A 143,061-nucleotide genomic window follows, 5' to 3' on the forward strand; every position below is an offset into this window, starting at 1 on the left:
CTCTAGGGGCCACCGCATAAACATATATAAATACAACCACTTTTTTAACGTTAGTAATTCCTTTTGTGCATAATTTAATATTATTGTTAATAATAAATTAATTAAAGCAACAAAACAACCTGAAGAGCCGGTTCGGAGCCGAAAGAGTCTGCTCTTTTTAGTGAGCCGAACCGAAAGAGCCGGATCTCTAAAAAGAGCCGGAAATCCCATCACTAGTGTGTGTATGTTCAGTCCATGAGTTTAATGTGGGTCAGAGTTCAGGAGTCTGACAGCTGTGGGGAAGAAGCTGTTCTGGTACCTGGTGGTCTTAGTCCAGAGGCTCCTGTAGCGCCTCCCAGAGGGCAGGAGGGTGAAGAGTCCATGTGCTGGGTGACTTTGTTGATTTTACCAGCCCTTTTCAGACACCGCTTCCTGTAGATGTCATTTATGACAGGAAGTGATGCTCCGGCGATGCGCTGGGCGGTTTTCACGACCCTCTGCAACGCCTTCTGGTCCGAGGCAGAGCAGCTCCCGTACCAGACTGTTATACAGTTGGTCAGGATGCTCTCGATGGTGCAGCGATAGAAGTTCACCAGGATGTCTGAGGACAGGTGGTTCTTCCTCAGAGTCCTCAGGAAGAAGAGGCGCTGGTGAGCCTTCTTGACCAGCTTGGAGCAGTTGGTCGTCCACGTGAGATCCTTGGAGATGTGGATTCCCAGGAACTTGAAGCTGCTCACACGCTCTGCAGCTGTCCCTTTAATATAGATGGGTGGACAAAGATACATAAGTACATCAGGAAGATGGCCAAAACTATAGTGTGCTTTGTGAGTGCCTCAGGCTGCAGAAACTTGATGTTGAGAAAGTGGCTGGTTAAAGCTGGACTGAAAGACAGCATAGAGACACCAATCATGACAACACAGGAACAAGTTTCATAGAGGCTGGGGTCTACCATACCAGGCAAAACCCCAGGTGCCCCCTGTGACAGTCTTTATTTTAACAACATTGTCAGCACAGGGGAAGTCCTGAAGGCCTGGACGACCAGTATTACCAGTATGACCATACCCATATGGAAGAACAAAGGGGATGTAGCCGAATGCTCAAATTATCGTCCTATTCGCCCACTATGTCACACGGTGAAAATATTCGGAAGAGTCATCGATGCACGTCTTCAGGAAATTGTCAACGTCACCCCCAACCAATGCGGTTTCGTAAAGGGATGCGGAACAACTGACGGCATACACGCCGCCCGCCTCATGCTGGAGAAGCAAAGGGAAAAGAACAAGACGGTACACATCCTCTATGGCAACGTCACCAGTTCAGGCCGATGCGCCGCTGGACTATCACCTCCCTTCCCAGTTAGCATCGGAGTCCACCAAGGATCAGCTCTATCACCCCTCCTCTTTATCCTTTGTATGGATACCATCACGGCCGACCTTCAGTTACCTCATCCATGGTCTCTCCTCTTTGCTGATGACGTATTCCTCGCCAGCAAAGACAGAGAAGAGACCCAAACGACAACTCAACTCTGGAAGACCCGGCTCGATGAATATGGTATGCGGCTCAACACGAAAAAGACCGAATACCTGGAAGGAGTCCCCCAAACTGATGGCATCATCATAATTGACAACGAAGAGTTGAAGAAGACAGAAGAGTTCCGCTACTTGGGCTCAGTCATCAGCTACGATGGAAATATCACCTCCGAATAAATGCAGCCTGGTTAAAATGGCGACAGGTCACTGGTGTCCTTTGTGACAGAAGAGTGCCAGATCGACTCGAGGGAAAAATCTATAAAACGGTGGTCGCCCAGTAGCCCTGTATGGCTCCGCATGTTGCCTGCATTGACCACACATGAACAGGCCCTAAACACCACGGAGATGCGCATGCTCGATGGAGCCTGGGAATTACAAGATGGGACTGTTTTACGAACAAAGACGTACGGAAGCGACTAGGTGTAGCCCCAATTAAGGAAAAGATGCTTAAATGCCGCCTGAGGTGGTATGGACATGTGATTCGAAGCGATGAGAACTCTGTAGCAAAAACGGCTATGAGGACCGACCCAGAAGGACGCCAGCCTCAAGGCAGACCGAAGAAACAGTGGATGGACAAAATTTAGGAAGACATTAAGACCGTCAATGTATCACCTGAGGACGCCTCGGACTGAACCAAGTGGAGAAACCTTTGCCGAAGAGCGGACCCTGCACCAGCGGGAACAACGCCAGGAGGAAGAAGAAGGCCCCTGTGACAGTCCAGCAGGCAGGGCATACATGAAACACCTTAATCAAGTGGGCGGCACAGTATACAGGAAAATCTGTGCCAAGTATGAGCTGAAAGTCCTGAGGGGAAAATAGGATCTGCCCCCTAGGGTGGTGGAACATTACCGAGCTGAGATCCTGTGGGACTTCCAGATAGAAGACAGGTAAATCGGTGATGGCTAACCAACTGGACATAGTAGTGGTGGACAAGCAGAGGACAGACAGCGTAGACGAACCAAGTAATAGCAATATCAGGAAAAAGAGAAACTCGAGGAAAACCAAGGGTTGTGAGTGGAGCTTGAGAAGATGTGGAGGGTGATGGCAACAGTGGCAACAATCAGAGCAGGGCAGTGACTCAAACTGGGCGAGTGGCTCCACCAGATCACAGGAACAGCATCTGAGATCTCTGTCCAGAAGCCCAGGCACAGCAAAGATACTGCGCAGGACCCTCAACATGTGCGACACACCAGTCTGACGGTCCCGGGATCCAGCACCAGGAACCAGGACCTGGTTCATCCAGGTCTTTAGATGACATGCTCCATCCTGGGCCATGGGCGTCCCCAGCAGAGTCACAATGCATTCACACATTAAATGAGGACGTGCATCATCAATGTGAGTAACTTATAGGAAAAGAAGGCTGGTGAATGCCCTTTATTTACTTACAACTGCATCACTGAAAGCATTAATAAAATGTTAAATATTTTCTACGTCATTGCAAGTTTTCTTGAATTATTGATGGTGGTAAAATCAAAATAAGTCCTGGAGCTTTGTTTGTGCATTTAGCAGACGTTTGTGAACAGAGATGCTGCCTGTCTGCAGGGAGTGAATCACCCTGTAGTCAAAGCAGTAACCAGCAGCAGCCCGACGTGCTACATATACGTGCTGTAGTACTTCCAACCTTGTTGAAAGTTGATGCAAACACACACATAAACACATTTCCATTATGAATGTATGCAAATATATGTTCGCACTTGCTCTTGAATTGAGGTCAAGATTTCAAAATTAAAAAGGTGTGTTCTTCCAAACTATGAGACTGATGCATTATTCATGAACTGTAATGAGGCAGCAGTGTATGAGACATCCCACCGTACCTCATCGTGCCCTGAAGCCAAATGCTTGGCAGGAAATAAAAATATGTTTACATGTGTCTGTTCCAGCGCAGCCGTGTGATGAAGGCGTGAGCTGTGCAGCTCGCTGCCAGCAACATTCAGGCAGACAGCTGCTGGCTCTCTGGCTCAGGGAGTTTTATCCACAGAGGACATGAGGGCAAACCTCAGCAAAAGTTAACTTTACATCAGCAACAACTAAAGCTCTTCAGAAGCATCTCCCGCAGTGCATGAGTCATGTACAAAAGGAACAGATCACTACAGGAGGTCAGATAGTGAGTGCTGCAGATAAGAAAAGCCATCCAATCAGAACTTAGATTTTAGGCCAAGAATAGAAAAAAAACTTGGAAAAGTGTCTCTTTAAAAATCACTTGAATGTTGCCATAAATCCACATATTTTTGTTCTAGCACGCCTTTGTTCTGCGTGTTACAGCCCACCTCATGTAGCGACACGAGACGTAAGTTGTGTTCGGTCTGCAGGCTCCTGCTCGTCGGAGGTGTGGGAGCGTTGTGGCAATGTCACGCAGTTACATCGCCATAGCCCCAACTAAACATCACTATAATTAAACACGGGCTTTATTTCTTTAATTCTTTCTTTAATTCTTAAAACAGATTACAATTGTGAGCATACATTTGCAGGTGTCACACACTCACTGTCATGGTCCTGAGTCATTTTGACCGAGCGCTCTTAGTTTTCTTCTGTTTTTATATTTTGTTAGTTTATTATTCTATGATTTCCTCGGTTGTTTAGTTTATTGCATTTGCCCTCATGTCTCTGCCCTCGTGTCTCTGCTCTCGTGTCTCTGCCCCCGGTGTCTCTGCTCTCGTGCCTCTGCTCTCGTGCCTCTGCCCCCGTGTCTCTGCTCTCGTGTCTCTGCCCTCGTGTCTCTGCCCCCGTGTCTCTACCCTCATGTCTCTGCCCCCGTGTCTCTACCCTCATGTCTCTGCCCCCGTGTCTCTACCCTCATGTCTCTGCCCCCGTGTCTCTGCCCTCGTGTCTCTGCCCTCATGTCTCTGCCCTCGTGTCTCTGCTCTCGTGTCTCTGCCCCCGGTGTCTCTGCTCTCGTGTCTCTGCTCTCGTGTCTCTGCCCCCGGTGTCTCTGCTCTCGTGCCTCTGCTCTCGTGCCTCTGCCCCCGTGTCTCTGCTCTCGTGTCTCTGCCCTCGTGTCTCTGCCCCCGTGTCTCTACCCTCATGTCTCTGCCCCCGTGTCTCTACCCTCATGTCTCTGCCCCCGTGTCTCTACCCTCATGTCTCTGCCCCCGTGTCTCTGCTCTCGTGTCTCTGCCCTCATGTCTCTGCCCTCGTGTCTCTGCCCCCGTGTCTCTGCTCTCGTGCCTCTGCTCTCGTGCCTCTGCCCCCGTGTCTCTGCTCTCGTGTCTCTGCCCTCGTGTCTCTGCCCCCGTGTCTCTACCCTCATGTCTCTGCCCCCGTGTCTCTGCTCTCGTGTCTCTACCCTCATGTCTCTGCCCCCGTGTCTCTGCTCTCGTGTCTCTGCTCTCGTGTCTCTGCCCCCGTGTCTCTACCCTCGTGTCTCTGCCCCCGTGTCTCTGCTCTCGTGTCTCTGCCCTCGTGTCTCTGCCCCCGTGTCTCTACCCTCGTGTCTCTGCTCTCGTGTCTCTGCCCTCGTGTCTCTGCCCCCGTGTCTCTACCCTCATGTCTCTGCCCCCGTGTCTCTGCTCTCGTGTCTCTACCCTCGTGTCTCTGCCCCCGTGTCTCTGCTCTCGTGTCTCTGCCCCCGTGTCTCTACCCTCGTGTCTCTGCCCCCGTGTCTCTGCTCTCGTGTCTCTACCCTCGTGTCTCTGCCCTCGTGTCTCTGCTCTCGTGTCTCTGCCCTCGTGTCTCTGCCCCCGTGTCTCTGCTCTCGTGTCTCTGCCCCCGTGTCTCTACCCTCGTGTCTCTGCCCCCGTGTCTCTGCTCTCGTGTCTCTACCCTCGTGTCTCTGCCCCCGTGTCTCTACCCTCGTGTCTCTGCTCTCGTGTCTCTGCCCTCGTGTCTCTGCCCCCGTGTCTCTACCCTCATGTCTCTGCCCCCGTGTCTCTGCTCTCGTGTCTCTGCCCCCGTGTCTCTGCCCCCGTGTCTCTGCCCCCGTGTCTCTACCCTCGTGTCTCTGCCCCCGTGTCTCTGCCCTCGTGTCTCTACCCTCGTGTCTCTGCCCTCGTGTCTCTGCTCTCGTGTCTCTGCCCCCGTGTCTCTACCCTCGTGTCTCTACCCTCGTGTCTCTGCCCTCGTGTCTCTGCTCTCGTGTCTCTACCCTCGTGTCTCTGCCCCCGTGTCTCTACCCTCGTGTCTCTGCCCCCGTGTCTCTGCCCCCGTGTCTCTACCCTCGTGTCTCTGCTCTCGTGTCTCTACCCTCGTGTCTCTGCCCTCGTGTCTCTGCCCTCGTGTCTCTGCTCTCGTGTCTCTGCTCTCGTGTCTCTGCTCTTCATAGCCACAGCCACCTTCATAGCTTTAACCTACTGTTAACAATATGAGCGCAGAGGTTGTAGTTGACTGAAATCATACGATGTTTCTATACCAGATGGCAGCAGAGATCTTTGAGATGGTAGAGAGCCAGAACTGAGAATGGTGAAAGTGTTCCATGTGTTCACATTTATAGGAGTTTTAAAGCTCCACATAAAAGTAATTCCACAAAATATTCTTGTTAAAACGTCTCTATAATCCTGAAAAGAGAAGAAAAGTGACTTGGACATGATGTTTGAACTGTCCTTCACATCGTCACACTCGGATGAGTCTTCGTGTTCAAAGCAGTGAGAGTAGACTGAAAAACTGAAAGAAGATGGTTTTGCCTCTCAGGCTTGAAAGGCTCTCTGTTAATATTGTATCGTGTTGCATGAAATTTCACTGCATCCCTGGAAAACCTGCAGTCGTGAATGTCGAGTTAACGTAAAAGTACAACAAGAGTTGTAGCACAGCTTGTTTAAGTCATTTAAGCTAGCACCCCATTAGCATTTGGATCCCCTGCTCCCTCTGCTAAGCTCTGCTAAGCTCTTAACTGACAGCTTTATCACTTAATAGGTCTGTGGATACTGAGTCCTTTAGCTCGTGAGCCAGCAAAAAGAAACCGTTGCCCTCTCAGCAGCCCGCCTCACTCACACAGGCAGCCTTCACTTTTTCCTGGAGGCCTCAGTAACGTTGCGTAACCATCGTATAGTGTATATACAGTCATTTATATGCTGGCATAGAGTCACTCAGAGGAAAGCACTATTTACGTCCTACAGTTTTACTATTAATTGTGACTTAAAGGTCAGATTTTTTCTGTTTTGCTTCTGTGTAGCTAACACAAGCCCTGCTGCAGATGGCCACGCCCCTCCCTGATCCTGGTTCTGCTGGAGGTTTCTTCCTGTTAAAAGGGAGTTTTTCCTTCCCACTGTCGCCAAAGTGCTGCTCATAGGGGGTCATATGATTGTTGGGTTTTTCTCTGTATGTAATATTGTAGGATTGTGACAAAGTGGAGGAGCAGTTGTAATTCTCTCCATTTGTCCCATATGTGTTTACCTTTTTTTTGCACATTGTACACATTATTCTGTTGCTATGATTTGCTATTTGTGAAGTAACATTGCTTCACTCACTATCCCGGGTTTGTTTGTGGAAGCGTTCTGTTGCCGGCAAATCAAACATTCTGCAAATTAAGCTAAATACTCAGTTACATGTTTCTTTATATTTTATTATGTTACAGATTAAGTCATTTGTTCATACTTACTTTGTTTGTCTTTTCAGTCTTCATGAAGGTCAGGTGTGGGGAAACGCCCGCCTAGCATTTCCTCATTTTAAAATCCTGATGATGTCACACATGACATCAGCAGGTCAAACCAAGTGGAGGGGTTTCTTTTTCCATAGAGATGCTTCCTTTTGTTTGTGTTAAGGTTTAAAGGGATTTGTTGAATGTTTTCCTTTTGTTAATACTGCCAATTAGTTGTGTAAATGTGCGTGTTAGAAGTGTGTAGAGGTTTTCTGTTTTTAGATAATCTGTGTAGAGTTTTAGATCCCTCAGTTTGAGTGAGTGGTACTGGCTGGGCAATTGGAGGGAAATTGATGGCCCTATTTAAAGCCAGTCTCCACCAGATGCAGGAGAGAGGAGAGGTGAGCTGTGTCACCAGATCAATGTTACCAGATCAATGTTATGTTGAGTTTTGTTAATTGAATTGATTTGGGGGGAAGTTTTGTTAAGTTACATTAAATTAAGTTCACTGTAAATAAATTGCTCACCTCTGGAAATCTGAAATGTCTGCGTAGTCTGCTTCTCTACCACCTTCCTTGACGTTCATGTCTGACTACTTCACAAGGATCTACCTTACAATATAAAGCGCCTTGAGGTGACTGTTGTTGTGATTTGGCGCTGTGTAAATAAAACTGAATTGGATTCAAAGAGCGACTGAGTCTCAATCCAACTGTGACACAAGCTGGGATGAGAACGTGAGTTCCACTTATTACGAGTTAGGATTTGAGGAGTGGAAACAAAGAGGAATCTTTACGTACCTGTGACCGGACACGTGGATGAGCTCAGGGAAATGAAGCAACGCCATTTGAGGAACAAACTACAACAAAAGAAGTGAGGGAAGTAGGGATGGAACAAGCTTGCCGAGGGTAAGTGAATGCAGCACAGTCGGAATCAGAATCAGAGAAGGTAAGCGACTCATGTTGTAACTGACGTCAGACGCCGGAGATTTTGGCGGAAAATTAAAGCAAATGGTAGTTTAGATTTGAACAAATTTCTTTAAGCTTCAGTATTACCAAATACACTTATCAATTGTCTCATAACTAACAATATTTGTCTAAATAATCTCCAACACCCTGGAGAACAACGGGGAGAGTTTAGAGGCTCTCCAAGATTATATTGATCAGTGCTTTCAGGATCTCGTGATGAAGAAGGCCCAGAGTGCAGCTTCCCCGGCCAAATCTGAGACGCCGTCGTCGAAAAGACAACGCCCGGCAGATTCCCCCGGCACAACATCGCCAGCCGGCAAAGATATTGCCGACATACTGGAGTCAATCGACAAGCGATTGTCCAGTTTCGACGCAAGGCTGTCCCTGGTGGAGATTCTTCACCGGGAATTTAAATGCTTGCGAGAATCCCTGGAGTTCAGCCAGCAGCAAGTGGAAACGCTCGCTGCTGAAAATGCCACGCTAAGGGAGTCGGTGAAATCTCTCACAGAAAATGTTACCCAGCTCAATAGAGAAAATAAAAAAATAAAAGAAACGGTTATTGATCTACAAGCTCGTAGCATGCGTGATAATCTAGTATTTTCTGGTATTCCAGAAGCCGCTGGAGAGGACGCGGAGACCACGGTAAAAAGCTTCATCAAAACCCACCTGAAGCTGCCGGAGGACACGGTGAAGAACATCGTCTTCGATAGGGTGCATCGCCTCGGCCCCATTCGGGCTACGGCCGGGAGACCACGTCCTATCGTGGCCAAATTCGGCCACTTCAAACAAAAGCAACATGTGAAAAGCCGCGGCAGGGAATTAAAAGGAACGGACTTCAGCGTGAACGACCAGTTCCCCAAAGAGATCTTGGAACGACGCAGGGTCCTCTTCCCAATTCGACGCGGCTTCATCCAGAAAGGCTCCCGCGCTGTCATCGCTGTGGACCGGCTGTACGTGGACGGACAGCTCCACCGCGACCCCGGCATCACTCCGTGGCTGTATTAACTTCACACCAGATAAGAATCCGCTACACCCTTTCCCCACTCACACTAACTTGCATTAACATCTGTTTAACTTACCGGTATCAAATCGCATCTTAAGTGTGATTTCATAGCAGTATTAACACCGTCACTCTCCGTCAGTGATTTAATTGGAATGTTTACGTTTTCTTTTCTCTCTTCTCGTTTTTTTTTTTTCTCTCTTTACCCCCTCTTGTTTTTATGCTGCTCACCCTCGTCCTTGGTTTCTTTCTTTATTTCTTTCACTGCTTCGATCACCTGCTTCCACACTCATCCACAAACAACATCATTTATTTCGACACTTACTCACCGCACGATCACACACAGTCATGCGCTCAACGGCAGCACATTTACATCAGTCAGACAGCGCACACAGACCTACAGGATACACACACTTAAGCCAAGCATACTCATATTAGTAAATATGCAAACACATAGTCAGACTCAGGGAGCATCTCGCCACACATTTTTTCTCTCTCTCCCTCTCCTTATTTATGAACAAGTGATGTATTCTCTCCACCTGTCTAAGCGACACACACAGAGTACACCCCTAGTTATGTACAGACATCTATGGGTGCACTAAGATTCGTTACATGGAATGTAAATGGAGCTGGCTCCAGAGAAAAGAGGTTAAAAATATTTAACCAACTCAAAAAACTACAGGCAGATGTTGTCCTTTTACAAGAGATCCACAGACCTCTTAGAGGTTCGAATGAACTTAAAACACCTGAGTTTCCTAATGTGTTCTCAGCTTGTTATAATTCTAGACAAAGGGGAGTAGCAATTTTAATCCATAAAAAAATTAATTTCACAGTACTCGATACAGTTATAGATCCAGAGGGCAGATTCTTAATCATCAAACTATCTATACTTGATAAAAAGCTATGTATTGTAAGTGTATATGGTCCAAATGTTGATGATCCCTCATTCTTTCACGGTTTTTTCAGTGCACTCTCTGAACACTTAGATGGCACACTTGTGCTTGGAGGTGACCTCAACCTTGGACTGAATGAAGAAATGGATAGGCTCAATACAGCAGGAACTCGGCGTAATTGGCAGTCCACAAATATAATCAAACAGTATATGAGCGCCATGCATCGCAAAGACTTTGGCCTTTGCGATGCATGGCGCTCCCTTCACCCCACCAGTAAGGAATATACTTTTTTTTCACATGTTTATCACTCCTACTCTCGTCTAGATTATTTTTTGGTCAGCAGCTCACTGCTGAGTGACGTTTCAGACACTGAGATTCACCCTATAGCTGTCAGCGATCATGCTCCTGTATCTTTAACACTAATGCACAAGAATAATACTATGCCAAGTAAAAACTGGAGATTTAATACATCACTGCTTAAAGATGAAGACTTTATTAAATATTTTAAAAAAGAGTGGACTTCATATTTAGACTTTAATGACACTCCCGGAACATCAGCTTCTGTTTTATGGGAAGCAGGGAAAGCTGTGATGAGAGGTAAAATAATTTCTTTCTCATCACATAAAAAGAAAAAAGAAAACAAAAATATTCAGGAATTAGAAAAAACCATCAAATCACTAGAAGAAGCCTACGCGTCCCACCAAGATCAGGAAACATTGAACAAAATACGCAAAACAAAACTAGAATTAAATGAGATAATTGATAAAAAAAACAAAATTCTTAGTACAAAGACTACGCTTACAAAATTATGAACATAGTAATAAATCCGGTCAATTTCTAGCAAACCAGCTAAAAATAAATAAAGAAAAAACAACTATATGTGCTGTTCAAGATTCATCTGGGAACACAATATATGAACAGAAACAAATAAACAACATTTTCAGGGATTTCTATAAAACGTTGTATTCACCACAAATAAACCCATCTAAAAAGGAAATTGATCAATTTTTAGACAACATAACTCTCCCAAAATTATTAGACTCTCAAGCAATGGCACTGGATTCGCCACTGACATCAGGTGAACTCCAGGAAGCCCTGATAAGTATGTCCAATAATAAGGCTCCAGGTCCAGACGGCTTTCCTGCAGAATTCTACAAAGAATTCTGGACGATTCTAGCACCAGTTTTTTACAGAACGTTGTTAGAAATCAAAGAAAAGGGCAGACTTCCATCAAATATGAATTCTGCAAACATTAATCTCCTGCTAAAACCAGGCAAAGACCCTGTATATCCCTCAAGCTATCGTCCAATATCCCTTATTAATGTAGACCTCAAAATAATCTGCAAAGCTCTCTCGAAGAGACTAGAGAAAATAACCCCCCTCTTAATTCATCCTGACCAAACTGGTTTCATAAAAGGTAGGCACTCATCAACAAATACACGTAGATTACTTAATTTGATAGATTACTCATACAGTAAAAACCTTGAAACTACAATATTTTCCTTAGATGCAGAAAAAGCGTTTGACAGAGTTAACTGGAAATTTCTATTTGCGACTTTACACAAATTTGGTTTTGGATCTTCTTTCATCAACTGGTTAAAAATATTATATAATTCCCCAACAGCTTGTGTCAGAACAAATGACCAGACATCCTCCAGCTTATGTCTCCTGAGGGGCACCAGGCAGGGATGCCCACTCTCCCCTTCACTGTTTGCAATTTTTATCGAACCACTAGCAGCAGCAATTAGACAGAATTCAGCAATTAAGGGCATAAAATGCAAGAACGTGGAACATAAAATCAGCCTTTATGCTGATGATGTGTTACTCTTTCTCCAAAATTCACAAACCAATATCTCTGGGGTGATTGAATTGATAAACTCTTTTGCAAGAATATCAGATTACTCAATTAACTGGTCAAAATCTACAGTCCTTCCTATTAATTGCTGCTTTCATAATTCCTCTTCTACTCCACTGCAATCGGGAAATATAAAATATTTAGGTATTAATATTTCTCCCAAGCTTGCAGATCTAACTAAATTAAACCATACCCCACTTTTAAAGAAAGTAGAAGGTGATCTGGCTAGATGGAAATGTCTACCCATATCACTCATGGGAAGGGTTGCTGCTATAAAAATGATGGTATTACCAAAAATAAATTATTTATTCTCAATGATCCCAACTAAACCGCCGCAAGATTGGTTCAGATCTCTAGATTCATATATGTCCAAATTCCTTTGGAAAAATAAGCCCCCCACGTATAAGCTTAAAAACACTACAAAAGACCAAGGATAAAGGAGGATTAGAACTACCTAACTTTCAGCACTACTTCTTAGCCAACAGGCTTCAGTTTATCTCAGGATGGCTAAAACATACCCTCTTAGATGAACCTTGGCTAGATGCAGAACAAGCACTTTGCAATAATCTAGAGATTTCAGATCTACCATTTATCAGCTCAAACATCCAACGACATGAATGCTTCAAAAGCATCAACATCAGCTCTTCTCTGACAGCATGGTGGGAGTTTCTGAAATTGACAGAGTCTTCATTAATCCCATGCAAACGTACACCTATCTGGAACAACCCTGACATATTACAAAACAATAATATGATAAACTTTTCAGATTGGAATGGTAAAGGAATCAAATATGTAGAACATATACTAGAAGGAACAGAATTTATTTCATTTGACAGACTAGTTACACAATATGGGATCAACAAGAAAAGATTTTTAGAATATCAACAAATTAAATCCATAATAAAAAAGAAATTTAAACCGGGTCAAGTTGAACTACAAACACCACCAAGTGTGGTTCAATTTCTTACTCTTAAAACCCCCAAATTACTATCCAAAATATACAGAATGCTTTCTAAAACAGATGAATCAATATCACTTCCTACTGCAAAATGGGAAGCGGATTTATCAGTTAACTTAGACCAAAACTTCTGGTCTCAGATTTGCTTAAAAACCTTTCATCTAATCAGAAATCCCAGTCTTCAATTAATTCAATACAAAATACTACATAGAGTGCACTATACAGGTCATCGGATGTTCAAGATGGGCTTTGCATCTACCAACAACTGCTCACACTGCCAAACCAATTCACCGGACAATTATATCCACGCTCTTTGGTTCTGTCCACCAGTTCAGAAGTTTTGGCGTGAGATATGTGAAGACTTATCAAAGTGTCTGAAATGTAACATTCCAACTTCCCCTTTAGTGTGTTTGTTGGGCAGCTTAGATAATGTCACTTCAGAAAAGAATATAGCCCATATGGTTTTCACTGCCCTATGCATAGCCAAGAAAACAGTCCTCATGAACTGGAAAAATAAAAACAATCTTAATTCTAACCAATATAGAAATTATCTATTAGATTACATTAGTCTTGATACAGCCTCTGCCACCACATCAGATCAATCGCTCTGGGCTCCTCTGATCAGCTCCATCACCTAGTGGGGGTGGGGGGTCATATTATGGTCTCGCCTTCACTGTTGTGATTGGTGTGGGGGTAGGGTCAGGCTTAGGGCGTCAGGGGGTTCCCCGGGAGCATCTTCCTTGGGGGGCTCAACCCGGGGTAGCGGCCATGGCCAATTAGGGGCTCTGTTGGCTCTTAGGTGGCGGTTTCCTCGTGGCTACGTGCAGCGGGGCTAGGGGAGGGTCTGTGCTGACGGACGGGGGTTACTGACCTGGTAGCCTGGCTGCCCCTGGGTGGGTCCGGGACGGGCGTGAGGTTCTGGGGGCGCTCCGGCTCTGGCCTGGGGCCCTGGCCGGGCCTCGGGGGCCTGGGTCCTGGTTGGTGTGTTGCCGGGGTTGTGGGCGGGTGGGTGTATGGGGGCCCGGCCCTGGCGCGGGGTGCCACCGGTGCATCGAGCCACCTGGGGGGCTCTTCAACTGGTGGGGGGGGGGGTTGTCACATCTTGCAGGAGCTTTCCTCTCTCAGGAACTCTCTCTGCAAGAGGGGGAGATACAGGAGAGGTGGAGGAAGATCTCAGCCTGGGCGTCTATTGTCTTATGTAGTCTGGAAGATGAGTGGATGATGGGGTGGGCGCAGTTTTCTCTGTGGTGGGGTTGGGTGGACTGCCCCGGGCTCTGTGGGGCCGGGCGGCGCCGCTGCACTGGGCCCCGGTTTGGATGGGCCTGGGCCCCCCTTCCCTGGCGGACCGCGGGGTATGGGGGTGCCTACTGGGGTCAGCGGGGGAGCTGGCCCCAGGGAGGGGTCACTTGCCCCTCCCTTCCTTCCCTCCCCATCTCCAGCTGCCTCCCTCTTCCCGCTCCACCACAACCACCCACACATGCAGGGCCTTGGAGTAGGGGTGTGTCACCAGGGTGCAGAGGAGGTAACCCCCCCCCTCTGTCCCCTTCTGGCTGCCTCTGCCTCAATTTTATCCCACAACTTAGACATTCACATTACTCACACTCTCATTACACATACATATAGGATCTTGGGGGTGGGCACGTTACACGGAATACCAATTACCATCAGGGTGTACACCTCACCCCTGGCGTTGTTGCCCACCTCTCAATTTTAAATACACGTAGACATTGAGGGCTAGCAGGAGGGACTAGGCGCTTACCTGCTGCTCTCTGGCAGGTAGCTCCATGCCCTCCTGGGTTTTAAAGGCACCTTAGAACACACATACATCAACACTACAATGAGCGGGTGGAGGGAGGTTAGGAGTCTTCTCTCACCCTCGTTCTCTGCGGCCTGCTGAAGCAGGGGGGCTAGGAGGAGGAGTTGGCCGTCCGACTGGGGTCCGGAATGTGGGGCCTCCCTGCTGCTGCGGAGTCGGGGCGGTCTGCTTCTCCCCACTGCAGGGAAAAGGGTAACACAACCTGGGTCTGGGTGCAGTTCCCCCCTCCAGGGACAAGGGTACCTAGACCCGGTTCGTAGAGTACGCTTAGGGAGTGTGATTGTGTGTACAGCGTCTCTTTATGTCTGTCTCCACGTTGGTTGAGTGTGGAGTAAGTGCATATGAGAGCATGAGGGTGGGAATGGATGTTTGTATCTGTGTGTGCCTGTATGTCTGTGTCCATATGTCAGGTTGGGTATCAGACGCCATCTCTCTGAGGACATCTCAGGCCCTCCAAGGTTTAGAGGCCTATCTCCCCCCACCACTTCCCCTGCCGGGGGCGGACTCCCTCAGGCATCGGTGCGTTGGTGGTTCTTTGTGTCCGGGGGTGGGCGTCCAGGTACACACCGGCTCACTCCTTGGCGGCTGCTTATCGGGGCCTGGAGCCTGGGGCTCGCTTGGGCCACTTCGGAGGTGGGGTGCCCCTGGCCTCTCGGCCTGGGGCTCGGTCACTCAGGCACAGCTGGCTGCCGGCGGGGCTTACGGGCACGTCACTGCAACCCCCCCTGGCTTCTGCTCCGTGGCTGCTGGGTGACCCCTCATCTGGGACTCTCCTCGGCTCTTTCTGGGACAGTGGCACGGCTGCCCCTCTGTTGGTCTTCCTTGGTCTCTTGTGTTCTGGGGGCCTCTGGATGTCTGGTGTTTTGATTTCCTCCATACCTGCTTCATGCCCTGGAGGACGGGGCAGTGGCCCCCCACACCCTCTAGCAGATCATTACATGAAGGAACCTTTTAAGAAAACAAGCGCGTCCATGCTCACAGGTGTACACACGGGTGATCACACACACAAACTACACCCTTTTTGGCTCCTACCTCAAAGCACACTGTGCTGTCGATCTTACGTGCTGCACAATAATGTTTAATATTTAGTATTTACTGTCATATTCCCATATATCATTGTGATGTTGTTTATTCTATTACTCTCGTTTTCTTCTGCTTGTTTTCTTTTTTCTTTCTCAACAGGTGATCCAGGTGATCGATATATGTTTTTTTTTTTTTTTTTTTTTTTTTTCTGCTTTTTTTTTCTGCTTATTCTGTTGGTTTTTGTTTTATGCCCTTCTCCCCCGTCCCTCTTCTCAACTGTTTTTCTTTCCCTCTTTCTTTCTCCCTTTTCTTTCCCCCAGTCAAGTCTGTCCCGTATTCAGCAAGTGAAAATAAAATAAAGAATAAAAGGTGAATCAAATGGACCATTACGGCAAAGCTGGGATGGTCAATTTGGGAAAGAAAATCCGTTGGGCATCTTTCTTCGCCTTTAGACAATAATTCTGATGGCAAAAGAGCCAAACGGGACAGGTTAAAAGAAAAAAGAAAAAAAAAAGAAAAAAAAAAAAAAAGGGATGGAACAAGATGGTCCACACCAAAACAATGAACTGAACAATGACATCGGGGAGGAGGAACAGGAGTCACTGAAGGGCCTTTCACCGTCAACCAAGGACAGGTTGGACTGCCCGTCCTGAGCCTGCCTACTGAGTCTCTGCCCTCGTGTCTGCCCTCTGTGTCTGCGTTTTTATGGTGATGTGAGTTCTGTCATGTCCACCTCTCTCATGCTCTCTCTCTCCTTCTCCAGTCTCCGCTGTGTTTTCCGTTAACCTGTTTGCCCACCCGTTAGTTTGTTTTCTCCTGTTCAATCTGCAACTGGCAGTAAAGCTGTTTATTCTGAGTTCACCCTTGCCTCCGTGAGTCCTGCATTTTGGATCCTTTTCCCTGCCTGCCTGCACACAGCCATGACACTTGCCTCTTGACATTTGACCTCTTAACCTTTAAAACACATTATCCTGCTTATTCAAACAACTCAAATCACAGTGCTCCATTTCTTTCCTATTCACATGTATAGACTGAGCAGTTATAATATGGAGGCAAGGTGCCTGGCTGAGATGATTTAATGTGCTATGACACTGTTGGAAAGTAAGGTAACAAGGGACATAATGACATGTTGTAGAACGCTGTGTTTGGTGATGTACCCAGACAGAGGGATGGCCAAGTGTGTCATATGTGAAACAGGCAGGCTCTAGACCTTCCTAGCACTGATTCATCAGTAGGCAGGCTCAGGACGGGCAGTCCAACCTGTCCTTGGTTGACTGTGAAAGGCCCTTCAGTGACTCCTGTTCCTCCTCCCCAATGTCATTGTTCAGTTCATTGTTTTGGTGTGGACCATGTTGTTCCATCCCTGCTTCCCTCGCTTCTTTTGTTGTAGTTTGTTCCTCATATGGCGTTGCTTCATTTCCCTGAGCTCATCCACGTGTCCGGTCACAGGTACGTAAAGATTCCTCTTTGTTTCCACTCCTCAAATCCTAACTCGTAATAAGTGGAACTCACGTTCTCATCCCAGCTTGTGTCACAGTTGGATTGAGACTCAGTCGCTCTTTGAATTCAATTCAGTTTTATTTACACAGCGCCAAATCACAACAACAGTCACCTCAAGGCGCTTTATATTGTAAGGTAGATCCTTGTGAAGTAGTCAGACATGAACGTCAAGGAAGGTGGTAGAGAAGCAGACTACGCAGACATTTCAGATTTCCAGAGGTGAGCAATTTATTTGGCAGTATTAACAAAAGGAAAAACATTCAACAAATCCCTTTAAACCTTAACACAAACAAAAGGAAGCATCTCTATGGAAAAAGAAACCCCTCCACTTGGTTTGACCTGCTGATGTCATATGTGACATCATCAGGATTTTAAAATGAGGAAATGCTAGGTGGGCGTTTCCCCACACCTGACCTTCATGAAGACTGAAAAGAGAAACAAAGTAAGTATGAACAAATGACTTAATCTGTAACATAATAAAATATAAAGAAACATAACTGAGTATTTAGCTTAATTTGCAGAATGTTTGATTTGCCGGCAACAGAACGCTTCCACAAACAAACCCGGGATAGTGAGTGAAGCTATGTTACTTAACAAATAGCAAATCATAGCAAATACATAGAAACAGAATAATGTGTACAATGTGCAAAGAAAAGGTAAACACATATGGGACAAATGGAGAGAATTACAACTGCTCCTCCACTTTGTCACAATCCTACAATATTACATACAGAGAAAAACCCAACAATTATATGACCCCCTATGAGCAGCACTTTGGCGACAGTGGGAAGGAAAAACTCCCTTTTAACAGGAAGAAACCTCCAGCAGAACCAGGCTCAGGGAGGGGCGGGGCCATCTGCTGCAGGGGTGAGGTAACGGAGGTTAATAGTAACTAAGGATTAAATGCAGAGTGGTGTACGTGTCTGTGTGAAACAAGGTGAGAAAAGGAGAAACAGTGCATCGTGGGAAGCCCATACGTATGTGTGCTGTAGATGTAAATAGAACTAGCCTAGCACAGAACCATATTAACATTAGTGTGTGAGGAAGAAATCAGAGATATGATTGAAACCACCGCAGTGCAGTACTTTTCCTACAGCGTGCTCTAATCTGTGTAATAACATATTGTGGTGAACAGTAATGAACGCTGCACTGAGGTCCAGCAGCACAAGCACAGAGATGAACCCTGACAATTATACCTGTGCTGGCGGCAGTGAAGTGCATCTGTAGAATCACAGTAATTAGGATCTCTTTGCCAGCACGTTGTTGTTGAGCTCAGATTTAAAAAGCTCTCTGACGCCTCTGGAAAATAACGAGACAATAATAATGACACGACAATGATTCTAATGCTCAAGAAAAGTCTCAAATATAGGATCTGGCAGGATCCCCATAGAAAGGAAGACAAAAACGACTAAAATCCAGTCACAAAGGCCACTAATGAGCACAGATAAAGTGATGAGCAGTTAATGAGGCAAAGTGGAACTGAAAATACAAGTTGCTGACGGCTCTGCCAGTGGACACAAATAAAATGACGAGTAGTTAATAAAGGAAAACAAAACTACAAACGCACATTCCTCCAGAATGTCCAGAATGAAGCTTTTAAAGATGTGAAATATGGTGCAGCATGCTTTGGTGGGCTTGTGTTAGCTACACAGAAGCAAAACAGGAAAAATCTGACCTTTAAGTCACAATTAATAGTAAAACTGTAGGACGTAAATAGTGCTTTCCTCTGAGTGACTCCATACCACCATATAAATGACTGTATATACACTATACGATGGTTACGCAACGTTATTGAGGCCTCCAGGAAAAAGTGAAGGCTGCCTGTGTGAGTGAGGCGGGCTGCTGAGAGGGCAACAGTTTCTTTTTGCTGGCTCACGAGCTAAAGGACTCAGTATCCACAGACCTATTAAGTGATAAAGCTGTCAGTTAAGAGCTTAGCAGAGCGCAGCAGAGGGAGCAGGGGATCCAAATGCTAATGGGGTGCTAGCTTAAATGACTTAAACAAGCTGTGCTACAACTCTTGTTGTACTTTTACGTTAACTTGACATTCACGACTGCAGGTTTTCCATGGATGCAGTGAAATATCATGCAACACGATGTCAAGCCTGAGAGGCAAAACCATCTTCATCTTCTTTCTTTTTCAGTCTACTCTCACTGCTTTGAACACGAGAACAAAGATCTCTGCTGCCATCTGGTATAGAAACATCGTATGATTTCAGTCAACTACAACCTCTGCGCTCATATATTGTTAGGTAGGTTAAAGCTATGAAGGTGGCTGTAGTTCAGGAGGTTGAGCAGGTCAGCTACTAATCAGAATCAGCTTTAGTTTGGCTGCTCCAGTCTGCTTAGGTAACATACGAACCCCAAGTTGATCTCCAGTGCTTCCAACATGTGTGTGAATGTTAGGCAGAAAGCACTTAAGCCTAGAAAAAAGTGCTTGTGTGATGTTGTATTAAGTGCTTTGTATAGTAGAAAAGTGCTGTAGGAGAATCAGTCTGTTCACTGTTTAAATGAGCTAATCATATTCAGCATTTGTGTTTCTTCCTGTTAAAAAGGAGTTTTTTCTTCCCACTGTCGCCAAAGTGCTGCTCATGATTGATGGGGTTTTTTCTATATGTATTATTGTAGGGTCGACCTTACAATATAAAGCGCCTTGAGACTGTTGTTGTGATTTGGTATCAGTGAGACTGCGTGCTACATTGACCTGCAGCACCATCTTGTGGTCCAAATTAATATTACAAGAACGTATGACCCTGCTCTACTGTAACTTCTGTCTTCAGCACAGTATGTTGACTTAAAGTCATCGAGGTTGTCTCTCTGCATTCTGTTGGATTACAGTCGTTCTAGAAGAGTTTAAACTCGGTTTAAATTTAAAAGCCAGATGGTTTTTTGTGACTGCTCTTGAGCAACTGTTGTCATAGAATCATATCTGGTAGTCATGTTCTTAAGAAACAGGAAAGAAATCCAGCAAGGACATGAGACCTAAGAGATTCACCTAAGCTCTTCAGAAATGGTCTCGGTGATGGGCGAGTTGGCTCTGGTGAGGTGAAAGGTAGGAACAACAGATGGGTTTAGAGTGGAGGCAGGAATACATCGGGGATTGGGTCTGAGCCGCTTCTTCTTTGCAGTGGTGGTGGAAGGGCTGAGAGACAGGATGATGTTTGCAGTAAAAAAGAGCCTGAAGAGGTGCAAATGTGTTCGAGAGGGAAGAGCAATGAAAGTAACAAAATGCATGAGAGTGAATGAGAAGGAGGCAGGCAGAAAGGTGAACATACAGGCACTAGAGATAGTCAAGGTAGATGAGTTTAAATACCTGAGGTTAACTATCCTGGTGAAGAAGCGAGTGCTGGCAGGGTGGAGTGGGTGGAGACGAGTGTCAGGGCTGCATCAGGAGTGAAAAGTTAGGTTTACAAGATGTAGTTCCATGTATGTTTGCACGTGTTTAAATCACACCTTTTTTCCTAGAAAATGTAAACGAGGGGTAGAGCAACACTTTAACTTTAATGATGTATGGTTTGGAGACAGAATGACTCAGAAAAGGACTGGAAGGAAAGAGTGAACGTTGCTCTCCAGAGTCAACATCTGGGTTGTCTTTGGGAGTGACCTGAATGGACAAGATGAGAAATGAGTAGATCACAGGGACAGCTCAGGTTGAGTGGTTCGGACACAAAGTTAGAGAGACGAGGCTAAGATGTGCAGAGGGGTCGTGAATACACTGAACCAAGGATGCATGAAGAGAGAAGGAACACCAAAGAAAAGGTTCATGTAAGAAGTGATGAAGGATATGCAGAGAGCTGGGGTGGCAGAAGAGGATGCTAAAGATGAGACGGAGGCAGATGGTGCACTGCAGCGACCCTTAAAGGGAAGAGCCAAAACAAAAAGAAGATATTTATGTCTCAATGGTGCCCTCTTGTGGTCACAATAGTAACAGCGTGTAAAAGGATGGAGATTTGCTCAGTTTTCTGCCAAAATAAAATGAAGGTTTAAAAAAACATGGAATATTACATTTTAAGAACACATCTTTTAATTTTAAACAACAAATTACATCAATATTTCCTCACAAAGTGGATGTTAACTGACTGTAAAAATAGAATCAAATTCACACACTGCTCATAAAAGAGATAATAGATCAAGCCAAAGGTTACTGTTTTATTCATCTTTATAAAACAATAAAACAAGATTCATCTGATCATGAACGTCTGTGAAAAGCACGTTTGTTTCTTTGGAAGGATCTTCCACAGTGAGGTCACAGTGAGTCTAGTTATAGAAGCCTCTCCAGTACCAGCAGGTGCAGTTGAGGCCCGCTGCAATGAGCAGGATGACCAGCAGGGCGATGAGGAGACCGAGGCCGATGATGGTGGCGAGAATGGCCCACACCAGGGTCCTCTTGGACATGTCAATCAGCGGCGACGTGAGGGCCATCCGAGCCCTGCGTGCCCGCTGGCGGTTCTGAGGAGGGTACCTGGCCAAATTAACGCTCTCCATGCCCAGTGACCGCACCATGCACGCCCTGTGGTGGCTCAGCTGGTCAAAGGTGTGTTTGCCATGGTAGCGTCCCATACCACTCTGACCTGGAGGGGTGACACACAAGTCAGTCATGTCTTCTGAAAGGAGCGCTTCATTTGTCATTTGTGCTGTCAGTATGTGCTCACACATGGACTATAACAGGGTTGCATCAGTGATCACAGTGCAAACTCCTGATGTAAAGATCCCCAATATTGTGGAATCTCCATGCATCACTGAAGGTTTAAAAGGTGAATTGGCTGATGTTAGCAGTGTGAATGATGTAACACTTAGCTTGAATAGTTTTATTGCTCGCCCACAGATTTGCAGTTTGTGATTGTAGGGTCATTTTTTAATCAAATGAGGGAGACTACAACACAGCCCGGAGACAGCAGACAGTCCTCTCTACATGTCCTCATCCAGCCAGAGATGCTGAATAATAACACATTTAATGTTGGAGGGCAAGCTTACACATGGGAAGTCCAGGTTTCAGTAAGATACGTGAAGATAGATGCTATTACAGAGCGACCGTGGCTCAGGGGGTTGGGAAGCGTATCTGTAACCGGAAGGTCACCGGTTTGATCCCCGGGCTCTCTGTCCTGGTCGTTGTGTCCTTGGGCAAGACTTTACCCTACTGCCTACTGGTGATGGCCAGAGGGGCCGATGGCGCGATATGGCAGCCTCGCTTCTGTCAGTCTGCCCCAGGGCAGCTGTGGCTACAACTGTAGCTGCCTCCACCAGTGTGTGAATGAATAGTGGCATTGTAAAGCGCTTTGGGTGCCTTGAAAAGCGCTATATAAATCCAATCCATTATTATTACCGAAATAGGCAGTGTTCTCCAGAACTCAAATTGATCTTAATCTTGTCCAGTATAGCTTTATAGTATTTGCTTCTTATAACACTTTTAATTGTTTGTAATCTCAGCTCCTGAATGTATTCTTATTCAGAGTTAGTTTAAATGGGAGTAACCAACTAGTTAGCCAATGAGCAAGCAGTATCACACTCGGACCCGCTTCTCTGCATCCCCTTCTTTTTTAAAAACCATGTTTAGCTGCATCCATCTTTGATTGTTGGTAGTTTGGTCTTTCATCTAACATCCTGGTTTAGCTGACACTGTTTCATCTGATGTTGTGTTTTTTTGTCTAAAGTTGTCACATTTTGTGAAGCTTTCCCACTTCAAAGCCACCCTTTGAAGTCTTCCTACCTACGCCACCAAACGGGAGGGAGTTGAGCGTATAGTGCATCATGACGTCGTTGACCGTCACTCCACCGCTCGTCGTCTCCGCAATCATTTTTTTTATTGCCTGTGAGAAGAAATCGTTGTGAGACGAGCACGAGGAACGCTGCTAACGTTAAAAGCTACTTAAAGATGGTTCCTTCTCACCTTCTTGTCAGAGCAAAAGATGTACAGAGCCAGGGGCTTCTCTCTCTCATTGATGAAGGTGATGGCGTTGTCCATGTCGCTCACTGTAACTATGGGCAGCACGGGGCCGAAGATCTCCTCCTGCATCAGCCTGGAGTGGGGCGGCACGTCCTTCAGCACCGTCGGGGCTTTCAGTGCAACATCAACATTTATCACACAGAGCACAGATGGATCTGCATCACAGGATTCAAACTGCAGTTTCATTACCAATGTAGCGCTGTGAGGAGTCACTCTGTCCACCCACCACAGGAGTGTAGCCCTCCATCAGCCCCATGATTCTGTTGAAGTGACGCTGGTTGATAATTCGCCCGTAGTCAGGTGAGCATTTTGGATCGGCACCATAAAACTCCTGGAATGGAGCAGAGAGGTAGTCTCAGTAAGGTCTCACACCGTGCAGCTCCACCTGTATGATTCTCTTTGGTCATTGGGTGCTTTACCAGAAGTGTCTGTCGGATGCACTCCACCACTCGGCCCTGGATGCACGGCTCACACAGGATGTAGTCTGGAGCGATGCACGTCTGCCCACAGTTGATGAACTTCCCCCACGTGATACGACTGCAAACAAACCAGGCGGAGAACAACTTTACAATATTCATGTTTTTGTTTATTCTTAGAGGAACTTAAACATTTTATTGAGAGTGTAGCTATCCCCCCAAAATAAAAAACAAGGAAAAAAACACCTTTTTCTTGCTTTGACATTTACTTCCTTTTAACTGAGAAAAGATTTGTTGCGGCCCCAGCAAGGCCTCCTCCTGAAGTTACCTGTGTGGGCGTGTCCTACCATCTCTCCTGCCTTAGGTGCCACCTTTGTTTTTTGTACAGCTGACTCACATCAGCAATTAAAGGTATTTAAATGGTGATAGCGGCTTGTCCGTCTCTGGCTACGTCCACACGTACACGGGTATTTTTGAAAACGGAGATTTTTCGTTTTAAAAAATAATCTCGTCCACACGTAAAGGCAGAAATGAAGGAAAACGCTGCTAGGAACATGCCAAAGCAGCAGGTGGCGCTATATTCCTAACCGTGCAGAAATGTTGGCCAATCAGAAGTCTAGAAGCCTCGGTGGGAAAAAGTAAACAAAGCTGGGGCGTAGAAGCAGAACCGAGTCGTATGTGTGGAGGGACAGTAACTGTGTGTGTATATGTAAGCATTTAAACACTGCAGAGAGAACAATTAACAGTAACAGTGTTGTAGAAATTCATTTCACCGAAACAATAACGTGGCGCACAGTGTGACGTCAAAAAAGGCGCACACCTTTGACGCTGCGTTTTCTGCGTTTTTCTCGTCCACACGTAAATGCAAAAACTGAGTTTTCAAAAATATCCACCCTGGCCGGAGTTTTTAAAAATCTCCGTTTTCAGTGACCAAAAACGCCGTTTACGTGTGGACGAAAGGTGCAAACGCAGAGAAAAATCTGCGTTTTCAAAAATACCCGAGTACGTGTGGACGTAGCCTACGTTAGTTGAGTTATTAGTAGAAACTTTAATAAAACACTCTAATTGAACCCCTTTTGCCTCCCTGTCTCCTTTTTCTGACCCGCACACTTTTGTTACTTTCCCTGGACCCTTTTAGGGGAAAGCAACAGATTCTGGTAACATCAAACGGTTTATGACATTTCTGTGAGTTTGATCTTTGCTATTTCGGTCCTTACAATAAAGAGTTTGTTGTTTTTTGTACAGTAGGCTGGACATATTTAACTAAATGACAGAGTTGGAGTTCAATTCAATTCAATTCAATTTTATTTATATAGCGCCAAATCACAACAAATGTCGCCTCAAGGCGCTTCATAGATACAGAGAAAAACCCAACAATCATATGACCCCCTATGAGCAGCACTTTGGCGACAGTGGGAAGGAAAAACTCCCTTTTAACAGGAAGAAACCTCCAGCAGAACCAGGCTCAGGGAGGGGCGGGGCCATCTGCTGTGATTGGTTGGAGTGAGAAGGAAGACAGTCCCAGGACTTCCAGAAGAGTGGGTCAAAGTGTGCTGCGTTTAAGGACCTGTATTTTCCAGCTTTTTGAGCGCTTGTAATTGAAGCACAGGAAAAAGACTCAAACTAAGCTTTGTTTAAGTTCATTTACTCAATAAAACATCAACATTTATGAACTGAAACCAAACAATGTTTGTCACGTCAGTCAAAATGTCCATGTGAATTTTTATACTCGGGAATTTCTTAACCAACATTTTAATATATTCAGCTTTCAAGAGTTTCCATGTTTCTTGTTGTATCCAGGTCACAGTGCCTGTTTCAATGATAGTTACTGAGTTATGGTTTAAAAAGTGCACGTGCTATACTGTGCGCATCCACTGAAACATACAGAAGTATTCATGCACGTTGTTGGGGCTTGGAGAAGATTGTAAGTTCTGCTATTATTGTGCTGAGCGTCAGTCACCCTGATATGCACCTGCAGACACAGTCAGCGCCTCTGTGCCCGCTTTGATTATCAGAGTTTTCACTTCATTCGGCTAAATGTGGATTACCGGCAGGCGACCCTGATGTTGCAGTTCTTGTCGATGTAGCAGGGGCTCTTCCCTCCCAGCTCCAGGGTCACTGGGGTGAGGTGACGAGCTGCAGCTTCCATCACCAGTTTGGCCACCGCGCTGCTGCCCGTGAACACGATGTGGTCAAACCTGAGCCTCAGCAGTTCCTGCGTCTCTGACACACTTCCTGTCACCACTGGGTACAGATCCTGCAAAACAAACACATTTACTGATGTGTAAGTTATTTACATTAAGCACAGACTGACTGTAATATAAGTCATGTTTCCAAACATATAGTGATGGAAAATGATTTGGCACCTGCCTGACTTCTCTACTGGGGAGGGGGGAGGGGGGGTCACACGTACATGTTTCAGATTAAACAAATTTTAATATTAGAGAGTGATCAACCAAACAAATGCAGTTTTAAATTATATATTATTTATTATGTGGAAAAGGCTCGCACACTCATGTCTGATTATCAGACCTGATGAATCGATAAATCACTTAAACAGAACTCGAGTCACAAAGTAAAGTCGGCTAAAAGTAACACATCACACCGAGATCTGAAGAAACAGATTAGAAACAAAATCACTGACATCTGTTTGCATCAACAACTCATCCAGGAGGACACCCACGAACCCACAACAGCATCTACAGAACCACAACTTTCCTCAGCTAAGGTCAGAGTTCACGATTCAACAGGATGACTGTTCGTGCTCAAAAACCTCCAACGTGGCCGACATGAAACAGTAGAAGAGCCGGCGGGCACGCCACTGCAGCCCCCTCTAGCTTCTGCCCGGTGGCTACTGGGTGACCCCTCGTCTGGGGATCCTCAGCCCTTCCCATGAGGGTGGCACGGATGCCCCTCCGGTGGTCCTCCTTGGGCTCTTGCACTCTGGGGCCTCTGGATGTCTGGGGCCTGGATCTCCTCCATGCCTGCTTCATGCCCTGGGGGCGGGGCTATGGCTCTCTACATCCTCTTGCAGACCATTACATGGGGAAACCATTTGAATACAAGCGCGCCGATCCACACAGGTGTGCACACAGGTGTTCACTGTTCGTAGACTTAAATCACACCTTTCTTGGCTGCTACTTCAAAGCACATTGTGCGCTGTCTGTCCTGCGTGCTGCACAACAACATTCAATATTTAGTATTTACTGCTGTTTACACTTAGCTAGATTAATGCGATGGTGTTGTTCAGTATGTTGCTTTGTTTTGTTTTTTTTCTCTTCTTTTTCTCTCAACAGGTGATCCCGGAGATTTTTTCCCCCTTTCTCACTGTCCCTCTCCCCTTCTGTTTTTCTTTTCCTTCCTCTTTCTTTCTCCCTTTCCTATCCCTCACTCATGTCTGTCCCGTCTGTAACAACTGAAAATAAAATAAAATAAATAATAAAAACAAAGGTCGATCAAATGGACCAATACGGCAATGCCGTGATGATCCATTTGGCAAAATAAATCCATTGGGTATCCTTGTTGGTCTTCAGACAACAATTCTGACGGCTAAAGAACCAAATGGGACAGAAGAACAAAAAAAAACCAAAAACAGTAGAACCTCACAAATGCTTGACTGGAATTAGGTTTATTAGGTTTATTAGGTTTAGGAGGAAATGACCCTTTCCCACAGGGCAGGTCTGCAGAGCTTTTTTCCTTAATAAATGAAATCATCATTTAAAAACTGCATTGTGTAATTGCTTTGGTTATTTTTGTCTATTAAACTTTGTTTTTTGATCATCTGAAACATTTAATGTGCAAAAATTCCTGTTTTGTAGCAGCATATTCAGCGAAATGGCAACAAACGTTGAATCCTGTGTGTCATTGTCTAAATGTCTAAAGCACTGTAGTGTGATGGCTCAAGGCTTTAATGCATGAACAATAGACCTGGTGTTCAGACCTTGTCCAGATAGCGAGGCAGCAATGCCCGGAGCAGCAGCGACGAGCACTCGCTGAGCTCCGATGGCTTCACCACAGCTGCGTTCCCTGCAGAGAGAGAACAGTTTTCCGTGAACGGGATGAGATCAGTGTGACGCAAAGCAGGCGTGTAGGAGGCTGAGAATGCAGAGAGAGGCAGTCAGACGCTCTGTTTCCATCAGTATTTGATTTTTTGAATCGGTTTTGCAAAATGCAAAAGTTGAACGACAGGAAGCAAAGACTGCGTTTCTGAGCCGTCAGCTGACGTGTCTGGTACCGAGACCAGCTGATCTGCTGGGACTCTGACTATGACCATTGATTGTTTCTGTATTTCATGGAGTTCAGCTGACTTTTTTACCTACATTTAAACAAAGAGGATGTTATGTAGAGTAAAACATTCCCGTTTTTTTCCCGTTAGTTATCAGGGGGGTACGTGATTGTCGCAGGTGTGGAGAGAGCGTCTCCCTACCTGCAGCAATGGCACCAACAAGTGGCATGAGAGTAAGGCCCCAGGGGTAGTTCCAGGCCCCGACAATGAGCACGACTCCCAGCGGCTCTGGCTGGATATAAACCTCGTCTGAAATAGTGAGGAGGTTCTTTTCTGCCGGGCGAGGAGCAGCCCACTCTCCAAGCTTCTCAACAGCCAGCTTGATCTCGTTCTCGATTCCAATCAGCTCCAGGAGTGGTGTGTCATACTGACTCTGCAGGAACACAGTTTTCAGTTAAGCAAGCAAACGAGCCCCGACATACACATTGTATTTCATATCTTATTCTTAGTCTCTCGTGTCTGCTGACTCTGTTGATGTCCTGTTTGAGAGCAGTGGCTATCTCCGTCTCTTTCTCAGCGATCATCTTCTGCAGGGCATGGAGCTGCTGCAGTCTGAACTCTAGAGGTCGAGTCCTGCCGCTCAGGAAGGCCTCCCTGGCCCGCTGCACTGCCTGCCTCTCCATGCACACACCTGCATGAGAACAGAAAGTATTTGTCCACAGGATCCTCAAATGTTCACAGATAAGCTGTCGTAGCAGAGGTGGTCCAAACATTTCTGTTGTCACCAGGACAGCCTATCTGCCCTGCTAGCTTACCTTAGAGCAGGGGTGTCAAACTCAAATACACAGTGGGCCAAAATTCAAAACTGGAACAAAGTCGCGGGCTAATGTTAATATTTATTGAAATATATTTATTCCTCCAGATATAAGAATGAATCTTTTCTTATGGACTCAAACACGTTTTGCTGAAAAACTGAATATGGAACAAACAAAGCTTAATACTAAACAATATATATATTAGCTGTATAATACCAGTAGGCCAGCTCTGATAGTACTTTGGTGTGGCTTCACGGGCCAAATGTAATTAGCCTAATTACAGAGTTTGACGCCTATGCCTTAGAGTGAGCATGTGCGCTGTTGTTTTATTCTCAGCAATTTGAAGATCAAAAAAGACGACTGTAAGTTACAGTTTAATGTTATGTCAAGAGATTTATTCTAAAGACACTTCTTCAGCTAAGAATCTAAAGGTAGAAACACACAGACGCTGCAGTTTTCACTTGCAAGGGCGATCACAGAACGCTCACACCAGAGTGGGGGCCCTGTGATGTGCGCTTTGTACCTGCACTTGCCTTTATTTATATACAAAAGTAATACAACAGTGAATACGTGTATTCATTAACAGAGGAATGTTAGTATGTAGGGAGTGAAGATAAAAGTGGTTCAGGTGTATGTGTGTGTGTGTGTGTGTTATTCTGAAGGACGTGGCCCCTCTTCTTGAAGATAAGAGCTTCCAGCTCCCCTCTTCCTGGCAGGAGTGAAATGATAACAGCTTGCTCAGCTATTATCACTGTGAGAAAGAATTTATAAAGCAAGTCTTGATTCCAACAACAGTAATAAAAGGGTCATCATGCAGTATTCTATAATATGCAAACGTATATCACAAAAAGATTATACTGACTACTAAGTACAATTTTATATTGACATGTTATCAAAGGCTTTACAGACAGACAGCAAAATAATAAAAAGCAGGCTTAAGGCGCACAAGCAAGAGACACCACACACACACACACACACACACACACACACACACACACACACACACAGACAACAAATGATTTGATAAACAACTGCCACGTCTGAGAAAATGAACTGAAGTTTATCCAAGTAAATCAGATTGGCAAAGGTCGATTTTCAGCCCCAAACACACGTCACGTACTGTGGACACTTCAGTCTGTTAGTGTGTCCGGTATCGAAACGCAGTGAACACGTCATGCCCTACAGTCATAACTGACACAATGTCAGTGACAAAGTGGAATAAGAAACTTAAAATATACTTTAGTTCCCTAAAATAAAGAACTTTAGAAGAAATAAACACTTTAAATATAAAAATACACGTACAGAACATGTATCATGTATGATGTGTTTGATAATAACTGTTATGAAAGTCTTAATTGTTCCATGCTGAGAAAAACTTCCCACGTCGTAAATAACGTAATATCGTAACTGGCTGTGTTTTGCTTGCTGGTTGATGCAAACTCGCTGAAAGATGAGTAAATAAAAACGAGAAGCTCCTCTGGTGCTCGCAGACGGACGAACCGCTCACATCACTACAGCAAACTGTCCGCTAAAAGCCGCACAGCTCGTCATTTTACAATTAATGAATCGCGTTATTGATCACCGATAATTCACCATGGCGACCACTATCAAAGTCTTAAACTTACCGGAGCTCAGGTGGAATTGTCCCTCAGACACAAGCTGCAGTCCGTCACTCGCGGGATCTCACGGACGCGCTGCGGGATCCCTCCCTCACCCACTGCCCTCACCCAGCATTGTCCCGTGTTCATCGGTCACGCTGCTCTGGGATCAGTTTACCGGGTGGATTGGTTACCGTGTCCGAGTTCACTGAGACCGATAACGTCGTGCGCATGTGCACACCCCACTTCAGCTTGGCTCATCTTATCTTAATAGCAGTCATTCAGTCAGGTAATCTATTACAGCATCGGGCTGATGTTAATGATACACCAGACAAGATCGATCAGGAGTGCACAAGGCAAAGAAACAAAGTCATCTCAGCAAATCTCTGACTATGAACTTTTTATTGATGTTCAATAGCAGACAGACATTAGGAGAACTGGCATGTTGCTGGATTACCTCTTAAGCAGGAGTTAACAGTGATTTTGTTTTTATTCTTAAAAGAATCACAGACAGGTTTGTATTTTCATTATCTACCAGAATCAGAGAGAATACTGAAGAATTAAACTCAAAGTGTAGCTAAACGTGTAACAGAAAGGAGATGCAACAATAACAGAAGAAAAACAAATATCAGTGAAATATAATCATGAAACATCTGCAGTGCTGTGTTCTACTACAGGTGATTAGTCCGTGTGGCTGTCCCGGGATCGCCACGGCGCTGGGCCACAGCGCCGTCTACCTGCTGAGCCTCATCGCAGGAACCTCTGCAAACAACAGATCACAAAGCTGTCAGCAGTGGGAGACAGTTTTAACTGTTCACATGAGCATGTGTGGATGTCCACAAAGGCAGTGGGGTGGACTAAAACAAAGGAGGCTATTTAGCCACGGGGAGTGAAGCATGCTGGGTAATTAAAGGGAGGGTAGACGAGCAGGCATTGCCGGTATGTGGTTAGATCTCCTGCACAACACCACACATTGTGTCCAAGAGACAAAGCTATTGTTGTGTCCAGTGTACAAGCCTGTGGACGGTGGGTGTACGGGGGGCACGAGCAACGAGATGCATTTGGGAAAACGCGATTATTTACAAAGTTGTCACCACACAAATGATGCACTAGAAAGTGATAAAATATTACTGTGCAAAAGCAGAAGAACATGTGACATCGGTGCACGGACGCCGAAAACAGACGACCTTTTCAGTCCTGCTCTTGTATCATTTGCATCACCTTTTCTCCTCATTTACCTTAAGAACGACGTTACAACCTCCATCCACTGAAACCACTGGATTTATTCCAATTTATTACGATCAGGACTTTCAGACACGCTTCATCTTTTTGTGTTTAAAGGACACGTGACTCACCAAGCTGAAACACACCAGTTGTTTTTTGGCTGAAAGCCCTTTTGGTGCAAAAATACTATTTTATGCCTTTAAAACTGTGTTATCTTTGTAGATTCAACTAAAGCAATAGGAACAAATGTGGTCCTAAAGATATCATGTAATATTGGTTCTTTGATAAGTTATATGTAGACAATACTGTTTGATTCCTTGACTTCGGTGCCTTTTATACACTTGAATGATTCATAGGTCACTGGTACGTGGCTTAAAACTGTCAGGTACAAGGACTGGAACAAAAATGCTGAGAGACCTTCAGAAAGCCTGAAGTTCTGCTGAAGCCCACTTTAAAGAGGAATATAATGAAACAGTCTGTTAGTACAGAGTTCACTTTAATCTATGGAAAAACAGAGTGAGTTAAATATTACCACTGAATTTATCAGCAATCTAATTTTGAGAGAAATCCTTCAGGATGTCTAAAAGATGATGACAACATGAGAGCAGCATCACAGCAGAGACATCCAGATACTCTTCAAGATTGTTTGGTCACTCGGTTACATGTGCACAGTTTGCAATGACAGTAGATGACACGTGATCTCCCTACATCACTCATGATTAAATATAACACTAAATAACAAAATGTTCCTGGTCTAGTCTTATATATGGGGACAGACACGTCACTTCCACATGCATCACATTTCTTCTTTCATTTTTTTTCAATTTAATTCAATTCAGTGGAATTCAGTTTTATTTACACAGGACCAAATCACAACAACAGTCACCTCCAGACGCTTTATGTTGTAATGTAGACCCTACAATATTACAGAGAGAAACCCAGCAAGACCAGGTTTCCTCCAGAAGGTTTGCCAATTATCTATGAAGCCCACATCGTTTCTGGACACCACTCAGACAGCCAGCAATTTAAGGAGAACATGCGGCTAAACATGTCACTCCTGGTCTGATTGGGGAGGGGACCAGAGAAAACTACAGTCCCACATTGTTTTGGCAAAGTTACACACCGATTCAATATTGATTTTAGTGACCTCCAACTGACGTAATGTTACTGCTACTGAATTTATGTCGCCTGCTAAGCCTACGCTACCTTCGGCTGCACCAGCTACAAGGGCCTGGCTAGCTACGGGTGTATCAAGGGTGCAAAGCCGAGTGTCCAATTCAGTAATCCTGGCCTCCAGAGCTGCAAATAGGCTACATTTATTACAAGTATCATTAATGCTAAAGAAGACCGAGGAGTAACTAAACATCTGACACAATGACCAGGTGCAGGAGGGACAGGTGAAGAGGCCATGCTGCTAGTGATGAGCGAATCATGAACGAATCGTTCAGTACTCGAGAATCACTTTACTGACTCGTGAATCATGATTCACAAGCCCAACTATCTCACTGACTCATCCCTGTTGCTGTTAGCAAACTAATTTCATTAGTAGAAATATATCTAGCTTATAATTAAAATTGTGGGGAAAAAACAGCCAGTTTCTTAACAGAAACGTTTCTGCTCTGAACTGGAAGAAAGAACCCTGAGTAGAAGCTCACATCAAGACAATAGTTTCTCAGCTCACAGTAGCATCGCTCTGCTAACATGCTAACAGCACATTTGAGTTACTCACCCCCTCCCTTCCTGAGCTGAATCATAGCATGAACTAATTACTCAGGACTCACTCACCCCCTCCCTCCTGGCTCACAGCTTCTTCTTCTTCTTCTTCTTCTTCTTCTTCTTGGTTGGCGACCAATGTTAAGGCGCATTACCGCCCCCTGGCTCACAGCTCAGTGGACATTTAGATGAGAAAATATATATTTGACACATTTAAGGAAGATACTAATAAAATAAAATAAAAATAAATAAAATAAATGTTCCCTTTAGAATTTTTTTTGCTCTTTTTTGCTCTATAAAATAGTTGTCTTCTTTTACAATCACTCATCTTAGCAGTAGGATATACAGGGTGGGCCATTTATCTGGATACACCGTAATAACATGGGAATGGCTGGTGATATTAAAGTCCTGTTCGTGGCACCAGTGTTGCCAACTTAGCGACTTTGTTGCTATATTTAGCGAGTTTTCAGATCCCCTTAGCAACTTTTTTTTCTAAAAAGCAACTAGCAACAAATCTGGCGACTTTTTCTGGTGTTATTGGAGACTCATTTATAAGGACTTTTTGACGTGAAAAGCAGCACACCATTGTTTTTCTTGTGACATTACCAATAAGTTTGATGTGTCACATGGCCTTCTTCCTATTGGAAAAACAAAAGTTGTATCCAAGATGGCCGACTTCTAAATGGCCACCATGGTCACCACCCATCTTGAGGAGTTTGCCCCCTCACATATACTAATGTGCCACAAACAGGACTTTAATATCACCAACCATTCCCATGTTGTTACGGTGTATCCATATAAATGGCCCACCCTGTACATGAAAAGAGAAACAAATTAAGTTTGAGTGAAAATGTAAATTTTTTGCACTCTCTGGTTAACTGACTCAGTGACTCAAAAAACCTGATTCACTTTGGGGAGTGACTCATTAAAACTCGATTCAGTAAAAAGAATCGAATTTACCATCACTACAGCCTAGTGTGTCCTTAACATGGGTGAGCCAAGTGTAGGGATGCAAATAGATAAGAATGTAACAATTCAGATTACTGATATCACTTATCAATAGGATTCCTCATCAACTCCCTTATCAGTTCTCACTGGCTCCATTTTGAGAGTCACTGCTACCACTAAGCAGCATATCAAAGAAATTATTTTCCATGCAAATTAACTGCATTCTGACTAACTTAGTGTTAGCATGCTGTCTGTGCAGATGCTTGCAAAGAGCCGCAGTTGTGCTAGCAATATAATACAGTTGTTTCTGTCCTGGATGCAGTTTACACTTTACCATCGCGCTCTCATCCATACTTGTTATTAATCTCTGTCTCTCTTCCACAGCATGTCTTTATCCTGTCTTCCTTCTCTCACCCCAACCAATCACAGCAGATGGCCCCGCCCCTCCCTGAGCCTGGTTCTGCTGGAGGTTTCTTCCTGTTAAAAGGGAGTTTTTCCTTCCCACTGTCGCCAAAGTGCTGCTCATAGGGGGTCATATGATTGTTGGGTTTTTCTCTGTATGGATTATTGTAGGGTTGACCTCACAATATAAAGCACCTTGAGGCGACTGTTGTTGTGATTTGGCGCTGTGTAAATAAAACTGATTGAACTGAATTGAATGTGCATCATGCACATAAGGATGAACTACTGGAACCAAGTCTTCCCATCTTCCCATCCCTAGTCAACACATTTGTTTTTTTAATTGTTGTTGTTGTTGGACCATTTAAATGTAACATCACCAGCGTATTTATAACGTGGTTAGAGGGGCCCCATCTAAGATATTTGGTTTGGCACAAACCGGGTGTGACAACACTTTGGCAAAACTCCAGCTAAACATAATAATATTAAACACTGTTTAAAGATATTAAAAATTAAATATGACACTTTAATTTTAAACTACTGATTGTAGCCATCACGTAACAAGCAAAGCAAGGATTTATGAATAGCCATCACAGGGACGGTTAGACAGCTAGCTGTAGCTTGTATCGGTTGCTTCACGTCAAATTTAACTTTACTGATACTCATGTTATTCTGTCATGTTAAAATATTCCCTGAAAAACCCGCCATTGGAATGGGAGTTGCTTTAAATACCTGATATATTGTAAATTCCTGGTGGTGCAAAGGCACTGAATCACTTTAACCTGCATATGTGGCTGGAACGATAAACAGTGTTCACTGCAGTGATTTCAGAAAGTGATCCTTAGCCATGAAGTAAGTCCCACGATAGAATGATGCCTGATTTTAATGCACAGAGGCCCTGGAGGTTGTTGACGTGTCACACTGATTTTGAGCATTGTCCCGTGTGCACAGAGATTTCTTGATATTATTATGACGGAGATCAAAAGTGAAAGTTGCCTCACTAATAGGCTTTTTTTCAATGAACCTATTAGTTGCAAAATATTTCTCTAGATGTTTTTTGCATCACTTTTACTTTAGTTTTGAAACAAAATTTGATGCTGCGATCAAACTCAAAATAACCCTTTTTGCTACACTTTCTCGATTTAAACACTGAACGTGTTTTTTGTCCTATTGTAAATAAAATGTGAGTTCATGACCTTTGCTAATCATTGCATTTGCTTTCTTACGCGTGTAGATTGACATTTACAGCTTTTTGGAATTAGGCTTGTACATATTGTTGTAGAAGACATGTGACACAATAGTCCGAGAGACCTTTGAGTAGGTCTCATCGTTGTTTTGGTTGATGCTAGCTCACATAATATACAATACTAAACCATAAGGGTTGTTGCCATTGTACACTGCACTTTTCTGATGATAATTTGGGCTGTTTTCTCTGGGCTTTGTGTGTGTGTGTTGTTTGTTTTTGTCTCTCTGTATGGACAGACTGCAAATCAACTTCCCAATGGGGACAATAAAGGTACCATTGACCACACAGCGTGCAAGCTAGCTAACAGCACACAAACATTAACAATGGCTAATAGGAGCAGTTTTATGAGGTTAGGCAGAGCTTCTTTACCTGCACCACAAACGATGTCACGCCCACAAACATAGCCAGCAGCATCATGCGACGCAGCCTGCCCACATTGATCTGCTTGAGCAGAAAGAACCGAGCCCAGCCCAGTTTCTTGGCAGTGTGTGGGGGGTAGCGCATGCTGTTCACTCCTTCCATCTTCAGCTGTTTGATTAGGCAGCTGCGCATGTGGCTCAGCTGGTCGAAGCCGTAGCGACCGTGGTAGCATCCCATACCACTGTTACCTTAGAACGGAAGAAGAACGAGTCAGCTTCAAGATGAAAAACCAGTAAGTCTGATGGAGTTTGACAGGCATCCACTCACCAACTCCTCCAAAGGGCAGAGAGCTGACAGTAAAGTGAACCAGACAGTCATTAGCCAGCAGAGCTCCACTGGATGTCTCGGCTATCACTCTTTTGATCAGCTGTGGATCACACAGGAGGAGTGAAGAGATTTAAAGAGATCTAAATATCAGGAAACGACGTCTGCAGGTGAGGCGCCGTACCTTGTTCTCATTGGAGAAGACATAGATAACCAGCGGCTTCTCTCTCTCGTTAATAAACTGGATGGCCTCATCCACACCGCTCACTGTGATGATGGGCAGCAGTGGCCCGAAGATCTCCTCCTTCATCACTTTGGATTCGCCTGTAACGTTCTTCAGCACAGTGGGAGCTGCACACAGGCGACAGGGTCAGAGGGCAATGACCAACACACTGCACATACAGAGCTGTGGAACAGAGGCTTTAACCATCATGTGCACGACATCAGAGATACACAAAATACAAAGATGGTTCCACTTTACAACCAGTTGGCTTAAAACAACTCCTGACATTTTGAGGGATACCCGCTGGCTCCATCATACCACTTCAGGGCTCGCAAAATCGCTAGCCCGACGTCCCGGGGCTAGCGATTTGTCCAGTCGGGCTACCAAAATCTATCTCTGCCCTGCTCTCCTCGTCGGCCTATCGTAGGAAGGAAAAATATATGTCAATGCTTTTGCATTCTTTCGGAAATGTAGCTGGGTAATTATGTCATTGGCATCGGTGAGCCACTGTCAATATGTGACATATTGAAATCGGCTTGAATTTGCGCTTGTTTTTTGCTTTCACTTTGCAATCGCGAAACGGAAACGGAAAAGTTATAACAAATCAGACTATAAGGCAAAAAGAAAGTGCAGCTTTATGGTTTCATGGACAAAAGAATTTCTGTGGCTGCAATATGACAAGCTAAATAACCAGGGCTGCACATAAGTGGTCCGCAGGTGCGCATTCGCTGTCAAAATACAAAACGCACACAAGATAAGAAGTTGCAACACGTGTTTGCGTACACAAGATTTTCAGGAGGAGGACAGACATTTGTTTAGAACTCTTAAAGATGTCGAAGAAGCTCCTTTAAGCAATTACCGTGATGTTCCTCCACCTCCAAAGAAATGTCAGGAGTCCGAACCACAAAAGAAGCACGTATTCTCGGAAAAGTGGTTGCAGGAGGTGAGCTGGCTTCAAACAAATGATGAACGCACAGATGTGGTGCAGAATGTGCCGTGAAAATCCCACTCTAGTGGACAAAAACAGCCTTTTATATGGACGCAAACGCGCGTTGCAACTTCTTATCTGGTGCGCGTCTTTTATTTTGACAGCGAATGCGCACATGCGGACCACTTATGTGCACCCGTGTAAATAACATAATGTTCTGCCGGGTGTGTTGTTGGTTTTCCCTCGATTTCTGAGTCGACAAGCGCCTTTGTTACTGGGACCAGTCATTTTAAGAAAGGCCCCCATTAGAACCCATGAGAAATGCAAGAAATGCATTATTGCTCAGTCTGTAATATCTTTCCCAGAACAAACACCAATTGCAAATAACAAACTAAAAATAAACCTGAAAATCTGTTTAGAACAGCTACTATGTTGCAAAGAGTGAACTACCACTGGCACAATGTAGCAGTCTTTGCAAACTTCAAAAAGCAAACGGCCTCGATCTTGGTTCCACTTGCCTCTTACCTGTGACTTCAGTGGGAATTTCAGATTCAGGATCTGACACAGACTGATTCATGTTCACAGTTCTTACAAGTTCATAGAAATTTCTGTTCAATTAGAACCAAGTATTTGAGTTGATGATTGTCATTTTTATACAATGTTGTAATTTGTTTTTCAACAATTTTTTGATTAATGTTTTGTTTCCGTTACAATATTATACTTTAATGTATAATATTGTAAAGGAAAGAAAACATCAATCAAAAAATTGCTCTTTTTTATTCGGGCTACTTAAATTTATTTTGGGCTACCAAAAACTGAAGAGTCCCTGCCCGAAGGGCTACCAGGGATTTTGAAATTTCGCGAGCCCTGCTCTTACATACATACCTATATAGCACTGGGATTCATCAGAGTCTCCCCCAACAACAACTGTGCTGCCCTCCATAAGAGCCATGATTCTCTTAAAATGCCGCTTGTTGATGATTCGTCCGTAGTCCTCAAAAGTCTTTGGATCATCTGTGTAAAACTCCTGCATTGTGTCAAAGGAAGATCATTTAAGAATAAAAGAAGCAACAACAATCTGGTTCTGTGCAAAAGTCTTCAGCCACCACTCGTTTCTTTATGTAGTGCACACCAACCTTGATGCAGTTCTTGATCTCCTCCTGCACTCTGTTCTGGATGGAGGGTTCACACAGGACGTAGTCCGGGGCGATGCACGTCTGTCCACAGTTGACAAACTTTCCCCACGTGATGCGACTGTAGGAAAAAGAAAACACTCGATGTTTGGAAACTCAGCTGTGTTTTTTAAAGCTTCTCCTTTGTTCTACAGAGAGGACCGACCGGCACGCTACAGTGATGTCACAGTTCTTGTCGATGTAGCAGGGGCTCTTCCCTCCCAGCTCCAGGGTGACTGGCGTGAGGTTGCGAGCCGCAGCTTCCATCACCAGTTTGCCCACTGCGCTGCTGCCCGTGTAGAAAATGTGGTCAAATCTCTGCCTGAGCAGCTCCTGGGTCTCTGGCACTCCACCGGTCACTACCGGGTACAGGTCCTGTGGAAAGGGCGTCAAGTCACGGGAACTCCGAGCATGCTTACACTACATGTACGAGAAAGGTCATCCAACAAGGAAGGAGCCTCACCTTGTCCAGATACCGAGGGAGGAGCTCCTCCATGACCTTAGCAGAGTGACAGCAGACCTCAGATGGTTTTATTACTGCTGCATTACCTGAGAGACCGAACAGACACAGTGGCATGGATGATGGTACGCTTTAAGAACCGACTGAGCAGAAGACGCAGTTTTCATTCGCAGGACAACTGGTTTTATTTCTCACACTTTACTGGTTAAAGCTCGATAGTGAATCATTGATTCCAGTCTACAACAGCAGCAGAGTCTTTCCCCCGTTTCTTTTTAATTAAGGCGCAGCATGAAGGGATTTAAATCTATTCTAAAAATGCTGAACTATCCTTTAAAAGGGGATCCGTCGTACTCATTTCTAGCTCATCCTCTAAAACAGGTTAAGCTCCTTTTCACCTTCTTTTAAGCCGAGGTGGATCAAGCTTCTGCGCTCCGAGCCAAGGCTTTGTGTCTGACAGGAGCACATAGGGCTACTGTACAGAGCCTGAGCATGTGGTTCACAAGGATTACCTGTGCACGTACTGATCTTGGGCCATGATTGCTAGTAGTATACAACACTGTAAGAGTATAAGTAAGAAAAGGACAATAGGTTCACTTTAAACAGTCCTTCCTTTGTGATTAATTTGCCGACCCTGCTCTATGATAATGTGCAAAGTGTCAGTGCACTAGAATTTGTGCAAAAGGAGGTTTTGATACGCCAACAAAGGTTGCACATGTGCTATAGACTATGCACCTAAAAGAATACTGGTAACTAAATACACATGGGTATATGTGGTACCGGCAGCAATAGCTCCGACCAGCGGCTGCAGGGTGATGGCCCAGGGATAGTTCCAAGCACCAATGATGAGGACCACTCCAAGGGGCTCGGGATGCACGAAGACCTCATCCGATATGGTGAGGAGGTTCTTCTCCACTGGCCGAGGAGCTGCCCACTCGGCGAGCTTCTCGATGGCGAGCTTGATCTCACCCTCCACTCCCAGTGTCTCAAATAGCTCCGTCCCATGTTCACTCTGAAAGCAGGGGCAAAATCCAGTGTTTGCAAACCAAACTGCTTCCTGGATGATCTGCAGCTGGTCTCCACAATATTCAATATGATACCAACACAAAGAGTGACATCATTTCCATATAACGTAGAGCTTCAGGCACATAAAGTAAGAAATAGCAGTCGGATTATTGCAGTGAAGAAAATGAGAGCTTGTCCCTTTGATTTCTTTTAACCCTTTAAAGCCGGTCGGAGCGGGCGCGCTCTGTTTTGCGTAACTATTTTTAAATCCCGGTAGCTCTGCAACCACGTGAGCTAGAGCAATAATCTTTTTTGCATATGAAACCGGAGGAGTTGTACTTACATCTTCTGCCATCAGCTTGTCCTCGGTCACAGTTTCCTTCCACATATAGCTTTGCAAAAACTGCATAAAAAGCACTTGCAGCAACAAAAGCATAATATTCCAGAAACACGCTTTGCCGATCCGATCAGCTGTTCATAACACTTCCTACGTTGGAATAGAAGTCAGCGAACTATCGCATGTCCGCCATGACCTGCCCGAAACCAGAAGTGACGTCATTTTGCAGAAATGTAGTTTTTTTACCATCAGGGCCTCATGAGCCTATACTGGTGTTTTTAAAAGTTATCTTTGACTTTATGACTTTCTGTGTGGTTTCTGGGATGCTTAGGACTCATATTGCACTGCTGGAAATAGTTTATTTTGATGCATATGCTGCTTTTTTGCAAATTTGCATTATAATATTTATTTTCATTTTTCCTGCAGTGTATAAAAATTGGTGTATTTCAAAAATAAAACTATGAAGACACTCAAAATAAATTTCCTGTGGTGGGAAACTATTTTGTGCAACTTTTTTGTATTTACAGTTTTGAGGGATAAGCCTCTTAAATTTCTCTAACTAGAAATATATGTTAAAAAACAAAAACGATTTTCAATTTTTTTGTAGTTTATTGCACTTTTTTGCAATTAATGTAGTTACTATGCACTTAATGCAGACATATTATTAAAATTTAGGCTATAATGGTTGTATTGATGTATAGCAACTTGAAATGCTCCCAAAAATGGCTCCACAGCATGTAAAAATATAATATAAGCTCTGGTGGACTTGGTTCTATGGTCGGTCTTAAAGGGTTAATATGACACTTGCTTGAGAACTTATCTGGTGTCTAAACTGCTGTGAACATACAGATGTATGCTAAGTATACAAGAACTGGTCCTGCCAGAACATTTGCTTTAGTATTAACACTTTCCACGTTTCATTTTCTCCACAGGGAACCTACATGTCACACTGTCACAGCCACCCCTCTCTCTCTCTTCTTGTAAATATTTTATACTTTTCACTTCTATAATGTTTCTGTAACACAAATTAATGTGTCGTGATCGTGGCCCTAATAAGGTTAGGTTACTTATTGTTGTTTCATGTTCATTTTTGTGTCATAATCAGAACCACGAGTAAGAAACGTGCTCCACAGCACTCCTAGTGGGCTACTAAAGTGGGCCTAGTTAGTCAGCCAGCTGGCGTATCCTCGGCTCACCATTAGCCCCTGATTACTCTGAGCATCTGCCAGTCTGCTCAGGTCAGGTGCAAGGGTCTATGTGGAAGTCCATGTGTCATTCTTTAAACTGCATGGACTCATCCTCAGAGACTTTATATTACAATGTAGCAACTGCACGTGCGCCCCAGGCAACAGACTTGAAGCTAACGTCAAAGACGTCAGGACTGAATCTCTAGCTGTCCATGTGCGCAGCAGTATCGATGATTTAGACCCACACGTCTGGTAAAGGGCTGATTACTATAGGGCTGCTGCCCTCCTCTTCTCCACACGCTTCTTGGACTAAATAACACTCCCTTCCAGTACTTGCACTATTCTGTGTTGCACTGTTTGACTCTGTCTGTGTATTGTCTTTATTTATTCTCATTCTTTTCTATTCCTATTCTATTTCTATTCACTTATTTCACTTATTCTTAGTTTATCTTATTTCTGTATAGTTGAATTTTTATCATTTTTATCTCTACAGTTTTCACCTTTGATCCAGGAGGACAATATTTACACTGGACTGTATATTGTTGGGTTCACTTGTCTGGTGTTTGGTGTTGTCCAAGACTGTGTTTACATACTTTAAATATTTATAAGCCATTAATAAGAATAACTGATGATGTTCATTCACAGGTTTACAGACGATGCTACTGTACCATGTGCTGTTAACAGTGATACGTCACCTTGCTCAGGTCCTTCTTGACAGCCTCTGCGATGTCCTTCCGTCTCTCTGTGACGAAGCGGAGCAGGTTCCTCAGCTGGTGGATCCTGCTTTCCAGAGGTTTGGTTTTTCCCGTCTGGAAGGACTTCCTGGCCCGCTGCACGGCCAGTTGTTGTCGGGACATCCTTCACAGAAAGCGACAGCACGTCAGTATTATACTAACGAAAGGCTACATTTTCCCCGAAGATAAGCACTGAAGATACCCTTATAGAGACCGCAGCCTAAACGCCCACGTTTCTGACATGTCACATGTGAAACGTCAACAACACCCTAAAGCAAAGCGTGAAGTGTGTACGGTGCTGGGAATGAACATGATGCTATCATTACTGCTAATAACGATGAAAGGCTATATAACCTTGTTCGCTATGAGCAGCTTTCCCTGAGCGTTAGCTGTATAATCAGTGTTTGAGCGCCATTATGAGCCAAGAATGTATTCGGTACCGCATAAAACTCCACGGTGCACAAATTGTTGGTGGAGCTCCAGCTCGGATTAGCCTGGCTGCTAAAACAGTGTTTATGTGTAGCTAACATGTTAGCGGCTAACTTGTGAACATCTGAAGACCGGATAAAGAAAGTAAGTTTTACCTTAAAAAGTCCCTATTCCACTCCAGTCGGTTCCAGTATTAACCTCCAACTGGATACAATCTGTTAAAACAAGCCCAGGAATGACGACGCAGCAAATGGACGGTATGCATGACAATCAAGGAAAACACCAATCAGCACAAGAGACGTCTAACTAAGCACCGCCTACCACCACAACAACAGGCTGCTTTTAAAGGTAAGAAGATAAGATAAGATACCTGTATTAGTCCCACAAGGGGAAATGTCATGTTAAGGCTGCCGACCTATTGCACGCAATGGCGGCGCTATCTTACCCGGGACATTCACAGTAGTGATGGTAAATTCGATTCTTTTTACTGAATCGAGTTTTAATGAATCACTCACCAAAATGAATCGTGTTTTGAGTCTTTTGAGTCACTGAGTCAGTTGCCCAGAGAGTGCCAAAAATGTACATTTTCACCCAAACTTAATTTGTGTCTCTTTTCATGTATATCCTACTCCTAAGATGATTGAAAAAGAAAAACAACTATTTTTATAGAGCAAAAAAGAGCAAATAAATATTACGATTTCTAAAGGGAACATTTATTTTATTTATTTTTATTTTATTTTATTAGTATTTTCCTCAAATGTGTCAAATATATATTTTCTCATCTAAATGTCCGCTGAGCTGTGAGCCAGGGGGCGGTAATGCACCTTAACATTGGTCGCCAACCAAGAAGAAGAAGAAGAAGAAGAAGAAGAAGAAGCTGTGAGCCAGGAGGGAGGGGGTGAGTGAGTCCTGAGTAATTAGTTCATGCTACGATTCAGCACAAGAAGGGAGGGGGTGAGTAACTCAAATGTGCTGTTAGCATGTTAGCAGAGCGATGCTACTGTGAGCTGAGAAACTATTGTCTTGATGTGAGCTTCTACTCAGGGTTCTTTCTTCCAGTTCAGAGCAGAAACGTTTCTGTTAAGAAACTGGCTGTTTTTTCCCCACAATTTTAATTATAAGCTAGATATATTTCTACTAATGAAATTAGTTTGCTAACAGCAAAAGGGATGAGTCAGTGAATGAGTTAGTTGGGCTTGTGAATTATGATTCACAAGTCAGCAAAGTGATTCTCGAGTACTGAACAATTCGTTCATGATTCGCACATCACTATTTCACAGGCTTGTCGGTCAGATTTGGAAAGGTTGATCTACAGGTATTGAATTTCTTATCAGAAACACTGGCAGAGCCTGTCGACAGGGAGACATAAATAAAGTAGAAAGTGTAGAAAACACGGTGTTCTATGAAAAGCGCCTATGACAAAAGTGTGACATTTGTTTTGTAATGTTTTATTTTATTTTTCAAAGAACAAAACAACTAATTCAAACATTTAAGTGAAAGTTTTTTTGAACATAAGGAGCACCAGCTGTTGTTCAAAGTGCAACAGCTGCTCCTGAAACATGTCTGAGGTCTACTTTGGAGGATCCCACACTTCTCATGCCTGTCATTTGACGCCACTGTAGCAGCACAATCTTCCAGTTTAATGAGACTGAGGTCCTAAATGCTTGTTGCCTAACAACTATTCAGAGAACTGCTCGTGGATGTCACTGCCACAGAAGGACTGGGCCTACATTGTACTGACTTCCTGTCCCACTCCACAGAGAAGGGATTGTCTTAATATTTTCACAACTTGTTCATAAATATTAACTCTTTACACCAAAGCATATTCTGTCCATGTGTTTATTTGCTATTGTGAAGGTTACATTGTTTCACTTTTCCAAGTTTTTTTGCACCTTTTGTCACACTGACCATTGTTTCTTTGTTCTAAGCCTCTATGGAAGTCAGGTGATTGGGAAGGGGGCCACCCAGCTTCTCCTGACTTTTATGGTTGGTGTGGTCATTTCATATCTAACCTGATCAGGTTAAACCAAGAGGCAGGGAGTTTTTTTTCCATAGGAATGTTTTATTCTGTTTGTTTTTCGGGTTGTGGAAAAATTTCACAGGAGTATTTGTCCCAGAGGGCGACATTCAGCTGTGTAAATGAGCGAGTCGTGGGATTAGTGAGTTTTATAGGATTTTCAGGTACTCATGTGGATTTCTAAATTTGCTGGCTTAAACTATCGTTACTGCCTAGACGTAATGTGAACTGACAGCCCTCTATGTTACACAGTTCAGAGGAGGATGAGCGGTGTTGTCTAGAGCAGGGGTGTCCAACTCCAGGCTTCAAGGGCTCGTGTCCTTGAACCAACACAGCTGATTTAAATTACCTCCTCAACATGTCCTGAAGTTCTCCAGAGGCCTGGTAATGAACTAATCATGTGATTCAGGTGTGTTGACCCAAGGTGAGATCTAAAACCCGCAGGATACTGGCCCTCGAGGCCTGGAATTGCCCACTCCTGATACATACTGATGACAATTTGAACCAAAAATGCCACTGATTCTCATTAACCAGTTCCCTTTCTTAAGAATGGCTCCTTCACAATCACCCTGTGCCTGAGACCATTTCTGATTATGCTTCAGTGAACACTAGAGGGCTCAACTCATCTCTGTGTCAGGTCTTTGCACGATTGTTTCCACCCTATTTCTTAATGGCATGACTTTCAGGTATTGATTGCCTGCTCTGTTCATAGTGGATGTGTCGGTTCCTCTTTTGTCCTGCACTTGTCCAATTTTGTCAAATGTTTTAAGGACACTGCACACCGTGTCAAAATATGGCAGGATTTCATCTAATAGCTCATTGGTGCAGACTTGGTACCTATAACAGACCCATTTCTGTAATATATCTATATCATGGCTAAAAAGCATTTGATGGATGTAAACTGCATTTCGTTGCCTTGTACTTGTGACATGTGCAATGACAATAAAGTTGAATTCTATTCCGTTATCCGAGTTGTCTGTTATGTGTCGACTGCACCAGTTTCTCCCTTGAGTCAGGGGTCAGGGGTCAGGGCTTTAACATTCCTCTAAAAATGGTGAAAACCAGCCAGTGTCCCAGGAAAAACTTCCAAAGGAAGTCCAAAACCTGGAGAACTATTGTTCAAAACCACTTTTTAAAAAATAGCAAGAAAGTCTTTGGAAATCAAAAGTTTTGAACAACTGAAGATGATGTAGTGATAGAAGTTTAAGTTACAGGCAGGAAAAATGTTTTAAAACTTGAATTTGGGTCCAAATTAGTTTTTGATTTGTAAAAATCAGATTTGAAGAGAGATTCTAAGGAAAACTTTATTTACGCATCATAATAGCTTCACAAGTAAATTTGTGGTTCCAAGGACAGCAAATGTTAAGTAGTCAATCATTTAAAACGATGTAAATTAAATGACTGAATTTAATCAAACTGTCTCTAAATGTGAAAAGCAGATATTCCAGCCAAACCTTAGAACTTCTATAAAAATTTGTTATGGCCTGTTAACAGAATTTGGGGTCACTGACACAACCAATTTGAAGAGGACTTGGGAAAAGGAATTAAATATAGAGATCAGTGACGAGGTATGGGACAAAGTTTGGGAGAATGCTAAATCTCTGAGCGTCTGTGATAAAGTTAAGGCAATCCAAATTAAAATCCTACACAGAGCTCACATATCACCTTCTCAACGCCGTAAATACAATCAGACCTTTCTCCGCTGTGCCCTAAATGTAAAATAGAGGTGGGCAACCTCACGCACTGTCTATGGTCCTGCCGGAAAATACAACAATTCTGGTTCCTCATAAAGTGTGAACTGGATAAGATCTTCACCACTGACACTGAATGCAACCCACTGTGTATGCTACTTGGAGTGGCAAACGACAAAATTAGGGGGACGTTTGGAAAGCAGCTCTATGCACTGTTAACATTCTGTGGAAATGTGTCCTCTTGACCTGGATCACGGACACGGCCCCGTCTAAGACTCAATGGCATCGGACGGTATTGGAATATGTGTCACTAGATTTCCTAACATGCAGGCTACATAGTCGGGACAAAAAGTTTCATAAAATATGGGACCTATTTATGGCGTATGTGGGTTTGGATATTTCTGCTATTTTCTCACAGGCCTTGGTATAATGCAAGCAGATCACTGCTGTTTTACATATATGTGTTGTTAATCGTACCTCATAATCAACATGTCTGGATTTTCCACTTATTTCTTTGTATTCATGAGCCGGGTCGCCTGTCTCTTTGTTTTGTTTTGTCTGTTTTGTTTCGTTCTGCTATGTTGTTGTTGTTGTTGTTTTGGTTATTTGTTTGTTTAATTTTGGTGTCAGTGTAAAGTTTAAAACTCAATAAACACAGTTAAAAAAATGACTGAATTTAGATTGAGGAGTCACATTTGTAAATTCAGTTACACAGCAGTCCAAGTAATTTGTCATTTGTTAGTTGGAGCCGTTATATTTTGAAGGATTAATTTGAGAGATTGCTACGTTGAAGTCTTTGCGATTTAGCAAACTGATTTTTCTTGTTAAAAAACAGAAATCACAGAAATAAAATTGTACATTTAAAATCAGAACTAAGATTAAAGACAGCGCAGTGACACAGCTTCACTTTTCCTTCTCTTTAATAACAAAAACTGCATTTCAGTTCCATAAAGAACAAAGAGAGACCCCCCCAGTGAGAGACGAGTAATGTTAAACGTGGAAAAACTGTTGTTGCGTCATCAGGGTCTGATGGTGGGGGTTTCCAAAATGCATTCAGATCAAGCTGGAGAGGCGCAGAACGACAGCATACATACATTCCACATTCTAGAGGTTGTACAGGGTCAAATGCAGACGTGGTACCCATGCTTTACCTAAGTTACAAAGTTTCAGGTGGCTCGCCTTATTTATCCCTCTTCGCTCTTTATGCAGAAAAGGCTTCATGTGGCTCAGAGCGCCCATGACAGGGATGAGGGGAAACTGAAACCCAGACGTGTCTAGAAAAGAAAACGAGAACAGTACATCGGAGGAACGGGTCCAGAGACGCCGTTATACAAAGAATGTATTCACACCTGTACAGAGGAGTAGGCCTGTGTCTGCTTTCACAAGAAGGCACCTCCTTTCCATGCTGACTGGATACTACTGGCCTTAAAGCACACCTGGCAAGTGCACGTGTGTTTATATATGCTCATACATACAGTACATACCCCGTGAGGACTTGACGGGGGGGCGGGGCGACGTGGATTGTGACAAATCAAGTCTCACAAAATTAGGAGAATGAAATCTGAAGACATTACGCTCACTCGGGAGCGCTGAACAAACAGTCCTGGTAAAAAGTTCTCTGGAAAGATTTGGAGCTGCCAGAAGTTTATTGTCGTCTTTGGCACACTCCTGTTGTGCCCAAGTAGGGTTTCCTATCAAACCCTTGGCAGACTTGAATACAAAGTCATCTATCTACATATAAAGATTTGTGCTCTTTGACTGACAGGCAGGGCGTTTGATAGCCACGCCCTCTCCCACACACACTCACCCTCCTCTCAAAAAGAGGCTATGGGAATAATCACATGCTCCACAATAAAATATATACAAGTCTGCAAACATGGAGTTTGTGTTTACTCAAAAAAAGCTACAAATTCTGACAAAGCATAAAAAGCTGTAGTTTGTTTTTAGTCTAAGGAAACGTGTTATTAAGGTAACTTGTCAAGTAAATATGACCGTTCAGTTTAAATCCATGGACACCCGACTGCTGCTCAGCGAGGCAGTGGTGACAGAGTCTCTGATCCACTCGGGTTCTGGGTTTCCACCACACATTAGCCTCCATCGCTCATGCTGTGAGTGGCATGATCCAAAAGTTTCAGCTTTCTATGCAAACGCTGACATTGTGTCACATGCAACAGTTAGTGTACCTGAAATCCAAAGATTTAGTGTAACACTTCCAGAAGGTTGGGAACAATCACAGACTGAACAAAGACGAATATTCCTACGCACCGAGCCACTCTAAGCGTAGGAAATTCCCACGCCAGGATCAGGATGACTCCCGGTGACATCACCAGGGAATCTCGGAGAAAGCTCCAGTCTGTGTCACACTACACAGGCTGAGCTGCACTCAGATCAACAGATCATGATTAAAGCTGTGGCTTCACAGCGGCTCGACGATCATCCCACACACAGCAGGTCGATTTTGAGGCTCGGAGCAGAAGTGATCACATTTCCACCTTCCTCCTCCTCTCAACGGTAAAGTGCATGAGCTAATAATACAAGAAACATAAAAACAAAGCAATCCCCCCCCCAGACACAGAGCTCTCCAGCTGTCTGTAACAGTTTAATGTTAAAGTCCACAGATCTGTTACAATGAACAACAACACGCTCCGTCCACTCCAATACTTGAGGTTTTCAGGGAGAATCCATGTGCATGTGAACCAATAAATAACAAAACGAACTTCTGAGTAAATAACTGACAGGATTTGAAAAGATGAGCCACTTCTTATGGAGCTCGAGTCTGTCGAGGTCCCGCCAGTCCTCTTTGTTCTGGTGGAAACAAATCCCCGACGTTTCCGTCTGATGGCGGTCGACCATCGTGACATAAAAAAGTGCACCTGAAAGGGCGAGTTCGCCTACAGCCAGGTTCAGCGTCTTGTTTCCGGATCTGCCATCATCTTTGGTTGTAGATTTATGCGGTCACTCTGATGCAGCTGGTAAAATGAAGTCATGATGAAAGCGAGCCGATGAAAGGTGCTTGAACTGCTACACGAGGAACGAGGGAACAGTAATCAGTCTTAGGACGTGGTCCCTGTGTCTATCATTGCACCAGCTCTTCTACTCATACAGTGTGACAGTACAGTAGCACAGAGCTGAGATCCTGCGGTCCACACTGGCCTTGTCTGCAGGGAACAGATGCAAAACAGGAACTTGTTAACAGAAGATAAACACAGGAAATGCTGCAATGTCTCATGAATCACAGCGCGATCCTGAACGCGTCTGAGTAAAACACCCCCCCAAGTTCAGCTGCTTACATTTCATCACGTTCTCGATGTCTGTGGGGTCTTGGAGGATCTTGGACAGGCCGTCCAGGAGCATGGAGGCCTTGCTGTAGCGATAGGCTATGTCCTCCGTCTGCTTGAACATCTCATCGAGAGCTGCCGACTGAACCTGGAGCACGCACACGATCGCGTTAGCCTCACCAGCACCAAGTCTATCTGTACAATAGGTTTGTCACTGCATGCACACGACACCCACCAGCTCCACTGCGTGATTGTAGACGAGCTTCTCCGCGGTGACGCTGTTGATTTCGTCCACAAAGCGCTGCTTATCAGAGAAGAAGTGGTTGAGTTTGTCGGTCAGCTGCCTGCACAGGGAGATGCAGCTTTTGTAGCGCTCATTCAGACTCTTGACCACTGAGAGGATAAAGGGAGAGTTTTTATTAAACTAATAAAGATAAAATACGAAGGACAAAGACAGCGAGGAAGCTGAAGCGTCCTTACCCTGTTTGACGGCAGTGGAAGGGTTGAGCTTGGCAGATTTAATCTGAGCTTTGGCCAGATGGAGCGAGGACGCGAGGAGCTGAGCTGCCTTCATGTAAAGCACCAGCTGCTCCACCTGCCTGTAGGGGGCAGCACAACCACAGCTCGTAAGACAAATGGGGAGTGTTTACAAACATGATTACATGATATTAAAAATTCCTTAAAAATCAGAGCAGACTTGAGTTTCTTACCCCCACTCTTTGCTCAGCTGGCTGATCTGGTCCACAACCACGCTGTCCTGGGGAGGGTAGAGGGATGCAGCCGAGATGCCGAGCTCCGTCCCCCCGGCTCGAAGCGCCGCCATCTCCAGGATGCAGTCGGTAAATGAAAGCATCATCCGCAGGTGCATCAGGGTGTCTGTGTGCTCACGCTACAGCACGGAAAGAAAGATTGCAATGAAGTGTTGAAGAAGAGACACTGCATGAAAAGAATCAACCACTTCTTGTAAGGCACCGATCACTTCTCACCTCCATCAGAGTCTCCTCAGGAAGTTCTGGGGCTTCAAAGGTGATGAACCCCTCTAGGCTGGGAGGAGAGGTCCCATATGGGACGTACCGCAGGCTGCTGGGTGCCCCCTCTGCCCCAGGGGCCACCTGCCCACCTCCGTAACCTCCTGGAGGAGACGAGCCTATGGCCATGCCCGGAGGAGAGCCGACATAAACCCGACCGCTGACTGAGCACAGAGAGCCTGCTGAACTGTTGGAGCCCACTGAGGGGACAGAGAGGAGAGCGTGGCGTAAATACTGCTTTCCTCCTAAAGCTCAGCGAGAAGGTGGCGGGTTTCCCTCACCTGAAGTGGTGCGTGATCGGGTGCCCAGGTGGCTGCAGGTTGGAGGAGTGCTGCTCTTGGGTGGTGAACCCACAGTGAAAAGGACCGTACGAGGACTCGCTGACCCGCCGTGAGCGAGCGTGCTCGGACCTGCGGGGGCTTTGGGCAGGAGGAAGTGTGCTCGTTACTTCTGTCATTCAGTGAACCGTTTATTTCTCACGGCTTAAACTGGACACAATGTTGCAGAGTATCTGCTCAGTGCTCGTACCTGTGTCCATGGGCCGCTCAGTATTCAGGCTGTCGCTGCTGCCCTGATAGGGCTGCCCACCCAGAGTGATTCTGATTGGATGGTCAGACAGGCGACCTGTACTGACAGACCTGTAAGTGCAGATGATGTCAGCAGGGGTGCACAACATCATCCTTTCACAGTTAAAACACTCTTAACATCTTTCATGGAAACAGACTTGTTTAAAAAAGGAAATCACATGAAATTCAGCCACGTTAAAGATCATCACTGCATAAATACACCAACTGATCAGCTGTTTTTTATTTACTTATGACTAGGGATGCACCGATACTGGTATCGGGTATCGGGGCCGATACTGTAAAATGTGTGTGTACTCATACTCGTAAAAGTTAACCGATACCATGAACCGATACCAACTTATTTCATTAATCAGAGGGTGGCTGGTCATTTCTGTTGTAGTTTTTTAGATTGGCCACTAGGGGGCCATCCCGAGCTAACCAGGCACAGGGTTAGACGAGTGAGACTGGCGGCTCCAGATAAAAAAGAGAAACTGGAGGCTGCTGTAGCTAGGCTAAACAAAATGTCAGCAGTGTGGAACAGCCAACTTTAACTCAGGTTTTGGAAAAGCGAAGAAAAATGTCAAGAGAAAATCCACGGACAGTTAAAATAACAGAGGCTCTGACTCATTTTATCGCTCTGGATGACCAGCCAATGCTGGTCGTGGAAAACATAGGATTGCACCGTCTTCTCAGCATACTCGAGCCGCGATATGAAATTGGACACTGCAATAATTTAAAAGTTTATTTTATTTTCAAACCTAATTTGTATTTATTTTATTCCAAACAGAAGTGTTTATTTATTATTCTGAAAGCTCGAGACAGTGCCAATAGTTCAGTGATATTTTGTAAAATTACAATGTGGAGACTCTGCAATAATTTAACAGAAGTGCTTATTTTTCACTTGAAATTTTTTTTGTGGTCATTTTTATTATGATTTTATTTTTTATCGGCAGGGAAATTAATAAAACCTGTCTTCCAATTCATTGCATTTGTGTGTGTGTGTGTGTGTGTGTGTGTGTGTGTGTGTGTGTGTGTGTGTGTGTGTGTGTGTGTGGTAGAAGTATCGTTTTTTGTACTCAGTATCGGCAAGTACTCAGATCCAAGTATCGGTATCGTATCGGTTTGAAAAAATTGGTATCGTTGCATCCCTAATTATGACAGAATCTCACAGTCCATGTTGTGACTGTACTGGACTGTCCATATGTGGATTCATCAGATTTAGCAGCTCCGATGGAAGCAGATTTGGGTGCTTCTATACCTGCCAAATGTCCGGCTGCCCTCAGGAGCAGCTGGTCGCCCGGCGAGGAAGGGGTTGCTGTGGTGTCCGCAAACATCGTGTGCGTCAGCCAGCATCCTTGTGGGTTGGGGGCTGTCTGCCAGCGCCATCAAGTTGCAGGAGGCTTGCGTTTTGGGGATCTTAAATGGTGCTGAAATGGTCTGAAAAGAGACAAAAGTGAATTAACCTAAATGTAACAGCTAAAAGCATACTTCTTCACTGACGTGCGCTCACTTTAGTCGGGGAGCCAATGATCGTGGGCAGTGGGGACTTTTGAAGCCAGTCAGACGTGCGAGGGGAGGAGCCCAGCAGCTTGGTGGGGGAAGAACCGAGGTTGGCGGGACGGCCGAGCTGCGGGGAGTGACTGCAGGAGGAGGAAGGCTGCACAGGGTCAGACAGCTGCTTGTGGAGCTTCTGCCTGGTCTGGTAGACCTCAGTAAGAATGGGGGCGCTCTGAAGCCGAGCCCCCAGGAGCTGAGAGGATGGGATGGGGGAACCTGAAGACACAGTGGATTAGAACAACGCCAGTTAATAATCATCCATGGCTCAGCATCAAGTGTAGCATTTACCCTACAACCTCCCACAGAGTCTGTGCTGCTCATTGTGTGCCTCTGCACACAGGGGACAAAGCACGAAAATCTGATTCATCATTGAGGACAGTGAGCCTCCTTCCTGGTCACCATGACAGCAAACCTCTTGACACAAAGAGGCAGAGACTCTGAAAACGGCCTGCAGTCATGGTGACTCATGCACTTTTCCAAAAATTAAGTCATGCCACTAGCAAGAGAATCAGAAGAATAGCAGTTGTTGTCAATTCTGCTTCTTTTAAATGTCAAACACATCGTTGTTGGGGAGGGTTGGACACTTTTCTGCTCTTCAGTGAATCCACAGCACCTGAAACTGCAGGGAACAGGACAATACAGAAGAGATAACCCTGTGAGCGAGCAGGTGAGAACGTACCTCCTGAAGAGCTGCGGCTGCGGGCTTCCTGGTTCTGCAGGTGACAGCAGCAGTGACCCAGCTGCTCGGGGATGGTGCCCACTGCACAGAAAGAGCTTAGATTTGTCAGGAGACTCCAGAGACGTCCCCTTCATGTCTGGGAGGTGTCATTAAACGTAACCTTACCGAGAGGTGAGGGCGAGTAGGGCCGGGAGCTTCCAGTGGAGAGGCGGCGGCCCACGGTCTGAGGGACGTCTGCGGAGCTCGGAGAGCCCGAGCCCACTTTGGGAAAACCCATTGGACTGGTGTTAGATCGCCTCACTGTGCCAGATCTGAAAAACACAAGCATGAATCTTTAATTATGCAAAACAGACATGAAGTAACAGTCGAAGCCAGTCTTCCTTTGGCTCGTTTCGTCTTGTGGCAGTTTGCAAACATTTGTTTGGCTGCTGAGACGACGCACGACAGCTGAGTCGCAGTTTTCAGTCCGATACAAAACTGTGTAATATCACCATCATCAGCTCGTTACACGTTTATGGTGCTTCGTGTGATGACGCAGATCATATCAGCATCATATCTGTCAAACGTGGGTAATATGTTTTGCAGTATGTTCCTCGCTGCACTTATGAAACCACAAAGGCAGGACGAATGTCTGCAGGGCTGAAAGAAATTGTGATTCCATGCAATGCAACTGCAACAAAACATAAAACACAGAATGTTTTTTAAAATTTAATTAATATCTTTTAAATTTGCACTTTTTTTTTTTCATGATTGACACAATTCTCATCCTTGTATTAAAAGAATCTTTATCACACGTGTTAATCATGCACGTTAAAGTGAAAAATGACAGTTTGACTGTCCTGTGGTTAAAATATAAACGAATACCTGAAATTCACCTGCAAACTCAGAAAGCATCAACCTTTCATCACCTCTGCACTCCCCACCTAATATCAGCATTTGTGTGCACCGTTCTGCTGCTAATACAGAGGGAAATGAATCCACAGATGAGGAGGGATGTAACTAATGTTGCTCCCTGCAGTGAGAACAATAACACCAACCATCTGACTCTGAGCTGAAAGTAGAACCGTGACTGAAGATTTGAATTTTTCTCTGACACTTTGTTCAGCATCACAGGAGGAATTTCACTGGCAAAGTAAGTAAACCACCAGACGAACGAAAGTCTACAGAGAAGCTAACATAATAAACTTCTAATAATAGAGCCATTAGCAATGCCACAGTGAGTAGCTCCACATATTTGATTTGGCAGATTTGTACGCTGGATGCCCTTCCTGACATAACCCCAGAGGGATCTGTGTCTCCTCCCAGGATCTGATCGAGGACTAGGGATGGGTACCGGTTCTGACATAAACAGTAGTAACCAGACCGAAAAGCAGCGCACATTTCGGTGCTTTTTTTCCCTGAGCTGTGACACACTTTAGATTCTAGCCAATCATTTTATGTTTCCGAGGATAGTAGGCGGGTCCAGGTACGTACGTTCTTTTAGAGCAGAGCTACAGATTAAAAATGCCCAAGGCGAAGCGGTCAAAAGTCTGGCTGTACTTCACAGCAAAAGATGCAAACCCAGCAGCTGCAACAAGTGCTTTAAGCTGATACTGTGATACTGTCAAAGGAGGTAACACCTCAAATCCGATGAAACACCTGGCGACGCATAGCGTTTTTTTAAAAGCCGAGAAATGCGCCGTATTTGATAGCTTGCTGCGAGACCTCACACCGAGCACATCTACTGCGGGTGTGGTGCCTGTTATCGACCCGGAGTTAGCAACATCCCCCAAAAACCCGAAGAGGAGAGTCCTGGCCCCTAGCCCTGCCAGTGTAGCAGAAATGATGAGGATGATGATGCAGCAGCAGCCGTTCTTCTCTGCGTGAGTAGCTTAATGTTGTTCGTGTGTAATTTACGTTGAGTAGGCTAACCATGTTATTACATTAATGCATGTAAGGTGAACTAGCAAACACCATCATAGCTACATGCGGCTGTCTTCTTGTTTGATGGCAGATACTCCCTTCACCCTGGACAAAAAGGCTAAAATGACCAAAGAAAAAGTGGGAAACAGTTAAACATGAGAGGTTTTTGGACAAAGTTTGTGTTTTTTCCATTGTTTAAGCTGCTTCCAGCCAAGAGTGATACCATATATGCCCCATAGCTGCAGAAAAGGCTAACATTGTTATCTTTTTACAAAAAAAACAGCTGAACATGAGAGGTTTTTGGACCAATTTTGTGTTCTCCATTCTTTAAGCACCGGTTTGAGCACCGGCACCATTTCAAAAGTACTGGTTTGGCACCGGTATCAGATAAAACCTAAACGATACCCATCCCTATCGAGGACCTTTCCCTTGTTAGGCAAATATGTAAACCACTGCACTATAATGTAACAACGTGCCATCCCTTCTCTTCTGTCGTCACATGAAACTGTCAACAAACCCCTCAGTAAGGCCATAAACTCGAGCAGGCAGTTGACTGATGTAATTTCAGTGAAACTTCATGGCTGATGAAATAACAGTTTTCATACTGGTGTAGCTGTGGTGAGTTAAGCCTTCCTCTGCAGCTCATCACTCGATGAGTTATGCAAAGTTAACGGAGCAATCCCAGCAGAGTCCTTACCTGGGGGAGCTGTAGAGTGTGGTGTTCGGGCTGCTGGACAGATTCTGCTTGATGCGCTGGTAGTTGCGAACCTGCGTAGGAACTGGAATGGGGGTGGTCTCAGCCCGCGGGGACACCATAGGCGTCTGTCCTGGGGTGGGCTGCGGCTGCCTGGAGGGGACGAAGTGAGAAAGGAGCGCCGTTAGCCAACGTGTTTGAAGTTGCTGCTGCTTGTCTGGAGTTTCAATTGTCATGGTAAGTCCAAAAGTTCCAGCTTGTGAACTTCCACAGCCCTGAGGTCTTTGTTTACGCTCAGATGGAGGCAAGTTGGGGAAGCTCAGTTTTAGCCCAGCCTCTCAGGGACAGAGGCTTCCATGTAAACACAGCCAAGACCAATCAGCTTCAGACTTCACTCTGCTTGGGCAGGACTACATGTTGGGGCAGCCAATAGCACGCATGAGGGCAGTGCTCTGCCGTACAGACACGGGAGGGGAAGTGCATTTAGATTCTTTTATCATTCCAGAGGAGACAAAATGTTCTGAGCATAACGTAATGACACCTATACAGGCCCTTTAAGAACACATAGGATGTTGTTTTTAATGTTTTTTAAAGGTGACACGAGTTAGAAACCTGTTATGTAATAATGAACGCCTGGGAGGGTCCATGAGGGAGGGAGGAGGACACGTGAGGCTGGACTAGTCCAGACAAAGACCCAGAGAGCAGCTGCTTTGTGGCATATCTGCAGTTCTGAGAAATAAACACTAGCACGTGCTGCACCACCAGCATGTGAGCCAATGAGCCTTGTCCATTTTCTCTAAGCTGCTAAAAGCTTTACTGAGCCCGGCCATTGTTGATAAGGAGAAAGGTGTTGTGTGCTGCTGTTATTGGCTTTAAAAAGGAGAAAGAACATCTGGTCAGTGAACAGCTGCTCTTCAAAAAGAGCCAAGAGTAGAAAGAGAGCGAGGCTTCAAACTCAGCTGCGTCTCCAACGACCTGGTTTTTAAACCATGTCAGCGTCTAAACAGTGTCCTCATTCATCACCACCACTTGCTTTGTGTCCTATTCTCTTGCTTTCTTTGTTTTTTTACAGTAACAATATCTCTACACGCTCCTCTCGCCAACCCCCAGGGTCCACACACTTCCTGTGCCACCTTTCATCCTTTCTCTGGACAAAGAAAACAGGATAAACAAAGCTTTGGTTTTGGAGAGCGTGGCTGCTGTTTCCAAAGCTAGCAACAACCACTGCAATGAAATGAAAATTGGTTCTTCCTGTGTGTCAATGATTAACTCCTTTATGTAAGCACTGAAGACTTATTGTTAAGGGGGAAACAAAGGCATGAGAACAGCAGAGGGAGGGAGTAGAGCTGGCAGCAGAGGGTGTTAGAGGGCACAGCACAGAAGAGACACACATAGGAAGCTGAAATGGAGCAAGTGTGAGCAAAACGGGAACAGAGTAGCGAGGACCGTTGGCTTGGAGCTGGTTACACATGACAAACAGGAAAGTAGGGAGACGAAGTGCAAAGCATTGTGGGAAGGACGGGGGCACGAGAAAGTAGTCAGAGAGCAAACAAACGTATGCAAAATACTAAACAAGTATTTAACTCACATATTAACCTTTAACTTGAATTTTGGGTCTGTATTTAATCAAAATACTTCCTATCTATCCCGCTGAGTTTGAAGCTGTTTGCATTAACAGTGTTAGGCTACAATTTGTGCTCCATTTACCAGAGTTTCTCCCCAGGGTGGCTCTGCATGCAGGGGGAGGGGCTTACATACACACTGGTGATTACAGACAACCTGAGATGCCATGGCTGTCGTAGCTGTTCATGCTAAACGTTCAAGCTGCCTGATGCTGCATTGCAAAGTCTGTGTGAATGAGTCCATGCAGTCACAGAACCACTGGCAGAGATGTGCACACCTGCTCACAGCCTCACACTCACTAAAGACATTTTACATGACTTGGATCCAAGTAGATTATTACACAGAATGTAGAAACGGTGCATAAGAGGCTCGGGAAAGCATTCGTGTCAGTATCGCTCAGAAGACAGACAAGTGCTGCTCGCCTGTGTTTTCCCCGACAGCGTTGGGGGCACGCTGAATGCCCGCCGCAGTAATCAGGTCTAATATGGGCAGTGAAACTGAACTCAGCTTTCTATAAGATTGAGTTCACTGATGATTTGTTAGAACATCTGTTACAAACATGGTTTATTTGAAGAGTTTCAGTCAGTTTTCAGCACAGAAACAGCATGAAGGTTACAAATGATCTGTGCACTCATGTCTGTGCACTCAGGTCTGTGCTCGTCCTGCTAGGCCTCAGTGCAGCTTTTGATTTGTGGACCATAAACTTTGATGACAGAGATTAGAGCACGCCACAGAGATGTATAGGTACTTATAGGTACTGCACTCCAATGGTTTGAATTCTATCTTATAGACTCCAATTTGTTCATGTAAATGGGGAGTCATGATCCATGCTGCACATGCTTTGCTTAGGCAGCATCATCAAAAACTAGCATTTATTAGTCATTATTTATCAGGCTGTCCTAAAATCTCCTTGAAAGCTCTTAGTGGATCCAAAATTCTGCAACGAGAGTACAGGACAGAAGTGGACAGGGACTAGAAAGAGAGCATATCCCCCATACTGGCTTCTCTTCTCTGGCTCTCTGTTAAACGCAGAATCAAATTCAATTCAATTTAAGAGTATTTAAAAGTAGAATGGGAGGCAGAGCCTTTAGCTTTCAGGCCCATCCTCTGTGAAACCAGCTTCCAGTTTGGATTCGGGAGACAGACACTATCTCTACTTTTAAGATCAGGCTTCAAACTTTCCTTTTGGATAAAGCATATAGTTAGGGCTGGACCAGGTGACCCTGAACCTTAATCCCAATAATGCCATGAGTCACCTGTTTTGTGATTTGACGCTATATAAATACAATTAAATTAATAAGGAACTTAAACTAAACTGAATTAATGAATCAGTGTGGGGTTGTGTGCAATTTAATACAACATCACAGGCAGGACAAGGAAGTCTGACTGTATTTCAATGTGGACTATCACATCACTGCAGTAAGAAAAACGCCAGCTGATCAAAGGGAATAAACTTAGGAAACATATGGAAGGCCAAGAGGAGATGAAAGCCGTGTCAACGTGTGTTTGTGTACAGAACTTACTATAATAAGACCAATATTTATTCCATAAACTGTGTTTGTGTGTTAAAAAAATGCAGCTGCACTGAATACAGTCGGTTTGTTGGTGCACGAGAGGTTTGGGGACTCTTATTCGAACACACAGCCCTCTCTGTAGGTCCGGTGCTGTTTTTAGCACAGCACCACCATGTCTGGCTCGGTATCTTCTTTGTAACCGATTAATCACGAAGAGCTGGTCGTGGGCAGGAGCATTCAGTCAAGATAAATAAACCAGCACCATTTAGTGGTTACCCAGGATGAAGCTGGAAGCAGGCTGTTCGTCAAGTGCTCACAGAAATAGTGACACAAAGAAACAAAGTAAGCCCTGTTGACACAAAAATAGATCCTATTAAAATGGATAATATGAGCATTCAAACATGTCTTTGTGTGAAGCAGTCTGACTCATCGTGACACACTCCTATTGTCCTGAAAATATCCAGTTCACATCCCACAAACGGAGCCTGGTGGCTGAGTGACGCTCAACATTCAGTGAGGTAACAGCCTTTTTATGAATCACACTCAACTGTTGTTGAAATGGATGTTTAACAAAGCAAATAATTACTGAAAAAACAGATGTGGCGTGTCAGCCCTACCACAGCTATGTCTGGAAACCTCCATTCACCTCAACGTGGCCAACTCTAACCAGCTCATCGTTGCCACCTGCAGTAAACAGGGGCTTAGGATTCTGGGAGCAGCAAACCACCTGTCATCTCAATGGGGAGTAAGCACACAAACAGCACTGGGTAGTGAAAGTCAAAGCTGAGTTTGAGTCTGCTGTGGCTGCTCTTTGGTGGCTCATTACTCTCTGCAGACACACTTTGCTCGTTCTGCTCTTCGGGCGATGTGCATACAGCAACACACAACAAGTGCTAAACTTGCAGACAGAAGCAGAAGTCGTTTATGGTGAACTTTCAGTTCTCTCTTTAGAACTGCATTTTCTTTTTTGGCCGATATGTTGGTAAGGTCAGAAAATTCAACCTAACTTAAGCAGCATGTGTTGCACAGCCTCGTACTCACCCTCCACACATGAGAAACTCGCTGGATGCCCGACGAGCCGGTCCCATTGGTTGGTCGTCTGAGGATGAGGAAAAAAGGAAAACAATCATTAACAAACACACAATGTCTGTGAAGGTTCTCGGTCATCCAGGTCGTCATAGTCTAAGAGAAGCTTCTTCAGTTAAAGAAGGATGAAGGTGAAACGCCTTCAAGCAACTTAAAGAAGTCCAGACGCTTTTCTTTCCAAGCTCCTTAGACTAAACATGTTGTTGTACAGCAGTTACAAACAGGTGAGCAGTCTCTCGGTTTTCTGATGAAGAGTTGAGACATTTTTAACCAAACAGAACTAGTCTAATAAAAGTCCAGTGAGCTCTGATAAATTACTGACCGTTACATCATAATGGGGTTTTTTAAACGACTCGAGGGTTTGAGTAAACGGAATATTTAACGCATTATTCTTTGGTCAATTCTAACTCACACTATTACTGTCTGACATCTAAAATGTTGTCGATTTATGAGTAGTCTTAGGAATAGTTTCTTTTTTCTATTAACCCTTTAAGACCTACCATAGAACCAAGTCCGCCAGAGCTTATATTATATGTTTACATGCTGTGGAGCCATTTTTGGGAGCATTTCAAGTTGCTATACATCAATACAACCATTACAGCCTAAATTTTAATAATATGTCTGCATTAAGTGCATAGTGATTACATAAATTGCAAAAAAGTGCAATAAACTACAAAAAAATTGAAAATCGTTTTTGTTTTTTTAACATATATTTCTAGTTAGAGAAATTTAAGAGGCTTATCCCTCAAAACTGTAAATACAAAAAAGTTGCACAAAATAGTTTCCCACCACAGGAAATTTATTTTGAGTGTCTTCATAGTTTTATTTTTGAAATACACCAATTTTTATACACTGCAGGAAAAACGAAAATAAATATTATAATGCAAATTTGCAAAAAAGCAGCATATGCATCAAAATAAACTATTTCCAGCAGTGCAATATGAGTCCTAAGCTTCCCAGAAACCACACAGAAAGTCATAAAGTCAAACATAACTGTTAAAAACACCAGTATAGGCTCATAAGGGCCTGATGGTAAAAAGTGGCGGACATGCGATAGTTCACGCTGATGGACGTAGGAAGTGTTACAAACAGCTGATCGGATCAGCAAAGCGTGTTTCTGGAATATTATGTTTTTGTTGTTGCAAGTGCTTTTTATGCAGTTTTTGCAAAGCTTTATGTGGAAGGAAACTGTGACCGAGGACAAGCTGATGGCATAAGATGTAAGTACAACTCCTCCGGTTTCAAATGCAAAAAAAATTATTGCGCTAGCTCACGTGGTTGCAGAGCTACCGGGATTTAAAAATAGTTACGCAAAACAGAGCGTGCTGCTCTGACCGGTTTTAAAGGGTTAACAAAAACAAAAAAAACCCAAAACAAAACAAAACCTTAAGGAAATATCAGGTGTGCTGGAGTTTGGTTTACACCAGAGTTGCACTGTAGACAACGTGGTGAGACACGCTGGTGCTACAGCTGTCATTACTATAGCATAGCTTAGCAATTCCCATAAAAGCTGTGATTTGGTCAGCTGTTATATTGAGATCAGCACATTACTCACACTGGTGTAGTTGCTGCAGTCTTGGAGCATTTTATACTCTACAATTAAGTAATGGGAGAACCACTTCTGTCTACATACTTCTGATACACAGTAAATAAAGAGTTCAGTTTGCATATGTTACAGCCTGGCAGTCCCTCCAGCTGATACCATGAAGTCACCACATGGTCTGCACACAGATCCATGGATATATGTATAGATTCCTTTTTAATTACAGATAATGGAACGGTGCTGAAGTTATGTCTTTGATGTTAAATGATCATTTATCGTCTAATTAAATGATAATGTAGCTCAGGCTGAAATAGGCAGTTTGCAGTACAAAGTTTACAGTGATGGACTCTGGTGCACTGCTAGGTTGGGTCCTGGGTGGACACACAGATGTTATAAAAGAGACAAAACACTGAAAGTACTGAACTTTATGGGAGCAGCAAAGTAAAAATCAAGTACAAATATAACTTTCCTGGCAAAAAGCTAAAGCTTACATTATTTGGGGGCCATTTTTAGGCAGTTTATTATTATTTTATTATTTATTATTTTATTAAACATTTGGTACATGACGTTTTTATGTTCCAATCACCATTAAAAGTCATTTTAGATAATGCATCAACATCCTACCCGAATAAAAGTCATTAATTTAAGCAGGTCTCTAGTTCTACCTCAGCACAGCTTTACAATGGCTAGCGGTTGAAAAGAAGACATGACGGTTAATATAACGAAGACATTAAGATGCAAGTTAGGTGTAAATATAGACAGGTGTTGGCACTTACAGCTGTCAGCAGAGATGTGGGGCACGAGGACAAAGTCGTCCGTGTCACAAGAAGAGTTCTTACTGCTGGTGCTTCCTGCAGACTCTTTGGACAGCTGCAGGAAGTTGGGCGGACCGAGTGGAGGGGATGACAGACCATCCTCTGCTAGAGTCTGCATGTCTGGCAGAGACTGTTCACATGCAGAGAGAGTATGGGAGAGGAGGGGGGGGGGGGGAGTATAAATTGTAGTGAGGCTCCAGACTGATCCCATTAAGTCTTCCAAGCAGGGCAGCGCCGACTGTCAAACTAATCTCGTTACATTGTTACAGAGAAGTGCTGAGAAATCTCTCCCCCTGCTGCAGTGACATGAAGAGATTGCTATAACTAGAAGATGTAACCGCAGCAGCACTCACACTAGCAGTATTCAAAGGCAGCACACACGAGGACCTAAAAATAAGGCTGAAGTATTTTTACACAGGATCTGTGCATTTCCCAGACAAACCCGTGTGATACATGTGATCAAACTCACAGGAGGAGAGCTGTAGCGGATACATGGGGAGCTGCCACAGGAGCTGTCTGTCACAGGGTTGGAGGTGATGGGCACAGGAACTGGACACGCTGAGGGGGGAAGCTCACCATTAATCATGGTTTCAAGTTGATGAGGCGTGGATGTGCTTTAGAATCTGAGCTTTGTGCTTACATTTTTTAATGGTGGATGACGACTCCAAGAAAGGGTGGCTGAAAAACGTGTCTGCAGAGAGAGATGGAGAGGAAAGTGAGGACAGCACGATATACCCCATCTTTTTCTTACTCTTCCCCTCCTGCTGCATCAGAACCAGCCGACTCACACCGATTCATTTTCATTCTTAAAGTTGCTGTCAAAGCTCAGAGTTTTCATTTTTACAAACACTGAAATCCCAATTAGGATGGTAGTTTTTCCCCAGTCGTTACTCGTCAATACATTTTATTTATTTATCTAGAGTCTCCATCTTTCTAACTTTGAATCTGTGGCCAGTCGTGCAGCTGTCATACTGTCAGCCAGTGGTCCAAGGAAAAGCTGTGATTGGCTGTCAGGTGTTGAAATCATTTTCTTAAGTTTTGCCTTGTATTAGAGGAACATTTTCAATCTTGGTTTATCCTGTTCATTTAATCCTAACTTTGTATCCCTGGTAAACAGTGGAATAAAGTGTCTCACTGTGCACAATATCCTTATTTAAACACAGTTTAACACACTTTATACTGAAATTAGAGGAAAAGTATGGAAAGCACCGCTACTGAAAGACTGATGTCAGTACGTACCAAAGTCCATTCTGTCCTTCTGATTCCTCTGCAGCAGCCCGAGCAAAAGATCGCTCAGCTGTGGGGACGTCTCCCTCGGGATGCTGGGTAGTAAGAGTACAGAAACATCAACACTTTGTTTCTCAGGGTGCATATCAGCTGTGCAGTGTATTCTGAGGCATGTCAGACAATGCAATGGGTGCATAGTATTGTTACTGTTAATCACGTACGTATTACAGAGTCAGTACTATTAGTCTGCCAGTTTGGATACAGTTTGACAGACCATTTGAAAACAGACCTGCTGGTAGCACTAAGTAACTGAAGTCACAACTTCTACTCCTCTACGGCTCCATCATTCATTATTATGGATCTCTGGCTCTGGCTCTGGTCCCGACACAGGTTTCTTCCTGTTAAAAGGGAGTTTTTCCCTCCCACTGTCACCAAAGTGCTGCTCATAGGGGGCCATATGATTGTTGTAGGGTCTATACCTTCCAATATAAAGCACGTTGAGGCACCCGTGGGTGTGATTTATTGTTATATAACTGAAACTAAATTGAATATACACCTTAATTTAAAACTGAATTAGTTCTTTTCAGCCTATGCTGCTATTCAAAGCATACAAGTAGTTCAAATATGTCAGAATTGGGGGTGTAACACCTGACAGACCACCTTCATGCCCCAAACCATGTCCTGGATGAAACAACAGACGCCTCGACAAAGCTGTGCCTTCAAAGCCAACTTGAGTTCTTTCCAACCACTCAAAGCCAGTCTCAGCTTCTTCCTCAGCTCTGTGCAGCATCCTTTAATCCTTTCCTCTGCCTTCACTCGCTTCCTTTTCTTCATGTTGTTCACCTGTGTCCTCCTCTCTTCTCTTCCCTTTTCTTAAATTACATGTTCACCACAATCCACAGCAACCTCAAATAACACCATACCTACACAGTTTCTGTTCCTAAAAACTATACCCTATATAGAAAGGTATAAGCCACCAACTTCAAAACATAATCTTCATGTATTATGTGTCACCTGTTAAATCTATTGATCTATTTGAAAGAAACAGACTGATTTCACATATTTATTCTGCATCTCGTGTCTGAGGCTACGGTGTGAAGGTGACTTACATGGGTTGCAGATTCTTGTTCTTCTCATAAAACATCCGTAGGTCTTGGGGACTGTTGGCCTGGAAATATAAGTTGAGAAATAAGGCGCACAGTCGCAAACACCAACAGGTCCACGCGTTATTGGTTTGTTGTGCACACTGTTAACCTGGAATGGTGGCTTTCCGACCAGACACTGGTAGATAACCGTCCCTATGCTCCACAGGTCAGCCTTGGCGTCATAGTTCTGGGACATGATGACTTCTGGGGCCTGAGAGAGAACAGGTCACGAGCCAAGAACCACAACACAGAGTTATATGTAACAAACCAAGCAGACAGGTCTTTTTTAAAGCTGACACACAGAAAATATAGAGAATAAAACACACTGACCATGTACATGGGGGACCCACACAGTGTAGCTGCCATCATGTTGCTCTGGAGGTACCGTGCAAAGCCAAAGTCAGCTGTAGAACAGAGACATGAAGCACACATGTTATTATCACCAGTAACACAAACCACTGTTGTTGGAACTGAAGAATGAATGGAGACGCCCTGCACTCCAAACAGAGCTCGTACTGTGGTGCATAACAACACAACACTGCTACTCATCATCATCATCATCATGGCTGCATTACTTTTATAAGAAGTTTCTGAATTTATAACATATTGATTTAAACTTAACCTCTGGCCACTGTAAATGACACAAAGCAAAACAATGATAGGTCTGTACACTCTTTCAAAATGTAGTTATGAGAAAACTACACTGCACATTAGGGCTGCCACGATTAGTCGACTAGTCACGATTACGTCGACTATCAAAATCGTCGACGACTGATTTAATAGTCGACGCGTCGTTTGAAGCTTTGTAAGATCACAAAAGACGCAGGAATAAGTAGTAGGATTTAAGAGTGTAATAACGGACTGAAACAGAAGATGGCAGCACTGCATGTACAAGGATGCCAGCTGCCGTTAAACCCGAAGAAGAAGAAGCTGTGTCCCAGAATTCATAGCGCAGCCCAGCTCAGTTTCCAACAATGGCGGCAGCTAGTTAGTTTTAATGTTACTCTTATTATTCTTTCTGGGTCACAAAATAAACGTTTAACATATTTTCAGGCGAGAATGTAGCTGTGTAAACCTCAAATATCTGCTCAGTTTATCAAGACACCACATATTTTCAAAAGCGCTCCGACGTTTTCGGAGACGTCTGTTACCCACTAGCTCGATAGCTAGCCGGGGGCTAGGCTCACTAGAGCCGTGAGAACGCCGGACTCCCGGCAAATCGTTTTCAAACCCACCGCAGTCTTTCGCTACTCAGGTTAAACATGATATATAAGTCACTTAGATAACTTAAAATGTTATTGTTTGGCTTTTTTTTAGTATTTTATTTGTTCCTGAGTAAATCGGTTTGGCTGAGATTAAAGTTATAGTTTTTACACAGCTGAATAAACCTCAAGCAGACAGCTGATTATCAGAAGTGTGAGATGCTGGAGAATATACTCCGGTGCCCTGTTATATTTTAGATAGCAAGGAGTTTATTAAACTTCACCGAAACAATCTGCAAATGTCATTAAAATTTAATAAACTATCATCTTGTCTTTATTGTTAGTTAGCACATACCTTAAACACTTAAAGCTGTAAGCTAATGATAGTTATATAAGAGCAGATGCTGTTGGTGCAATAAGCTGTACGTTTTACATCCAATGGATTATGATCTGATTAGTTGACTAATCGCAAAAATAATCGGTGACTAGTCGACTATCAAAATAATTGTTTGTGGCAGCCCTACTGCACATAACTTAATAACTGATAGTAACTGACATTCTTCTTCCATTACCAATTTTGATGCGGATGCCACTGATGTTGGACTTCTTGCGACCCACGTATGACAGCAGGATGTTCTGTGGTTTCAGATCACGGTGAATGATGCCTTTGCTGTTGAGGATGCGCATGGCAGCAGCAATCTGCTGTAGAAAAACCCTCAGTGTGTCCTCTCTCAGCGTCCCCTTAGCTTTAAAAAAAAAAAAAAAAAAAAAAAAAGACCACAGTAGTCAGGATCCAATTTTTTCCTCAAGGAACATTTATGTAGCAACCATGCAAAAATGTTCATTAAACTGCATCTATCTATTATCATTACAATCTAATTGGCTGCTCAGTGTAAACACAAGGTGTGAACAGCAGGTAGACTCAACAGCCACAGGTGCATACCTAATGTGACCTACTGTCACTGGCCTTATACAGTCTAAGCAGAAATGACTATGAAACAGTCTGTGTCAGTGCATGTAGAAGACAAAAGGCTTTTTATTGTTTTCCACAGGTATTATTAGGGCACGGATAGCTCAGTAGGTAGAGTGGTGGCCCCATGATTGGAAGGTCGGGCGTTCAAATCCAGTGAACGGCTACCCTGAGGTACCCCTGAGCAAGATACCGTCCCTACACACTGCTCCCCGGACACCCAATGGCTGCCCACTGCTTCACTGGGTGGATGGGTTAAATGCAGAGAGGAATTTCCCCACAGGGATCAATAAAGTATACATTATTATTAGTTCCTGCTGCTAATGAAAAATGATAATTACTGTTAAGACATAAAGTCATAAAAACTCCCTTTCATGGCTTTTTGATTATTAGCACATCACATGAATAATCCTAAAATAAACTGAGGCAGTAAAGGTCATTGTGTGACAAAGAGGATCATCTCAGTTGCTCACACACTCCCCCCCCCATCAATCCACTGTGGGCATAGATAATCTGCTCTCTGCCCAGCACAGCGGATCGACTTCTAACATGAAAAGTTGTGTAAATTGTAGAATAATTTACTAGAGATTATGTAATTTAAATGGCTGTTACCTACGCAGTGTTCACAGCAGCACTCCAATAATAAGAACACAATCACATAAGGTGCCCAGTGTAACGTAACGCTCTGCCCACAAAGGTTTCAATTTCACAACCACTAGTGTTACTCAAGCAAGGCTCCTGGATCACTGATTCACAGAAGGGTCTGACCGTGACCCGTGCTGCGAAAAGCACCACGCAGGCAGGTACATCCTGCAAAGGTACAGTGATAAGAACACAGCTCCAGCAGCATAATCAGTGTTTTTATGGAACAGAGGTGTAAACACACGTTCTTATCTAATCAAGGTGCTGTCGACTCTGAGGATTTGATTCTAGCTGACCTGATTTTAACCCTGTGAAACTATTCACAGAAACAGTGTGTTGGACACCAACAGGCGACGTCACAGTTTGTTTGTTTGTTTAAATGAACCTGTCCTGTCCGGGTGTCCGGGCTGAGTGTTTCAGGAAAGTTGTTCAGTAAGCCAACAACACTTTATCCTAAGTAGTATACAGTATATGAGAACTGTACTTTAGCTTTTAGTCCACTTACAGTAGTTTCTGTGGTCACGTCCACAGTAACAGGTTAAAATATAAGCTAGCTTTTTACAGCTACAGGCCTCGTTTTGAAAACTCCGACCGTGTATGTGATATATATCCTCAGGTATAGACCAGGGGCGGGGAACTCCAGGCCTCGAGGGCCGGTGTCCTGCAGGTTTTAGATCTCACCCTGGGTCAGCACACCTGAATCACATGATGAGTTCATTACCAGGCCTCTGGAGAACTTCAAGACATGTTGAGGAGCTCATTTAGTCATTTAAATCAGCTGTGTTGGATCAAGGACATCTAAAACCTGCAGGACACCGGCCCTCGAGGCCTGGAGTTCCCCCCTCCCCGGTGTACATAGTGGTCTCAAACAACAGCCTTAATATCATTGCAGATGTGATTTTTTAAGCCCAAACCTTTGAGATCAATTCTGAAGACAACTTCAGTATATGCATTTAAACCTTGTGGGACATTTTTACAATATTTCCATGTAATTCTTAAATCAGTGTTTTGCTACACGAGTACAACTGCTGATGAGCTGCTGTAAATATTCAACAGTAAAAAAGTTGAAACAGAATTATTTTGATTAATTGCTTATTTGACTATCATAGCAACAACACTGCTCGCTCATACAGAGCTCAAGTTTTGGTTGTGGTCATAGATCAGGGCGATCGTGGCTCAAGAGTTGGGAGTTCGCCTTGTAATCGGAAGGTTGCCGGTTCGAGCCCTGGCTCAGACAGTCTCGGTCGTTGTGTCCTTGGGCAAGACACTTCACCCGTTGCCTACTGGTGGTGGTCAGAGGGCCCGGTGGCGCCAGTGTCCGGCAGCCTCGCCTCTGTCAGTGCGCCCCAGGGTGGCTGTGGCTATAATGTAGCTGCCATCACCAGTGTGTGAATGTGTGGATGACTGGTTGTGTAAAGCGCTTTGGGGTCCTTAGAGACTAGTAAAGCGCTATACAAATACAGGCCATTTACCATAGATCCAAGGCTGTTAGCTTAAAGTGCGTGACCTGCGTCATCCAAAATGCAAACACAAACATGAAACTTGACCATCTGGTTTTTCTCATGTGCAGCTTCAGATTCTTGTCAGGGTGGCACATCCTACTCTCATGACAATCCTCAACTTCACACCTGACCTGGTAAACTTCACACTTCCTTTATTAATCCTTGGATTTTTTTTTAGCTTTACGAGCAGAAATGCTGATATGATACAGCACTGCATGCACACATAATCATAATATCAACAGTTACATTAGTTACTTTGTTTTGATGAACAATAATAGGTGTGAGGGGCAGACAGATGCTTACCTTGCAGGTAGTCTGCAAGATCACCTCCGTTACAGTACTGTGTGTGCAAAGACAGACAAACACCATCAGCAACAATTACTTTCAGTTTCAACACGTTGATTGGCTCCTTATGCATATACATGTGCCTCTGCATGTTTTTATTTTAATCCTAGTCCAGATTACTGCAGGTTTATTAGTTAACCGGCTAAATGTCTTAAACGTTACCAGTGCTGACAACTCCACTGAGAGAAATGATTTCTCATGAGTGAAAAGAAGAAAGGGCAGATGAGACTGCAGCAGTGAGTTAAAGGAAAGGGATATAACACTCTGTTATGAGAAAAGCTGAGAAAAAACTGAACTAGGATCTGCTTCCATTTAATCTGCGAGCTCCAGGTACAGACGGTTGGTGATCAAAAAGCTTTCCTGCTCTGATCTGTAGTGGAGGGATGACACAATCCTTCGAAAAGGATATCGATATATCACCCTATTAGAGCACTTCGCTCCCGCTCTGCAGGCCTACTTGTTGTTCCTAGAGTATTTAAAAGTAGAATGGGAGGCAGAGCCTTCAGTTTTCAGGCCCCTCTTCTGTGGAACCAGCTTCCAGTTTGGATTCAGGAGACAGACACTATCTCTACTTTTAAGATTAGGCTTCAAACTTTCCTTTTTGCTAAAGCATATAGTTAGGGCTGGACCAGGTGACCCTGAATCCTCCCTTAGTTATGCTGCAATAGATGTAGGCTGCCGGGGGATTCCCATGATGCATTGAGGTTTTCCTTTCCAGTCACCTTTCTCACTCACTATGTATTAACAGACCTCTCTGTATTGAATCGTATCTGTTATTAATCTCTGTCTCTCTTCCACAGCATGTCTTTATCCTGTCTTCCTTCTCTCACCCCAACCAATCACAGCAGATGGCCCCGCCCCTCCCTGAGCCTGGTTCTGCTGGAGGTTTCTTCCTGTTAAAAGGGAGTTTTTCCTTCCCACTGTCACCAAAGTGCTTGCTCATAGGGGGTCATATGATTGTTGGGTTTTCTCTGTATCTATGAAGCACCTTGAGGCGACTTTTGTTGTGATTTGGCGTTATATAAATAAAATTGAATTGAATTGAATTCGAAAAGCTGCATCTTGATGCTGTAACAGTGGAAGCCAACCCATAACGCATTTTAATAGCTTGCCTCCAGCAGAGGATAAACAGGGGCTGACTTTACATCAAGTTCAGTGGAGCTTCACAGACTAACACTGTCCTGAAATACCCCACAGGGTTTAGTTGATTTGACTCTCAAATCATCATAAATGTAAACTCGTCTGTGGGAAGATCCTTCCAGAGGCTGTTTGCTTTCTGAATGGAAAGCTGGATTTCAACCAGAAAAGTCATCATTACTACTGGTTCAGACACTACTGGAAGAGAGAGATGGGCAACTTGGTTAACCATGACTATCTGTGACAAGATATCAGCTGAACAACATAAGGCAAGTATGGTTTTTAAACTTATTTAGTAGTTCTTATCTCCTTTTACTTTAATCCCAACAAAGTATACAATGTAATTAATGTAACGTAACAATTCCATACATTGGCCAACCTAACAACTAGAGCTGTTCGATATAACGATACATATCTGATGACGATATAAAAACGTCTATCGTTTCATTTTACGCTATCGTTTGTTTCGTGGTGTCGCAAAATAAACTGTTTACAGCAATATTTTCTCATCATTTTGATGTCACTGTAGTGGCTATATTCATTTCTTAAAGTTCTCTCTTTCTCTTATATTTAATATAACCACACTACTGACGGACAAGCGCTTGTTTTTATGTGTCGTCGTTAGCAACGATGATGGTAACAGCATCGCGTGTCCGCTTGTTTATGTTCCACATAAACCTTTCACAATAAAGCTCAAGATCCTGTTGAGACTTTTCAAAATAAACTGAATCACGTGAAAGAGCAGATTATTTACGGATGAGAAGTAAAAAAGAGCCGCCAGGTGCTAAAAAATAAACCTTAGACTCAAACGTTAGAACAGGCTTTTCCCCGCAGCACGCCGTGTAATAAATACAAAGAAAACGGCGCCGTTACAACTTATGTCTAAAAATGTATCGTTTCATGCATCGGTTAAAACACTCGACTCCAGCTACATGACGCGCAGCTGGAAACACTTCACGCAAGTCGAGCTGCCCGAGATTCACAGACTTTACAGAAAATGTTACATTTTTGTGATTTATATCGTTATCGGACGATAGATGTTTTATATCGGGATATGAGATTTTGGTCATATCGCACAGCCCTACTAACAACTGAAGCCTGGGTTTAAAAACATCTAAAATATGCACTCAAATGCTTTAGTGTAACAACAGCAAGCACCATGTGCTAATGAAGGTAAACATATCACAAACCAACTCTATAGAGAGACTCGTAGATTTTGGTCAGTTGACATTCAAACTTCAAACTGTAGAACTTTATTTGTTCATTTGAGCATCAGACATGTCGCCTGTATCGCTGAAACAGATGCTTTTATTTGTTTCATCTGTGTAGGCAGGTCTTTTAAGAGACAAACAAAAACACTAATATGAATATACCAGAGCAGTTTTCAAAGATATGTCTGCTACTGAATGAACAAAGAAATATTCAGTGTTCTAACAACTTCTCTGTTTATATTATCCCCTCCAGACTCGGGGTTCGATGAATACAATGCTCTCTTCATTGGGACTGCATCTGGCACATTTGCTTGGGGCCTATGGTTAATGTTTCCAATACCAGAACAAGACGAGGTTTCTCCACCCAAACAAAACATGAGGGCACAGCTCCAATCTGGCCAGGGCAAGTTCATACTTAACATTCCAGCGAGGGCCTGATGATTCGGTGGTGCTTATTCCTTCTTAAGGATGGAAGTTGGAAATATATTCATAAGAATTAATTAGCAAAGAGAGGACGGTCTGGGCTTCTCTGCTTGGGCTGCTGCCCCCGCGACCCGGCCCCGGATAAGCGGAAGAAAATGGATGACAAAACTGTTATGTCAACATCCTCGGAGTAATGCAACCTCGCTGTAGGACAAACAAAATCACTTTTCTAACAATATAATGTCCTAAAAACTCCAAAACAAGATCTTAAGCCAAGGCAGATCTGATTCTTAGAAAAGAGGCTTGTTGACAGCGAGAACCCTGAGATGGTTTGTTTTCCTGCACCCAGCCGAGTGTTGCAACACAAGTGCAGAGAGTTGGAGACCGTGTACAGAGTGAGGTCATCAGGAGGTTAAGAGAAAAAAAAGTTTTGAAGAAAACAGGCAGCAACAACAAAACAGAGTGAAGCCTACGCCAGCACAGAGGGAAAGAGCACATGTTGACATCTGCCCATAAATCATTACTCGGTTTAAAAAACACATATGTTCCAACTATCTACAGTGTCATGTTTCTATACTTACCTCCATGACCAGGAAAACAAAGTTGGGCGTTTCCTGGAAAAGAGGAGACAGAATCTGTTACAGCAGCCATTTATCCTGCAGCAGCTGTCAGCGCCAAACACACGACAAAACAGCCACTGGAGAAAACACAACGTACCCAAACTACTTGCGGATGATATTTATAACAGACCTGGCTTTTTCTGAACCTGTGTTTTTATTACTTCCATCTTACTATGCATGCATGTGATGTTAGAATAATCTACAACATCTTTCTGAATGGGAACGTTCACCAGAATGCCCACTCCACTTGGAAACTGAGAAAACGTTGTTGCCAACTTCTGAGGGAAATTCTGACCCGTTGCCAAGCTGCTGACGTCACACACGAGCGGCAGATGAAAGTAAAGGGGCGACTATGGAAACTAATTAGTGGACATAACTGAGATGAACGGGTGAAATGATTATATTTGCACGATGGCGCTTCTGTTTAGTAGCTTCCAATGATTAAAATCATCTGTAAGTCTCTGCACTGTTTCATCCTTTGATCATGTGACCCCAGTGCATTGCTCTTATTAACCTGCGCTCTCACTGACTTATTCTTAGTGCCGATTGGTTGGTGCTGGATGCTCTGCCCCAACTTCTCCACTTTTTGCAGTTTTTCGTCACTTTTTGCTATATCTGCCATAATCTTGCATGGGCATCATGCAAAGCACACAAATTCGCTACAGTAGAGACACATTGGTTTCTATTGGTCTACAATACACGAACATTTCACCGAAGCCCGTCAGTGTCTCTTCTTCCTCAGAAGACTTAGAGACTTCCATCTGCCACTGAAGGTGCTCAAGAACTTCTACTGCTGCACCATCGAGAGCGTCCTGACGGCAAACATCTGCACCTGGTTTGGGAACAGCACCAATCAGGCCAGACGAGATCTGCAAAGAGTGGTGCGCTCGGCCGAACGCATCATTCAATCAGAGCTCCCTGACCTGCTGTCCATCTACACCAAGCGGTGCAAGACCAAAGCTAGGAAGATTACGATGGACCTCTCCCATCCCAACAATGGACTCTTCTCACTGTTGAGGTCTGGGAAGCGCTTCCGCTCCCTTAAGGCCAAAACAGAGAGAATGAGGAGGAGCTTCTTCCCCCAGGCTATTTAGGCCCTGAACCAGGTGTAGGACTGGACTCTCCCACACATCACATCACCACACGCACCACCACACATTTCCTATAATTCCTATAATTTATAATCTTGATAATCTCTTTCTGCTATTTGCACATTTTTACTGTAAATTTCTAAGTTAATTTGTAAATTTTGTAGTAACCTGTAAATTGTAAATACTGTAAAACGTTTTTTCTGTCATTTTTTTTCACCCCCATGTCATACTGTGTATGGTTGTGTGTGTGTGACAAATAAAATTGGAATTTGAATTTGAAGCCTAACCACATGAGAAGACTGTGGTCGTTCCCACTGACCTCCATCAGCAGCGGCTTTATCTTTCTGTTGCTGTTAGCTTAGTTTATCAAGTACAGGATGAGTTGACGGTTACCAGCACTCCTGTTTTCAGTTTGGTTTACATTAGTTTGGTTTACCTAAACTAGTTTAGAGGAGCAGCCTCAGTCCAATGACCCACTGTGTGGTCGACTCTGGGTTTTCCTCCTCTTTTGTTTGTTTAGCCATATGGGCACCCATCTTTTTGTTTCTGTTTGTCCTTCGTAAGTAACAACATTTTAATTCAACGTTGTGGCGTCTTATATGTTATGTTCTTTAGAGCCAATGTATCAAATTCATCTAAACACAGATCAGGCCCTGAGGCTCAGTCAAAACATAACTTTAGTGCACCACACGCACAAACTCTTCCCTAGCATTTCATGAGATTCACTCAGCTTATCTAGCCACACAACTACTCGCTGTAGCACGGTGACACCATGTAAGTCAGCTGATGTGTGTGACCCCGACATAAATGGCTTTGGTTTTTTATGTCTTCTAGGTAGCTCTTAAGTAATCCTTTCCAACTCCATACCAATGATTTCACCTGTTGGAGGGAGATGGGACAGCCGAATCCATTCTTGGTGTGTAGAGTAGGAGGGATTACATAATGTGGCCGTAATCTTGAAGAGGGGGAAGTGAAAGAAGAGTCACATCACAAAGCCCACTTCACAACTAACCTCAGAGACACTGAGGTTAGTTATGAAGCAGACATGGCTAAATAGCACTCACACAAACACAAGTTTGAGCATCCACAGAAAGCAGAGGTTAAACAGCATGACGGTTTGGGCCCTTCACATGTTACCATCTCTGGCTGCAGCAGTTGCTTCGGTTTCGGCGCGTTGCCCATTGGTAAGAAACAACATGAATTTCAAGAGGCAGGTGGTGACGACTGCACAAAGGGCAGCCTCTGTCTGTGAGAGCTTAGAGGAAGTAGCAGCTCACAGTTATAAAAGTGACAATCTCTGACCATTTACAAATGATTTCTAGAACGTACCGTTCACACACACACTGGCTGCTTCTGATGTAAGCACTGGTGAACTTTGGATTTTGATGGGTGGATTGGGCTGGGCTCCAAAACATCGCCTTCCAGCACAAAATTTCCAAAACAACTATGACATAAATAGACTCTCTGCCTCTCGCATCATAGCCATGTCACACGCACATAGCACTGAGAAGCCGTGTCGCAAGCAACTCAGTTGGCTGGCTGCTTCGCATGATAACTGACAACACAATACACGGGCGCTGAGCACATTCACATGAATGCAAAAATACTTTGGACTGCAATGAGTCAATGTGAGGCAAAACAAGATACTGCCTGGTTAGCTGTTCCTCTATTACATCACGCCAACTCCAGGAGTGCACGGTTATGTAACGATATGGGGGATGGGGAAAGGTCAAACCAAAGAGGGCAGGGGTGCACGGTGAATGGGGAGGTCAGAGACTAGTTCTTCACAAAGACTGGAATAATTCAAGGGAAGCCAGCTCTGAGAAAAGCCTACGTTTGACCAACAACGCGACAGATGGCTTGTGTAAGTGACAGCAGGGAGCAAAACAAAAAAACAACTAATGATGTGTTTAACACAATAACTCAGGATCACTTGTTGACCATCACAGCTGCTCAGTCACAGATACAGGACAGGATGTTTATCATTTCACAGGAAGAGAAACTGTACATCGCGTCATTACACAGATATGCCAGTTCACTCATACATCAATATACACTTGACTGCAACAGGTCAGTGCATGTGCAACAAAAACACCAATGATACACTTTTATTAAGACAGTCTGACACACAGTGACAGTTTCACAGGCTTGTATTTCTTGGCTTCAGTCAGCTTCTTATGCAACATGTGTACTGAACATCATGTGACTGTGTGCGCTCATGCTTACGTGGTGATTAAACAGACACATGTACATGTTCTGAGCAGATGACTGGGCATATGTTTGTGTGCTCCAATGAGCAGTCACAGTGATTTCCTCTGATCTTCTACCCAGTTAAATGTCTGGAAAGCAAAGCTGTGTAAAAGGAATGTAGACACAGGACGATTTTCTAGGAAAACTCGAACGAGCTCTAAAACTGCAGCTAAGAGGAAATGTGCCTCTTGCTCCTTAAAACAGCCCCTATGCCAGATGTTTTTACACATGTCAGGCTGGAGGGAGCCTCCTTGAACAAGCACACAACGTTCTTAGGAGCAGCTTTCTCAATAACCAAAAACCTGTCTTCCTCTGTTTGACACCAGTCAAAACCTGTCCTGCTTTAATCATGTTGATCTGCTCAGTGTCCAGTAGGGCTGCCACAAACGATTATTTTGATAGTCGACTAGTCACCGATTATTTTTGCGATTAGTCGACTAATCAGATCATCATCCATTGGACGTAAAACGTACAGCTTATTGCACCAGCAGCATCTGCTCTTATATAACTATCATTAGCTTACAGCTTTAAGTGTTTAAGGTATGTGCTAACTAAAAATAAAGACAAGATGATAGTTTATTAAATTTTAATGACATTTGCAGATTGTTTCGGTGAAGTTTAATAAACTCCTTGCTATCTAAAATATAACAGGACACCGGAGTAAATTCTTGAGCATCTCACACTTCTGATAATCAGCTGTCTGCTTGACGTTTATTCAGCTGTGTAAAAACTATAACTTTAATCTCATTCAAACCGATTTACTCAGGAACAAATAAAATACTAAAAAAAGCCAAACAATAACATTTTTAAGTTATCTAAGTGACTTATATATCATGTTTAACCTGAGTAGTGAAAGACGGCGGTGGGTTTGAAAACGATTAGCCGGGAGTCCGGTGTTCTCGCGGCTCTAGTTAGCCTAGCCCCCGGCTAGCTATCGAGCTAGTGGCTAACAGACGTCTCCGAAAACGTCGGAGCGCTTTTGAAAATATGTGGTGTCTTGATAAACTGAGCAGATATTTGAGGTTTACACAGCTACATTCTCGCCTGAAAATATGTTAAACGTTTATTTTGTGACCCAGAAAGAATAATAAGAGTAATATTAAAACTAACTAGCTGCCGCCATTGTTGGAAACTGAGCTGGGCTGAGCTATGAATTCTGGGACACAGCTGCTTCTTCTTCGGGGTTTAACGGCAGCTGGCATCCTTGTACATGCAGTGCTGCCATCTTCTGTTTCAGTCCGTTATTACACTCTTAAATCCTACTACTTATTCCTGCGACTTTTGGGATCTTACAAAGCTTCAAACGACGCGTCGACTATTAAATCAGTCGTCGACGATTTTGATAGTCGACGTAATCGTGACTAGTTGACTAATCGTGGCAGCCCTAGTGTCCAGTTATTAGCCTTTTGTAGAACTTTCAATAACAAAATTCAAATCTTTGTCAGGAGGCAGGAATTACTCAGTTGGACATCAACAATCAACTTTTTGCTGACTGAGCACATTTTCTCTGAGTCGTCTTGTTTCCCATTTGACGAGAAGGAATTCAGTGAAACCATGAAATCAGCCATTTTTATGCATCCATCCATCAAATCTCTTCCAATTGATAAGAATCCAAATAGCAAATCTGTGGTGGCGGCAGCGTTAGAGAGGAGAAGGAACCAGGAGCCTGACACGGGACACCTTATAATTAGAGCAGGCTACCTCAGGCTGCTGCAGAATGCTTGACATCAACAGTGCAGAGGACAAGGACTGTAAGCCAATCAGCTGTGTGCTCGAGGCTGTCATTAAACACAGCAAATGAACAGAGCTCCTCCAAACTACAGCTCTGGTCCCAAGGACCTGCAATCTTTCAGAGGTGCAGACTCCTACATCCAGCTACACGGCCTTCTGTCAACACACAGCTATTCTGAGAGGCCGCTGGTGCATCTGTGACTCACTGCATCCTAAAAAGCTAGCACACTCTAGTGTATGTAGAGGTTTTCCAAAGATATGTAGAAGAAGTTTATTTAGATTCTATGTTATCTCTGAAAACGTCAGAGCACTTATGCAAATATGTGATGTCTTGATGAATCGAGCAGATATTTGAAGTTTACACAGAAACATTCTCGCATGAAAATATCTTAAAAGTTTATTTTGTAATATTTCAAACTCCGCCACTCTGTGTTCCTCCACCACTGCCTCGTTTGAGTTTTGGATGAAATGGATTCTGGGATATTGCAATTCGTCATTTCGAGCTGATTGGAGACCAGAACAGCCAATCAGATTTTTTCGCATCCAAGTCTGTGATTGGCTGGTTTTGTGGCACAAATATAACGGTGTAGAGAAAGAGTTGAGCGTGCACGGGCAGAAATGTTGAGAGCGCGAGCAACACATTGCGAGCAAGCGCAAATGCAAAAACTGAGCGAGAGGAGCTGCTGTTGTGTGTGGATAACAGCAAACACTGAAATACATTTTTGCACGCAGCAATGAATTTTGTTCACTCAAATTTAGCTTTTCTTTGCTCAAAATAAATTTCTCCTCAAAATGCAACACTTGCACCTGCAAACTTTTTTTTACGTGCGCTCAGAATAGTGGCACAAAAATAACGCCATAAAAATCAGCAGAGAAAAACATGTGACTGTTCTGTGCCATCAGCAACTAGCACGAGAAGTGCTGAGATGCCATGGTGTACGTTAATATAGTCCCTCGTCAAAGTGTGGATGCTGAGCGAACAAATGTAACATACACAGGGATGTAAGCAGTTCTACTAAGTGTGTAGTAACAAGCACATGATCTATATGGTGCTCATAAAGATCCAAAGCAGTGTGAACACAAACAGCCACCTATACTGTGAGCTAGAATCGCTTCATCTCCACATCTTCATTTCCACTGACCATCGAGCATTTTCCAAATGACCCTACTGAAAAAAGCAGTAGGTTACTGTGTGTACTGTTATCACTGACAATTTCTGCAGCTCATACAGGATTGCCACAGTAATGTAAAACCAGCTTTGTTGCCAGTTTGCTTTGTGGGCTTGGGATGAAATATTAAGGTAGTGGAACCATAAGAAGCAGAAAATCTCTGCTCCATGCAATTCCTAATACAGAGGCTAGGACGGTTGCACAAGTTGGTTTGGGTTACACTTCCTGTTAAGCCCATACATACAACACATGCTTCAAACAACAGCTAACAGAGCTGGGAACAGGTCAACTGGGGGAGCTGGGGGGGTAAAGTGAAATATATATCACGTATAAATAATGGGAAGTGACATCTGCCAGGCTTGTAATACACCAGACATTATTGATAACCGCCAAGGGAGCCACACAGCATTGTTGTGCTAGCACAGGGAACACTAAAGAGACAGTAAAAAAGATGCAGCTGCTAAGAAAGGACACGGAGACACTGTGCCTGAAGCTGTGACAGGCAAAGCTTGGTGACCATCTCAGACATGCAAGTGTACGAAAGTGTACGAGTACGAAGGAACTGCAACCACACAACTGAAAGAGTGCTTGGAGTGACTAAAATGCTTTTAAGCCAAAAACAGCAGCAGCATCTCATCTCATGCCAAAAACATCCTGTTGGGTTTGGGATCTTTAAACCCTGATTCTGTCAGTATGATAAACAGATTTGGACACTAAAGTCAAGTATCAGTGGGATGATCTCATAATTTCACTGACCTCTACCAACCTCGACTTTTTGTGTGCCTTCTCTTTTATGTGAGTCTCTTATTTTCTCATGATGTAACCATTTCTCCCCCAAACACCTGATTCAATTTGAATATGAAACTCAGAAACTTGAACATCTCATCCCTGCTGGAAACGCACCCTGACTAATGGCTTCCACTTGCTTGTGGAAGAGATCTATTACATCAGCAGGAGAGTGGACGGGTGATGAAGGGATGAGGACATGGTGGGAGGAGTGGAACGGTGGAAAGGCTGACCAGCAGGATCCCAGAGGGAGGCTTACGCAAACACAGGAAGTACCATTGCTATGTGGGATGTGCTTCACCATCACATTCGAAGTGGTAAATTAGTATTTATGGTATTTCAGCCAATTCTGGACATCTAAACAAAACCTTTTTACTGCTTGCTGATATGAACCAATATAACAGAGGATATAAACAACATAGCAGTTTGAAGAACAAATTTTTCAGCATGCTTGTCAGAACCATCTACTGTGTGCTCACCTTGTGACAGACATCAGCAAAGTGGAGTAAAACGCGTCATTTATTCATGATAGTAATTTTCTGCCTTTAAAAAATTCAAAATCAAACATTTGTTTAACATGTGTGGAGTAAATGCAGCACAGCCTCTCTCACACCCAAAATCAGTGAACAACGGTCTCTGTGTAGGAAACTAACTCCATCATTAATGCATCACAACATTATCTACGGCTCAACCACTGCTAAACACTACAGACAGACAGCTTTGAAAAATACAATCAAAGGCTCTCCTGACTCCGGTCTCGACGCACGCTCATCCAGGAAATCCACAAACGCTGATCCCGTCCTGGACGTAGTGTTTTCTACATGACTTCTTCTTCAGTCTCAGCTGACAGCAGGTTTCCCCAATCATATAAACAGTACATTTCCTTAATCCGTTTTGCATAACTATTTTTAAATCCCGGTAGCTCTGCAACCACGTGAGCTAGCGCAATAAGTTTTTTTTGCATATGAAACCGGAGGAGTTGTACTTACATCTTATGCCATCAGCTTGATCTAGGTCACAGTTTCCTTCCACATATAGCTTTGCAAAAACTGCATAAAAAGCACTTGCAGCAACAAAAACATAATATTCCAGAAACACGCTTTGCCGATCCGATCAGCTGTTCGTAACACTTCCTTGTCCATCAGCGCGAACTATGCATGTCCGCCATGACCTGCCCGAAACCGGAAGTGACATAATTTTGCAGAAATGTAGTTTTTTTTTTTACCATCAGGGCCTCGTGAGCCTATACTGGTGTTTTTAACTTTGACTTTATGACTTTCTGTGTCGTTTCTGGGATGCTTAGGACTCATATTGCACTGCTGGAAATAGTTTATTTTGATGCATATGCTGCTTTTTTGCAAATTTGCATTGTAATATTTATTTTCGTTTTTCCTGCAGTGTATAAAAATTGGTGTATTTCAAAAATAAAACTATGAAAACACTCAAAATACATTTCCTGTGGTGGGAAACTATTTTGTGCAACTTTTTTGTATTTACAGTTTTGAGGGATAAGCCTCTTAAATTTCTCTAACTAGAAATATATGTGGCACGGTGGTTAGCACTGTCGCCGCACAGCAAGAAGGTCCTGAGTTCAATTCCAACATCAGGCCGGGGTCTTTCTGTGTGGAGTTTGCATGTTCTCCCCGTGTTTGCGTGGGTTCCCTCCGGGTACTCCGGCTTCCTCCCACCGTCCAAAGACATGCAGCTTGTGGGTAATCCAAATTGCCACTAGGTATGAATGTGCGAATGGATGTGAGTGCGAATGGTTGTCTGTCCCTGTGTGTTGGCCCTGCAACAGACTGGCGACCTGTCCAGGGTGTACCCCGCCTCTCGCCCTATGACAGCTGGGATAGGCTCCAGCGCCCCCCGCGACCCTGAAAAGGATAAGCGGAAGCGAATGGATGGATGGATGGATGGATAGAAATATATGTTAAAAAAACAAAAACGATTTTCAATTTTTTTGTAGTTTATTGCACCTTTTTGCAATTTATGTAATTACTATGCACTTAATGCAGACATATTATTAGAATTTGGGCTATAATGGTTGTATTGATGTATAGCAACTTGAAATGCTCCCAAAAATGGCTCCACAGCATGTAAAAATATAATATAAGCTCTGGCGCATTTGGTTCTATGGCACCACTAACTAACAATGAATGTATAATTGTTGGGTCTAAAGGGGATCTAACCGGAGTATGATGCCCAATCTGTGGTGAAGATCCGGGTTCAGGAGAGGTGAGCAAAGGTAGCAAGCGCCTGGCGACGGGAAACAGCTAACACTCCTGTCTGTGGACAGTTAAGCTAGCTAGCTAAGTTTAAGATTTGCTCCGAAGCGAGAAGAGGTTTTTGAATAACAACCGTGTAATAGCGCAAGCTAGTTAAGGGTGGATGGATCTGCCCGACATGGCCGTCGCCTTCACCAGCCAATCAGGATTGGCGGAATGAGATAAATGCTTTTGAGGAATATGCAGGGAGGCGCATCCAATAGTGAGACATTGCACTCATGCTACTCTGAGAACCGGGGTTACACAAGTAAGCTAACGTTTTTGTGTTGCTCCTAACGTGAACATGGGCAGCTCAGCAGCAGACTGACTGCACTGACGGTTGGCCTTTCAGATTCAGATTAAAACACTTTTCTACTAATTAGACTGCAACATATTACGACTATTTTGTTGTGGTGCTGTGATCTACTCTTATAACAGCATTTTCACATCTAGCTCGATGTGCATGTGAGCCGTAGAAAAGGCCAAAATGACAGACTGACTTAACTGTAACTGCAAAGCACTCTGGGTTATTAGTCACATGGCCGCCAGATTGTATTCAGGAATTCTGGAAGCTTTTATTGTGTTTGTCAGAGTTAACGGTTTTAACACCATCATATAATACTAATGCACTTTGACACATTTAAGGAGGTTAACAGGCTTAGTTTGTGAACTTGAGCTGCTTTGTTAATGCCAACAGCTGAAATCAGAGTAAAGCAGGCGAGTTCAGAATCTGATTTTTCACCCTCACTAGGCGTTTTGCTTGAGTTCACTCATGTCTAGAAACACAGACGAGTTTACCCACAGACTCGGCGTTTCCAGCAGAAACTGCATCTGTGGCAGTAGCGAGGCCGAGGGCGTACGCCGGCGCATGTACGCCCGCAAACATGTTTGTGGATGCACAAAAACCACATATACTTTGTAACAATATTCAGCTGCCTCTAAGTTTGTCATCGATATTCCCATCTAGGAACGCCTATGTACAGCAAAACAACAAGACCAAGTGACTAATGCAATAAAATAATAACCAAAGTATTTTTATTTATTTAAACATTTAATGATCCCTTCACTAAGATAAATTCTGACTAGTTGTGCCAAAGTTATCAGATTAAGAAGACAAGCTGCTGCTCAGCTCTTAATACTCAGAAATCCTAAATAAAGTGATTAAGATAGCGGTGTGATAACCAGGACAGCGTGTGTGTGCGAGATCTCGTTGGCACAAAAGATCTACGGCATCGTCACAGTTTAGTGTCACCCGTTCATCATCCTAAGTGTCCATGACTCATGTTATATGTGTCACTGAACAACAACATTATCATTTCTTTTTTGAAATTCATATAACATGTTATCATAGCTGTCAGAGATAGTTGCTGCTGATCTCACAATCACAACAACTGCAGATGTTTGAGGATATATTTACATTTTACTTTCACATTATTTAGCAACATACATTTGAATTATGTCCATAACATGCTAACAAATGTTCATTTCTAACTCACCAATGGATAAGTATACTGCCAGTGCAGCCTGATAATCTGCACCTCTACAATATCATTCAATCACATCCGTTTAAACGTGTGGACAAAATGCCAAACTGGCAGCTTGAAATAACAGCAAACCAATGTGTAACTTTAATATGGCTTCATCCAGCTTTCACATACTGTCTGTTAGGGGTGGGGAAAAATGGATACTGTGTAGCATTGTGATATTTTGTTTGCTAATAATGTATCGATACAGGGACAGCAGAAATCGATATTTTGTTACAAAAAAGGTTTTTGTGCTCTGACTTCAGAGCATGTTGATCCTTTTTCTGAGCAAGAATCCTGACATTCCTTCACTGTCCAAATGTGTTTAACTTGTTTTAAACATGACAGTTTACTTATTTTAATTTAAGACATGTTTTATTTTAATTAAGTTTAAAACTTTTTTATTTAATGTAAAATTATATTTTGTTTTAATTTACTTTCAAATTCTTCAGTTGCTGAAGGGGCTGCATAGTTTTCATAAACTGCATAGTTCAGAATAGCTATAATTGTACCAGATGGTTGATTCAGTTAAGTTGGACTAGACTGTAATACAAACCGTTCAGTTTGTCAACAATAAAACTGAAATGATAGAAAGACTGAGTGTGAGACTTTGATATTAGAGAAAATGAATATTGATAAAGTTTACCTTTATGTACAGAATCTGAATATCGCAAAATATTTTTAAAAATTGCAATAATATCGTATCGTGGGATGTATGGTGATTCCCACCTCTACTGTCTGTGCATTGAACCATAGCCAATCCCAGGTTCGGCTAGCTGAACATATTCTTACGCTTGCTGATCTTTTTGGATGATGGTTCATTTTGAAAATTTCAGTTTTTCTACCACAGACTTTAGAAGCTCATCCTCTCAGACACAAACAAACGATGAAACATTAGTTAAAGAAGCTGCGTACTAAAATTAAATCAAACACTAAAGACATACATTACTTTAAAAGATTCCCAAACTTACCTGGACATCATAAAGTGCCACGATGTTTTCATGCTGCAGCTCCTGAGCAAAAAGAGCAGAAAGTGAAAAACATTAGCAGGAGCATCAACTAGCCTACGGAAGTTAATCGGGTCACTTTCATTCATGTTTCTATCTGGGCTGGATTTTATAAGGTGCACGCTCAAGTCAAGTCGACTCCAGTAAAGAGGAAAAAAGGAGGGAATTAAATTCAGGGTCATGCTCACCTTCAAGATTTTGATTTCCTTCCCAAGAAGGATCTGGGACTTGGACAGGTTCTTCTTGTTAATGCTTTTGATGGCCACCTCCCAATCAGTCTTCTACACAACACAAGAGGAAACAGATCACGTGAGAAGTTAACAAGGATGTTCCTGCACAACAGTTCAGATTGAATTTTTAATGCTGCCACTCATACGTTTCCTCTTGAGGCTTTCAGCTCCTTGACGCTGCAGGCTGACCACTTCAAACCAATAGAGAGAGTGCATGAGTTAGTTGTGGCTAGAGGCAACCATCCTTTCACTCAGGAAGTATTTTTGTTGACCTGAAACCCGTAACATCCTGACCAACTGGTATTGTGACCAATACACAGTGGGGCAAAAAAGTATTTAGTCAGCCACCGATTGTGCAAGTTCCCCCACTTAAAATGATGACAGAGGTCAGTAATTTGCACCAGAGGTACACTTCAACTGTGAGAGACAGAATGTGAAAAAAAAATCCATGAATTCACATGGTAGGATTTGTAAAGAATTTATTTGTAAATCAGGGTGGAAAATAAGTATTTGGTCAATAACAAAAATACAACTCAATACTTTGTAACATAACCTTTGTTGGCAATAACAGAGGTCAAACGTTTACTATAGGTCTTTACCAGGTTTGCACACACAGTAGCTGGTATTTTGGCCCATTCCTCCATGCAGATCTTCTCAAGAGCAGTGATGTTTTGGGGCTGTCGCCGAGCAACACGGACTTTCAACTCCCGCCACAGATTTTCTATGGGGTTGAGGTCTGGAGACTGGCTAGGCCACTCCAGGACTTTCAAATGCTTCTTACGGAGCCACTCCTTTGTTGCCCGGGCGGTGTGTTTTGGATCATTGTCATGTTGGAAGACCCAGCCTCGTTTCATCTTCAAAGTTCTCACTGATGGAAGGAGGTTTTGGCTCAAAATCTCACGATACTTGGCCCCATTCATTCTGTCCTTAACACGGATCAGTCGTCCTGTCCCCTTGGCAGAAAAACAGCCCCATAGCATGATGTTTCCACCCCCATGCTTCACAGTAGGTATGGTGTTCTTGGGATGCAACTCAGTATTCTTCTTCCTCCAAACACGACGAGTTGAGTTTATACCAAAAAGTTCTACTTTGGTTTCATCTGACCACATGACATTCTCCCAATCCTCTGCTGTATCATCCATGTGCTCTCTGGCAAACTTCAGACGGGCCTGGACATGCACTGGCTTCAGCAGCGGAACACGTCTGGCACTGCGGGATTTGATTCCCTGCCGTTGTAGTGTGTTACTGATGGTGACCTTTGTTACTTTGGTCCCAGCTCTCTGCAGGTCATTCACCAGGTCCCCCCGTGTGGTTCTGGGATCTTTGCTCACCGTTCTCATGATCGTTTTGACCCCACGGGATGAGATCTTGCGTGGAGCCCCAGATCGAGGGAGATTATCAGTAGTCTTGTATGTCTTCCATTTTCTGATGATTGCTCCCACAGTTGATTTTTTCACACCAAGCTGCTTGCCTATTGTAGATTCACTCTTCCCAGTCTGGTGCAGGTCTACAATTCTTTTCCTGGTGTCCTTCGAAAGCTCTTTGGTCTTGGCCATGGCGGAGTTTGGAGTCTGACTGGTTGAGGCTGTGGACAGGTGTCTTTTATACAGATGATGAGGTCAAACAGGTGCCATTCATACAGGTAACGAGTGGGGGACAGAAAAGCTTCTTACAGAAGACGTTACAGGTCTGTGAGAGCCAGGGATTTTCCTTGTTTGAGGTGACCAGATACTTATTTTCCACCCTGATTTACGAATAAATTCTTTACAAATCCTACCATGTGAATTCATGGATTTTTTTTTCACATTCTGTCTCTCACAGTTGAAGTGTACCTCTGGTGCAAATTACTGACCTCTGTCATCATTTTAAGTGGGGGAACTTGCACAATCGGTGGCTGACTAAATACTTTTTTGCCCCACTGTACCTTGGAGACAGCCCAACAGAAACACACATGTGGGATTTAGTGTGTTAAAGCTCTACCAGAGTGTTTTATTATTCAGCCTTAGCAAACACTGCCTCGGTTTTAGACGAGGCACGCTAAGGTAACAGACTTTATCACGTAAGATCAAGACTGGAGGTGGAGGTGAAAGAGAGATAACAGACAGTCTGAGCACAATAGCAATATGTACGTGAGGTCATATCAATCTGTGTTTACAGGATGCCCTAGAAGTCTTCGAATCACACTGGGAATCTTTAACATCAACTTCTGTCTAACTGACCGAATGTTTGCATGGTGTTCTACACTGAGCACTCATTCACCCTGTCACACACATTCATACAAGTGTATTTTATACCCTACACCGTGCAGATGAGTCAGCATGAGACTTACAGACAGCAATCTAATCAGTCCGCTTTAAAGGCAAGAGCAGCCAAATTTAACCCCCTGATTCCCAGGTCCTCATCAATGATGGATATCTGGCTAAACATTCTGCCACACATCAAAAACTCTAGATTTTATTTTTCTCCAAAATCTAAGGTTAGGGTTACATCTTATCATTGATGTGAATTTACACTTCAAAATTAAACTGATATGGCTCTGATTTTTCTAGCACATGCAAAATTGGCTCTGCAGTGGACAAGTTCTCGTGAAGGACGAAGGAAACTTTAGCTGTCCCAGTGACACCGGGTCAACTGGCTTTCTGACAGCAAGGTTCTGCACTCAGTGACGAGGCGCTCAGATGACTGTTAGAGCAATATCATGTTTCCAGATGAGCTCTTGGATCAAGATGCCTTTATTGTGCAATATAAAGGGAAATGTATTTGCTCAAACCCAGCTAATTGCCACGTAAGAGTTATGAAAAGGTGGAGTCACCAGATTTGCCCTGCTGAGAGCGACAGAAGCACGTGTTCGTTTTCCAGGATAAAGCATTATCTCATTTATGAATCACAGCTGATTACAGACCTGTGAGCATCAAAGAGATTATAGTCAATAACACTGCAACCAGATATAGCTGAAGGTGAGACTGGACAGCTGAAAGTAGGACCAGAGCACTGTGAGCGGCGCTCTTCATAGCTTATGTGAGCCACTCATTGTACACAAAGTTTAAAACGTCCTTGTCCTGAAAACATTGGGTAGATCAACATCCAGTCAATTAAATCCAGTGGTTATGAACACATCTCTACCATTCATGTCTCAAAGAATACAACTTGCATTGAGAAAATATTATAATTTGTTATATTATTATAAAAAGTTAAGAAAACATTTTTAAAATGTAACAATTTTGCATCAAAATGTTCACGCCCACAGCATGCCCCCAAAGGAAAACTGCAATTACAGATTTACAGAATTTAATCTTAATTTTATTTTTTTATACATTTTAAGTCGTATTTCACATAAAATAAAATGAACCTTTGTTTATCATTTGGCCAGAAAAATCAGGGAAACGACTCACTGTCTTATCTATATACAGACCAGTAGCGTTGACTTGCACAGTCCTCCCCTACAGACCCACTTTGGGTGAGGAAAACTACCACTTTATTTTTGAAAGGAGGCGGTGCTTGTTTTGCATTAAATACCAGAAAGAATTTGATTTTGGTAGTTTCTAAAGTGGTAACATATTTGGTAAAATGTATATTATATTCATTCGCCTCAAAAAATACAGCAGTCATATATCTGTCACCTCTAGCTGAACTGTTCCTATTGACTTGCTAGCAATAGCTGAAAACATAGCGTTCCACCCAACAGTCCAAATATGGTCATTTCTATCTGAAAAAAACAACAACAACAGGGCAGCAGAGACAATGTTGAGGGTCTTAAATGCAGTCCAAAACCAGTGGGCGATGTCACAGTGGTTACATCATTTATATAAAGTCTAGGAATAAAACACAGAGTGAATAAGTGTGATATTCACACCAAATACATTTATTTCTTTTCCGACATTTGTTGTTTCAAAGTTCGAGGGGGAATTACCCACGGAAGCCAAAAGACATTTCTCAAACTAGCCCCCGGTCTATCTTATCTGTGAACAGACTCTGCATAATAAATTGATATTTCAGTGCAACATGAGACCATATGCAACATCCAACACCGCCCGAGGAATGAATCAATCCATTAGGTCTGATGCATCCAGGTGCCTCTAACTGTCCTGCGCCTGTGAGCCCACACAATCCTATAAATAGGCTAAACAGAGTGCAGATGATGGGACTAAAATAGTAAACACACTGATCACATGCCAGGTCAGTTTTAACCTGACATGGAAGCATGTGACCACACACAGGGATTGTTTACACAGACACATATGTTTCAGAGTTTCCAGGCTCTGAGCTGGTAATCGATTGTCACAGTGAGAGAGAAGCTTGGCTCCGGGGATGCTCTGATGCAGCTTCAGTTCAGGAATTCAGGACCATCTGTTTCACACCAGTAGCACTGGGCCACCGTGATGTCATGGCCTGCATCTCTGCCACACATATAACCCACCCCATCCTAAGCTTCTTCTGTCACGGAAAGCCCCACTCCGGGAAATGTTAGCAATTTAATCCACTTTCTGAGCTTAATGATCTCTCTGTGGTTCAGTGTGAATGAGTGTTGTGCAGCTCTTACATAAGTAAAGCTCTTCTGCTTAAAAAGGCAAAAGGAAAAACACTGCACCCCTCCTGCCTTAGTACGTCAGCAAGTCATTCACAGCTGCCTGACTCATCTCTATCATGAATGAACGAAATAGCCTAAAAGCACTCATGCACCTCCCATCAGGCCGGTGAAATAGCACCATAATCACCTGTCACAGCATGACTCCACATTACATCAGCCAGGATGCAGGGGTTTAGTTATGAAAGTGCTTGAAAATATCTTTCCCCGCAAAAAAGGTGATATAGTGCTGCAGAGCAGCAGTCCCCAGTTCTACTGACTGACCCAGATTTCCAAACGAGTTGTCTGCTCGCTCTCCCTTTCCCTGCAAGATGAAGTAAAGGAGGGGATGCAAATGTGCAACTGATTTATTTACCTTCCTGTGTCTTCCTTTGAACACCACAGCAAAGGCTCCGTGTCCAACCAGATCTTTTCTGCTGTACTCAAAATCTCCCACAGTTTCCATTGTGAAGGGCCGATGGTCCAGCTGGGCACAGTTGGTTTTCCTTGGATGACGCTGTCCTCTTTAGAGGAAAAAAAATCCCAGGGCAAGCTATCGACCGAGTCCTGATGATGCTGCTGCTTCTTGCACTGCGGAATTATTTCATGACAGGCTGCTCTGGTGTGCGTTATTGCATAAATAAGAGATGCAGCCAGGACATGATGCATTCACATGCCCTCCAAGCAGGCTGGGATGTTTGCAATATCACACACAACGGACGACTTTAAGCATGGCTAACTCAGTCTGAGCTAAACTATATCCGTGCCAGCTGTCTCTCGTTCACCTAGTTCAGTAGCTTCAATCCAGCTTTGCAAAGCACTCTAAGGACGCTCACTCGCACATTGCGTGTCCTGGTCACCGAACCCGTTCAGAGGGACAGTCTACATGATGCCAATCTTGCAGATGCAGACACTGAGCTATCTGTTAGCCTGACAGTGATATAGCCCTTTGGCTATACGAAGCGTCATGTACACAGCGCCTAGGAACATACTAAGAAGTATAAGAACGTAAGGATACCTGTCCCGATACTTGACAATAAATCCAGACTCAAGCTAAAATATACAAGCTGTAGCAACCTATGAAGCTAGCCAGCATCAGGGAGCTAATACACAGACCATGTTAGCGTAAAACATCAACACAGGACTGTTAGTCCCTTTTATCTGTCTTCTTCGACAGTAAACCCAGGTCCATAAGAGCTCTTGGAAAAACACAGACGTCTCCCCGGTTAGTATAAATTTCATCCGTGTAAATAAACAAAAACACTTCGTTGTTTCCTTCGTCGTCGAGTCTGACAGGACAGCTAACGCTGCCTCTGGAAGGAACTGTCGCCTTCGATTAAATCTGTTTCCAAACGCAACGACTGTAAGTCTGCCTGTACATATACTGTACAGTATTTAAATCCCCGTACAGTGCTGTCACTTCTCAAAATACAGCAGAGCCTCCCACTCTGCCGTTGACTTAAACAATACAGAAACTTAGTGCCGTATTTCCTTTTATAGGCTCTCCGTCCGCGGAGGCGAACATAGACCGTTCCTTCCGCTGCAAAGGTTAGTCCCCGTAGTCTAGGACTGTTTGTTCGTGCAAATCAGACTCACAGCGATAAAACGATGCATTTTATCAACGATGTTTGATCACTGTTTAGATTAACTCTAGTTGATATTCTTATGTAGCTCATATATTTTATTAGTATTTTTTGACATATATCCTATTTAAACGTGAAACAATGGATATTTTAACAATAGTTAAACAACAAAAGTTGTGTGTGAAGGGGGTTAATTAAACATCTAACTATATGACTATACAATATGACAGCAAATATATTTAAAAGAGGGGAAAAACCACCGTTTGTCAGCAGCAAAATAGCAGTAAAAGGACAAAGCTGAGTGGACATTTTAACTTGTGCAACAACTTTAAAAAAAAAAAAAGTATTTTGTAACTAAGGCACACACACCCAGAATCGCTTCTGTGAAGGAGGTGAAGGAGAGCCTCCACCCTTCCAGGAAGACGTGGAGGTACGCTGTAAAAACACTGCCAAATAGACGCCATAAAAGATGAATAATAAGAACAACTTGAATTACTGAAAGAAACGTTCGCTTAGTGGAGCCTTTTATGTAGCTGAGTGTATCCACACAGTGTGATACGGGAGATGTTCAAATGTATGTGCAGGGTCAGTGGGCAAAAGAGCACATTTTTAATCGACTTAAAACAACTGTAAGATCAACAGCTGACAAGAAAATCAATATAAGAGATAAAACAAGAGTTTGTTTAAACTCTTTGATGACAAAGCATTTCCACGAACAAATACAGCTTATCCCTTTATCTACATGTGATGCACCGCTCCTGAGTGTTTGGCTTGAACAAAGGGGACTTGTATAGATTTCTCATTAAGGATGTTTAAATAGCTAAAAGTCACAATTAGACTCCCAGTGAAGATGATCTGTTGTCTAATTATTAAGTGTTCAAAAACAAACATCCTGACTGGAAGTTTCAGATGTACCTGTATCTTACACTAGCACTCTCTGACAGCACCAATAGGAAGACGAGGTTTAATAAGCACCCCCACCCCCACCAAAAAACCCAAACAAAAACCCCCAAAATGGTTTATGTTCCTGTAGAAGGCAGAGATATACTACAAAGGACGGGCTTCAGCCTCCTGAAACAGAGAAGCTAGATCATTTAGATAGGGGTATGTCTAAACCCAAAGAGAAACATCAGAACAGAAATCACAACAATATGGATTTTATTGAAAGGTCAACATTAAAAGTGACAGTTTCAGATGGTTCACGACGGCAGTTTCTTCTTGATAAATGGTGTGACTCACACAGACTTGCACATACATGTTCATACATTCACAAATGTAGAAAAAGATCTCTTAAAATCACAGTAAATTAGATAAAATTGTCTTGTGGCACTTCAGTTCTTCTTCTTGGCCTTGGCTGACGCGTTCCCAGGCTTAGAGGAGGCGTTGTATGTCGAGGACATCAGCATGGTGAGGAGGAGCAGTACGGGTACCAACAGGTACGGTGCATATATGGAGACTAGCAACCAGCGCTCCTGGACAGTTTGAGGACCAGGATTGGGTTTCAGAGGGAACTGATAGAAGAGGATGTGGGTGAGGATTGGGATCAATGTGGTGGCCACGTGTGTGGAATACACAATGGCAGGAATCCGGATCCACTTACAACCACCTGTTTGAGCGATCGGGAGAAAAGACATAAGACAGAAAACCTGTGACGCCAAGTCTGTGAATCATCCAAGACAATGCAGACGTTTTGTTTGTTTCCAACAAGCACAGAAAATTCAATTCCCTTCATCTTTATTATTTGTGTGTATAATACAGTGCGGTGGTGGCCAGGGTGACATTTTCTCCTGCCCACTGGGCCCACCCTCACTGGTTCTTGGTCATTTCCTGGAAACGCCCCTGGCTGAGCTGCAGTTTGGTTACAAACACTTGAGGCAGTAGATGTCTGATGATAAGGCAACATAAAGGCCGACAGAGGTCGCCTTTGACCCGCGTGTGTCCTACTAGGAGAGCAGCTGACCTGAGAAAGTGCGTGCGTGGTTGGCTGGGTGGGTGAGTAGCTTTGACTTATTATGATGATTTTAGTAAAGTCTGACTGACCTTTCAGAAAAGCGTACGCTGCAACGGGGAAAAACGGTGTTTGAAGCAAAGCCTCGCAGAAAATAAAGGACTTGAACCACTCCGGGGGGTCCAGCACCATGGGGTCTTTGAAGTCCGCTGCGTACCATTTCAGAAGGTCCTTCAGCTGGAGGGGAAGAGTGTGCATGAAGTTGTAGCTGAAAATGTGTGTGTGTGTGTGTGTGTGTGTGTGTGTGTGTGTGTGTGTGTGTGTGTGTGTGTGTGTGTGTGTGTGTGTGTGTGTGTGTGTGTTTAAAGTAACTCACCGGTTGGGGGTACACGTGTTCCGGCAGCAGGGCTTGTAAGTCAATAAATAATGTGATCGGAATATGAGTGGCGAAGTAGAAGAAGAAGATTAGTTCTAACACACGGAGAGACATGATCTCTGACTCACTCGGAGCACATAACAGCAGAAACGGGTCCAAGTCCGCTGTGGAAGCAGCGCAACGTTGAAACGCCTGTTCCCAGGCTGGATCCCATTGGCTAGCGAGAATGACATGAGGGCGTTCCTGAAGGCACCATTCGTCCCATGCGCATGCCGCTTTACGAGCTCCTCGTGAATGTAGGAATTATTATTAGTAGTAGTATTTTACAGTTTTTATTACAGCATTAAGAAAAGATCCGGTGTTGTGCCAAAAAGTGATTGTCTGCCAAAAACTGATTTCTGGTATTTGCCAAAAACTGATTGCTCGTATTTAAATTGCTATAAGTAACTTGTTGGGCTATAATATGTGAAACATATGTCAAATGCATCCCTCATGGATGACATAAAGTCATATTGAGCTACAAACAACATTAGTGTAACAAGGTAGAAGCCGCAGTCAGTCTTTGGCAGTGACTTTTATATAACCTTTATTTATGCCGTTAAAAAAAAAGTCTAATTAACATTAAAAATGTCTTTTGTAAGTAGTTGGACAGCAGAAATGGCTCAAATATTACAATAGTTCTGTAAAAATATTTAAAGTGGGGATAAAGGACCGGATTGGTTATAATGTAAGTACAATAACACAGAATTGTAAAGATACTTGAAAAACAGATAATTTTTTAATTCCATATATAGCCCCTTTGTAAACGCTGTTCACCGAAGTCATTTACCAACATAGATATTACACATAAAAAATACACGCAAACATTGGAAATCAGTTTGTGGCAGGCAATCACTTTTTGGCACAACACCGGTATGTAGGATAATTTTTTGCTGGTGGTAATAGCTCTGTTATTTGGAGAGATTTTAGACAGTCTCTGACTTATAACTGCAAATATACTCAAGACCTACTTTATTCAGTCAGTGGAAGAACTGCCAGAAGAGCTGTCAGAAAATTCAGTAACCGAGTCCACTTAAATCAAACACACTGATCAATGTGAAATCAGATGAATAATTAACCATTTAAACCTCTCTATTTGTCTTACCTATACCTTGTTAGTAATCCTGCCTTCTTGATCTGTTTTCCAGCTAAAACCTCCTGTGAAAAACAGCTGGAGACAAATCGTCCAGTTTCCACGTGCAGAAGAAAAACCCTTTCCTATATGACAATGCTTGGCGGTAAAGCTCATCTTAGAATGAAAACTGTGTGTTTGTGGTATTTGGTGGTTAATCTCCAATAGCCCATCACAGCAGAACAGAATCCCAGTGGCCATGGGAATTAGGACCAGGGCAGGACACCCCGGAGTCTAGAGGCTGGTGGTGGAGATGAAGATGGAGGCTTGAATGGAGCCTGAGTGACATGTGAGAGGTGGTGATGGGGAGAATGACAGATGCGCAGTGAGATTTGAAGTGCAGGGAATGAAGGCTGACCAGTGACGTCACAATCAGCTTGACAGTGTGGGAAAGTGGAAGTGATTTGATGCTTAGATTAGCTGCAACAGCTGGGAAGCAGAGAGATGTGTGATGACAGATAAGCTTCATTAACTGGTTGGGTCACCCTCAGCAGCAACAACTGCAATCAAGCGTTTGCAATAATTGACAATGAGTCAATGACAACAGCGCTCTGGAGGAATTTTAACCCTCGTTTTGCAGAATTTTTGTAATTCGGCCATGTTGAAGGCTTTTTAGGCATGAACCACCTTCGTGCCACAGCATCTCAATCGCTTTCAGGTCAGGACTGGGGAGGCCACTCAAAGTCTTCATTTTGTTTTGTTTTTTTAAGCCATTCAGAGGTGGACTTGGTGGTATATTTGGATCATTGAGGTCAGCTTGAGGTCCTGAACAGATGGCTGACACTCTCCTTCAGGATGTTTTGGTAGACGGCAGAATTCATGGTTCCATTTACCACAGGAAGTCTTCCAGGTCCTGAGGTAGCAAAACAGCCCCAACTATCACACTACCACCACCACAGGAGGGGCAAGGAGGGGGGCATTTAGGATTTTTCCCCCTTAATAATAAACACCTTCATCTACATTACACTGTACATACTATGCAATGATATATTGAAACAAGTGCAAATACACAGGTAAACACAGAGTTTGTCAGCATTAACATTTCACAGTAAGGCAAGGCAAGTTTATTTGTATAGCACAATTCAACAGCAAGGTGATTCAAAGTGCTTTGCAGAGACATTAGAAACAAAAACAAATAAAAAGCATGATTTAAAATTGATTAAAACAAGCAAACTAACTAACTAACTAATTAACAAACAAACAAACAAACAAACAAAACAGTATATAAAATCAAAACAGATAAAATCAGAACAGTAGATAAAATCAGTAGTTAAAATGTAAGTTTTGAAATTTAAGCTTAAAAGTGTGGATTTGGTGTTTTATTCAAATGCAGCTGAGAACAGGTGAGTCTTCAACCTGGATTTAAATAAACTGAGTGTTTCAGCTGATCTGAGGCTTTCTGGGAGTTTGTTCCAGATATAAGGAGCATAAAAGCTGAATGCAGCTTCTGGTTCTGACTCTGGGAACTGATAAAAAACCGGATCCAGATGACCTGAGGGATCTGGAAGGTTCATACTGGGTCAGGAGGTCACTGATGTATTTTGGTCCTAAACCATTCAGAGCTTTATAGACCAGCATCAGAACTTTAAAGTCTATCCTCTGACGGACAGGCAGCCAGTGTAAAGACCTCAGAGCTGGACTGATGTGGTCCACTGTTTTGGTCTTAGTGAGGACTCGAGCAGCAGAGCTCTGAATGAGCTGTAGTTGTCTGACTGATTTTTTAGGTAGACCTGTAAAGATGCTGTTACAGTAATCAAGCCTACTAAAGATGAATGCATGGACTAGTTTTTCCAGGTCCTGTTGAGACATCAGATCTTTTATCCTTGAAATATTCTTGAGGTGATAGTAAGCTGATTTTGTTATTGTCTTAATGTGTTTTTCTAAGTTTAGGTCTGCATCCATCACTACACCCACATTTCTTGCCTGGTTTGTGGTTTTTAGGTGTATAGATTGAAGTTCTCTGGTGACCTGTAATCGTTTTTCTTTGGCACCAAAGACTATTACCTCAGTTTGTTTTTGTTTAGCTGGAGAAAATTGTGGCACAACCAGTCAACCAGCCTCGGTCTCCTGGTGACATTGTGATATATATTTGTGTGTCATCTGCATAGCTGTGATAGTTTATTTTGTTGTTCTTTATAATCTGTGCCAGTGGGAGCATGTAAATGTTAAACAGAAGGGGTCCCAAGATGGAACCTTGGGGAACTCCACCTGTGATACTTGTCTGCTCAGATGTGAAGTTACCTATTGATACAAAGTATTTCCTGTTTTCTAAGTATGTTTTGAACCAGTTTAGTACAGTTCCTGAAAGACCTGCCCAGTTCTCCAGTCGTTTGAGTAATATGTTGTGGTCAACTGTATCAAATGCTGCACTGAGATCCAGTAAAACTAAGACTGACATTTTTCCACCGTCTGTATTCAGACATGTGTCATTAAACACTTTGGTCAGAGCGGTTTCAGTGCTGTGGTTCTGTCTAAAACCTGACTGGAAGGCATCATAGCAGTTATTCTGTTTTAAGAAGTAATTGAGCTGTTGAGAAACTGCTTTTTCAATGATCTTACTTAAAAATGGGAGATTTGAGATCGGCCTGTAGTTGTTCATTTGTGTCTTGTCGAGATTGTCCTTTTTCAGTATAGGTTTTATTACAGCAGTTTTTAGTGGTTCTGGAAACACACCTGATAATAAAGAAAAGTTGACGATCTGTAACAGGTCTGACTCCAAAGTCTTTGAGACCTTTTTGAAAAAACCTGTTGGCAGGACATCTAAACAGCAAGAGGAGGAGTTCAGCTGACTTAAGATGTCCTCCAGGTCTTTGCTGTTTATAGGGTGAAACTGTTTGATGGTGTTTAAACAGTTTTTCGGTGGACACAGTACATATCCTGAATCTGCTGTTGATGTACCAATTGCTTGTCTAATCTTTTGGATTTTGTCTGTGAAGAATTTGGCAAAGTCATTGCAGGCCATGGTCGACGTTCAGCTGCCACTGACACAGGAGGGTTTGTGAGCCTGTCAACTGTAGAAAATAAGACCCGAGCATTATGACTGTTTTTGGTGATGATGTCAGAGAAGTAGGACCTTCTTGCACTCCTCAGTTGTAAATTATAATTGTGAAGTTTCTCTTTATAGATGTCATAATGAACCTGGAGGTTTGTTTTTCTCCATCTGCGCTCAGCTTTCCTACACTCTCTTTTTTCATTTTTCACCAGTGTGAAGTTTCTCCATGGAGACTTCTTCCTTCCAGAGATAACCTTCACCTTAATGGGAGCAATTGTGTCCATTACATTTAACATGTTAGCATTGAAGCTATTGACGAGCTCATTGACTGAACCTCTGGACAGGTCAGGTGTTAATGGGAAGACCTGGTTAAAGATCTCACTACTGTGTTCAGTTAGACACCATTCTGTGATCACTGCTGTTGATATATTTGTGTGGGCTGAGATTTTACTTTTAAAGAAAACACAGTGATGATCAGACAGGCCCACATCAGACACAGTAACCTCTGAAATGCTCAGGCCCTTGGAAATCAGTAGGTCAAGAGTGTGTCCTCTATTATGTGTGGGCTCTGTTACATGCTGAGTGTTACTCAGGCCTTTAGTCTCTTTGTCCTGAGGGTTGTCCACATGGATGTTAAAATCCCCAACAATAATTACACAGTCGAAATCAACACAGATCACAGACAGCAGTTCACTGAGATCATTAACAAAGTCTGTGCAGTATTTGGGAGGCCTGTAAACATTAAGAAACACAACTTTGGATGGGGCCTTCAGCTGTAAAGCCACATATTCAAAAGACTGAAAACTTCCAGCAGACAGCTGCTTACATTGAAATGAGTCATTAAATAAGACAGCAACCCCCCCCCCCCCCTCCCCTCCTGCTCACCCTGGCCTCACTGATAAAACTGTAGGAGGGGTCGTCTCGATGAGAACAGCTCCACTGTTACTTTGGTCCAACCAAGTTTCAGTTAAAAACATAAAATCAAGGCTGTGCTCAGTGATTAAATCATTAATTAAAAATGTTTTCCCAGCTAAAGATCTAACGTTTAATAAACCCAACTTAAGTGTTTTAGAGGTATTACTTGTCCCCTCGTGTTTGGGAGCAGTCTGTGGCACACAAGGTATGTTTACTATATTTAAAGATCTTTTAGAGTGCAGCTCTCGGTGTTTCGACCAGGCCACATGTCTCCTTCTGTCACCTAAAAGTACAGAAATTTTAAAACCTTCTAGTAAACAGGGTCCCAGCTTCTCCTGGGAAAAGTCACCACTGCCATAATCCTCGCAGCCCGGCCCCTCCACACATCACACATCAGACTGTGGAGACAGAGCAATGTGACTTCGATTGCTCTGTTGAGGGCGGGGCTCGATGGCGAACCTTTGGCTGCTCTGGTGGGGGGTTTATGGGGGACAAAAAGGGATTGGGCCGGGGGGTAGATCTGAGCCCAGCATTGACCCGCTCCATCATCTCCTCAGTGAATTTCAGGTGTGGGGAGGAGGGAGAAAGGGAGGGGGAGGAGGGTGATGACCTGTCAGGGGTTTGGGGGACTGGGGAAGGTCGTGGTCCCTGGTCCTGGTCGTTGGTGTTGTTGAGAGAGTTGGAGGCAAATAGGGACCCCTCTTCCTGCCTCAGGATGCCCCCACCTGATGCTCCTCCCAGGTGGGGGCAGATGGAGCTCCTCCTCAAGGTTTCTGCTGGGCTTTGTCTGTTCTTGCAGTACTGTTTGTTCCTCTTTGTGAGATAACTCCTCGTTTATCTCAGCCTTGGCACCAAGCACAGATGGATGACGTATAACAGGTGAACAGTTTCACCCCTGACTTGTTAAAATTAAATCCATTTTAAACAGATGCCTGCGTTCCCAAAAAATATTAAAGTTGTTGATAAAATGCACTGAGTGGTCAGTACATGCTGATATGAGCCATTTATTCAGTGCAGACAACCTGCTGAATCTCTCGTCTCCTCCTCTGACGGGCGGTACAGGTCCACTGATGAATACAGCTGCATTCAGAGAGTTTACAGTATTTAATAATCCAGTAAAGTCCCGTTTCAGAACCTCCGACTGTTGTTTGGACACATCGTTTGACCCTGTATGCAGAACAATGTTTGTCACAGTTGGATATTCATCTGCAATTTGAAGAATTCTCTCCTTCAGGTTGTTGACCATATCCTTAGGAAAGCAGAGGACTTTAGTGTTTTTACCGCACATCCTTTGTACGTCCTTTACGGCAGAGTCACCCACAATCAGAGTTTCAGGCCTAGCCTTTAGCTTTCCCTGTGGCCTTTTACTTTTCAACAGATTTTCAGACCTTACTTCGCTACTTTTAGATGGATGGTTGTCCGATATAGATCCAGGGTCCTTTGATAGTGGAGCAAATCTGTTCTGCAGTTTCACATTCAGTTGTTTTGGAGGTTTGTTGTTAACCTTCCTATTCACGGTTGTCCAGTCCTGTTTCCTCTCGTATACAGCAGTAGAAGAGCTTCTCTGTCTCGTAGGAAGTGAAGGCCAGTCGGTTTCAGAGATTTTAGCTTTCTGTGCTCTGCCTGTGATACGTCCTCCCCCTTCCAGGAGACATTATTTATGTCTTGGTATTGCACCAAGACAGTCCAAGGGGGGATTATCGCTTGAGGATTTATAATAATGCACAAAGTCTACTTTCTTGGTCATGTTATCTGTATGAGCTCTCTTAGGCTAAGTTTTTTGTAAAGGCTCTCCAGGTTCTTGAGGGACACTCTGATTCTCTTCTTTGGATGTTGGATGTCTTTTGTTTCATTTTCTGTCAAGATGATCCCACAATACTACAATTATCAAAGTCAAAGCTAACCGCTAACCCATGACAGACTCTTCACTATGTTTTACGCACGGCTGTAGACACTCACTGTCGTACCCCTCTCCTCACCTGCTCATATTTCTAATTTGATTAAACACCATATGAGCTGTTCCAGCTGTTTTCTGTCCACTTCTTGTGTAACGTCTCCACCTTTTTGTCCCCCTCCCATCTTTAAGAATGGCATCCCTTCAGGTGAGACCATTTCTGAAGAGGTTTCAGTGAACAGTAGCTGGATCAGCTGAAGGGCCAGAACCAGCTCTCAGCTCCTGTATCAAATTTTGATGGATTTTATTTTTCAGATTTCCTAATGGCATGACTGTCACACATTGTTCTGAGTGAGAAAGTGTTTCCAGACTCATCACTACTTTTCTGTCTGCCAAGGACTAAAACAGACAGACAGACCATGTGAAAGATCAGGATGCACATGTGACAAATCTGTCTGTTAATATTGCTTCTTTTGTTAAAACAATGTATTATAACACACATTTTTTAATCTGGACAAGATTCCAGATTTAAATTTACATCAAATGCCACCCACCCACCCACCCATCCATCCACCCACCCATCCACCCATCCACCTATCCACCTATCCATCCATCCATCCACCCACCCATCCATCTATCCATCCATCCATCCATCCATCCATCCACCCATCCATCCATCCATCCATCCATCCACCCATCCATCCATCCATCTATCTATCCATCCATCCACCCACCCACCCACCCATCCATCCACCCACCCACCCATCCATCCACCCATCCACCCATCCATCACCCACCCACGGTGGTTAGCACTGTTGCCGCACAGCAAGAAGGTCCTGAGTTCAGTTCCACCATCAGGTCTTTCTGTGTGGAGTTTGCATGTTCTCCCTGTGTTTGCGTGGGTATTCTCCAGGTTTACTCCGGCTTCCTCCCTTACAGTTCCATATAGTCCAAAGACATGCAGTTAGTGGGGTTGAGGTTAATTAGTAACTCTAAGTTGCCCATAGCCGAGACTGTGAATGGTTGTCTGTGTCTATGTGTTGGCCCTGCGACAGACTGGCGACCTGTCCAGGAAGTACCTCTCATCCTAAGACAGCTGGGATAGGCTCCAGCTTCCCCTGAGACCCTGACAAGGATAACTGGATGATGGATGGATTCATCAAATTTAATTATTCCTGCAATTTATTGAAGACCTATCACGTTATTGAGAGCCAGTTACAGAATTAACAGTTTTTCTTGAAAGAAATTTGTTTTGTTACAAGTATCTTGCAGCTATCTTAGAAAAATTATGAAGTGATCTGTAGATAGTGGTGAAGTCAAAGGAGCAGTACCCAAGAAAACCCTTTTATACTGTGAAACATGAGCTGTTGCTACATAAACTTGGAAAGCCAACTTTCAGGTTTATAGTTGCTTTAACCCTCCTGTCATGTTGGAACACCAATTATGGTCCTGGGTCAATTTGACCCGGGGCATGTCTACTCATCCAAAAGTGTCAGAAACACTGGCACTGAGTATTTTACTGTTTTCTTGTATAATTTAGATTTTTTTCATTTTCTGTAGTGATGAGGATGACATGTGACATCTCTTCTGTTCTGGGTCGATCTGACCCGCAACATAACAGGAGGGATCATAAATGAAATCTCAAGAACAATGCATAAAATGGCCTGATCATCTTTTTAAAATCCCTAATGTTCAGTTTTGGGCCCACTACTCTTATCTGTACATTTGAGTTACCAGACAGCGTTAAAATGGCTGAGTGTCAAGAGTTTGAAATGTTTGACTCGTGCCTATGGTTCCAAATCGCTTCCACTTTGTTATAATTCAATTCAATTCAATTTTATTTATATAGCGCCAAATCACAACAAAAGTCGCCTCAAGGCACTTCATAGATACAGAGAAAAACCCAACAATCATATGACCCCCTATGAGCAGCACTTTGGCGACAGTGGGAAGGAAAAACTCCCTTTTAACAGGAAGAAACCTCCAGCAGAACCAGGCTCAGGGAGGGGCGGGGCCATCTGCTGCGACCGGTTGGGGTGAGAGAAGGAAGACAGGATAAAGACATGCTGTGGAAGAGAGACAGAGGTTAATAACAGATATGATTCAATGCAGAGAGGTCTGTTAACACATAGTGAGTGAGAAAGGTGACTGGAAAGGAAAACCTCAATGCATCATGGTCTATTGCAGCATAACTAAGGGAGGATTCAGGGCAAGGTTATTATCGTTAACGAAAACTAACGAAATAACGAAAACTAGAAGTGAAAAAACATTTTCGTTAACGGAAATAAAAATAAAAACAAAAAAAAGGAAAACTAACTAAAACTGTAATGACTGTTCACAAAACTAACTAAAATTAACTGAATTTATAGCAAAAATGTGTTTAGTTTTCATTGATGTGTGTGTGTCATACAAGAGTCAAGGGTGAAAATGAAGTTTAGTTTACAGATTTTTTTCTTGCTGTGTCTCATTATGCCAGCAGGTGGCAGCACGTTAGTCGAGTCGTCTGTGTCGCTGCTCCGTCCACGCGCAGAATCATGTCAGGAAAAGTCGGGAGCCAGAGTCCAATTTGGGATTACTTTGAATATGACTGTGTTTTGGATAAAGCAAGTGTCTTGTAGTGGAAACAGACAAATTATGAGGGACATTTCTAAAGGGAAAAAAATCCCACAAACCTTGAAGTGCACTTGAAAAGCTCACACAAGAAGGCTAACCTAGCTTAGCTTGAGAAGGTAAGGGAGCACACTCAACCCTCATCCCCAGAAAACAGAAGCTAACCCCAGGCAAGGCAGCGTGATGCATCCCGAGACAACAGGACGGGGATATCTACACAACTGTGAGTCAATTACCTTCAAAAAGTTTATCAATTCACTTGAACCAAAATTACGAACACCCGATGCTGCGAGAGTTAATAGTCTCATTGGGGCCAAGATATACATTTTATAGTTGCCTGGTATCAATGGTTGTTCATCTGCCTTTATTTATTTAAAGAACCCATAGGTGGGAATGTGAGTTGTCTGTCTCTGCGTGTTAGCCCTGCGACAGACAGGCGACCTGTCCAGGGTGCAGTATGGTAGCTGGAATAGCAACATACCCAAGGATGAGCAGAATGACTGATATGATGAAACTGGGATTTTGTTACACTTAATTATTGCAAACACAACTAAAACTATAACTGAAACTAATCAAAACTAAACTGAAACTAAGGATTTTCAAAAAAATAAAAACTAAACTAAACTAGCAAACAATTGGTAAAAACTAATTAAAACTGATATAAAATTGAAAATCTGAAGTCAAAACTAAATAAAAATAAAAACTAATGAAAATTGCAAAACTATTAAAACCCTGATTCAGGGTCACCTGGTCCAGCCCTAACTATATGCTTTAGCAAAAAGGAAAGTTTTAAGCCTAATCTTGAAAGTAGAGATAGTGTCTGTCTCCTGAATCCAAACTGGAAGCTGGTTCCACAGAAGAGGGGCCTGAAAACTGAAGGCTCTGCCTCCCATTCTACTTTTAAATACTCTAGGAACAACAAGTAGGCCTGTAATGTGAGAGCGAAGTGCTCTAATAGGGTGATATGGTACTACAAGGTCATTAAGATAAGATGGGGCCTGATTATTTAAGACCTTGTATGTGAGGAGCAGGATTTTGAATTCTGGATTTAACAGGAAGCCAAAACAGGAGAAATCTGCTCTCTCTTTCTAGTCCCTGTCAGGACTCTTGCTGCAGCATTTTGGATTAGCTGAAGGCTTTTCAGTGAGTTTTTTGGACATCCTGATAATAATGAATTGCAGTAGTCCAGCCTGGAAGTAATAAATGCATGAACTAGTTTTTCAGCATCACTCTGAGACAGGATATTTCTAACTTTAGAGATGTTGCGCAAATGGAAGAACGCAGTCTTACATATTTGTTTAATATGTGCGTTGAAGGACATATCCTGGTCAAAAATGACTCCAAGGTTCCTCACAGTGTTACTGGAGGCCAAGGTAATGCCATCCAGAGTAAGAATCTGGTTAGATACCATATTTCTAAGCTTTTCAGGGCCGAGTACAATAACCTCAGTTTTATCTGAATTAAGAAGCAGAAAGTTAGCGGCCATCCAAGTCTTTATGTCTTTAAGACATTCCTGTAGTTTAACTCATTGGATGGATTTGTTGCACCCTAACCCTATCACTGGAATTCACTGAGCTCCTGAGAGCGACTGGAACGGCTGAATTCAACAATTTGCATGTGTCAGTACTTTTGGCAGTGTAGTGTGTAAATCAGCTACATCCACAAGAGGGAGAAGAATTACTGAAAAGGCAAATAATTATGCCTCACAGTGATTTTAAAATAATAAAATAAAAGTGTTGGTGATGGGCAGGAGGAGAAGTGCAGAGCACTGGTGGATAATTTGGTTCAGGAGAAATCATCTGCCTTTCAGTGTGAATGTGACCAGAGAGACGGTGGCCAACCTCAGGAAGAGAACAGCTGCACAACCCATTTTCATCCTGGGACAAGATGATGATGTGCAAGTATTTGTCGTCCACACTGACAACACGTTGACCAACACACAGGCTGTATAAGAGAAGCTGTGTTTCCTAAAGAACCAGAGATCCTTCAATATGTGCAGCACGTGTGCATTGTTACGGTCATCTGGGGGGAGTAGCATCAGAGTTTGGATAAACTGACTGCAAACTGGTCACTTAATAAACGGTTACCCTGCTGGGTGATCCTGAGCCTCTGCACCAGCTAGTGAAGCACCTTCAGACTGATTCTGCACCTCTGCCACAAAGACAGAGCTGAGTAATCTCTTATGGAAACATGCTGTTGGTAGTCTACCCAGTAACGGCTCCTCTTGTTGTTACACCTTTGAAGTAGTAGAGAAAAAAAAATCATATTTATTTTATTTGCATATCAACAAAAACAAGACGATGAGTCAGAGTTAAACGTAGAACAGCATTTAGTGCGTCCTCCTTCACGGGTAAGTCTTCCTACTTTGCTTGTGTTAGTCTAAAACTTTCTGTTCTGTCATTTGTCTTTATGTTTGAGGCTTAAAAGCAAAACCAGGGACAAGGACTGCAATTCAGCTGCTGCAATTTATTCAAATGTAGCAATGTTAAGTGACCCCTGCTATATAAATACATTAAAAAAACAGGATTTTTTTATTGGTTTACAAAACAGCAAAACAGAAAAGCTAAAATATACAAATGAAAGCAAACACTGAGAAAGATTTGAATAAATTAATAAAGAAATGCTGTTAAAATACAGACATATTAAATAAGGTACATCAGACATGTCAGACTGCTGAACAGCGCCTCCTGCTGGACTTTACATGTGAGATCATCTTGTTTCATAGAGGTTCTTCTAACGCTGAGCCGAGAACATAAATGTGATCTAAAAACTTACGTATGTTGAATTTTGCACATTTTCTGCAAAGTGGTGAATTCTCATTCACCACTTTGCAGCTTTTCTGCAAACAGTTCATGGATGAAACATCGTTGTAAAGAAAACACAACAATTAGACTGCAGGTAACAAATCAGTGGACACTGATTATGAAGTAAGGCTCTCTGTGTTGCTTTCAAATAATTATTCTCAACTTCTCTCATTTCGTACTCAGGCTGCGTCACACTGGCGTGATTCAGCCTTCGGTGGTCCCGTGTTCAGCTGGTAATGTGTTAATATTTGTGTCTGTTGTCAGAGGAAGTTGAAGTGTGCGCTTGTTAGGATACATTCACAAAAACAAAGTCCTGAAATGTGACCGTCATCAGCGTTCAGTCTGTGATCACACAGTTTGATTCTGTTTACCACAAAAACTGGTTATAAACTAATATTTTATATATGAAAAATAATATAAGAATATAAAAATACAGAAAATGAAAACTACAGGTATTTAAAATAATCATTTTTATACTGTGCTTTACTACTGCCATATATGAGCTACTGTGTAGAGGTCTGGGGAAACACATACACAAACAATAACTATAATACAGAAAAGGGCCATTAGATTAATAAATAATGTGGGGTACAGGGACCATACAAATGCACTCTTTGTCAAAATGCAAGCTATTAAATTCCAAGACTTGGTGAAGCTTAAAACAGCGCAAATAATGTATAAAGTAAGAAATAAATTGCTTCCAAAAGAAATCTGTAAATTGTTCATAGAAAGAGAAGGTGGGTATAACTTAAGAGGGAAATGGAATTTAAAAATACAAAGTGCTAGAACAACTTTAAGAACGATGTCTATCTCAATTGCAGGAGTTAAATTATGGAACAGACTAACAGAAGAAAAAAAAGACAGTAAAAACATAAAACAGTTTAAAGTAAAATATAAAAACCTAATTTTAAATAAGTATAAGAATGAAGAAAACGGGGTTAACCCAGGACGGTGATGTTGCTGGTAATGGTGTTGTGATTCTTTTTGTTTTGGTTTGTTTGTTTTTCCATAACTTGTGTATCTGCAAATATACACGTTCTGTATTTTTCATATGAAAGAAACTATACTGTGGTGGGGCTTGCTAATTTCTTGTTTTTGATTCCTGTATGTTATGTTTTGTTTTGCTTTACTTTTGTTTCATATGTTTGTTTAATTTAAGACTAAAAAAAAAAAATTAAATGAATGAGAGGTAAAACTTGAGGGGGTAGGGACAAATAAGTAAATATTTCTGCCTGCTCCTTTCCAAACAAATAATGGAACGATATTTTGTAATGATTGTGAAGGCACATGTTTGAAATGTTTGAAATAAAAATGAACTGAACAAACATGCACACCACAGCTGGAGACGAGAACTGTTGTGATAAGTTTTCTGCTCCTTTCATTTATTCAGCAGAAGTAAAAGCTTGTGTAACGATACGTCCCCCCTGAAATCTACACGCATGGTTTAAAGTACCCGTTTAAAAATTAGTGTCCAAACTGACACTCGCTGCTCGTAAACGATTGTTTTCCTGAATTTCGGCCTCATCTGTCACCACCTGCTCTGGACTCTCCACATCCACGTAGTCCTGCAAAGAAGAACACAGTTTATCTAACACATGTTTGTCTATCTGCAGGTTCAAACTGGGAAATAGTTCAGAAAATAATCTCTACAAACACAGTTCAACTACATGTGGGTGCATTTAATAACCAAAACACGATGAAACAAGAGTTCTGCTGAGTGAAACTCAAACGTTACCTTTGTTTGATTGAATTAATTTCAACAGAATTATCATGTCAGTGAGTTTTCTCTGAAAATACTGTGGAAACACTTAATATAGGCGCGTTTTAATGCTGTGTGATGAACATCTCAGCACCACAAAGGCTGTGCTGTGATTTTTACAGATCATAAAGAGAGAAGAGCTTAAACATGCTGCTGCTTACTGCGTCGTTTTCCATGATGCTCTCCAGCATGCAGACGATGTCTGTGAACGAGGGCCTCAGGGTGTGCGGCTCCTGCCAGCAGTCTCGCATGATGTGAAGTCTGTGAGGTCAGAGGTCACTCAGTGATACACAGTCCATGATTCTCTATCATAGTTATTATCATCCTGACATATAAGAGGGATGGTACATAAGGAATGGTGCGGGACTGGCAGAACCTGAATGTGACTCATCCAGTTTAGATGTTGATGGGGGGACGAGTTGAACCGAAATTAAGCTAAAGGAGGAAAAAGTGGGAAAGCTACGTCCAGCAGAACACAGTTTCAGTTTTAGTTTGTGAGTCATCTACACACTTGTTCTGATGACACCTCCCCCTCCTAAACACACTCCCATCACAAGCACAACACACAAAAGACATGGTTTTGTTTTTCTGTGCATCACGCCATTAAATATTCTCCTGAAAACGAAACTCTTACAAAAGTATAAGCCATGAGGTCGACAAAATCCTCCTGACAACGAGCCTCTTTAGTAAATCAGCAGCTTTTTATGTTGATGCGTCTTTTAGATTTCTGTCAAGCTGAAGGCATCGAGGTGTATTCCTACCTTCCTTGGGTGAGGCCGACTCCCCCCTTTGTTAGAACTCTCTCTGCTTATTTGTTACAATTAGCCAATCAGCCTCCCCGCTGTACGTGCACCTGCTGTTCCTAACCTCTGGTTTGCACGAGTCATCTTCTTCCTTTTGCAGTTTGTTTCTTTGCGTATGTCACGTTGTCATTTGCTGACTGCGTGTCACAACTCGCCGACTGTGCCTCGTGTGTCCTCCTCTGAGTTCTACCAGATATCTTTGAATTGTTCTTAAATTTTGGATGTTGATATTGCTGCTCGCCTGCTGACACGCTGGTTGTCCCTATAAACTTTTAAAGTCAATTGTCCGTCTTACAATTGACTTTAAAAGTTTACTGTTTGCTTTTAAAGTTTTAAACGGCCTGGCTCCTGCGTCCCTCTGAGTGTTTGCTGTCGTGGCCCCCAGATTATGGGATACGTTGGCCCCCTGTATGAGGCTGGCCACAACACTTGACATGTTTACAGCTCTTTTAAAAACACATGTTCTCTGAGGCATTTTAGGAAAAACCAGCTTCTGGTCAGATTTAGTCAGTTTTTTGGTCACTTTTAATCTTTGTTATTTCTTTAATTGTATTTATTATCTAATTATTAATTCAAGTGTATTTTTTATTTATATATTTTATTATTATTTAATTTTCTTTGATTAATGTTTGATTTCTTAACTTTTATCTCTGTTTTTACTGGGAAGTTCTGTCATGATCCTGGGTCCTTTTGACCCAGCGTTTTGTGTTTTCTATTATTGTGATTTTGGTTCTGTTCTTCCTGTTTAGTGTTTATTCGGTTCTGCTCATGTATTCCTGTGTTAAGTCCGCGTTTCTTAGTCTGTGTCCTTGCATGTGTAAGTTCCTGTTTTATTGTGAAAGTCTGTGTCTTATGTCAGTGTGTTCTGTTTACGTTTCCCTGCCTCGTCAGCTGTGATGTCTTCCAGGTGTGTTCCCTTCCTGTTTCCCATCCCCTGATTCCTGCCGTGTGTATGGCTGTATCCCAATTCAGGGTCTGCAGCCTTAAAGGCTGCATTTTAAGGCCGATTACGTCACAGCGACGCGACGAAGGCTGTCCCAATTCGAAGGCTGCTCGAAATGCGGCCCTCAAATGCGTCCTTAATTTCCCTGAATTTTAAGGACGTGGCGGTGTAGACTTCGTGGGCCAACATATCCCAGAATGCATAGCGCGGCGGTGGGTGTGGATAATTTTGCCGAAATAACGGCGGATGAGGGGCGCCCGAAGAGAAAACTTTAAGTAAGTACTGAATATTATGTCACTTATTTATGTGCGAATGTTTAATAACGAAGAACATTAAAACATTACTGTTGGCCACATGTCGGCAAAGTTATGTGACATTAGTGACGTTTGTACTAACTTGGTTTTAAAGCCTTTACTTTAAAATATACGCCGTTCAATAGCTGAGCTTAATCAGAGAATGATCAAAGCTCATGTAGAAACAAACAAATGAACAAAAGATTTTCTCCTTCATTTCTGTCAAACAAAGCTGTATGAAACGTTTCCAGCTGTTAGTATCATGGTTGCTAGGCAACCTGGGCAGCGCGACGGAGGCTAGACCGTCCCATTTCACAAGCCTCGCACTTCCGGCCTTAGCGGTCTTTGAGTACGCGGCCCTTGAGGATCGTTGAGGCTGCGTACTTTAAGGCTACAGACCCTGAATTGGGACACAGCTATTTTGTGTGTTACCTCGTCCTCGCTGCTGGTTCGTCTGTGTTGTTCTCCTCCACTTTCCTGTGTATTCTGGCTGCATTACTCTCCCTGCATCTCCGTTTCATGTCTCAAGGTTTCAGGTTTGTTTTTGCTTAGCTTTTCCCAGTTTAGTTTACTCTTAGGTTTTGGTTTTTGTCCCCCTCATCTCTGTTCGTGTCACCCTTTGGTTAATAAAGCTCGCTCACCACTTAAGCAGTCTGCATCTTGGGTCCATTTATATTCACACATGGCCTCGGCACCCCGTGACAAGTACTTTGGTCAGACGTGTTGTTTTTAAAGTGCTGCAGAAATAAAGTTGGATTTTTTCTGTTTTTCAGCAACAGTTATGTATTAAATATTGATCCTATGATGGCATGTTGTGTTTTTTAAAGCAACAGCTTCAGATTTGCTCTGAAGTTTCTCACAGTGACACGTGAGCATCACTCTGCTCGAAACCTGAAAGATGATGTTTGTGTTTCAACAAAACTCAGTGAAACCTGACTCTGTGTAACAGCTGATGTCATTACGAGGATGATTGTTCTGTTGAGAACAGCAGTGTTACTCTTTACTGTAGCAGAGTACACGTGTGGGGTTGCATCACGCAACATGTGGCACGGCCTGCTGAGGGACCCACTGTGACGGGGGGGGGGGGGGGGGGGCAGCTGTTTTCAAAATGAAGAAATCTAACTTAACTGACATATATCAATAACTAATACACCAGATATATTTAAGCTAAAGGCAGTTGTCACTTACATCTCTGGTCTGCAGCCTTCCGGGTTTGTGTTTTTGTGACCCATACAGATGTGGTACACCACTTGCTCTGATGTCTCCAGGTTTGGATACGGCAGCGTCCCTGAAAATGTATTTATATTATATATTATTATATTATATTTATATCACAATTTCTCTTAAAGTGGATTCTGTCACTTTCTAAATGAGCAGCAAATATCACTGTGTAATAGAAATCCCTGTCTGGGTTTGGACTGCAGACTTTTAGTAATTTACAGTAAGACGGATGAAAGTATCCAACTCATAATCTCTACAAGTACAAATACTGCAGCATCCACGAGTTATTAATACACTATAATTCAATTCAGCTGTATTTATATTGAGTCAAATCACGACAACAGCTGCCTCGAGGTGCAGCTCTTGCAGTTGCTGTAGACTTACAGGAGCTCACGTTTTAAATGTCAAACGACTGAACTGGAGAGCGAAGTGAGACAGAAGTAGGACGACAGGATGCTTCAGTCAGGGCGCCAGGTTTCCACCTCTGTTCAAAGATGTACTCGTAACCAGTTACACAACTTTCCAGAGTCAATTTATGTTTGTATTTGTGCTTACACAAATATAAACAAAGGAAACAAGCTTTTAATTTGAATGTTGTCCATTTTATTCTGGCCGGAGTGAACAGCGGCCCGTTGTAATGACTTTACACCAAAACACGGAGCCACCACAACACAAGGCCGCTCTTCAACAAAGAGTACGTGTGGAACATATTACTAAACAATTAGAGGGGAAGTCATGATTTCCAGAGAGCAGCCCAAACCTCCAACTCACCAAATGTCTGCATCTCCCACAGCACGATGCCAAACGCCCACACGTCCCCCTTGTAGCTGTAGTAGTTGTTCTTGAAGTACTCTGGGGGGTACCAGCGCAGGGGCACACGTTGCTGCACAATTTACACACGATGGAAAAAGTGATTTCACCAAAACTTAAAGGTGATATTTTCAAACTATGTGAAACCGTGTCAGAGGGACAATTTTAGACATCAGGAAATGCACGACTCCATTACTGCTGGTCTTTTTCTGCACCACAGTTTCCTGTTGAAAAGGATGTTGCTAAATCTCCCGCACACGTGCAGTAACACAGAAGCAAAGTCTGGTTCAAACTGGGCTCAAAAAGAGTAACAAAGGTCATCGTATCACATCAAGTCGGAACAAACGTGAGATGCAGTTACACTTTTTGTTTTTGTAATATCCAGGTTACATTTGAAAGTGTTGACCTGAAGCACTTTCAGTCGGGACCACTTTAGCTAACGACAGATCGCCTTTTACATCATTTCGATTTGCTGGTGTGGCTCATCTCTGGGACATCCCCGCTCTTCCGTGTGCATACATCGAAAGCTGGAGGTGGGGAGCAGCAACAAAGCAAGGCATCAGCAACTACAGACATTGATTAAGTCAGAAATGACATAAAAGGAGAAACAATGGCGGAGGAGGGGGGTGCGAAGCGGCCTAAAGACGCGCAGTAACTGTGGACGGCTCCAATAGCTTTTACAAAGGCACGACTGGCTGTAACTCAGGATGTGGAGCAGGTCATCTGCTAAACAGCAAATATCCTCAGGCAACATCGGACTCTCTGATTCTCTCCTGAGTACAGATGTGAGCACATGTTAGACAGAAAGCACTTCTGCAGAACCTCAAACATGCATTGATGTCACAGTGAAACTACAGCGCGGGAGCAAAGCTGGAAACGTTTGGGTCACTTTGGATTCTCACTGGAAATGAAAGACGAATGGAGGACGTGATCATCCACAAATAAGATCAATGAATTTGAAAATGTGCTGCGAAGCTGTTCAGCAGCACGAGGACTGTGACAAAAGGATGCTGCACATAGAAATAAAGAAATAATCGATTTAAGGAAATGCTTGTGTGTGCTGCAATCTTACACGTGGGTTTCTCCAGCGACTGCTGCGACGGCTCGCCATTCGCGTCAAGTCTCGGGCGAGACCAAACTCGGCCACTTTCACCTCCCAGGGAAACTTGTTGACCATGACGTTCCTCAGAGCCAAGTCACAGTGAATAATCTGCACAGAGAACCAACAACATTAATGCAAACACAATGATAAAGTGTGTTCAAACTGTCAACAACAACAGTCACACTGGGACAAAGTGGGACCAGTATATTTCCTGTCAGTCTGCTATGCTGTTACCATCTTGGAGCGCAGGTGCTGCATGGCTAGAGCAACGTGGTACGAGGCAATGGTGAGGAGGCTCTGCAGCTCAGGGTCAGTACTCAGGTGGGCTCTGTTGGTCTGCAGGAAGGTCCTCAGAGTGCCGTAGCTCACATACTCCATGATCAGGATGTAGGGCTCTGCACAGAGAACATCCCAGTCAGAGACACAGGGCCTTACAGAGGGACACGCCTCCAAGAAGAACGCAACAGACTTACAGGTTAGTTCATAGTGACAGGTTAGTTCATAGTGACAGGTTAGTTCATAGTTACAGGTTAGCTCATAGTGACAGGTTAGTTCATAGTTACAGGTTAGCTCATAGTGACAGGTTAGTTCATAGTGACAGGTTAGTTCATAGTTACAGGTTAGTTCATAGTTACAGGTTAGCTCATAGTGACAGGTTAGCTCATAGTTACAGGTTAGCTCATAGTGACAGGTTAGTTCATAGTTACAGGTTAGCTCATAGTGACAGGTTAGTTCATAGTGACAGGTTAGTTCATAGTGACAGGTTAGCTCATAGTGACAGGTTAGTTCATAGTGACAGGTTAGTTCATAGTTACAGGTTAGTTCATAGTTACAGGTTAGCTCATAGTGACAGGTTAGTTCATAGTTACAGGTTAGCTCATAGTGACAGGTTAGCTCATAGTTACAGGTTAGCTCATAGTGACAGGTTAGTTCATAGTTACAGGTTAGCTCATAGTGACAGGTTAGCTCATAGTGACAGGTTAGTTCATAGTTACAGGTTAGCTCATAGTGACAGGTTAGCTCATAGTTACAGGTTAGTTCATAGTGACAGGTTAGCTCATAGTGACAGGTTAGTTCATAGTGACAGGTTAGCTCATAGTGACAGGTTAGTTCATAGTTACAGGTTAGCTCATAGTGACAGGTTAGCTCATAGTGACAGGTTAGTTCATAGTTACAGGTTAGCTCATAGTGACAGGTTAGCTCATAGTTACAGGTTAGCTCATAGTGACAGGTTAGTTCATAGTTACAGGTTAGCTCATAGTGACAGGTTAGCTCATAGTTACAGGTTAGCTCATAGTGACAGGTTAGTTCATAGTGACAGGTTAGCTCATAGTTACAGGTTAGCTCATAGTGACAGGTTAGTTCATAGTTACAGGTTAGTTCATAGTGACAGGTTAGTTCATAGTTACAGGTTAGTTCATAGTGACAGGTTAGTTCATAGTGACAGGTTAGTTCATAGTGACAGGTTAGCTCATAGTTACAGGTTAGTTCATAGTGACAGGTTAGTTCATAGTGACAGGTTAGCTCATAGTTACAGGTTAGCTCATAGTTACAGGTTAGCTCATAGTGACAGGTTAGTTCATAGTTACAGGTTAGCTCATAGTGACAGGTTAGTTCATAGTGACAGGTTAGCTCATAGTTACAGGTTAGCTCATAGTGACAGGTTAGTTCATAGTGACAGGTTAGCTCATAGTGACAGGTTAGTTCATAGTGACAGGTTAGCTCATAGTGACAGGTTAGCTCATAGTTACAGGTTAGCTCATAGTGACAGGTTAGTTCATAGTGACAGGTTAGCTCATAGTGACAGGTTAGTTCATAGTGACAGGTTAGCTCATAGTTACAGGTTAGCTCATAGTGACAGGTTAGTTCATAGTGACAGGTTAGCTCATAGTGACAGGTTAGCTCATAGTTACAGGTTAGCTCATAGTGACAGGTTAGCTCATAGTGACAGGTTAGTTCATAGTTACAGGTTAGCTCATAGTGACAGGTTAGTTCATAGTGACAGGTTAGCTCATAGTTACAGGTTAGCTCATAGTGACAGGTTAGCTCATAGTTACAGGTTAGCTCATAGTGACAGGTTAGCTCATAGTGACAGGTTAGTTCATAGTGACAGGTTAGCTCATAGTGACAGGTTAGCTCATAGTTGCAGGTTAGTTCATAGTTGCAGGTTAGTTCATAGTTACAGCTTAGTTCATAGTTACAGGTTAGTAAAGGGGGGAAACTGAGCATATCTGTCGGTGTGGAGGAAGATGACAAACAAACTGGTTCTTTCTACTCTACCTGATCACTCTATAAAACATTGACCCATTCACACAAGCACTTTTTCATGGTTACGTGCAGACTGGAGCAGCCAGGGCTCAAACCAACAACCTTCTGATTAAGAAGGTTCCAAGCCGCTCTACCTGAGCAGAGAAACAGCAGTCTGTATGCACGTGTTCATCACCTGCAGTGGCGTTCCAGTCCAGTAACTGGAGGATGTTCTTGTGGTGCATCAGTTTTCTCATGATGGAAACCTCCATGTCCACGTGTTTGAGGCGGACACCTGAGGTAGAGGAGGACACAAAGGTCAAACCAAAGCCCAGATGTAACTGGCTAAATCAAAAGGAACGTATTCGGTTTTGTACTAAAGCTCAGCATGATTCATGTTAAAAATAATCCTTATTATTATTATTATTCTTGTCCTGACTCTTAGTTCAGCACCTGAGCTGAAGTGGTAAACAAAAAAGAGAATAGTTGATGGATGCTAAAACTGTAGCTACAGCTGAGAGGAGTTGCAGATTCAGGTGGTTAGCCTCTGTGAGTTTGTCTCTGTGGGTAGCTCCTCCCACTTCCTTTTACAGTATTGAATGCATTGTTGTTATACGGCAAAACTTATATTGTACAAGATGAATGTGGTGCCATCAAAGTTCTCCTCGCTCGTCTCAGAGCTGCGTTTGACGTCTGGAATCCCACAGGGTTGCGTGTCCGTGCGTTTACACTACACTCGCTTTGTTTGCAGCGCTATCAGTAAGTTATGGTCGGGGCTGTGATATCAACACCGAGCTCAACGTCAAAAATGTATGAAATGGCTCAGAGCAATTTGTTTTTCAGGAACATGTGATCAACCAGAGCGATGACGTGTTGCAAAAACTGCATGAAAAATGTAAACAAACATGAGCAGAGATGGGCAGTAACGCATTACTGTAATCCGATTACTTTTTTCAAGTAACGAGTAAAGTAAGGGATTACTATTGCAAAAACGGTAATTAGATTACCGTTACTTTCCCGTAGGAACGCTGCGTTACTGCGTTACTAAAACCGTGATTTTCTTGCGAGAATGTCTCATGACAGTGACGTAAGCGAGTGCGACGTTCGTGACAACAGCTGTGTGCAGATCAACAATGGATCATATATCGAGTGCAGAGAGAGTATGAGCGTGCGGCGTTTAAAGCGTGGAAGTACTGACCTTACTTTGAGTTTGATTCCATAAAAAGTGACAAAAACATTAGTGTCCGTTGTGCGTGGGAAGAAAACTTCTTTTACAGCGAAAAAACCCTAAACTTCCAAACAAGCTCCGAGTAGCTACGACGTAATGGGAAACTCACAGAGAAACTCGCGGATTCTTCCACTGACCGCTGCACACCTGCACCAGGGTAAACCTCCGCCTACCCCACTCCTGCTTTACAGGTGAAAATAGAGCAACAGGACCGCTAGTCTGTGACTTTATTTATTTTCTGCTGTGTTTTACTTGCATCTATTTGAAAGACTGAGTGTAAACACACACAAAAAATATTTTATTTTATGTGCTGGAATGTGCAGAAAATAGGTTTAAATGTTAAACTAATTTCTTCCAGTCAGAGAATGTTGCAGATAATTAAATTTTGCTTGATGCATAAAGTTAAAAGATTAAAACTAATAAAACAAGTTTTAAAAAGAGACTTTTCCATTTGATTACATTTTATATGATGGATTATGCAGAAAAAGTAGGATTGGGCTGAAAGATCTATCACTTTATCACCTATTCAGGTTGTAAATCGTGTTTTTAAAAAGTAACTAAGTAACTAAGTAATTAATTACTTTTGAAAATAAGTAATCAGTGAAGTAACGGGATTACTTTTTTGGGGAAGTAATCAGTAATTAGTTACTGATTACTTTTTTCAAGTAACTTGACCAACACTTAAAGATTCCCACTAATTCTACTTAAAAACAGAATATTTGAACATCATTATAGGACATCCTACAATCATTTACTTGGATGACAGTTTCCTCCTACTTATCATGTCAAGTACTTTCTGCTTTCAGGGATGCTCCGCCTGCAGGCAAACCTGCAGCCATGTCCTCACCTTCCTTGCTGATCTTACAGGTGAACATGCTGTGGCCCTTACACGTCCCTCTGGTCATCCTGGCCTGGTAGAAGACGCCCTCCTTTCCTGCTTTGATCAGCTGCAGAAGGTTCAGGTCTGACTTGGTGAAAGGAGGATCCTTGAATTTGAAATAGACCCGTTTGTACATCATCGAGGTAGAACCGCACCAAACAGAACACGTGAAATCTAAATCTATCATCATCTGAAGGTTCATCTTCTGCGTCTACAGCAGGAACACAAAGATATCTGTGAAGCAGCGCTACCTGCTGCAGTTGCTGCAGACCTTTCCACAGCTTCTTGGACGGAGACCTGGCTGAAGTGCTGGGTCGGAGTGGAGATTTGGGAGGAAGTTCCCGCTCCTCCTCCTCCTCTACCACAATTGGGGTCGGCCTCGCAGGTAAGAGGGGAGGCTCTACCCGAGGCACAGCACTCATCAGCATCTTGTTCTGCCGGAGTAACCTGATTGTCTTGAGAGCGGATCGGTATCTGCAAAATAACGTAGACAGTAGAACAGGTGACACTGACCCAGGCGAAACACTCGGCTGCCAACCAGAGAGCAGCAAGTCTGACGACACACAGTTTGGGACTCGGAGCTAAACTGTAACTGTAAGTGACATTGCACATAAACCAAAGATCCAGTCTCTTCCACGTATCCTTGTCAGTGTCATTGGGGGGTGGAGCCTATCCCAGCTACTACAGGGTGAGACGAAGGGCACGCCTGGAACAGGTCGCCAGTCTGTCGCAGGGCTACCACAGAGAGAACCGCTCACATTCACACCTATGGGTAATTTAGAATCACCAGTTAACCTGAACCCACTAACTGCATGTCTTTGTGCTGTGGGAGGAACCAAGAGAACCCACTCAGACACGGGGAGAACGTTCAGACTCCAGACACTCCCAGCCAGACAGCGCATTCAGACCCAGGAGGCAACAGTGATAATTAGGGCTGCCACGATTAGTCGACTAGTCACGATTACGTCGACTATCAAAATCGTCGACGACTGATTTAATAGTCGACGCGTCGTTTGAAGCTTTGTAAGATCACAAAAGACGCAGGAATAAGTAGTAGGATTTAAGAGTGTAATAACGGACTGAAACAGAAGATGGCAGCACTGCATGTACAAGGATGCCAGCTGCCGTTTGTCACTACCCGATCCGTACCGGAAACCCGATCGGTACCCCGCATGCGCAAATCTTACGTCACTTCCTCTCTTTGCCAACATTGCGACATTCAGTATATTTGAATGATACGGTTAGCGCCCAGTTAGCTCCTAGCATTTCTCAACAGCTCTGCCTCCTTTTCGACTGCCCGGGACATTTAAACAATGGATAATCCGTATACAAACAAATTCATGCTTTTCTCCTCAACAGAGAGCCTTCCCCGATTGAACAACAGCGCCGTAAAATAAGAAGAATTGCGCCTAATTACAGACTTAATAATATTGATTTAGCAATGTGTCACGTGAAGATTCATCAGCCAGATTAAGTGTTTACTGACAATTGACAGTGATAGCGGACATCATCATCACTATTTCAGTCAATCCTCTCCTCACAGACAAGCATAAACACACTCGACTATCACTAAATCAAATTTAACACGCGTTTGTAATGACGCCAATTCATTTTACAATAGGATTCATTCGCTCGGTCAGCAGGTGGCAGTATCCTCGTACACTGGGGAGTACACTGCCATTAAACAAACAGAAGAAGAAGAAAACATCTGCACATGCGCGGTACGGATCGGGTAGACCCGATTTGTACGGTCCGACTTTGCACATGCGCAGTAAGGATCGGGGAGTCCTGATCCGTAACTATCTTTTTGTTTTTGTCTACATTATATTGAAATGCTTCATTATTGGAAACATGTTAAGAGATACTTATTATTCTTAACATCTTAACTGATACGCTGACCCATAACTATCGTAAAACGCTACGACCGGAAGTAGCATGCGCATGCGGGGTACCGATCGGGTTTCCGGTACGGATCGGGTAGTGACACCGTTAAACCCCGAAGAAGAAGAAGCTGCGTCCCAGAATTCATAGCGCAGCCCAGCTCAGTTTCCAACAATGGCGGCAGCTAGTTAGTTTTAATATTACTCTTATTATTCTTTCTGGGTCACAAAATAAACGTTTAACATATTTTCAGGCGAGAATGTAGCTGTGTAAACCTCAAATATCTGCTCAGTTTATCAAGACACCACATATTTTCAAAAGCGCTCCGACGTTTTCGGAGACGTCTGTTAGCCACTAGCTCGATAGCTAGCCGGGGGCTAGGCTAACTAGAGACGTGAGAACACCGGACTCCCGGCTAATCGTTTTCAAACTCACCGCCGTCTTTCGCTACTCAGGTTAAACATGATATATAAGTCACTTAGATAACTTAAAATGTTATTGTTTGGCTTTTTTCAGTGTTTTATTTGTTCCTGAGTAAATCGGTTTGGCTGAGATTAAAGTTATAGTTTTTACACAGCTGAATAAACGTCAAGCAGATAGCTGATTATCAGAAGTGTGAGATGCTCGAGAATTTACTCCGGTGTCCTGTTATATTTTAGATAGCAAGGAGTTTATTAAACTTCACCGAAACAATCTGCAAATTTCATTAAAATGTAATAAACTATCATCTTGTCTTTATTTTTAGTTAGCACATACCTTAAACACTTAAAGCTGTAAGCTAATGATAGTTATATAAGAGCAGATGCTGCTGGTGCAATAAGCTGTACGTTTTACGTCCAATGGATGATGATCTGATTAGTCGACTAATCGCAAAAATAATCGGTGACTAGTCGACTATCAAAATAATCGTTTGTGGCAGCCCTAGTAATAATTAGATTAGATTAGATTAGATAAAACTTTATTAATCCCTCGGGTGGGTTCCTCTGGGAAATTTGTTCCTGACCTTAATGAAAACAAATCACATTTATCTAGAAATACATTATCTATAAACAGATCACCGAGTCTTGGGAGCTTTATTCTAAATAAACGAGCTAAAATTGGTCGTTGGATAACACAGACATGAATTCAGATGGAGGCTAGAGACTCAGCTGACCCTGACTCAACATTCGTTTTGAATAAGTCAGTTTTTTGCTTTTATTTTTCACTTTTCCATTTTCTGTAATACACCATCATTTCAGTTGGTAACATGCTGCACAAATGAAAATGTTTTTTTAGAATAAAAGAACAAAGAAAAGCTGAGAACAGCTGGCCGTGTGTTCTTTTTGGCTCATTTCAAAACAGCGACAACAACGTATGCTTATACTGAAAGATAACATATGATGCCAAAATATTAGAAACATCTAACTAGGTGCTGTATAAAGTAGGTCCGTGGACATCTGAGTCTATGTTAACATGATCTCTTACAGTGGATAACATCTGTTTTTGGACCTATGGAGCTATTGATGATGATAATAATAATAATACAAAGGCTGAGCAAACAAACTAAATCCATCTTCGGTGTTTTCACATTCTACTTTAAAAGTACATAAACACTGAAATCTGAAGACTACAGATCTCAGGAAATGAGACGATCAAAGAAGAACATCTCACTTTTGTAAACAGGGAAATAAACGTCTACACCAAACTTCATACAGCAGCTGAGAGGTACATTTCACAAACAAGCAAAGACTAATTTTAAGGAAACCATTATAGCCGTTAGCATCTGAGCGGCTCATTCCCGTCTGTGAAGCCAGTTTGGGCCAAAAATGGGCTTTTATTAACGTCTGATCTTATAATATATTCACGCTAAAGTACGTGAAAGGAAATTGTTATGTTTTATTGAATAATGCTGCTGTTACTGTTGCAGCTTAATTTGAAGATAAAATGTAGCAAACAGACCAAGTGAGACTGAGCTCACGTCGTTAATAAAAGCCTTTTTAAAGAACTTAAATGGACTTACTTTCTGACACACACGGCTCCCAGCACTGTGAACACCAGGATGGTGAAGGAGAGGAGACCGCTGAGGGTGTATACGATGGAGTAGACATCTGAAAGGCCACGAATAAGTAAGTCTAAGATTCACGAGCTCTCACAAAGCGTCAAAGCCTCAAAGCTCACCTGAACAGTCCGCCATGTCCTCTGCTCAGTGTTTGTTTTCTGGCTCAAACTGGTAAAAGAACATCAGGCTGGTCTGGAACAGTGATAGGAAGAACGTTTCTTTTTATAGAGCTGATTCACTGAAGCCCAAAACACAAAGAAAGCACAGGAAGAGAGCAACTAAATGAAAAAGCCCTACCTGTGCTCTGTGATCAAGTCCATTCTTCTCGCCTAAGCCTGACAGTCACACACCAGACAGGATTTATTCTGTTCGTCCCACTTAAAAATTCAAAAATCAGCCTTGTGCTGGATAAAATGTCTGACCCGTGTTGTGTTCAGCAGGAGCTCTCACAGTACATCAACCACAAGACAGTCAGAGGAAGTGAAGTGAAGCAGCAAGTGGTTTGAGATGCGCTGTTTCACCTCACGCTGATTTCTAGAACGAGTGTGAGTCCACTCCACACATGTCAGCTCTCCCAGCTCATGCTGCAGATGCTCGGTCAGTTTGTAGAAGTGACCGAGCATCTCATTAACCACAGTGGAATATTATTTACTGCAGCAAAAATAGAAACACCACAGTACAAACGACATAATCTCAAGTTAGACTCCCTCGAAGACGTTATCTGTGCAACTTACAGTAACAATGTCATGTAGAGGGGCTCAGATCAATGTAACAATGTTACATTGATTATTTGATGGAGCTTGTTTTAAGCACATTATTTATGACCTCACTTTAATGTTTAATGACAGCTTTTTGGGGCTGCCAACAGAAAGAGAACCAGAATCAACTGGTCATCTAAAGTGACCACATTTTAAATTTAATCACACCCAAAAGCTAATCTAGCGTGAAGTTACCGACTTAAACACACTGACGCAGTCATTTTCCACGTCCATCGTGACCAGTCACACAGTCTCTGACACTCTAAAAACACTTGAAATGTCAGGATCAGGCGAGAGGCGGAAAAGCCCCTGACTGGTGCGCAGGGCAGAAAGAGTAGCGCTGTTTAATTCGGAGAAGCTGCTGCAAAGCCCCTGTGTGTGGTTTCCTCTCTCGTCTGTTAGCAGACTGCAAAACACTGAGGAAGGACAACAAAGGTCAACTGTTTTAAATTTGCTGCACTTCTTCATTATGGCGAGCACAATCATGTGAAACCACTGCTGTTTCTAACATGTTAGCATGCTTACATTTGCTCATTCGAACCAAATAAAAAGTCAAGTTTAAAAGAAATTAAAGTCCAGAGCTTTGTGGTCTAACCTCCGTCTGCCAAAACTCGCTGCAGGTGCATGTAGTGTGACATCTGTGGACGAGCCGGGCATGTGTGGGAGGCTGACAGATACACAGCACGCGCTGTAGAGAGCTGCTCTGCAGTAAAAAGTGGTAAACTGGGGTGAGTGCATATTCAATTCAATTCAATTCAATTCAATTTTATTTATATAGCGCCAAATCACAACAAATGTCGCCTCAAGGCGCTTCATAGATACAGAGAAAAGCCCAACAATCATATGACCCCCTATGAGCAAGCACTTTGGCAACAGTGGGAAGGAAAAACTCCCTTTTAACAGGAAGAAACCTCCGGCAGAACCAGGCTCAGGGAGGGGCGGGGCCATCTGCTGCGACCGGTTGGGGTGAGAGAAGGAAGACAGGATAAAAGACATGCTGTGGAAGAGAGACAGAGATTAATAACAGATACGATTCAATACAGAGAGGTCTATTAACACATAGTGAGTGAGAAAGGTGACTGGAAAGGAAAAACTCAATGCATCATGGGAATCCCCCGGCAGCCTACATCTATTGCAGCATAACTAAGGGAGGATTCAGGGTCACCTGGTCCAGCCCTAACTATATGCTTTAGCAAAAAGGAAAGTTTGAAGCCTAATCTTAAAAGTAGAGATAGTGTCTGTCTCCTGAATCCAAACTGGAAGCTGGTTCCACAGAAGAGGGGCCTGAAAACTGAAGGCTCTCCCTCCCATTCTACTTTTAAATACTCTAGGAACAACAAGTAGGCCTGCAGAGTGGGAGCGAAGTGCTCTAATAGGGTGATATGGTACTACAAGGTCATTAAGATAAGATGGGGCCTGATTATTTAAGACCTTGTATGTGAGGAGCAGGATTTTGAATTCAATTCTGGATTTAACAGGAAGCCAATGAAGGGAAGTCAAAACAGGAGAAATATGCTCTCTCTTTCTAGTCCCTGTCAGTACTCTTGCTGCAGCATTTTGGATTAACTGAAGGCTTTTCAGTGAGTTTTTTGGACATCCTGACAATAATGAATTGCAGTAGTCCAGCCTGGAAGTAATAAATGCATGAACTAGTTTTTCAGCATCACTCTGAGACAGGATATTTCTAATTTTAGAGATGTTGCGCAAATGGAAGAACGCAGTCTTACATATTTGTTTAATATGTGCGTTGAAGGACATATCCTGGTCAAAAATGACTCCAAGGTTCCTCACAGTGTTACTGGAGGCCAAGGTAATGCCATCCAGAGTAAGAATCTGGTTAGATACCATATTTCTAAGCTTTTCAGCGCCGAGTACAATGACCTCAGTTTGATCTGAATTAAGAAGCAGAAAGTTAGTGGCCATCCAAGTCTTTATGTCTTTAAGACATTCCTGCAGTTTAACTAATTGGTGTGTGTTATCTGGCTTTATGGACAGATAGAGCTGGGTGTCATCTGCATAGCAGTGAAAATGTATGCTATGTCTTCTAATGATGCTGCCTAGGGGAAGCATGTATAATGTAAACAGAATTGGTCCTAGCACTGAACCCTGTGGAACTCCATAATTAACCTCAGTGTGTGAAGAGGACTCTCCATTTACATGCACAAATTGGAGTCTATTAGATAGATATGATACAAACCACTGCAGTGCAATACCTGTAATACCTACAGCATGTTCTAATCGCTCTAATAGGATATTATGGTCAACAGTATCGAATGCTGCACTAAGGTCAAGAAGGACAAGCACAGAGATGAGTCCACTGTCAGAGGCCATAAGAAGATCATTTGTAACCTTCACTAAAGCTGTTTCTGTGCTGTGATGAGCTCTGAAACCTGACTGAAACTCTTCAAATAAACCATTCCTCTGCAGATGATCTGTTAGCTGTTTGACAACTACTCTTTCAAGGATTTTTGATATGAAAGGAAGGTTGGAGATTGGCCTATAATTAGCTAAGACTGCTGGGTCTAGAGATGGCTTTTTGAGTAAAGGTTTAACTGCAGCCACCTTGAAGGCCTGTGGTACATAGCCGATTATTAGAGATAGGTTGATCATATATAAGATCGAAGAATTAATTAATGGCAGGACTTCTTTGAGCAGTTTTGTAGGAATGGGGTCTAAAAGACACGTTGATGGTTTGGAGGAAGTAATTATTGAAGTTAACTCAGAAAGATCGATTGGAGAAAAAGAGTCTAACTTAACATCAATGGAACTAAGAGTAGCTGTAGATAATATTACATCTGTGGGATGATTATTGGTAATTTTTTCTCTAATGATAAAAATTTTATTTGTGAAGAAGTTCATGAAGTCATCACTAGTTAACGTTAAAGGGATGGTTGGCTCAAAAGAGCTCTGACTTTTTGTCAGCCTGGCTACAGTGCTGAAGAGAAACCTGGGGTTGTTCTTATTTAGCATATAGACACTGCTCCAAAAATACAATTAAAGGAAAACTTTTTAATCAGTTAAACTTGTGGGATGTTGCTCTGCTCAATTAACCCTCCACACACCTGTGGTCCTCAGGGTCAAAAATGTCCCCACTTCATTTGAGTGTTTTTTAAAGTATAAATTGTCTATCAGTTCAGTGTTACATCTTAGTTTTACTTAAGACCAACACATTAACACAAAATTTACCCAACATTATACATTTTAGGGCCACCAGACCTTGTTTCCATAAAGTATCGTCTGTTTTTGAGCGAAAATAAAATGAGACAATAAAATATTTAATTCTTTAGATAATTTTGACTATCTGACTAACTACAGAGTGCTGTATGTTGAACTTTAGTGAGAAAGTTTTTTTTGAAGCATTTATAAATTTTAAATGGCAGCACATAATCACACCTGTGGTCCTCAGGGGTCAAAAATGTCCCCATCTGGTTTGATTGATACTTAATTAATATGAAGTGGATTTTCCCCCACTTTTAATTAAAACTGAATTCAAACATTTTGACACAATTTTTTTTATTCCATTTCAAATTTAAGTCTGATAAAAACCTCATAAAATGAATTTTTTCTTTGTTTTTGGGTAAAAAATAAATGAAATCATCAGTTATTGTGATTATCGTTTCACAACCAGAGTCGGTTGCTTTAAAGAGCAGGAGGGGCCGTTACTCAGTTTGCTGCTATTAGAGATCAGGATGAAATCCTTGTGAGACCCTGTACTGGTGCAGTGGGTCCTGCTTTCCACCTGGTGCACGACAGTGCCCGGACTCATGTGACCAGATTATGCAGGCAGTTCCTGGAGGATACCTCAGCCTGGTCTCCATGCTTGCTGGACCCACGTCCAACAGAACACCTCTGGGAGATAAACAATGTGAGAACAGCACCTCCAAGGCTGGAGATGGAGCAACGCTGAAAGAGAAGACCGGTGAAGGACGCAACACAACAACAATGCTCAGTGGCTAGGATCTAAGAGCACACCACAGCAACCAACACAGTGGCAGAATGACTCACAGAAGCTAAAGCTACAGAAGCTAACTACACCCCATCAGCACAAATTAACGAGCTGCTGATGTATGACCCACACCTAGAATGGCTAACTGAAGGCTGGATAGTCCTGATCCCCAAAGATCCCCAGAGGAGATCAGTCACATCCAACTACCGGCCAATAACCTGTCTCGGCACTACATGGAAGCCCCTTTTAGGCATTATAGCAGTAAGATGGATAGGTGTATGGCTCAATACATAATCAAGGAATTGGCAGAAACACCAGAGGGGCAAAATACCAACCACTGTTGGAGCAGTCTCGCTAGACTTCTAGAGTATCTAGACTGCCTAGAACTGTACAAGATCAGGAATCCTTTCTTCAACCTTTCTTCAGGAACCCGATGGGGGAACAGAGACCAACTAAAAGTCAATACCACAAGTTGCCATCAAGTCTAGGATCTAACACATGCTCTGTCCCAAAAGCTGTTCTGCATAGACCTGAACCCCATGGATGGAGCAGTCGTTAACCACCTCTAGATGGACGACATCAAGCCAGGAGTGAACGAGACACCAACTCACTGATCCACAACAACAACATGGGAATGCCATTGGACTGGACAAGTGTGGTCACATGGTAACAAAGAGAGGGCAACATTGCAGACAGCTACAAGTACCTTTGGGGGGGGTGGGGGGGGGGGGGACACAGAGGCAATTTGGAACCATGAAGAGGCCACCAGGAAAGTTGCAACCAACAAAATAAGAGATACAAGCCACTGACATTGAAACAAGGAAGCTCCTTACCATGCATGGAGTCCAGCACCCTCCAAGGAAGGACCTCACTCTCCTGCAGCAGTGCGGTATGAGTGGTATAAATGAGCCCAGAAGAATCTGGTCTACATCAGAAGGTTGAATCTAGTCAGATATGCAGACCACCTCAACCTTCTGGATGACTTATACGCAAGTGTATTTCAGGCACGTCTAACCAGGAGGAAACTCTGTGGCAGAGCCCATGAAGCTGTGGTTGCAGCCTTACCTCCCCTACAGCAAAGACATTGACTGTATTCCAAATATGGATAAAATAAAGTAACTCAACCTCGACAAAAGTCACTCTGCTGGGTTGGGAAGGCAATATGAAGGAGCCAAGTTAGTTTATTACTACAGTCTGATTATGTTAAACTTGTGGGGTAAATGTGGAACTTTTAGGCCGTTGGCTGCTTTAATCAATTGGGGATCAAGGAACAGCTGAAAGTGTTGGGGTACCTGGGTCTGGTGACCCAGTGGTTTTGATTTTGTTTGTCTATATTCTGTGACTTAGTGTTTCTGTATTTCTAGCTCCCCGAGTTATTTAGTATCTCCAGATTTCCAGTTTTAGGTTTTGTTTATATGCCTTTTCATGTCAGGTTCACACTGCTGTGCTGTTTCCTGTTTTACTTTGACAGTCTGCGTCTGTTAATGTTTCCAGCTGTGCTCTCATCCTGTGTCTCGTTCCCTCTTATCCTTCTCTGTGTTTAAGCTCTGTGTTTTCCTTGGTCTGTTTCACGATCCCTCTCATGCTGTGTGTTCTACCTGTTTAATTCTTGTTAATTTTTCCAGCTGAACCTCCGAGGACCTGGCATCCACATGTGTGGACATCACATTTTGGGTTGTTTAGACCAAAATACTAAGTTTCGCTCTACAAGGGCCTGATATCCACTTATGAGGACGTTATCCTGCCACTGTTCTATCTAAATTTAAAACGAATGTCCTCATGTGTGGACAGTGTTGGGGAGTAACGGAATACATGTACCGCCGTTACGTATTTAAAATACAAAATATGAGTAACTGTATTCCGTTACAGTTACCGTTTAAAAAGGTGGTATTTAGAATACAGTTACTTTGTTGAAATAAATGGATTACACGGCGGTACTTCCCTGTTTCATATTGTGGCGGGTCAGGACTGTTTGGGTTTTGTTTGACAGCTACGTTCTGTTGTTCCAGGCAGCGTTACGGTTGCCAAGGTTACAGGGTGACGCTCTCTCTCTGCGTGTTTCCTGGGTGAGAGAGGCCTTGTTGTTGTTGTTGTGCTAAGCTAATAGGCAGAATGCTACAGGTATAGCTCTAAAGAATGTAGCATCATGGGCAGTGTAGTCCGTGCTGCAGGGAGAATGGACTGCCATACACGTTATGTGTCTGTGAGCGAGGGAGGGAGAAAAAGGAAAAGTACGAGCTGTCATCGAGCAGAAACGGGAGCTGGAAGCATGTAAATATAATAATAACCACTGCAGCCAAGAAGAGAGCCTGACGAGCCCAGTTGTAAGTAAGCTATTAAGACTCGACTGTACACCGTGTTCGTGTTTTCCTCTGAAACAATAAGTTCTGTTGGAGCAGCCTTTCAACGCCTCTCTCTGTCTCTGCTAGCAAAGTTGACCCAGACAACAAAGTAAAGCTAGTTTTCGGCTACGAGCCGACACAGAACCCACCGTATTAGTCAGAGGTCCCTTTACTACGATTCGGAGCCGCGGACCTTCAGTAACAGTAATAAATCACAGCAATAGTACATTCATGTAGTTGTAAACAGCATGATAATATATTAAGTAATCCAAAGTATTCAGAATACGTTACTCTCATTGAGTGACGTAACGGAATACGTTACAGAATACATTTTGGGGCATGTATTCTGTAATCTGTAATTAAATACATTTTAAAAGTAACCTTCCTAACACTGTGTGTGGATCTCATTTTTCTCAGCAACAAACATCAGGTAAAAAACAAAAACAAACAAAAACCTGGTAATTCTTTGTTTTTACATCCATCAGATCCCAGTCAGCCTAAATAGCAAAGAGAAATTAAAAATGCATGCTATGAAAGAGTTCGGGTTGGAGGTTAAGTTAGTTTCCTGTTTTTCTAATAAATCTAAGTTTCTAAGTTTGACCTCCTGCAGTCGGCACTTCGGGTCCATTCCTGCCTGCTGCACACAGCCTTTGACACAAAGGAGCTTAAAAATATATCTCAATGTTGCAGTTAACCAGTCAACTTCTGGCCAAACATAATGAAACACAATAGAGTTGGATCATTTCTGTATGTGTGATGCTTTGCTCCTGCTTGTGGTATTAAATTGAGATGATCAACGAGGCTGTTCTACTTCACAAGTCTACGCAAATTACCTGAAATGTCAGATCAGGGTTGTGACAACAACAACAACAACAACAAAACGACTCTGATGTCATTTCCTTTGCTGAATTTAATTTGTTGCTTGGGTATTTCGTTACAGATCAACAGGATCACTCCATATACACAACTACAGGTACAGTATTTTGTACAGTTCATATTCAAATACATAGTTTTCATTGGCTTATTTACAAAAACACGTTTTGTTTATGTACACGTTTTCATGTCAGTGCAATGTGACTTTCTTCCAACGAACACCTTACAAAAAAGTTTATTAAATTAACACATCTGGTTCACATCAGACAGATATGAACTTAAATAAAAAAAGAGGCTACACACACTGAAAGACAGCTCAGTAGTCGATTGCACCGCCTGACACACTGTGAACTAATCTTCCTGGGGGGCGGGGCTTCAGATGCTAGCCCGATGTTCTACAGAATCCGTGTTTGCCCAGTTTCAGAGAGAGTCCAGTTTCCCTGGGCGTCAAATCCTCGTTCCTGGGTTAGAAAAATTGTGCTGAAAGTAACCCCGACATGAAACATTTCTGCTAAGAAGCTACCGGCCGTTTGAGGGCACAAAAAGAAAGAAGTTGACATCTATTGCACCTTTAAGTAGAGCAAACATCGCAAACTGAGCTCCTCAAGGGACAATTTTTCCTTCGAGTCCTGTGATAACCTTCAACCACAGACAAACTGGACATCGTCTACAGCTCAGTGCAACGGCAGGAGGGTGGAGGGGAGAAGAAGAAGAGCTGGCCAAGCAAACATAAATAACACTCTTATGTACATTTCCATTTGTTCAACAAATGTAATCGTTGCAGAAGGAAATAAAGTTTCATTCAGTGACAGATATATCTCCAAGTACATCCATAACAAAGTCGTCTCGTCACAAATACAGCAGCTAAAAAAGGGAGACGAGGCTCTGCGCTCTAGAAGACGAAGCCGGGCGCCATCGACAGTCTGCCGTCTGTTCACAGTGATTGGACGGAGCCCCCTGACGTGACGGGAGCTCTGCCATTGCTGCTACAAAGCAGACACACAGAACTCTGCAGCTGGAAGCATGCGGTGAAAGTATGGGCTCGTCCGTGTCAAAGAGACCTCAGCAGCCACGTCAAAGCAGCCGAACCTTCAGAGAAAAGGAGGAGCGGCAGCTCTGACTCGGCCCACAGAAACAAATCGTTTGCTCAAACGTTGGCTCCAGTCGTGTAGCGATGCATTTACCGTCCTCACGCAAACAGACTTTGGTTACTTTCCACACGTGAGCACATCTGTCTACGGGGGGCGTGGTTGTTTCCAAATCATTTCCCTGAAAACATCCCGGCAAAAGGTGAAAACGTTCTAAGACACTTATTTGATTTTTCTTAAAACTTTCATAGAACTTCCTGAAAAAACAAGTTTAAATATTTATTCATTTCCACCAGAAACCATCAAACGTTATGCCAGCAGCTAAGAAATGAAATCATTAAAAATGGACACTGTTGCCACTGATCTGTCCACACTGACACGTCACTCGCTTTTGTTGGACACCCATCAGAGTTGGACTGGCCCACTGGAGGAAAAGGGGGAAACTGGTTTAAGATATGAAACACTAAGCTATTAAAATGAGATCGTGAAAGTCCAACTATTGAGACTGGGCATTAAGATCTGCTAGAAATACAGAAGCTGGAGTGAGACCATACAGTTTGTGTTGTGCTTTGATGGTACTCATTCACAAACATGTGGTTTCAGCACCCCTGCTGCAGGACGGGGGCGCCTCACACGGCTCTCCAGGCTCGATACCCAGAAAGGTGAACGCTTGCATTGGTGGTGTCATTCACAAGCAGGCTGCTCATGCACGAGGCAGGGCAGATGTGGCCAAGTGCACAAGCCTATGGAGGCTGTAGCCAGTGAGCTAGCCAACACGTGGTTATCCATAGATTTATTTTTCCCCCTAAAAATAAAAAGTGTTCCAGGAGCATCTATGATCACCTGAGCAGCAGGAGGTGGGACCACTGCAGCAATACTTCACTGCATCTTTATACACTCACACTTCAGGTTTTAGGTGTGCTGAGCGGCATTGAAGCCGAGGCTGAGCCAGAAACATGCTGTTAAAAGGAGCTCTGTTCCTATTACACATTAAAACAACTCAAAACTACAAGATGGAAGCTTTAAAAATGTAATGATGTGGAGTCGGAGAGAAGCGACTGACCAACCCTCTGCAGCCGCTCCGTTGGTCATCGCCTCTCGCTGTGTCTCAAATGAAATACAAACTGTCTGACACAGTGTGTGAACTCTGACAGGTGAGAGAAATCACACACGAGTGAATTTATCGGAGATATTTGTTAGAAATCTGTCCGATCTATGAGTGCACGTCCGCGCTCGACACTGAAGGAGCTCTTCCTTATTTCCTATCGTGCACACACTGGTGCAAAAGTCACTGCTCATATTAAACAGCATGACCTCTGACCTCACAGTCCAGGAAGGTTTATCAGGTCTGTATGAATTGACTGAGAGTAGAAATATGAAATGTGATCGCTTCAGGGACAGAAGTTAAAACAAAGGTGCTTTTCCAACTCCACGTTTGCACGGTGCAACTAAAAGTACCTGAACTGTGAATCATGCAAAGCTGCTGTAGTTGCGTGAAAAAGAAAAAAACCCAACATGTAACACTCATGGTTAACAAAGGCCTCGCTGCCTCTGTGCAAAGTAGCCAAGGTGACACCCGGTGAAGGTTAGAAACTCACCGATCTGTGGGACTCGAATGTGAGCAAAGTACAGAAGTATGCCATATGAGACACAGTAATAAAGGCTAAAGTTGAGCAAATAAAAAAAAATCTCTGGTTCTTCAGTTTTGACACTTTTAAAATAACAAACGGTAAAATAAGTAATTGGCTGTGATGGACGCAGGAAGTCCAGGTTCGGGTCGACAGCAGAGAACTGCAGAGGTTTGCATCAGCCCGTGGAGACGTGCCTGATGTCTACAGGTGGGCCTTTAGGCAGCCTGAAGCAACTCGAAGAAAAAATAAAAAAATAAAGCCGATCCTCTAAAACGACACATTTACATAATCAAACATAAACCGTACATCCTTTTAAATCATGGCACCTGTCCCAAACAAACCCAGATTCTCAGTCGTCGTGGCTACATACTGGTCAACATTGCACAAATCACCGTGGATATTTGGCAGCTGCAGGACCAAACACAGTTTTTGGCAAACGTGCCGAATTTGATGTGAACATCAGGACCCGTGCGTGTCCTGGAAGGGGAGGGGGGTCTCTGTGGGGGTGTTCCTGAAATGTATGTACCGAGTCTCCTACACTAAAAGGAAGCATTTCATGATATTAATACTGTCACAGACTTCTGGGCTCCGGTTGGCTGAAAGAATGCAGGAAGCGATGAGGTAGCGTATGACGCGTGTTTTCCTACTCACACTATCGCTAATAAAACCTCAGCAGAACCATTTGAAAGCTCGCCCTGGCGTCCGTCGTCTCCGCATCGCGTTGACCTGTGGCACTAAATGTGACTGCAGCACACAGTGAGCGCTGGGCCCCGTTGGCATCCGTAGGCCTGCAGGGACTCACAGCTGGAGCACGTCGGGTTTCCCTGCTCAGGTCAAATCGTGACTCTGGGTAGAAAAAGCTTTTGTTTTGAATCCTGACATCACAAGTGATAAGTGCACGATAAAAAAGCAACATCGCTGCATGACTCGGCCGTACTGCCGTACATTCAGAGATGCGTTAGTGTGCAAGTATATTTTACATCTATGTCATGGCGAGGATCACGGGGTGGGAGCTGACGGGAGTTCGTTGGGCTCAGCAAAGTGCACCGGTTGGGTGCTTTCACAGGGAGGGGCTTCGCTGTTGTCTTAGCGAACCTTTTCACCGATCCGTGTTTGCAGTCGAGTTTAGAAAGAGCTGCGAAGCAGCCGCAAAGACGGCGTGCGGTTCAACTGTCAGCCGTTCGTGAGATCTTCTGGCGCTTCCTATTCAGAGCAGCAGGCTGAAAGAGGCGAGCGGGCGTAGTGCTGGCTGATGGAAGACGAGCTGCGGTCACTGGAGGACGCAGTATTTCTTGTAGTCTGACTCAAAGTCTTCGTCCATGCTACTGGTGTCGGCCATCTTCTTGCCATCGATCTTTGGCAGGAACTGGGAGTAGTTGACTCCCTGCTGCTCGTAGAAGAGAATGTAGGCCGAGTCGGTGTCGATCTCCTCGGAGTGCACTTCCTGTAAATGAAAAAACAAATAAAGCGGAGTGTCGTTACAGCGTGGTCGCATTTGGGGTGTCGACAGAGCCAAACCTTTCCTTACATCACAAGAGTGAGACAGACTGCTGTCTGCCCGGCGTGTGCAGAGCTGAAAGAGGAGTGTGAGCAGCACACTGAGCAGCAAATTGAGTCTATGGAGGTCGTACTGGATGTGTGCTAGTTAACTAGTTACTTCGTACCTGCAGACAGTAATGGAGGTGTGCTGGTCCTTACCTTACAGCTGCTGTCATTGTAACAGTACCATTTCCCATTGGGGTTTTTGGCATATGTCACGTAGTGGCCTCCTCCCAATATTCCTGAATGGCACTGGAGAGATGAAGCAGAACAACATTCAGGATTGTCTGACTGTTCTCTAGGGCTGCCACAAACGATTATTTTGATAGTCGACTAATCAGATCATCATCCATTGGACGTAAAACTACAGCTTATTGCACCAGCAGCATCTGCTCTTATATAACTATCATTAGCTTACAGCTTTAAGTGTTTAAGGTATGTGCTAACTAAACATAAAGACAAGATGATAGTTTATTAAATTTTAATGACATCTGCAGATTGTTTCGTTGAAGTTTAATAAACTCCTTGCTATCTAAAATATAACAGGACACCGGAGTAAATTCTGCAGCATCTCACACTTCTGATAATCAGCTGTCTGCTTGATGTTTATTCAGCTGTGTAAAAACTATAACTTTAATCTCAGCCAAACCGATTTACTCAGGAACAAATAAAATACTAAAAAAAGCCAAACAATAACATTTTTAAGTTATCTAAGTGACTTATATATCATGTTTAACCTGAGTAGTGAAAGACGGCGGTGGGTTTAAAGCCGGGAGTCCGGTGTTCTCACGGCTCTAGTTAGCCTAGCCCCCGGCTAGCTATCGAGCTAGTGGCTAACAGACGTCTCCGAAAACGTCGGAGCGCTTTTGAAAATATGTGGTGTCTTGATAAACTGAGCAGATATTTGAGGTTTACACAGCTACATTCTCGACTGAAAATATGTTAAACGTTTATTTTGTGACCCAGAAAGAATAATAAGAGTAATATTAAAACTAACTAGCTGCCGCCATTGTTGGAAACTGAGCTGGGCCGCGCTATGGATTCTGGGACACAGCTTCTTCTTCTTCTTCGGGGTTTAACGGCAGCTGGCATCCTTGTACATGCAGTGCTGCCATCTTCTGTTTCAGTCCGTTATTACACTCTTAAATCCTACTACTTATTCCTGCGTCTTTTGTGATCTTACAAAGCTTCAAACGACGCGTCGACTATTAAATCAGTCGTCGACGATTTTATAGTCGACGTAATCGTGACTAGTCGACTAATCGTGGCAGCCCTACTGTTCTCACCGCCCGTATGCCAGCGTGCCCACAGCGCCCGACTTACTGATATTGCATAGAGGTTGTATATGGCATCCAAACACATGTTGTCTCTGTGCTGCAGCAGAGCGCCGTCCGGCTCCGTGCTGCTCTCCGTGCTGCAGTCTGAGCACAGCCCGTTGGTGTCTCCGTTCACCAGGACCACGTCACAGTGGCTGCTGGACGCTTCGCTACCGGAGGACGATTCTGATGTAACGCCCTCTCCTGACCCCTGAAGCCCTGACGCTCCTCCTGCTGCTGGACCCTCCGGGTCTGCCTGCGGTGCATCGTCTCTCAATTCGGCCTCAGAATTAGCTGCTCCGTCCAGGTTCTCCTTGCTGTTGGAGAGGCGATGTCTGCTGCCCAACTGGGGAAGGCGCAACCGACCTGGTCTGCGGCCTCCGCTCCCGGCCTTCGGGCTGCCAGACGGGCTACTGTTCCGGCTGAGAGAGGGAGCAGACTTCCTGCTTGAAGCTGGGGAAGCTGTTGGGGAAGCAGCAGTGTTAAAGCATTAGTACTTCAATTTTCACATTCTTTAAAAAACACAAACAGTGATAAAAGTCTTTACTGGACATGCCGTACCTTTGGGGAGGTTGCCAAAGCCAGCGGGTGCAGAGATGGAGGACAGGTTGTCTTCTCCGACCCTCAGCAGATCCTCGCTCTCACTGCGGGAGTGGAGGCAGCGATGCTCGAGATCCCTGGGAGCCAGGAAGGCGCTGGGGTCAAAATTCTCCCGTGGAAACTTGACGATCTTTTGGGACTTGATCCAGCGACCGTTCACAAACTGGAAGCGCTTCAAGTGGACAATCTACACAAGTGGACACATGTCAGACACCGTCTCTAAATTGATTTCACGTGAGAACATTAAATGCTACCAACACGCATCGTTTCACATAAAACACTCGAGTCTCCTGACCAGTATGGGCGGCAGCCTCCAGAGGTCCAGCTTCTTGGTGGCCAGTCGGTGGGTCTTGCACTTGGAGCAGTAGTAGAGTTCGTCCTCTCCCAGCTCCTCCTCGCTGGTGAAAGCCTTCAGACAGCTGTCCAAGCTGATGGGCTCAGCCTGAGCTCGCCGAGACTGCTCCACGCTGCAGTGCTCCTCCACAATCTGCAGGGAGAGGAGCGCGATGCATGACGGAGGATGATGAGACGAGAGCAGACACTCGGGGAAACAGCTGCCAGGTGTCGTTTTAGATAAAGCCGAGCAAAGTGCAACTTTTCAAAGGTCTTTTTAATGCATCTAACAAGTTTTATTGCTCAGAAACTCATTTTTCCCAGAATTCACAGGAACCACAGCACTTACCGACACACCTCGAAGGATCCTGGACTCTTTAATCTGACATTTACTGACTCACTGACGCCTCCATGTGGCCAAACTCTGAATTGCACCATATTCTGGTTTGCATAGCGATCATTACAGAGGACCAACTGGACCCTGATGTAGAATTGCTAATATAACAGTGTGAGATATGAAAGCAGTGTTGCTGCTCATCACTCCTCCTGTAACTCGAAGTGACTTTTTCTCTGCCTGAATTGGTGTGTGTGTGTGTGTGTGTGTGTGTGTGCGTGTGCGTGTATGTGTCCTTTACCCTCTCCTGGGAGGTCTGGTAGCGGAGATGCAGGGCAGTTGGATCCCAGTCTACAGCTATGTAAGCATTTCCTACAGCAGCTCGGTCTTCTGTGCACTCTATCGTGCAGCCTCTGCAGAACCTGCAAACACACAGATGTGCAGTACAGATGTGTGAGTTTTGCACAGTTACAACAAATCAAATGTCTACTCCCACTTTAAGCTGTATGTAAGCCTGAATTTCACAACTTCAGGACAATGGAGGTCCGGTTTATTTTGCCACAGCTGCACTCTCACTTTAAGCACACAAACAACAAAACTCTGTATTTCCAGTATTGTAATTCAGCAGGAGACGGCGTGCGTGGCGTCTATCTTAGATATTAGCTGCAGCATTTGCACGCTGGAGGCACCACACAGGTGATAGCAGGGAGCTGCGTCACACAGCTGAGCTTTTGCATACACCTCAGAGCTGCAGAGCATGTGTGAAAACGGCGTTAGTCGCGAGCGTCTGTATCTGAAACGCTCTTACCTGTACCACGGACACCAGGCACACGAGTTTCCATCCTTGCCCACGACCCTCAGAGTAAAGGGGTACTGATAGCCCATGCTGTCATCACTGCACGTTAAAAGAAGACAAAAATGTCAACAAACTTGTAACAAAGTTATTTTTTCCTTCCAAAATTAAATTACATTAAACAAGGGAAGTGGCACGGATCAGCTGATCCGACCTGATCCTGATTGCATCAGAGTCCACGACAGACCTGCTGCCTCTGTTTAACAGAGGAGAGCAACAGAAGCAGTCTGGAGGTTCGCTCGTGTTCACAGGAGGATAAATGCTTGTTACTCAGAATCACAGGAGTGTTTCTCTAATAAAGAGATTGGTAGGAGGAAGTTACCAGTCCTGGGCGTGGTTGCTGGCCTCCTGTGGGGGCAGGGGACTGGCCAGTCTGGACACCTGGATCCAGACGGCGTCGTACAGGTCCTTCTTACTGGTGTGCACAGTGCAGGGAACAATGAGCGGCATGCCGAACAGACTGGGTCGGTTCTTCTGAGACGACAGGAAGTACAACTCTGTGCGCATCTAAAGCGGGGCGCACAAACATTTACATGTTACGTCTGCAACAACCATAAAATGACGCTGCGTTTGTTTTTCCTACGACTTCTCACCATCTTCCTGTGCATAGCGATGATGTATCCAATAAAGGGGCTCTCGTGCACCGGTGTGATGTGTCCATTGGCGACCCCGTTGGCCAGAGGCGTCTCAGGGCTGCAGGGCCCGCCGTTAGGGATGAGGTCGAGCTTACTGCCCATGTGCCCATTGGCAGCTGTGTTGTTGGCTATCGGTGTGATATCTGATGGAGGAGGGGAGAAATGAGGAACTCGCAGACAGCTCTCTGGCGAGTGCGCAGACGTGTAAGATGACTCACCTGTCAGTGTGGGCGAGCTCAGTGATGTTGGCGAACCCGGCACCGGGACCTCGAACGCACACAGGAAGCCGTTGACAGACAGACGGACCTTCTGGTTATCCTGAGGGAAGTTCTGAAAACCGAAGGTCACCACATAAGACTGCAGCAATAAACACGCCTACATGCAAACATCTCAGCAGTCCTACGAGTTTATTACAGGCCGGTGTGCCACACGTCTAAAACCTCGGTAGGACTTGGTGGGCTAAATGGCGTCTGCAGCAGCAGCTGCGCGTTTCCATGCAGCCATATAACAACTTCCCTTCATTGGCTTCCTGTTAAATCCAGAATTCAAAATCCTGCTCCTCACATACAAGGTCTTAAATAATCAGGCCCCATCTTATCTTAATGACCTTGTAGTACCATATCACCCTATTAGAGCACTTCGCTCCCGCTCTGCAGGCCTACTTGTTGTTCCTAGAGTATTTAAAAGTAGAATGGGAGGCAGAGCCTTCAGTTTTCAGGCCCCTCTTCTGTGGAACCAGCTTCCAGTTTGGATTCAGGAGACAGACACTATCTCTACTTTCAAGATTAGGCTTCAAACTTTCCTTTTTGCTAAAGCATATAGTTAGGGCTGGACCAGGTGACCCTGAATCCTCCCTTAGTTATGCTGCAATAGATGTAGGCTGCCGGGGATTCCCATGATGCATTGAGTTTTTCCTTTCCAGTCACCTTTCTCACTCACTATGTGTTAACAGACCTCTCTGTATTGAATCATGTCTGTTATTAACCTCTGTCTCTCTTCCACAGCATGTCTTTATCCTGTCTTCCTTCTCTCACTCCAACCAATCACAGCAGATGGCCCCGCCCCTCCCTGAGCCTGGTTCTGCTGGAGGTTTCTTCCTGTTAAAAGGGAGTTTTTCCTTCCCACTGTCGCCAAAGTGCTGCTCATAGGGGGTCATATGATTGTTGGGTTTTTCTCTGTATCTATGAAGCTATATAAATAAAATTGAATTGAATTGAACAACTGGACGACGTGCTGCAGCAGCACTCACATCCTCTGACACTTTTTATCTTTGATCGTGTTCGACGTTTCAGCTGTTAATTGTGGAGCGCTCTCGCTGCGCCGCATACGATCGCCTAAAATATCAAGATTCTTATTATGGACACAAAATACACCTGACAGAGGAAACGTCACCATGTGGACTGATGGACAAATGAGTGTTAAAAACACTACAAGGTTAGAGTTAGTAACATGTGTGAGTGTGTACGGTCATGGATTGAACACATTACGCCCCCCACCAAGAACCAACCACAGCGTCTGGCACAGACGGGCCCTTTATGTTGTCCAGGAGAGCGACCACCACCTCCACCCCCACAGCGACATTTCCACACACCAATGAGACAACGCGGCCAAAGTGTCTCCAACCCACACGCCTCAATTATGCATGTACCGTGGCTTTCCTGATGGCTGCTGTGAGCACGTCTGAACCAAACTGTGAGGAACATTAACATAACGTGATCACGTCTCACTGAGAAGAGCATGAGGTTACAAGTGTTACGAGATACGAGCGTTACTCACGCATTTGTAGTTTTTAAGTATAAATCGTGACCTAACGGATCCTTTATTTTAACGTCGTCTTGTGCCGCGTGGCGCTCAGATTAAGTGTGAGACGAGGCGTTTAGCGTCAGCGTGGTGTGAATACCTTGATGTTAGAAGAATGGACCTCAGCCAGGAGGATCTGCTCGGGCTTCAGGCTGCACAGTTCACTCAGCTGTTTCTTCAGCCCGGTGTACTTCTCGTCCATGTTCAACCTCAGGCCGTAGCGCACGGGCGTGGAGCCGTCCAGCTTGATAACTACAGACACATCGCAGCACAACAGAATTTGTTCTTTAATAAAGATTTTTTTAATGATCACACAGCACATTTTTATAGATTCACTTTCAGCAGAGTGTGAGAGAATGAAACAGCGAAAGGTGGACCTCCTATAAGAAGGACACATTACTGCTGTAGGGCTTCAGACAGGCTGAACAAGGGAAACATGGTCAGGTCTTACGTCCAGGCTGGAAACATGAAAGATCTTTGTGTACAGTCACACTTCCGGCGAGGCTGCTGGACACTGGCGCCACCGGGCCCTCTGACCACCACCAGTAGGCAACGGGTGAACGGCCGAGACTGTCGGAGCCGGGGCTCGAACCGGCAACCTTCCGATTACAAGACGAACTAGCCATTTCCAGTAGGATAGAAGCTTAAATCATCGCAAACTGGCTTCTCAAACCTGTCATTGAGTTCAATGCACTAAAATGACCTACAGAATGACCTGATGTCAGTTTCGTGGAGCAGCTTTGTGGATGTGGTGGGATGGGAGAACAAATCTGCAGCAACTGTGTTGTTCCATCATGTCAATAAGGACCAAAATCTGAGACACTAAGAATTTTATTCTGAAGCAAAAAGGGAGTCCAGCCCAGTGCTAACCAGTCTGCCTCCACCTTTAACAACCATTAACCCTTTAAGACCTACCATAGAACCAAGTCCGCCAGAGCTTATATTATATGTTTACATGCTGTGGAGCCATTTTTGGGAGCATTTCAAGTTGATATACATCAATACAACCATTACAGCCTAAATTTTAATAATATGTCTGCATTAAGTGCATAGTAATTACATAAATTGCAAAAAAATGCAATAAACTACAAAAATATTTAAAATCGTTTTTGTTTTTTTAACATATATTTCTAGTTAGAGAAATTTAAGAGGCTTATCCCTCAAAACTGTAAATACAAAAAAGTTGCACAAAATAGTTTCCCACCACAGGAAATTTATTTTAAGTGTCTTCATAGTTTTATTTTTGAAATACACCAATTTTTATACACTGCAGGAAAAACAAAAATAAATATTATAATGCAAATTTGCAAAAAAAAGCAGCATATGCATCAAAATAAACTATTTCCAGCAGCAATATGAGTCCTAAGCATCCCAGAAACCACACAGAAAGTCATAAAGTCAAACATAACTTTTAAAAACACCAGTATAGGCTCATGAGGCCCTGATGGTAAAGAACTACATTTCCGCAAAATGACATCACTTCCAGTTTCGGGCAGGTCATGGCGGACATGCCATAGTTCGCGTTGATGGACGTAGGAAGTGTTATGAACAGCTGATCGGATCAGCAAAGCGTGTTTCTGGAATATTATGTTTTTGTTGCTGCAAGTGCTTTTTATGCAGTTTTTGCAAAGCTATATGTGGAAGGAAACTGTGACCGAGGACAAGCTGATGGCATAAGATGTAAGTACAACTCCTCCGGTTTCATATGCAAAAAAAATATTGTGCTAGCTCACGTGGTTGCAGAGCTACCGGGATTTAAAAATAGTTACGCAAAACGGAGCGTGCTGCTCTGACCGGTTTTAAAGGGTTAACACTGATCAGCTCTGCAGCAGGAAACATTAACTTGAAGCACAGCTGATTTCTGTTCATCGGCCTGCTCACCGGTGATCTCCAGATGCATGGAGCTGTCCATGGGCAGAGGCAGAGACAGGAAGTTGAAGGGATCGAAGCGAGCGCTGATGTGGCCGCAGGTCTTACACTTCACCTGAGACTTGAGCTGTCCGTGGAACAGATCGACCACGATGGAGCGGTTCCTACGCAGGTGATTCTCCCACGCCTGAGAGGAGAAAGCATAGCAGACCGTCACCAGATCATACTGTTAACTCTGTAAATCCCAACATCAATACGGTGCCTTATCCTCCGATTCAGACAAACAGCAAAGGCTGTGATCGAACATCGACATCCCTCTAAAGAGGGGGGGGGGGGCTCGCTCTTCAGCTGAGACCACAAAGCCCGAGGATAGAAGTCAGAGCTCCCGACAGAGTTAGCTGAAATAGTTCAGCTACAGTTACTGTACCGTTATAAGACTAGTTAATGCCACTTTAACAACACAGGGAAGTCCTTCCCTCTGAAGACGTCCTTTCTTTCTTTTTCTTGATGTGGTAACAAATAACTAAACACCAACAGATAAAATGTGATTTGTGCCACTGCAGACACCGACCTGTGACCTTTTGTGTTTCAGAAAAATAAACAAATAGTATAAAAAGACAGTAAATATGATTTGAAGTGAGGACAATGAGTGTTTAAGCTCACGTCTTTCTTATTGTTTTTGAAAAGCAGCCCATCACACTCCCACCACCCTGTCTGACTGTTGCTGTCATGTTCTTGCTGTGTTAGTTACACACCACATGTAACGCAACCCAAACCTTCCAGGAAGTTCCACTGTTGTCTCGTCAGTCCATTTCCCCAGAAGCGATCATCAGAATGTTTTTGGCTAAATGTGAGACGAGCCTTTGTGCTCTTCGGTTCGCGTCTCATTAAAAACTAAAACCAGAAGGGATTTCTTTAAACACAGATGCCATTTTTTCTCAATCTCTTCCTCATTGTTGAATCGTGACCTCTGACCTGCAGTTCTTTGTTGTTCTGGTGTGCTGGTGACCTCCTGGATGAGTCTCAGCCTGGCTGATCCTGGAAGCTTCACCGCTGTTCCCAGTTTTCCCCTTTGTGGATCATTACTGTCACTTACTGGAGTCCCAAAGCCTTACAACTTACTTTGTCATCCTTTCCTCAATGAAAGGTGTCAGTGACCTTGTTTCTCATCAGTTTCTTTAGATTGTTGCTTTTTTAACAAAGCAGGCTGGAAGATTTTACAGAGGTTCTGTTAAGGTGACTTATAGTAATCAGTTAATTAAAAATATAACAGTTGGCAGCTTTTCCCTTAATCACAGATGAAGTCAACATTTAAAAACTGCAGTTTGTATTTACTTCACTTCTCTTTGTCTAATAATAAAAATGATTTGGTGATCTAAAAACAGAAATCAGCAAATGTAACCAACAATAAGCAGTGTTGGGGAGTAACAGAGTACATGTACCAGCGTTATTTAAAATACAAAACACGAGTAACTGTATTCTGTTACAGTTACGTTTAAAAAGGCTGTATTCACAATACAGTTACTTTGTTGAAATAAAGGGATTACTCGGCGGTCTTTTCCTGTGTCATGCGTTAGGCCGCCCCCTCTCTATTTCTTCATAATTCCACGTCGGTGGAAACCCAAACAAAACACGCGAGGCTCTAATGCCCGTGTCTCAATCTCACAGCTCATAATGACGTGAAGGAATATTTTTTAAATTATTGTTCAAAAATGATTTAATATGAAGGCAACAGGCAGAGTGTTACAGTCCAGTTGTAAGTAAGCTGTTAAGACTCGACTGTACACCGTGTTCGTGTTTTCCTCTGAAACAATAAGTTCTGTTGGAGCAGCCTTTCAACGCCTCTCTCTGTCTCTGCTAGCAAAGTCGACCCAGTGAAGTAAAGCTAGTTTTCGGCTACGAG

At 43.5% G+C, this 143,061-nt stretch overlaps 6 protein-coding genes and 1 pseudogene across 10 annotated transcripts in view; all 7 read right to left on the reverse strand.

The window, feature by feature from the left end:
• Positions 1–21,085: 21,085 nt before the first annotated feature.
• On the reverse strand, positions 21,086–30,227 carry LOC102788751 (aldehyde dehydrogenase, dimeric NADP-preferring-like). The gene is made up of 10 exons (XM_006799310.3): positions 30,053–30,227; positions 28,140–28,303; positions 27,814–28,045; positions 27,328–27,413; positions 25,436–25,644; positions 23,391–23,508; positions 23,161–23,302; positions 22,915–23,081; positions 22,735–22,834; positions 21,086–21,598 (listed from the first exon to the last, which is right to left on the reverse strand). Exons 2-10 carry the CDS (start codon positions 28,293–28,295, stop codon positions 21,285–21,287), a joined length of 1,524 nt encoding a protein of 507 aa, XP_006799373.2. The 5' UTR covers positions 28,296–28,303; positions 30,053–30,227; the 3' UTR covers positions 21,086–21,284.
• A 518-nt stretch (positions 30,228–30,745) lies between these two features.
• Positions 30,746–43,177, reverse strand: LOC102795491 (aldehyde dehydrogenase family 3 member A2-like). 2 transcript variants are annotated; one of them, XM_087841406.1, is made up of 12 exons: positions 43,082–43,177; positions 42,867–42,926; positions 42,244–42,406; positions 39,800–40,031; positions 39,026–39,111; positions 38,729–38,937; positions 38,527–38,644; positions 38,276–38,417; positions 36,424–36,590; positions 36,243–36,342; positions 35,925–36,163; positions 30,746–30,787 (listed from the first exon to the last, which is right to left on the reverse strand). In XM_087841406.1, the coding sequence occupies exons 3-12, from the start codon at positions 42,403–42,405 to the stop codon at positions 30,773–30,775; spliced, it is 1,470 nt and encodes a 489-aa protein (XP_087697532.1). In that variant the 5' UTR covers position 42,406; positions 42,867–42,926; positions 43,082–43,177; the 3' UTR covers positions 30,746–30,772. The 2 variants fall into 2 exon arrangements, with proteins under 2 accessions (XP_087697532.1, XP_087697536.1); XM_087841410.1 differs by lacking the exon at positions 43,082–43,177 and having other exon boundaries at positions 42,867–42,981.
• Positions 43,178–47,321: 4,144 nt separating this feature from the next.
• On the reverse strand, positions 47,322–91,246 carry ulk2 (unc-51 like autophagy activating kinase 2). The gene is made up of 27 exons (XM_087841403.1): positions 90,120–91,246; positions 85,138–85,230; positions 84,914–84,955; positions 73,090–73,122; positions 69,696–69,732; positions 66,851–67,024; positions 65,407–65,480; positions 65,186–65,287; positions 65,041–65,099; positions 63,944–64,026; positions 63,345–63,395; positions 63,174–63,262; positions 62,666–62,834; positions 60,302–60,359; positions 56,127–56,276; positions 53,693–53,838; positions 53,528–53,608; positions 52,802–53,064; positions 52,550–52,728; positions 51,254–51,363; positions 51,007–51,144; positions 50,684–50,925; positions 50,408–50,586; positions 50,178–50,296; positions 49,933–50,090; positions 49,710–49,845; positions 47,322–49,577 (listed from the first exon to the last, which is right to left on the reverse strand). Exons 1-27 carry the CDS (start codon positions 90,207–90,209, stop codon positions 49,513–49,515), a joined length of 3,120 nt encoding a protein of 1,039 aa, XP_087697529.1. The 5' UTR covers positions 90,210–91,246; the 3' UTR covers positions 47,322–49,512.
• A 1,221-nt stretch (positions 91,247–92,467) lies between these two features.
• Positions 92,468–93,843, reverse strand: tmem97 (transmembrane protein 97). Its single transcript, XM_035911372.2, has 3 exons — positions 93,651–93,843; positions 93,367–93,511; positions 92,468–92,932 (listed from the first exon to the last, which is right to left on the reverse strand). The coding sequence occupies exons 1-3, from the start codon at positions 93,762–93,764 to the stop codon at positions 92,658–92,660; spliced, it is 534 nt and encodes a 177-aa protein (XP_035767265.1). The 5' UTR covers positions 93,765–93,843; the 3' UTR covers positions 92,468–92,657.
• Positions 93,844–98,712: 4,869 nt separating this feature from the next.
• On the reverse strand, positions 98,713–100,263 carry LOC148106464 (uncharacterized; annotated as a pseudogene).
• Positions 100,264–107,443: 7,180 nt separating this feature from the next.
• si:ch211-167j9.5 (tyrosine kinase receptor Cad96Ca) lies at positions 107,444–121,376 on the reverse strand. The gene is made up of 11 exons (XM_087843510.1): positions 121,361–121,376; positions 121,203–121,290; positions 117,574–117,796; positions 117,290–117,428; positions 115,411–115,509; positions 113,202–113,362; positions 112,938–113,075; positions 111,827–111,938; positions 111,023–111,122; positions 107,957–108,056; positions 107,444–107,601 (listed from the first exon to the last, which is right to left on the reverse strand). Exons 1-11 carry the CDS (start codon positions 121,374–121,376, stop codon positions 107,494–107,496), a joined length of 1,284 nt encoding a protein of 427 aa, XP_087699636.1. The 3' UTR covers positions 107,444–107,493.
• A 7,804-nt stretch (positions 121,377–129,180) lies between these two features.
• Positions 129,181–143,061, reverse strand: part of usp32 (ubiquitin specific peptidase 32) — a 70,228-nt gene continuing 56,347 nt past the window's right edge. For all 4 annotated transcript variants that reach the window (XM_087841431.1, XM_087841450.1, XM_087841438.1 and 1 more), the window contains exons 23-34: positions 141,171–141,345; positions 139,390–139,541; positions 137,708–137,819; positions 137,448–137,632; positions 137,177–137,361; positions 136,810–136,896; positions 136,303–136,423; positions 135,630–135,821; positions 135,296–135,521; positions 134,742–135,196; positions 133,578–133,670; positions 129,181–133,323 (exon numbers count right to left, since the gene is read on the reverse strand). In XM_087841431.1, coding sequence (XP_087697557.1) covers positions 133,150–133,323; positions 133,578–133,670; positions 134,742–135,196; positions 135,296–135,521; positions 135,630–135,821; positions 136,303–136,423; positions 136,810–136,896; positions 137,177–137,361; positions 137,448–137,632; positions 137,708–137,819; positions 139,390–139,541; positions 141,171–141,345 — 2,157 coding nt within the window. In that variant the 3' untranslated portion in view covers positions 129,181–133,149. The remainder of the gene's footprint in view (positions 133,324–133,577; positions 133,671–134,741; positions 135,197–135,295; positions 135,522–135,629; positions 135,822–136,302; positions 136,424–136,809; positions 136,897–137,176; positions 137,362–137,447; positions 137,633–137,707; positions 137,820–139,389; positions 139,542–141,170; positions 141,346–143,061) is intronic.

This window comes from Neolamprologus brichardi, chromosome 1, assembly GCF_056152115.1.
Source record: "Neolamprologus brichardi isolate AB-2024 chromosome 1, ASM5615211v1, whole genome shotgun sequence".
NCBI classification, from domain to species: domain Eukaryota; kingdom Metazoa; phylum Chordata; class Actinopteri; order Cichliformes; family Cichlidae; genus Neolamprologus; species Neolamprologus brichardi.

What these genes read in the sequence shown, in the direction of transcription:
- si:ch211-167j9.5 (XM_087843510.1), bottom strand. An exon ending in CTGTAAGATCAGCAAGGAAG is followed by an intron (nt 115,510 to 117,289) that starts GTGAGGACATGG and finishes CCTCTACCTCAG; the next exon opens with GTGTCCGCCTCAAACACGTG. An exon ending in GAAGGCTGCAGACCAGAGAT is followed by an intron (nt 108,057 to 111,022) that starts GTAAGTGACAAC and finishes CTGACCTCACAG; the next exon opens with ACTTCACATCATGCGAGACT.
- tmem97 (XM_035911372.2), bottom strand. Translation starts at nt 93,764, where the DNA reads ATGTCTCTCCGTGTGTTAGAACTAATCTTCTTCTTCTACTTCGCCACT. An exon ending in AACACGTGTACCCCCAACCG is followed by an intron (nt 93,512 to 93,650) that starts GTGAGTTACTTT and finishes CTTCCCCTCCAG; the next exon opens with CTGAAGGACCTTCTGAAATG. An exon ending in AGCGTACGCTTTTCTGAAAG is followed by an intron (nt 92,933 to 93,366) that starts GTCAGTCAGACT and finishes TCGCTCAAACAG; the next exon opens with GTGGTTGTAAGTGGATCCGG.
- ulk2 (XM_087841403.1), bottom strand. Translation starts at nt 90,209, where the DNA reads ATGGAAACTGTGGGAGATTTTGAGTACAGCAGAAAAGATCTGGTTGGA. An exon ending in TGGCATCCGCATCAAAATTG is followed by an intron (nt 65,481 to 66,850) that starts GTAATGGAAGAA and finishes TCTGTTCTACAG; the next exon opens with CTGACTTTGGCTTTGCACGG. An exon ending in TTCCACTGCCGTCAAACAGG is followed by an intron (nt 50,091 to 50,177) that starts GTAAGGACGCTT and finishes TTATCCTCTCAG; the next exon opens with TGGTCAAGAGTCTGAATGAG.
- LOC102788751 (XM_006799310.3), bottom strand. Translation starts at nt 28,295, where the DNA reads ATGGAGAGGCAGGCAGTGCAGCGGGCCAGGGAGGCCTTCCTGAGCGGC. An exon ending in TGCCTCGCTATCTGGACAAG is followed by an intron (nt 25,645 to 27,327) that starts GTCTGAACACCA and finishes TTTGTTTTGCAG; the next exon opens with GATCTGTACCCAGTGGTGAC. An exon ending in CTCCTCACAGCGCTACATTG is followed by an intron (nt 23,082 to 23,160) that starts GTAATGAAACTG and finishes TTGCACTGAAAG; the next exon opens with CCCCGACGGTGCTGAAGGAC.
- LOC102795491 (XM_087841406.1), bottom strand. Translation starts at nt 42,405, where the DNA reads ATGTCCCGACAACAACTGGCCGTGCAGCGGGCCAGGAAGTCCTTCCAG. An exon ending in GACATCACTGTAGCGTGCCG is followed by an intron (nt 38,645 to 38,728) that starts GTCGGTCCTCTC and finishes TTTTTCCTACAG; the next exon opens with TCGCATCACGTGGGGAAAGT. An exon ending in AGATCAAGAACTGCATCAAG is followed by an intron (nt 38,418 to 38,526) that starts GTTGGTGTGCAC and finishes GACACAATGCAG; the next exon opens with GAGTTTTACACAGATGATCC.